The following is a 121,307-nucleotide window of genomic DNA, read 5'->3' on the forward strand; positions in this document are numbered from 1 at the left end:
GATCACTAGTTTTAATTTTCATAACTCAAACAAAACTCCAAACAACAGTAACTCAGCATAAGAAAAGCGTTGCTTTTCAGGAGGTTCCGGAAAAAAATTACGTTATTTTCAAGAACGTAATTTATGCGCGTATGAATTTTTTTCCAGACGTGTTTTTGAGAAAAAAAAATTAAATTCAATAATTCGATGTAGGATCTGATGGGGGTCACTAATTATATGTTATTCAATGGAACTTTTTTGAAGATATATTGATGGATTTTTTAAATTTATTTGTTTATTTATTGTTTTTTTAAGACAGATTATTTTTAATTAACTCAATTTAAACTGGGAATAACATTTTTTTTTTTAATTTTGATTTATTTAAATGGTAGTTTGAATGAAATTTATTTACTTTGATTTACCTTTTATATGTAGAGAGACTATAGAGAGTAGAGAGCTAGAGAGTAACATACTTACATCGGGAGAGTACTCGATAGTCGAAAAAAAGTATCGAAGAAATAATCGATAGTTTTGAAAAAGTATCGATTGTCGATTACTTTTGACAGAAACTGGCCTAACCTGAAGTAGGCGTACCTGAACACGTGACTGACGTGCAGATTTGCAGATCAGGTGATGAACACAGTCCAATCCAACGTGTAGACTGTAGTGCTTTTGTCAACTGTCAAGAATGTGCAGCCGATTTGCGAAAACAAAAAATTCATGGCTTTTTCCGTTGATCCGTTGTCATTTTATATAATACTGATTGCAGATTGCGAATGCAAAAGTTTTTGTGTAATTAATTAAGTTACAACTCTGATAGTACATACTTTCTCTTATCCGTATTTAGTACTGATAAACTGCTTTAGTTGCTTACTCGCAGTTAAGAGAAATCCATTTAACAGATTCACGTCGCAAACTATGAATTTAGTGAAAGTTTTTTTTTCTTCATCCTCATCGATGAAATGGACAATGGTAAATGTACATGCCACTATTGACTCTACCCTGGTGGCATGAATAACTTTTTACAACCTCAGGAGAGACGTATGTTTGCATAATAGTAGTTGACATTCCAATAAAGACTGTAAAGTAAGTTATTCCGATTGGTATGATTTTAAGACAAGATAAAACTGGCCATTGCTTGAATGCCTCCAAAAATTGAATACTTTCGTTATTTTTAGGTGTGAACGTTTTTGCTACACAACAGTTTTTGTTGTGTGTTTTTTCATCATGTCGTCATCCAATGCGATAAATAAAAATAATGTAAATAAGAATTACTTGAAACTAGCTCAGTTACACAATTCTTCTCATGAATTTTATTTAGATGACATGAAAATGTTTCTCAACAAAGATTTCGACATTAACTATGCACTGTCGTTTGATAGCCAAGTACAGCATGAAAAAGCCCAAAAGTGGTTAGGCTACACGGCCTTACACTTTGCCGTAGACATAAAGGCCAAAGATCATAAATCCATCATAAATTTACTTTTAAAACACGGCGCTGATTTCACTCGCAAAAACAACGAGGGTCTAACACCCTTGCACTTGCTTCTCAAAAAGTACCTTACCACTTCTGCAGTGCATCGTGATTCGTGCAAAACGCTATTCAACCCGTTGCTGTTTGCTCACGTCAACTTCAACAATGTTACAAATCCCTGCTGTAGAAATGAAATATCTCATCTGCACATAGCCATCATAGCTGATAATTTGCAAGTAACGAAATTTTTCTTGGATGCCGGTATTTCGGTGAATGAAACCATCAGTGTCGACTCAAGCTCTTTTCCAGGATACAGTTGCTTACATTTGGCCATGGCAAATGAAAATAAAGAAATGGTTAAAATGCTACTGAAATACAATGCAGATCCCGTGTGCCTGAATTCCGATGGACTGAGTCCCCTACATTTGGTTATTAAAAAACATCTGACTGACGTTACATTGATAGGATGTAGAAAGAAACAAGAAAGTAAACTTTTCAACAATGAAAATATAATGGATTTATTGATTGAATCCTTGAAAAAAAAAAACTGCTTACCACGTTTCATGGGCTTAACTGAGTTGCACGTATATTGTGCAAAGTATCAAACTTGCAAGCCCGAGATTTTGCAAAAAATGCTAGACCAAAACATTGATTTGAACGCTTCTGTAAATGACGACTCTCCAATTTGGCAGGGATACACGCCGTTACATTTTGCCGCCCATTGCAATCTGCAAACAGTGTTGTTGCTTGCTAAGAAGGGTGCAAATCTTTTGGCCAAAAACATGAATGGCATTACTCCGCTGGACATATGTCTCCAAAAATATTATCTAGGTAATACCATTGACATTTTAAAGACTCAAGACGAATTTAAATCAATTGAATTCAACGATGGACAAAACTTGATTGATGTTCTCACTTATTTTAAAAGTTTGGACAAATTATACAAGCATTTGAATGTTACCAACAACGTGAACAATGCCATTCCCATGGAGTCACCTTTGTGGCCAGGTTACACGTTACTGCACATAGCTGTAAAGGTGTGTTCTACACAGGCTGATGGCAAAGTAGTTCAAATTTGTTTGAAACATGGTGCTGACATAACTATTCAAGACGCCAATAAAATGACGGCACTTCACCTGGCACATCATTTGAAGCACAAGCAATGCGCTTTAGAAATTTTGTCTTGCCATCAAGATATTTTAACCAATCCAGTAGACCAAAACAACATATCTCATTTCCACGTATCGATATCTGTGCCTGGGCAGTCGGAATTGGGACAAAAGTTTTTAAAAAATGGAGTTGATTTAAATGAGGTGGTGAAAATGGACACTTTTTGGCAATTCATTCGAGGTACCATTTCTAAACAATATGCAGTGATACCCAAAGGCTCGACACTCCTTCACTTTGCAGTGGCTACGCTGTGTAGGTGGTTGGTCAGGTACTTGCTGGAAAATAATGCAAATCCATATGTTCTCGATGCCGATGGTCTGACTTGGCTCCACCGAGCATTCGACAACGAAAATTTTAAGTGGCTGAGGTATACCGTCTGGCAGAAAGACAAAGCTCTTGAATCGAATCCAGTGGCTCCAGGTGGTTTATCCCATTTCCATGTAGCTTGTCTCTGTGGAAATTTAAAGTCTGTCAGGGCCCTGCTTCTAATGACTCCCAACATCAATGAGCCAATTACCAGTGATCTAATGAAGTGTATCAAAAAACTTCCCGAGGACGTTTGCTTAGGGGACACTCCGTTACATTTGGCAGTTAAAGCTCAGTCTCAAAATGTGATCGAGTTCCTCTTGAAAGCCGGTGCAGATCAAACGGCAAAAAATGATAAAGGACTAAACTCACTCCAAGTGGCTTTGGAAATGAAGAGCTCCAAAGCAATAATCAATCTTTTTACTTCGAAATTTTATGAGAAGCACAATTGGACCGATGACACAGGATTGACACTACTGCATATAGCGTGTGCCACGAAAGATGAGGCTAAAATAGAAATTTTGTTGAAAAAAGTACACGATGCTAACAGTCAGATAAAAAGTGATTCCCCGATATGGCCAAATGAAACTCCTCTCAACATCGTAGCAAAAGAATTTATTGTTGATCATTTTCATTATTCTAAGGCCGACTCAATAGTCAAACTCTTTCTCAATCACATCCTTCGATCCATGGAGTCTTCTATTCCTGCTAATCAACGTTCACGTGGTAATGTACAACAAAATCATTCGTGTAAACTTACATTCTTGTCGAACAAATTTTTATTTCGAAATGTGTTTCGAGTTTAGAATCGAAAAAACGTAAAGTAGCTCCCTTAAGCAACCAAAGTTTTGTCATAAATCAAGACGGATTGTCTGCTTTTCACCTAAGCTGCATGGGAAGTGATTCCGACATTGTTGAGAAATTTTTGAAGTTTGGTGCTGATATCAATGCGCAGAATGACTGCTTCTCTTCCAATAATGCTGGTTACACACCTCTACATTTTGCAGTACAATTCGGTAGACAAAGTATAGTTGAAGTGCTATTGAAATATGGAGCTGACATCAACATTGAGAACTGCAATGGGTACACCCCTCTTCATTTGGCAGTTTCAAAACGATTAAAATTTGTCAACATATTTTTAAGGTATTTTAATTTATTTCACATTTTTAGTTAAGTATCATTCATACAAGTAGCTTTTAATCGAGATAATTTTTAATTTTTGTTGTTAAGTCAACAATAACGTCAAAAATCAGGCGTGTTTTGCTTCGTGTTACTGTAAAATTCTGTAAAAATTTATATTTATCTTTAAAATTGACTTTATTTTTACAACTATTAAATAATCTTGAATAGAATGTGTTTTCAATTTTAACAAATTTATTATTTCTTCCTCAGAGAACGCGAAGTAGACCTGTCCGTTAAAAATTCGTTCAATCAGACATTCGCCGATGTGTTACTTAAAAATATGGAAGAATTTAATGAAGACTTTGTGGAATGTAGCATGAACATTTTGAGATGTGGTGCAGCTAAAAATGCTAATTTTTCCACCAAGACATTGCTTATAAACTTATTACTAAACAACTTTGGTACACCCACTTTAAAAAAACTGATTGGATTCATACCTAATTTATCTGAAACGGATAGTCAACGTCGCACAATTATGCATCACTGTTTGAAGCAGTATTACAATCTTTTCCAGAATTATAGGGGTCGTTTAGCTGACAAAATTGAGATACTCCTGGAAAATGGCATACCACTTGATCAACAAGACAGATGTGGTAAGTTAATCTTTAGAAAGAGAAGATGTTTGTGACGTCTCGTATCTCTTTAAGGTGGTCTATTAGCTCAGAAAGACATTTTTATTCTTTGTTACTATGTTGGCAAATGTGTCTTTAAAACTATTCTTTTTAGAAAATTCTTTTAACTTAATGAGACAAAGGCTTGTACTTTGAAAACTCCATTTGTCTGTGCATTAGAGGACTGATGGTTTTTTGTTTGATTTGTTTTTTTTTTTATTTATAAGGTAGTATTCAGATAGTGCTCATGTCATAGAACTTCGAAAAAACGTACTACAATTGAATTGTACATAGATGAATAAAATCAGGAAATTCTTGAAATTTGTTGGATTTGTACTTGCACCTAAACTCAAAAGTTACCTTTTTTTCACGAAAGTAATTAAACATTTTATTTGTTGCGTAAAACTTATTTGAATAATGATAATAAGCAACAAAAAAAAATCAAGCTCTCGATTTACAAATCGAAGAAAGCGGATTCTGTATAAGAAATTGAAGAAACAAATTTACAGGGAGACTTATCATACCTTCGTAGAACTTAAACTCATATTTTCTTCGAGGAATATAAATAACTTCATCAATTATTTAAAGAAAAAAAATTGTTGTTTGTTCAAAGTATTATAATTCATTAAATGCGTTTTTCCTTCTTTAGGTAGAACACCTCTTCACTACGCAGGTTTGTGCTACAAAAATCTCGAGCATGTCGTGACATTTTTGAATTTGGGAGCTGACATAAATGTGATTGACAGCGAAGGGCACACTCCCTACACGTGTTGCTTTAAAAATGTGTATGACACGCATACCCCTATAGTTGAAAAATACCACGAACACATAGCTAAAATCGAGGCTGCTGGATTGTACCTACATCCTCTAAACAGAGAGCGAAAACGAAGAAACTCGTATCTGTATGGAGAATATTCGTACGTACTGGACGAGAAGGCGATGGACAGAGTAATCTACGATTCTCTTCGACTGCGCGATCTTCTTACAGAAGAAATAGTGTTGAACTTTACCATGATGACGCCCTCCAAGCGTGAATTCATCAAAAAGTTTCTCAGATCCAAATCACTGCACGAAGAGTTTGCTGAATGGTCGGCCTTGTTTAATTTGCAGTACAGAAAGATGTTGGAAAGACAAAGCCTATGGGGATCTGCAGTCGAATCATTGTACGAAAGTCTCGACCGTAAGCTTCCAAAGCTTTGTTTGGAATGCATTTTACAGTATTTTAGCACTGACGATTTGAAAAATGTGGTTTGTAATAAAAGAAAATAAAATCAAGTGCAATTTTGGCACTCTAATGCTTTTACAACTTTGTTTTTATTAATTAAGCAAGTTAGCTTTGTTTAAAAACGTAATCAATGTTTATGTGCTTGCCTTAATATTTTTTTAATTTTTGCTGTATTTAATACTTTGTGGAAAAAAATTTTTGTGTTGTGTCTTTGATCATAATTATGATAATAACATGTATTGATTAAAATTATGACTTTCAGCGATATTTTGTATAAGATAATTTATGCATAACACTATACGAATAAAAAAATCATAAATATAGTTTTGTTCTTTATTTATCTAATTACTCTCCAGTATTTTTTTTTCATCAGGAAATGTTATAAAAAACTATGATGTGAAAATAATTTTTATGTTAAATCTAACAAATAAATGAGTATCGGCACATAAAATTTATTATTCATCATCTACTACCGGAAACCATTTGACGTAATTTTATTAATTATGAGTCAGCAGAAAAAAAAAGTTTTGTTTTGTTGAAAAAGTTACGTTTTGTGCGGCTGAGTTCCAATTTTGGAGCTGTTACTATAACAATATATTTAAATAAGTGTATTATTATATGAGTGATTTTGCCGCAACTAGCTGAGAGTAACTTCAAAAGTGGTTTTAAGAGATGGGTAATCAATAAGTTGTTTTTCATTGTATTTATATTTCAAATGCCATCCACAGCAAGTTTCCAGAGCAACTTCACTACAAAGTTTCTTGGGTTAAACGATATACGACATTTTGTAAAAGTGAATTTTGAGTCAGTATATTTTCGAAAAAAAAATACGTGTTTCTGGTACATATATACATAAAAGTTACTTGTAAAGTGTTATTACCTGCCCTATCCAAAATATCAGTGATGAATCAATGCTTTAATCAGTCGTAAAATACATCGTTGATTATGCGTTTATTCCATGTTGAAAATGCTGATTCAGCGAAAAAATTTAATTTCATGTCCCTATTTAAAAGATACAGCTGTTTCAAAAAGGGCGAAAAGAAAAACATTAGCCATGAGAAATTTTGCGGATATTATCCTGAAACTCGTCATTTTTATTTTAACCCCTAACTTTTTTATTAGTAGTACGAAAACTGAACAACTGTTTTTTTTTTTTTTTTATGTAACAGGGCTTAGTTTCAGCTATTTCGTGATAATATGTTTCCTCAAAAAGTGGAAAAGAGAGACGGCTCGTGACACGTTGATTTCTGAGCATTTATATACCAACATGTTATGCAGAAAATGCGTATCTTGCACGGAGAGTTTAGAAACACTGACTCAATGAAATAAAACAATATTTTATACCACTGTATATAAAATGGTGTGCAATTGTGCATGCGTTCTGCGTCACGTGCAGCAAGTGCAGTAAAGTCATCATAATATAACATTTTTTCGTCCTATTTAACTTTATAAAACCCTCGATGGTGCCTATGAAAGAAAAAATTGAATAATAATAACAGTAAAAATTGGAATGAATTGTTTCTTTTTTATTAAAACTGGAGAAGGACTGGGCCCGCTATTTTCATGGTTTTTGTTGTATCCCTTGCAACATTTTTTTTTATTTTTAAATTAAATAACTAAATGTAAATTAAATTACTTGCGTTTAGTCTATTTGCTTTAGTTTTTACTGTAAAGCTTGGTACACGTAGCCTTACACACGCATAAAGCAACTTTTTAAACTATAATTTCGCAATCTCTTATAATCTACATTTTAAATGAAAATGTTACACAATAGGTATCATTTCGGGTATATTTTCTTAAACATAAACGCTTTAAAAAAAATTGGGTTCACCCCACCGGGAATTGAACCCTCAACCCCTAGAACTAGTGTTATTTCTGTGACCATCACCCTAGCCACATTTATTTTCTTTCCTTTACACTTTTTTTTTTTTTTTATATTATAGTGCTCTACGTCCGGCTCCTTTTAATAAGGGCACTACTATGGGCACTTAGCACTTGGGAAAGGGATGGGAGGCCTCCCATTACTGGGAGGAGGGTAGGGGGAAATTAGGGAATTATGCTGCGAGGAGGTCAAAAAAAAAAAAAAAAAAAAAAGTTGTAAAACACCACGAAACATTGGGAAACAATTGCCATCCGATTCTGATGGGCATAATTCAGAGAAACAACCATTTAAAATCGACGAAATACCTTTTTTTTCGATTTTTTAACAATAATTTTTATAATCTTAGTAAAAGTTTCTTCAATCGGATGGCATTTGTAATTTAAACTATTATCTGTACAAATAATAATGAGTATCAATACCATCCGATTTTGATTAAATTCACCCCTACTTTCGCAACCCCCCAAATCTCCTTAAAATTACAATGATGTTTTTATATGGTATTACAATCGTTGTAAGCGTAAAAAAAAAAAAAAATAAATAAAAACAAATTTGTGTCCATAAGGTCTATGTTAATTCACCCCTACTCGACTATAAATAATACATATATTGCCAAAGTGACGATAAGTTTTGGGATACCAGTACCAATACCTATGTCATGAGGTGTTGATTACTCGTTTAGGTGAAATAGGTACATCTTTTATACAGTCTTTTAGTCATTGGAAATGAGAAACGCATTGTTAAAGTGCCCCAACTCCCCCTATACAGAGTGTTGAGCACTACTGTTGATACCCCCACCCATTCCTAATGGGTCCTAAAAACATTTATAAAAAATACGAAATGAGGCCCAAATAATGATAAACTGGAGCAAAAAACCCCCTAACCGAAGTAAAAATCTTGTGTCGTTTCAGGCTGTATTATGAGTCCACGGCGCTCGAGCATCGTCCCCCAGTTGAGCTGGCGCAGCAGGTCGGTACTGCTGGCTAATTGTCCCCGGGCCGGCGGATGAGGAGAAGGATCGGTTAGGCCGGGGCCGGGGAGAGCGGGGGGAGGGGCCGGCCGACGAGAGCCGGAGGAGCGGCTGCTCTTCTACCCTCGTCTCGGCTCGTCCGATGCTCAAGGACAACAAGTTGAGGTACGAGGGCGAGGGCGGCGGGCCGGGCCCCGGTGCAATTGGCGACTCCAGTACCACCACCACCACCACCAACAACAACAGCAACAACAACAACAACAACAACAACAACAACAACAGCAGCAGCAGTGGCCAGCAGCATCAACAATGTCAGTCCCAGCAGCAGGCCGCCTTCGGCAGCTTTGGCGACGTGGTCGGACCGGGCGCCGCCGTATCCTACTTCCCCGGCGGCGCGGCGCTGCTCGCAGCGGCAACTGCCGCCAAGGAGGCGGCCCCGATGACGGCAGCGGCGTCGGTCCTCCAGCCTCAGCAGCAGCAGCAACAAAACGATCAGCAGCCAGTCGGGCCGGTGACGACGACCAACCATCCTACGAGCGGCACGAAAGAGGTGCGGTACGCCGGTGCGTTCCCGGTGGTCGGTGGTCCGCCGGCGTTGCCGCTAGAGGCGTGTCCCGGGCTGCCGCCGAGTGGAGCGCTGCCGGCGCCGCTGCCGCCGCCGCTGCCCCCTGGCGGTCAGCTGCCGTTGGAGCTGCAGCAGCAGCGGGGCTTCTCCCAGTCGATGAGCTCGTTGCCCCCCGAGCCTTTTATGATCATGCAGTCGAAGGCGCTGAATCGGCGGGTCTCCATAAACGTGGGTGGGGTGAGGCACGAGGTGTTGTGGCGCACCCTGGAGAGGCTGCCCCACACGAGGCTCGGCCGGTTGAGGGATTGCAACACCCACGAGGCCATAATCGAGATTTGCGACGATTACTCGCTCATCGACAACGAGTACTTCTTCGACCGGCATCCAAAATCGTTCAGCTCGATCCTCAATTTTTATCGCACGGGCAAGCTGCACATCGTCGACGAGATGTGCGTGCTCGCGTTCAGCGACGATCTCGAGTATTGGGGCGTCGACGAGCTCTATCTGGAGAGTTGTTGCCAGCACAAGTACCATCAGCGCAAGGAGCACGTGCACGAGGAGATGCGCAAGGAGGCGGAGTCCCTGAGGCAGAGGGACGAGGAGGAGTTTGGGGACGGCAAGTGCGCCCAGTACCAAAAATATCTCTGGGACCTGCTTGAAAAGCCGACCACGTCGATCGCCGCGAGGGTGAGTTTGTTGGGGGTTCTTTTTTTTTTGGACTCTTTATATCTGTTAATCATCTTCGTTACGTAAAGTGCGTCTTTGGGATTGGCAGACCTGTGATTTCCATAAGGACTACAATGAAGAGTTCAATCATCTACTTTTCTTTAGTTACGCGTTTCTCCGCCAGGAGTGACGACAGATGGCGTATCGTATAGTTCAGCCAATCCCAATGTACGCATGATTTATTCTATTGTTATCCATTTCGTTTTCTTTCTTTTACACGTATATTATACACAACAGTGTACATATTATATAAATACAACGAACACGTACTCGAACACTAACACATCACGCCTACACGCGCGATTGGATTAATGTTGCTCACGTACGTTTTCCCTATACAGTGTTACATTTACTATATATATATATTATATATTGTACGTAATAATTCATATTCTATTGTACAGCTTCAGTATACATGTATACATTTTATTGCAGCCGCAGAGCCTTATTCTCTACGCTGCCTATCTACTTTACTATTTTTATACTCTTTGGCTTTTTTCTTCGATACTATTATATTTTATCATGATTTATTTTCTTCCTTAGCCCCAAGTTGCTTAGCCCGAGCTGGGGGTGATTCTCCCCACTTCCTTACCCGACTCTTCTTCTTTTTTTTCGAACTACTGTCACACTACCGTACGGCCTTTTGCTGGTCTTTAACGACTTTTTTATGGCTTTTTTTTTATCGCTACCACTCCGTCTTTCTTTCCTACCCACGTACTTCCCCCCTCCCGGTATATCCTCTTTCATTAAGCCCGCGACGAGTTTTTACACCGTGTCGACACCGTCAGACTTTGCAATGTACAAACGAGTGCACTTTCTTTACTACGAAAAGGCTGAAAAATTTACGTTACTTTGAGTGTTTATTGTTCGATGTTACACTTCGATGTTTCGATGTTGAATATTTGGTGGTAAAAGGTGTCGATTGAAATTTTGTTTTCAGAGAATCATCAAAAAAATTTTTTCTTTTTTAGTCTCAAGCAAACAATGACTCTTTCATGGGAATCGATGAATATTTTCTTTACACTCGTGATTTTACCGACGTGTGAATAACGCGCGTTGAGGTAGACGTGTGCCCTGGTTACAGTTGGACATGTGTGTGGTTCATGAATATTTTATGTCACGGAAATAGATATGTGCCACATTTGTCTTTCTGGTCATTCACTCGACTGTTTTTTTTCCCTATTGTTTCGTGCGATCATTACGCTTATTTTATTAAACGTTAACTTTTTAATAATACAATTTAAAAAATTATTGCTTGAAAAACGTAACGATTAATTGCTTATCCGAGTGGCCGAATAGTTTAAAGAACATTAGAATCAAGTGTGTAGTCTTTACGAATTGCGAACGTATGTTGGATACTTGTTATTGTTGTCAGTGTATATTTGTTACTTTGAAAATGAATGAATTAATCATTGTGAACAAATTCTGCACTAAGCAACTCAATTCTTTGAATCAAAAAAAATTTCTTCATCCTCACTCCGTTAAATATTTTCTTTTAATTAAAAAATATTTAGTCGATCGAATAAAGCATTTAATACAATCAAATAAAAAATTCGTGATTAAAAAAAAAATGTAATTTTTTTTTAACAAACTTACATTTTTTTATTCATAAAAAAAGTTTTAACGGAATGTTCGGTGTGAGGAAAAAGTTTTTCATACACTTGTTACTGTTGGTTGTTAATAACCGATACGAGTATAAATAAATAACGTACACGATTTGAGATTTAGATTTTATTAAAATATAACTACTACAAAAAAAAAAAAAAAAAAAAAAAAAAAAAATGCAAAGTAATCAACAACGTAGTTGCTCTAATAATAACTATTCTTGCACACCTGGTTCAATTAAAATGAGAAAAAATGAAAAATATTATACACAAAAGTTGAATTGCACTCGTAGTTGAAGTAAGTATTATCCAATAAGGAACAATACTTCTTACATAGAGTTCTTAGCCCACTGGGCACATCCAACTATTGGGATATTCTGATTTAAGTAAATACATCGCAAACAAATACATCACACGTGACCATAAAAATATGGTCGGAAGTAAAATTTATCTGCAAAATCGTACAAACAAGAAAAAATTGGTTTCAATTAAACAGAACATCGTGGAGCGCGTAACAGGTGCCCACTAAATTCTCGCATGCATTGTTCGTCCGTTCGCACGTCTGTCGTGATATATTGTTCAATTTGACAAATTGCAGTGTATCGCTTGGCTATGAAAAAAAAAAGTTTTTTGATGACTCAAGCTAAAATCACCCCTTTGGAAATTTATGGGTATTCAACAGATGTCTGTAAATTTTTACTTTTACTTTATTTTTCACAAATATTGTCCACTTGGAATTTACAAAGCTGAATAAAAGCAAAGTATGACAGTGCGATAACAGTGTACGTGAATCCCCAAAAAACACTATGAAAACTATAATACAATACCCTCCCACAACAACAATATTCGATTAACGATTCGATGTTCAAGAGACGTTCATGACAACAATTCACGTGTTTTTGCAGTTCCCAACAGGAGACTCGAGTTTCGAGCAAAGGTATTTTTCTTCCGACTCGGTTTTATAGTACGACTTTTGTGAACCCCTGTTTTGATAATTGTCATTAGAGATGAACGCCAGATGCCCTTCTTCGCGTTGGAAAAAGCAGCTTTCGACATCTGAATACACAGAACCGGTATTTTTTTTTTTTTTACCGAATCTGTTCGTCTTCTTTTATCGGATCAAGGCGTGGTTTGGTGTAAAGTGACAGTCAGAAATATACTGATTATTAAATCAAGTTTTTTTTTTAATTCACTTGTATAAATTTAACTATCCTCTACTTGAGTAAATAATACACCGCCACACTACTTCTTTGTGTTTTGGTTACCCTCACATTGAAATTTCCTCACGTAAAGCCAAGCATTGAGAAACAAACTCTGGAGTACTAAATTGGTCTCTGTCATGGATTTTGAAACATTTGATGATCTATACCCTTAAAAAGATTAATTGGAGGCGCTTACATGTGCTTAAAGATGGCATATATCTTGCTGTCACAATTGACAGAGTTTTAGATCGTTAAATAATATTTTAAAAATGAAAAAGGTTAAAAATTAATTTTTTTACCACTCGCCCAATTAACTTCCCATTTTTTAATATAAAAAATAATCATCATTTATTACAGTCTTTGTTTAAAGATATGCATAACCTACACGGTTGTTAAAATCCTAAAATAACTTTCAACTGTTCCGCAAATCGTTACTATAAAATTTGATATTGTTATTAGAAGAGTCTATATTGTTTTGGTAAAAAAAATTTGTTTTTGTAAACTTGTGGTCCTAAATACTCATGTACTGATTTCTTGGTAAACCCTATCGCCCGCAAATTTCGATACCTTTAGCTCGAGGGTTTCTTTAACATGCAAATCAATTTCCATTAAACTCTGTAATCGGTAACACTCTCCCAAGTGTTTTACAAGTAAAAGATGAAAGAATGACAGAAAAATTAAGTGCACCAGTGTTTGCTCTCTCAATCGACACCAGAGATAAGAGTTGACTGTTGTGACGACCATCCGGTCGTTCAATCACCGCTGAGTCTTCGCCCCATCGACTAACCGATCACTTGTCACTTCGCGGTGTCCAGCGGTTACCACGTCAAACCGCAAAGTTTACTTACTGAAAGGTCAACGACGTAACTTCGTAATGTACCTCTCGAAGGGCAAAGTTCGCGTTCGCGTTCGCTTCATTCCCCGTGTACGGTCGAGTTTGATTGATTACTCTCGAGGTGTACCCGATCTAGAACGGCATCTGGCACGCGTAGATGTCGTCGTTCAGATGTATCATCGTAGGCACTTTGTTCACAATAGGTTGAAAATTTGCGAGACATACGGCAAAAGTAGCATATAGATACGACCTTTTTCGCTGCAGTTTGGCATGTGTTTCGAAGTAAAATAACTTTGTTTACCAATATTGTTGTTGTTGTTTTTTTTTTAAATTGTTATTACTGTTGTTCAATAGACAAGGAGCGTATTTTTATTGATATACGTATAGTACCTTGAAGTAATAATCATTTAGAATATCATCGTGTGCGTTAAAAGTTACTTTGTTGCCCCCTTTGCAGTGTAAGTTTTGATTTTCCACCTCTTTTTGATTAGTTTCTTTGATACAAAACTGATGTTACTTCGAGATGGATGTGAGTTTCGTTTGAATTCGAATATTCGGTTTTTCCATGAAATTATTGGTTTTTGGAAAAATTGACCTGATGAAAGCGTTCAACAATTCTAAAAAAACCAAACAGATCGAGTCCCTGGAAAATTGTATAAATAAACATTGTAAGGAGCAAAAAAAACCCTTTTTTAACTATTAGTAGTGTTAAAAATTCCCTTAAGATAAAAAAAATCGAAATGTAAAAAAACATTCGATCAAACGATCCGTTGTTCGAAAAAAAAGACAACAAAGGGCTACCGACTTGTGAAAAATAATATAGCAAAATCAAAACTTGCACGAGGAGTTGGTTCTTAGAGCTCCATACTTAGACTATACCAGTAGGATTTCGTCAAACTTAAATGAAACACACGTAGCGTGTCTCGACAGCAAAAAAAAAAAAAAAAAAAAAAAGAAAGAAAAAAAAAGAAAAAAAATCCATTCCTGTACCCTACATACACACTCAGCTACAACACGCAAGGGCCACTGAACCGGTAAAATCCAGATCCCCATGTATTATTCCACACACCTAAACCGCGCTACGATACACCCATACCTATAACTTCACAACATATACTCAGAACAGACAAGCAAAAAGATCATACGCCAGCGCCTTCTTTTCAACAATTGTATAGAGTTTACCGTGGCTCTTCTACTGACTTCTTCGCCACCCTACATACATTTCTCGCAAAAACCCATGTTCGCGATGAACGTCATACCTATTTCCCGACTCTCAGTTTCCACGTTTTGTTCTACTGGTCCACCTGTTCGACGAACTCTTGTTGCACCGTGTAAATATATGGTACATGGGTGGACATAGGATAGGTAACTTATGCCCGAGAGCGACAACGGGGTGTAAAGAGCGCTCGCGCACAGTCGATTCCGATGAATAAATTATTGCGAGCGGCCTACTTTCCTCTAGCAGCTTGTGCTGCAGATAATCGGTAAAATCATTGAAAAACAAAAAATCCACGCAACTGTTTTCACGCCGGTTCGTTCAACCTTACATGTGTACACGAAACGCGATATCGCTCGTGTAACAAGTTTCGGGTAACGGAACTCGCTCTGCCCGTTTATAAAGTATCCATGGTGATCGGAGCTCGCGAGTTTCGCGACGTCGGCTTTTTTTGTCTTGATCGACTTCTTCGGTGCCCATACGGCGACGCATTAACCATCGGCTGAAACTCTTTTCGTACGGAGGAAAACTGCTTTCAAACTTTTTGTACGAAAGTGAAAAATCACGACGCGCTTGTACGAGGAACTATACTATATTTTTAGATCCTAATACTTGGTTGGGTACAACTTGTGAAAAAAAAGACTTTGGACTTTTTATCGAGAATTCAAGAGTTTGCAGTCCACGGTTCATAAAATAAGACTGAAAATTTTTCGATAAGGCTTTGGACGATTTATCAAGACTTTTAGAGCTTGCAGTCCGGAGTTCATAAAGTAAGACTGAAAATTTCCGGCAGTCTCTCAAAGACTGCAAAATTTTCGAAGACGTTTCATCGAAACGTCGCAGTCAAGAGTTCATCGAAAAAGACTGTAAAAGTAGTCCTAAATCTGTCAGAGACTGCAAAATTTTCGAAAAGACGTTGCATCGAGACTTTTAGAGTTTGCAGTCCATAGTTCATCGAAAATACTGTAAAAGTAGTTCAAAGACTGAAAAATTTTAGAAAAGAAGTTTCATCGAGACTTTTAGAGTTTGCAGTCCAGAGTCCATCGAAAAGACTGCAAAAATAGTTCAAAGTTTGTCAAAGACTGCAAAATTTTCGAAAAGACGTTTCATCGAGACTTTGCAGTCCAGGGTTCATCGAAAAAACTGCAAAAAGGAGTTCAAAGTCTTTCAAAGACTGCAAAATTTTCGAAAAGACGTTTCATCAAGACTTTGAGATTTTGCAGTCCAGAATTCATTAAAAAAGATTGTAAAGTAGTTCAACGACTGCAAAAGTCTCGATGAAACTTTGGACTCTTTATCGGGACTTCAAGAGCGCGCAGCCCCTCTACTCGTATTGCTCGCGTAACGAGGCTTGACACACAAAACTACAACAGCATACAAGTCCCATTCATACACGCGTATCCACATACACACAATCGAATCCTCGAGTGTTTACGTGCGCGACAGAATAGCTTCTCGACGAAAGTAGGCTACGTCGCCCCCTCCTGTACCACGCAATCGGGCACTAATTTGAAAGCGTAATGATCACGTGCCCTTTCGCGTCTTCAGTCGCGACCCGACGGAGACGCCTCTCAGTAGCGGGGATCGATAACACGTTAGCCCTCTGACGGATCGTGTAGGCCACATACGGGGCTGCATGTGATGTTCTGCTGCTTAAACATGTAAAGGACAACTCGGTATCCTTATTTGCTTACCTGCACTGTCTCAACATCACGCGGTTGATCGTAAAACGACGCGAGTATGTATACGTAGTATCCTCGTCCCAATCCCTTTTTTCCTTTTTCGCCTTCACCCTCGTCCTGCCACCCCTCTGCTGTACACACCGTAACCCTCTACTACTGTAATGTCTACTTTGTTTCTAGGTGGTGTACCTCTACGCAATCTATTTCTCCTCCCTCTGGTGTACATACATTTTTTAGTCGACGCTACACATATATGATTATTCTACTACTATACTGCTTATTTGTTCTCACTATCTTTAGGTCACTCTCTACCGAGCGCAGTTGGAAAACGTAAAAAAAAACAAAAAAAAACAAAAAAAATAAAATAAACCACACTCCTACCTAATACCCTTTTTTCCGTTCCGTCAACACATTATTCCACTGTAGAAAGTAATACTGTTACAGCAGTACACTCATTTCATTTAATTTCCCAGAGAATTAGAAAAGTGAGAGAGACAGAGAGGGTACAATAACATTTTAATGGATCCTCTGTAAATACTTAACGTAGATCCCGATTTTTTAACAGTAACTTGATGCTTCTGTTGTGATTGAAGTGTTATCGTACTCGAGTGTATATGATTGTGTGAAAAGTAGCTTAAATGAAGTAGGAATAGATAGTTGTAGAAAAAAGAAAACATTGTGTGAGTGTGTACATTCCAACTGCGCCTTAAACAACACTTGCATGACCAGCGTATACCTTCATACATATCATTGATTTTCGCACATTTCTCTCTCTCTCTCTCTCTCTCTCTCTCTCTATGCATTTCTCTCTACTCTCATCTCCCATCTGTATATACCCATAAATTTTCTGTGTCTATTATAGTATACCATAATATTAATATATCATTTAAGAATAATGTATAAATGTAAAAGCTTGTCCTCTTAAAAAGAAAAAAGAGATCAGTGACTGCTGTATTGAAAATTGCTGGAAGTGGCATGCACTACGTATGATATATCTATACGTACGTGTATCCCGTGTGCTGTACAAAGCTTTGACGCGCAGCTGCGACGACCTACAGCTCGCTAAGTACCGCTACCAGCACCACCGTGGTACTCAATATGTATATAAGAGAAAAAAAAAAAAAAAAAAAAAAAGAAGAAATATAACAAAATAATGTGAATGGGCTATAACGCGACTACCAGGCATCCGACTTTTGTTTTTGATGTGCAGCTTAGGTCTCTCAGTCCCGGGGCCGCGGCCTCTCGGCGCCCGTTCCCGCAACTCATTTCGATGCTCAAACAATCAAACCCGTCCGTGTGTGCGTCTGTCTCCTATTACTATAACTTATTTCGGAGCATATATACGTATACGTATAAATGTATGAGAATTTTTATGTGGTATGGCTGTTGTGTGGCATTGGGTTCGTCATCGATGATGGTTACTCGTCCAAGAGAGAAAAAAAAAAAGAGATGCCTTTGCGGACACGTCCATCGTTCACTCAAACGAATAGTCAGACATTTTTCTGAAAAAGAGCCATTAGTTGCATCAAAAGGACGAAGAAATAAATAAAAAGATGGAGAAAACAACTGCGTTTCATTGATACGAGCAAAAAAAAAAAAAAATAATCACCGGCGTCGTCACCAGTACCCTCGTACGGTATAGGTACAGCAACAAAGTAGCCGCACTTCCCTGCCTCGTGTCTTTATATTTACGCTCTCCTAGATTACGTGTGTCTCAAAGTAGCGGAAAGTATCTTGGACTTTGAAAATGGGTTTTTGAGTACCCTCGAACACGCCCCCTATACGTATAAACTATTTCCGTAATCGATTCGCACGACTGCTCGCTCTTTTTCGAAACTACATGGTCGCACGGGAATTTTCCACGAACGCCTCCCGAAGAAATTATTCAAAAGAATATCCACATATATACGTGCGTTTTTTTTGTTTGCGTCTCATCGCGTGTATTCAACTCCGTAGAACAGAGCTTTTTTTTTTTTCTTAATTATAGTAGAGAGACGATCGCTTCCGGAAAAGGATTCTTTCTTTGTCTCTAAAGACTCTGCTCCATCAGCGAGTTTTCAGCCCATCCCACCCGGGGTTGTGAGTTTCTTGGGCTCGGAAAGTTTCTCAGCAATCATATATTTATGTGTATCCGGAAAGTTTTGACCATCCGTTCTTGCGAGGGAGCCAAAGTGTTGTTAAGGGTAAAAAAAAGTTACCCTCCGTTTGGATGAATCGTGGTTTCTCGGCTAAACGTTTTGTCGGTCTGTTTTTGTGGCTATATATATTTATTTGTGCTTTATTAATTATCCACGGGAAGGGTGAGTCAACTGAATCGCTCTAAGGGACAATTCAATCGATAGCCGTGTCTTTTTAAAATCTCACGGTGGCACTGAAAAACTCTGAAACGAACGCTTTTTCAACAATTAGTAAAACCATTGTGTTGCATTTGAATAGGAGACGTAGCGGTACTTTGGAGTAGTGTAACATTCGTATGGACCGACAAAACGAAATACTTTGAAATTCTTGTATAGGAGCCGACGTGACACCTCATAGTAGTATAATCTAAGTATGGTCTGATAAGTCGAAACACTTGGAATTTATAGCAAACTACACGCTTTTTCAACTAGTATAGCCTACATATGGTCAGACAAGCCAAAATGCTTTGAAATTATTATAGGATCGACCGTGACACCTACAGTAGTATAACCTACGCATGGTCTGACAAGTCGAAACGCTTCGAAATTATAGCAGATTACGCGCCTTTTTCCAGTAGTATAGCCTACGTATGGTCAGGCGAGTCGAAATGCTTTGAAATTATTATAGAAGCCACCGTGACACCTACAGTAGTATAATTTACGTATGGTCTGACAAGTCGAAACGCTTCGAAATTATAGAAGACTACGCGCCTTTTTCCAGTAGTATAACCCACGTACGATCCAACAAGTCGACATGCTTTGAAATTATTATAGGAGCCGACTTGACACCTTTAAGTAGTGTGACCTCCGTATGGTCCGATAAGTCAGAACGCTTCGAAATTATAGAAGACTAGCAGCCCCCCGTCTCGGCTTCGCCCGAGACTTACTAAATAAAACACCGTAGTGTGTTGACACGTAATGTGAAACATTTTTAGTTAGAAAATTTTACACATATTCCCGATACATCTCAGAACAAAAATCTTCTTATTAAAAACATATTTTTTCGGAATCCATATAGTTTATTTGGTCAAATAATAAGGTGTACAAATTCAAAAAAATAATTATGCTGAAAAGTACCGTGCGTTCTTTATGCCATAAAATAATCGATGGCTATAAGAAGTTGTTGATTTGGTTTCTTCTGTGTAATTCACGAAAAGGGCTATTTTTTAAAGCTGTTAAGATTTAAAACCGCCAAAAAATTTATATTAAAAAAAAATTGTTTTTTCTCATATCTCACAATTTTATTACCAGAGCAACAAAGTCCTGGACCTTAAACCCAACATCTTTATTGCCACAAAAACACAAATACATTTTCTACTCATTAAAAAATTTGAAGTAGGATCTTTAAAGATTTCAAAGATTGCTGTGAGGGTACAATGAAAAGCTGATCTCTCACGTAATGGACTCTTAAGTTGACGATTTTGACGCTGCTGTTTCAATCTCGATAAATTTTCTGCGTCAGTTTCTTGACGCCTCAAATTGTATTCATTAGATACATTTGAGGTTTTCTTTCCAATATACCCTTTTGCGACTATTGGTATGCTTACGACTTTTATGACCCCTAAAGGCTATTTTCAGTCAACTTTGTTAATTTTAATACATTTGTTGGCAAGGTAGTTCGACGTCCGATGGCCCTAAAAAAGACCGGTGAGCTTTAGTTAACTCTTCTTAAGTTAACTCTTTTTTGACTGCAGTTAACAGCAATTGTGACTGCCTGGATACCTCAGGGTGATTTTCTCTGGCTTACTGTTGAAGACCCAGACTGATTGGGAGAAAAATTACAAAGTCCGAAGCTTTGGGGCTAGTTGTAGTGCTCTTTTCCAACGTATCCCGGTATAACGTCGAAGACGTTGGTGTCTAAAGCACCTTTTTTATTTTGCAGATTTAGTTGTTTTGGTGATCTTAGATGGGGAGATTGGTTAGTGATACTTGTCCAGTGGAGGCTGTCCCGTTGGCTCAAGTTTTTTTTTCCTTTATAGCTGTTATAGGTTTGCCCAGCGCAGACCTTGGAGAGGATCAGTGATTCCTGGTTGAATGCTTAGAGTCGAGAGGGTAATATAGAGTCGTCGGTCACCGGGTTTTCCAGCCTTGCGAAGAACAACTCCGCAGGTGACGTCTGCCAGTGAATAGCTGACTTGGTTTAATAGTGCCCGTCTTTAGTTAATATAGTCTTTTAGTTGACGAATCACTTCCGGAAATGGTAATAAAAATGTATTTGTTGGCAAGGTAGTTTACACTAAGGTGGCCCCTAAAAAGAACCGATGAAATTGATGGTTAAGTAGGGAACGTAAATACTTACAATGGCCCTAAAAAGCGCCAGTGGTCAAACTTCCAGGCTATTCTTTATTATTATTTCTGATGATGAAGAGCTGGCTACGGGTTGCTTGATTCTTACCCTGGGAGTCTTGATGTACGGAGACTGTGATGGAGGGAGGTACGCCGCTGACCAAAGAATATCTCGTCTCGAGTCGTTCCCCGGATAACCAACTGCTCAATTGCTCATCTTTAGACGGGATCTGAAGAGTTGGTGCAGATTGTGCTCTGGCTAGATATGTCTCCTGGTATTCTGGCAGAGACGGCATCGGTTGGAATTAATTTATTTATCATTGATCGCACTCGTCGAGATTCAGGGTGAAGGGACACTTGGGTTCCTTCCCCCTTAGAGAAGAGTGTCGTCCGTAACCGGGATACCCAGCTGCAGGACTATCACCAGCATTCTCTGAACAGCTTGATGAGCTGCCGAAGCTCGACTATACAGCGAACGATACGCTCCGGCCTATTATAACCACACTTATTTAATTGTGTTGCAGGTAGCTTCGATTTTATGTCGACGCCACCTAGCGGATTTTACTTAACTAAAGTGAAAAGCTGGCGTATTTTTGCAAAACTTTGAGCTCATTTATTGCTATTGTTATTAAATTTTTTAAGATAAAAACTATACTAAAACCATCTAGGAAGTATCATGAATCAGTGTGCAAAATTTCAGCAAAATCGTTTCAGTAGTTTTCGCGGTTAGCGATTACAACGGTTTTATTGACTTTGCTTTATATATTAGTAAGACTACGCGCCTTTTTCCAGTAGTATAACCCACGTACGATCCAACAAGTCGACATGCTTTGAAATTATTATAGGAGTCGACTTGACACCTTTAAGTAGTGTGAGCTCCGTATGTTCCGACAAGTTAGAACGCCTTAAAATTATAGCAGACTGCGTGCCTTTTTCCAGTAGTATAACCCACGTATGATGCAACAAGTCGAAACGCCTTGAAATTATATTTTACATATTGTGTTTCTTCGTAATTCAAATACACGTTCTTCAAGCACGTAACACGCAAAAACCCAGTGGTAGCTCGACCTGTCTATTTCTCTCTGTAAACGGTAGTATGTACCTACCGCAACGGTGTCACTTTCCGGGAACTAGATGCGCTAAGCGTTTCAGCGTAAAAAGAGACACTCACCCATACGCACGTACAGAAAAAGAGGGTGTATCCACGGAGCGGGTGAAAAGAGCACACAACAACACACGCGCAGAAAGCCGCGGGTATTGCTCCGGCGACTGCTCATATCGATCAGTGGGTATATTTGCCTCGTCGCTGAAGAAGGGGGAGTAACTGGTGGTGATGTCCGGTTGACCCGCGCGCGTATGTGTGTATATACACTGGCGTTGTAGACGCAAGGTCGATTCGTGTACGCGTGTACACCAACATTTTTCATAGGATGTGTCATAAGATCTTTTTTTTTTGTTTATTTACTCGAAAAAGTGACCTGACAAGGGCATCTCAAAAATATTTTCTCAGCTGTTGTATTTTAGGATCCATTTGATAAATATGAATGGATGATATCAATATGAAAAAAATACATATATATGCGTTGTTGTTAGATTAATCGGGACGGACGCACACACGGGCGCGCTACGCGCACCGCGGGCAACGGGGTCTTGAGGAGGGCCCCTGTGTATGTTTCTTGATGACTTTGGTGTGCGTGGATTTTTTTCTTTCTAGTCACGGTTGTGCAAATTGTATGTATTCTATCTCGATGTGCAAATGTGGTGGTCGTGCTGCTGCTGCTATTTTTACTACTGCTGATGTATGTTTCGTGTACAATGTTTTGATGTAAGGCTTGCTGTCGAAAGCGAACGTAAGATGTTCGTTTACCTATACGCCGTCGAAATATCGATGTTGATTTGCGATGTGCATCGTGTATACAATGTACATATATACTTGTGCGTTTACGTATATGGCGAATCGTGATTATTATAGTTGTATATATATATACATGAATAATTATTTATGCGTTTGATTTACTTGTCACTTTCTTATTTATCGTAATTGTCATGTCTCATTTTTGTGCTTTTCTCGATGTGTGCTGTGTTATGTGTATTTCAAATATCGAGCGAGCGACGGGATATTGGATTTTCGTGGAGTTGACGGGGTTGGGTAAATATTTGGGTCGCGATGTTGTTTCTCCTTACGATATGTCAAACGGAGGGGGAAGCGGGTCGATCTACGGTTGGACGAGCTTCTTTAAAGAAAAAAGCTGTATGGAGTATTTTGTAAGGTACACAAGCATTTGAGGAAATTCGAGAAAGTGGAATAAGAAGAGCAGAGCTTATTTAAGGTTGTTTTCGAAGAACAAAAATTCTTCAGGATTCTGGTTTTCATCAGAAAATTACAAAAACACCTTGTCACTCTGATATTTGAAAACAGTAATGTTTTTTAGAATAAACGCAAAATTGCCTATTTAATTTTCCAATAAACACCCACGAATTTTCTCGTATACTCCTCAAGCAATGTGCAGGAGAAAATAAAGTTCGCCTCGGGAGGAAAAAAACTCTTTCAATTGTGAAAAGCTTATGGCGTTCGTTCTCGGATACATCCACAGGGTTATTGAGACAGCAAGGCTGAATTGTTGTTCAACCCACAGTAATATGACTCCCTCGGAAGACAACGTGCACTGGCTGTCACGTAAAAGTGTCTTGGGGAGCTCAAAATTTCAATTTACCTGGTGGAAGAAAAGAAAAACTCAAGCAGCCATGTATCCCGAATCCACGTGCGGACACCAGCAAAGAAGTGGGTTCGCTAAAGTGGCAGGAGTCGAAGGGAAAAACGCCACACGTGTACCCGAGCATCGCAAATTCTCGAGGGCGCTTCATTGCACAGCTGGACACCATGTCTTCCCGACACGATTGCTTATACCATCGATGGAACCGAGATAACTTTGGTTGAAAAACGAGCGATAAGTAGGATAGTGGTGCTTACGGAGCTGGATGTTTTTTTCGCGGACCCGACGTTTTCGGAAAGGAGCTGTTCGCGGCATGATATTTTAATAGCGGCAGTAACGCAACTCTAGCACTGTATAACGCAAGTGTGCGCGAGAGAGCGGAATTTTTGAATTGCAAATCGAGACGCTCGTAAAACTAGTCTATCGGGCATCTTGACGAACCAATTTTCGGTGTAGTCGGACCCTTTTTTTTTAATAATAGAAATAAACTGTTGTTCGGAATAAATTTAGGGCGGATGGGGCGGACCGTGACCTATTTTGTAAATCGACCATAAATGAGCTTTGTATCGATGCGGAAACTCTTATCGAATCGACGCGCTGAATTATTCATACTCGCAAATCGAATAAAGTCACTAAAGTCACCCGCTAATGAAAACGAGCTTTCAACGATTTCACCTTCGGCGTACACGTTTTATATCCCATTTAAAATTTATCTTCCCCTTTTTCTTCCTGTGCCACATACTCTTTTAAACTATCTCTCACCTGCCTCAGCGCCTGTATCTACTTATCGCTTGTCAATAAAGCTCTGCCATAACGTCTCCCTCCAGGTGTAGATATACTTACTTCTGCAAGCAAGTTAAAGAAAACGAACGACGTAAGAAAAAAAAAAGCGCAAAGGGGCCCGAGCACTTGACCCGCTAATTACCGGAGGAGTGAGGGAGCGTATAAAAGTCCAAATCAGAGGATCTCTCGCTCAGCTGGGCTTCTTCTGTCCGTAGCAAGGGGGTCGAGGGCGACGAAGGATCGGGCATCTTGATTGGGGGGGGGGTTAAATAGCCTCGGGGCACGAAGGTCGCTCCTTTACTAATATCATATAATATATATACGTGTACGAGTGTCCATACGTGCGCAAGTTCAGCAGCCGGCACATGTAGGGCCACGCGTGAATGCCTTTGCCGTATGCAATACGTGTGTGTGTTTTTGGGTCCGTTGTGTTGTTGCTGTCGTTGTGTGTGGTCATATTATGACGATCGGTGTGTGTCGTACACGCGCTGTTTGACTTTCCTTCTCTCTGTTTGTATCTTTACACATACTCTTTCGCTGCTGTTGCTGCTGTTGTCGCTGACATGCAAATATATCTATTATTATTATTACCAAGCTGCGTTGCGCTGCTGCTACTACTACTACCCACTAGCTGCTACTATCTACTTCTGCAGAGGCATAAGCGAGCAATGGAGGAATAAAACGAGAAATAAAAAAATAATATAAAAAAATAATGAAAAAAAGGCGAGGGCGTGAAATTCCGACTCAAAATTACAGGTGATAGCTGTGATATCGATCTTGTTTATCGTAATGTCGACGATCGCCCTGACCCTGAACACGATACCGAGCATGCAAGTGTACGACAAGGACGGCGCCTTGCAGGACAATCCCCAACTGGCGATAGTCGAGGCGATCTGCATAACCTGGTTCACGCTCGAGTACGTGCTGCGCTTCAGCGCCTCGCCCGACAAGTGGAAGTTCTTCAAGGGCGGTCTCAACATCATCGATCTTCTCGCCATATTGCCGTACTACGTCTCGATATTCCTCGTCGAGACCAACAAAAACGCGACCGACTCGTTCCAGGACGTCCGTCGGGTCGTCCAGATATTCCGTATAATGAGGATACTGAGGATATTGAAACTCGCGCGGCACTCGACGGGCTTGCAAAGCCTCGGCTTTACGTTGCGCAACTCGTACAAGGAGCTCGGTCTGCTGATGCTCTTTCTCGCCATGGGGGTGCTCATATTCTCGAGTCTGGCCTATTTCGCGGAAAAAGAGGAACCGGGGACCAAATTCATAAGCATTCCCGAGACGTTCTGGTGGGCGGGCATTACCATGACCACCGTCGGCTACGGCGACATTTACCCCACCACGGCGTTGGGCAAGGTCATCGGTAGTGTGTGTTGTATATGCGGTGTCCTGGTAATCGCGTTGCCCATTCCCATTATCGTTAATAATTTCGCCGAGTTCTACAAGAACCAGATGAGGCGGGAGAAGGCGCTCAAGAGGCGTGAGGCTCTGGAGAGGGCCAAGCGCGAGGGAAGCATCGTCTCGTTTCACCACGTCAATCTCAGGGACGCCTTCGCCAAGAGCATGGACCTCATCGATGTCATCGTCGACACGGGTGAGTTGTTCTTTCTACCTTTTTTTTTTTCGTTTTCCTTTTTTAGTCTACCCTTTTATCTCTCTCTCTCTCTCTCTCTCTCTCTCTCTTCAATACTCTCTTTTCCTACATGATATTTATAGTATATGTTCTCGCATATCATGTACTTACTTAGCCCGTTTCCCCTCTACTTTCTGTCATTTGTTTTTTTTTTTTTTTAATCAAGAAACACGTTATTGGAAAGAGTAAAACCTTGGAACGTTGTGCATAAAGTTTTTTTCACCTGCTGCGTTGACCGAAATGAGAAATTTTTACTTGTTTAAGAAATAGTTCGAGGCACATCCTTAGGCTCATTTTACTCGTAATGCCATGTACTATGATGAAAAAATTTTGAACGCGGAGGGTGACACCCTATTGCATGTGTAGACATAATTTTAACATGTAAATCGTGGTAATAAGGGTGTCACCTTTACTGAAACTCGTGTTTAAAATTTTTTCCTTGTAGTACATGACATTGCGAGTAAAATGAGCCTAAGGATGTGTCTCAAAAAATTTTTTTATTAAAAAACGTGACGACAACGGGATATTTTTTATGGATTTCCTCATGTGTACAGTGTAAAAGTTTATCTGTACTTAAGCATAGCAGCGCCTCTTGTGGTCAAAGTTTGTCTGAAAAGCTACCTTAATAAGGTGTACAGTACATTTTTTGAGTCTCTTTCCAGTTTTTAATTCAATTTTAAGATTATTTCTCGTGACAAGTTCTCAATTTGTTTTTTAATTCTTAGCATAATGACATTTTTTGGGATACTACAATAATATTATGTACCATGATACAATGAGTACAAGTTTTAATAAACAACCTGAGAAGATTCAAAAAAGTATACGTTTACAATTTTTCACATTGTTGAAAGCTCGTAGACAATAAAAATCTTTGTCTGAAAAAGGTGCCTGAAACGAATTATTTGTTTTTATGATTACGGGGAACTCCTTACCAAGAATTTCTAGTGGAATCACTCGTATGCTCGAGATCACATGAAAATATTTCAAAATATTCGTATCTTTTTACGGTCAACTCGGAAGTAGCTAACGTGTTTCACGCGAAGTATGTGATGTCTGACTATACGCTGACCTCATACTACTTGTACACTACATGCGTATAAGCGTATTCATCATATCTTACATTGCGTGGCGTTCGTATCAGTCGTAAATTAAGAATACTTTTTTTACATTTTCTGTTTTCCTTTAGGGTTATAAGTAGACTAAAACATCTCATACCCAATGCCAGGTGAAAATACAGCTTTACGTACACGGTTTACGTCTTCCTACGATTTTTTAAAAATTATTAAACAAGTCGCAATGTAAATTACTAGTTTAATAATTATGGATATCGATATTGTAAACAGTGTGAGTGTATACGAATAATTTACAAATATTTGACTTCGTTTCATGCAAATGAACATTACTTTATGGATTTTTTTTACCGTCATTGTGTACATATCTATAAAGAATAAAAACCAAAGTAGCAATCAGATTGAAAATTTGCTGTATTTAGTGATGAAATAAAAACTATAATTAATTTAATGTTCAGAATATTTCTGGGCTGTACAAAAATTAAAAGTTGGGTATTTGAGACACTTTTAATCCATGAATAATATTTGAAATAGTTGTATGCCAAGATTTGAGAGTTATTAAGAAAATTATAATTTTTTTCCTTATTTATGAATCGACGTAGGGTAAAATTTTTGGATTAATATTTTATGTAAATAAAATAGCTTGAGCTTCTTTTTTTATAGTTTTATGTTATAAAATTATGCATTTAACACTAGCGTTGTTAAAAAAGTTTTAAAACTTTAAGTTTTTTTATAATTCAAAGGTTACCTAAATACTATTCTATATTACCAAAACTGGGTTCGTTCATAAACAATTCATTAAAAAAAGACCTCCTTTCGCTAACAATTTTTTTTTAAGTAAATAATAAATTCGTAGATAATAAGTTAAATAAATGTTGGTCTACAACAATTAAACGATAGATGGAAATGTTTATAAAGAAAAAAATCATTTCTGTCAGGTTTCTGTATGTTTATGTAGACCAGGTTATAAATTTTGCTTAAAAATTGTAATTGTCGTATGATGATAAAAGCGAATAGTTTTTTTTAATAATTCTTAAATCTTGGCCTCCAAAAATTCAAATCATCAATAGTAATTCATTAATTATAAATGTATTTTAAAAGAAAAACAGCCGTTATAAACTAATTGTTTTTCCAATAACGAATTTCTTTTGGAATGTTAAAATCCCTTAGAAAAACTTAGAGATTTAAAAAAAATTATTTTTAATATAAAATTTTAGAATTACTAACCTATTTTCAAAAACTAACGAAATTTCTGTTTCTGTCATATTTCAATAGGTAAATGTGTTCTTGAAGTAATTTATACTATCTTAACTTTCTTCTAACAACAACCTCAGTTCAGATACTTACAAACATTTTGAATTTAAAACACAAACACCCGTATATTCAGTAATACATATTTTCAACTTGTGAATTGTTGACTGTATCATTTGTTTGTTATACGTCTGTCGTTAAAAAATGGTACTACATTCAGTGCATTTGCTTTAATTGTCGCGTTGCTCCTTACTTCGCGTAATACTACCATTATTATTTTCATTACTATCTTTTGGTTTTCTGTTGTTGTTGTTGTTATTTCAGTGTTACTCAAAAGTATCGCATAATTGTTTTGTTACCAAATCGTTTAATCAATTATAATTTTTATCGGTGAATTAAAAGTATTTGTAGTGTACAAGATTATCAACGTCAAGTATGTGATACTTTTTAATTTCCTTTGTATTAAACAAATATCGATACATTCATACATCAATAATATATCCATCATTGTCTACTGCATTGATGTTTCTATATCTGTATTGTTACCATTGTATACGTATACATACTGGCTACAGCCATGATTTGCAATTTTTGTTTCACAATTACCGGCATCTTTTGTATTTTTTTTTCATTTCCATCGTGTTACCCTTTGAAAAAAAACGTCAGCCGACAGTACTGTTCAAAACCATGACACTGTAACACACTCATGATATGTTGAAACAAAAATCATTTAGGGTGAACTGGTCTCTTTATATCTACTACCAGGATTAAAAAAAAAAATAAAAGCTAACCTACTTAATTAATGAAAAATAGAAAAAGCACCAGACAACTGGGTGCTGAGTGTTCATCAACGTGAAAATTAGTAGATTTTTCCTTTCAGCTCGAATCGCGAACGGGATTGTCGACCGAGGTAAACATCCGTTAATGCTGCTGCCGAATTTTAATGCTGCACACACGACTTTGAAAGAGCATCGCTGTTGTACGGCTAAATTATTCTTATTAGTATTTGCCATTTAATAAAACTAACAATAATATATTTTTTTTTTTTTTCTTTTTTTTTTTTCATTAAGTGGGTGCTTGTCGATGCGTGAATGAGTCTGCACAAAGAATGATTATTTATATTTTTAATTATGAATTTAACTTAAATGTACCAATTTTTGCCGCTCTGGAATGTGCATTTTAATAATACCTTGAAAATGTAAAGGATGATTTATATAATATAATATTTCATGCTCCTCAAGCGCAAAGCAGTTAATCGTGTTTATTAAGTAAAGTTAATGATCTTTTAATTATATGTTTCAAATAACTTGTAAATTTGATTTTGTTTATATTTGCACAACTTTACGTATTTCAATTATTCTCGTTACTCTTGTATATACCAGAGCTTATTAAAGTGTAGTTCGCAGAAAAACGTAATACTATACAGATTCCAAAAAAGTAAAGAAACAGGGCCTTCTTTGTGCAAAAACAACGTATGTAAATATAAGTGTGAATCAGTTGAAAAATTTTGCTGAATACAAAGGGTAGTCGTTATTATTATTCTTTTGGTTTTTTGTAATTAAAAAAATCGATACCCGCAGTTATTACGTAGCATCAGTTGCCAGCGCACGCAGCAAATCACAGCTCAATTTAAATTCTCGTGCTATCATTCCAGCCTTATTTATCATATTTTTTCAAACTTGAGTATTAATAGGCTATATTTTGTTGTAATGGCTACAACCTCGTTTGTCTTCTTCTTTTTATATTTTATTATATACAGACTTGAGCACCGATACTTTTTTAAATACTTGGAAATGCATTTCTTATTTTAAATGAAACAGATTGTATACACTAAAAACTTTTTTTACTAATATTAAAAAACACAGTACTTATAGCAAAAATGATGTATTACGCTTTGAAAGAAAAATGTAATTTAAAGGAAAATTATCACAATATCTGAAAAAATGAAAAATCAAAAAGAAAATAAAAGAAAACATTTAAATGTATGTTTAAATACTTCATAATACACTTTTTTTCTAAGAATGTATCATACAATATTTTAACATCATTTGGTAGATTATTTTACTAAAAGTCACGATAAAAAAATCTGTAGATTCTCAGAAAACTATTTTATTTGTAAGTTATAGTAATCTACAACATCATTGTGCCCAAGTCTGGTTTTACATATACTTACTACTAAAAATTCTATTACTTTTATTGACTTATGCACTGTATTTCTATTTTTTCTGCCAAGTGTAAGTACGTGCTATTTACACAAATCAAATTTTTAATTAAGTCAAAATGTGAATTACAATAAGATTTCTAAAAATTGGGTCTTTGTTTCCTTTTCTAATATGTGTTTAACATGAAGAGATAAAAAAGCAAAATGGACACTTCGTTTCTTTTTAATACAGGATTGGGGTAATTTTGATTACTCTTGTATCTAAAAAATAGTTACGCTGTGAATTTGTAATTAAAAATTTTTCAATTACCCATGACTATTTTATTAATACTTGCGGTGGTAAGATATTCATATTTGATATTTTTAAATATTTTTTAGAACAATAATTGTTACTGTATCATTATAAGTGTTACTTTATCATTACAACTAGGAATATCTGTGACTTAAACAATAAATTGCTTGTCGCTTGCAAAAATGTTTCATTTTGATGGTACAAGTCATGATGAAATATTTATAGCTTTCCCACAATCTCTTTTTCGTTAAAAATGACATGAAAATATTAGAAACCCAACGCATTTTTTAAAAATTTATGTTTTTCTTTTATTGAAGAAAATTTTTAATATGATTTTAAAAGAGCATTATGGGTCTACTCAAATTTTTTAGTTTATAAAAAATTTCACGTAATGTTTTTATAAAAATATCTTTTTCATCCAAATAGGATTTACATCAGTGAAGATTGTCAATGTTTAATAAAGCGTGAAAAAAAGTAACCAAACAAATCATTTGCTATTGGAAAAATAAAATATACTAAAATTTTAGTTGCTAAGTGATTAGAAAAATTCAAGAAATTATTGTTATCAATGCTCGAGGTTACCATTAAAAACATGTGGTTTTTCAAAATTTTTTTTTTTCAATTAAAATTATTAAAAAAAAAAAAAAGAAAATCTTTTTAATATTCCAGGGCTTTAAAGAACTTATAGCGAATATAAACAAAATATGTTATTTTATAGACAATGAAGTGAGTTTTAAGAAAAAATTTAATTTTATTGAAAATAATATTGACTTACTTATAGCAAAATTTTGTATTTTTCTCAGTTAGTAAAATATTTAAGCTTTTAGCTTCGATTATACATGTGCAAAAATGTTTGTGTTCGAACAAAATATATTAATACAAAATTATACTTTTTTGTTTCATTTGCAGTAGGAAACTTTTCAATAAATAGGTAGATTTTTTTTGTGATTACGAATATAATGGGTAGTTGAATTTTTGTTTAATTACAAGTTAAAAATCATGTAAGCAAATTAATTATTTTTAATGATAAATTGAAAGTTTAATCTGTGATTTACTTAGTATTAATCATAAATTCATCATTTATCAATTTATTTTGAAAGAGTAAAGATATTATTTTAACGACAAAAGTTTTTTAACTGACCGTAGTTTCATGTACACAAATGGACATTCGTAAATTAAAAATTTACCGTCGAATAAAAAAGGGAATCGTAACATCATCGTTTGACACAAGAAAAAAAATTAATAATTCACGTACCTTTATCACGTTTATTTTCGCTGAAAGAGCTCGGAAGCCTTTTAACAATAAATCAATTAAGCTCTTGAAAGGCTTGACGCGTATCCAAAGTGTCTCTTTACACCAGCTGAGTGCAGAGCTTTTGCACTTATGTACGTACATTCACTTGGAGTGGTAATAATAGAAAAAAAAAATAATCATAATTTTCTGTTTATTTAATTGAACCCACGTATATACATGTATATCCTTTTGTTTTTATTTTATCTTTTCTATCTGTAAAATGCCATGTACAATAAAGCTCCACCGCTTCCTTGACTTTTGTACAGAAATATGCTCAGCTCAGCCTTTGACTATTCAATGAAAGCAATTTATTAGAGTTTTGCTCGCCATTAGAACATTAGAAAAGGATGAAAAAGCTTCTCCGCTGGCTTTGACGTACTAAACAACACAACGTCACGGGTATGCGTGAACGTGATGTATAGCTTCAATATGTATTTAAAGATATTTTAGTCAATGCATCGGCGTTGGGCTCAATATCTCGGAGCCGAAATTCTCGCTTTTCTTCGTTACACGTGATACGCATCTTTCGACGTCCATGGGCATATGTCGTATACGCGAATTCTAGGTTTCTGGGTTTACGAGCACGTTTTCGAAGATGATGATTCTTAGACGCATCGGTGCCGATACCAGTGTACGTGTTTCATGTATAATCGGCCTCTGGTTTGGCTGTCATATTCTTTTTCGAGCGCGGTGCGTGTATACCACAGGTGATGAGCTAAAATGGCTTTTGTGTCTTCGCGGGGTGGTACATCTGTTCCTTTTTCAAAATTTGAACGAAAACACTTGTACCGTCTTTTCTCCGGTCCCGATCGGGTGAAAAAAGCGCTCAAAAGCCGTTTCTCAAAAATCGACGGGCTCGCATTGTCGGCGTATGAATAGAAAAAAAGATTATACAACGCCCGCCGGTCGTGGTTGGGAAGTAGGTCAGGCTTTTTTCGCCAGCCAACAATGAGCCGTCTCTCGAGCTTTTTTTCACGTAACTGCATCGTCGAACGCAGCTTTCCGATTTTTTTTTTTTTTTTCATCCTAAAAAACATCTCGTTTCGATGTGACGCTCTTGAAAGCTCGGAAACTGTAGACAAAGGGTTTTCTGTTCTCCTTTTTAGATTCATTAATCTGATCGAAACGAACGACACGCAAATTAATTTCTTAATTTTTGCTGGCTGCAGCGTAGGTACATTTGCCAAGTGCGAGCTTACTCTGAGCTTCTGCTGATGTAGGTATTGCCCATGACCAAACGTAGACGTACTTAGTCGTACAGAAAAGTGCGAGCCAATCAAAATAATATTTGTCGCGCTTATGTGATTTCCTTAGAGCAATGCGCAGCGATGTGCTATGTATATTACCCAATGTGCCGATCGGAAGAGACGTTATCGTCCTACGATGCTTACGCACGCTTCTGTGGGATTATGGGATTATGTACTTTGATTTCTGCTAGGCAGGCCTTTTTATAATAATAATAATTTCAAACAGTTATTTTTTTGGCTCGAAAGTAGTTTTTATTTTAGTCATTTGACTTCTGGCCGATCCAATTTTTGGAAATAGTGCTGATGGGGCAAAAGTTGTTTGGTAAACTGAGTTCTTATAAAAATACGCAGCTGAATCAACGCTAGTTGAATCACTGATTTGATGAAGCTCTCACAACCAAGCAAGAATATTTACCGAACTTTTTCATCAAATTTCATCCTTTTAATAAACTGATGGCTTGGTACAAAAAAGTAGCTAATTTAGATAAGGTTTGTAAACGTATATTTCATCCAGATTTAAGTTGAAAAAGCTGCTTATCCAGATTCAAATTGATGAAAAAAAGCTATTTTCCGAATCAGCTATCTCTTCAAAGCCAATTTGAATAATTTTTTTTTTTTTACCTTGCCAGTGATACTCTTGCAAAAAATATTAAAATCCAGCTTATCCAGATTCAAATTCATGGATTAAACGTTTAAAAAAAACTATTCTCCGAATCAGTCATCTCTTCAAATCCACCTTAAATAATTTTTTTTTTTTTACCTAGTCATTGATACTCTTGCAAAAAATATTAAAATCCAGCTTATCCAGATTCAAATTGATGGATGAAACGTTAAAAAAAAACTATTCTCCGAATCAGTCATCTCTTCAAATCCAACTTGAATAATTTTTTTTTTACCTAGTCATTGATACTCTTGCAAAAAATATTAAAATCAACAGGAATAATCTGAGCTAATCTTAATAGAAATTCTATCCGATCATGTAAGATTATTTGCTGGATCAACGACAGATGGTTAAAAAATCATACGAAGTATTTTTAAGCTCGATCATAATATCACTAATTAACTTTGACACGGTATAAAAATAAATTCACAAGCACGAAAAAACACAGACAAAAGTTTTTGTACTAAACTATGACACCACCGCCATCAGTGACGTCAAAACCGTATGGTGTACCAAACAATTTTCTCCATCTTTCGGCCAGACGAGGCTTTTGAGAGTTCGAACGTACAAAAAATAATGCATAAATTGAGATAAGACAAAGCAGCTACTCACCAATGCGCATCGCCTACAGCTTAGTCTCTGCTTGAACTATAAAAACACCGTCCTCGAGCGTCGAGGCGTGATTACATTGCTGAAACAAGTCGATGTGTACACACAATAGCCCGCAGCAGCTACTGCCGGCTTCTCATTCTTCTATTTTATCATTTTGTGTTTCATCCAAAGCCAGTACACACCCGTGCGTATAAGCCAGTGTCCACAGCTCCATATCTTGAATGATCGCTTACCACTGCTATACGCCATTACCAACCCCTCATCATTGAAATCTTCTCTCATGCGGTGTACACACACACCCCAGACACACCAAACAATCCATCCGCCTCTCTTGTTTCCACCCGCCACGCACACACTCGCCCTTACAAGCTCAGCTGACTCGGGCTACTAATTTTTTTGCTCTACTATTAGTTATCATTTCATTAGCAGCTTGCTTATGATTCTTTTTCGAAAAAAAAAACCTACACATTTAGATCTTTCTTTTATTACGAACGAGGGTTGCGTTTTTTTTTCTAGAGTTTCCTCGTTAGTTTCCCGCAAGAGGCATGCTTAAAGAACCTATTTATGAAACTGACGAACGAACGACGAGCAAGAAAACCGGGGTTGCAAGCCGATTCCGAAAAAACCGCTCACGAGCAAAGCGTTCGGTTTTTGTGGTGGTTTTTGAGCGTTTTTTTCAAACAGTTTGCAACCCCAAAAACGCAACCTAAAATTTATTGAGTGTACAAAAAGAAAAAGAACAAAAAAAAACACCGCCAAACCTACATACACACTTTTATCATCGCCTCATAGTACACGAATCCAAAATATATCCGACCCCCTCGCCCCCCCATGACCCCCGAACGAGCACACACGAACCCAAAAAAAAAAAACCCCCCGAGCCCAGTTGGTTGACTGACGGTGGCCGCGCCGGTTTGTTTGCTCTTCTCGTCCGCAGGCCACAACATGTCGGGCGTCGACGGGAACAGCACCGAGGGCGAGTCGGCGTGCGAGCGGGGCCCAGCCCAAACGGGAGCCGGCTGCTACAAGAACTACGACCACCAGTACGGGCCCACGGCGAAGCACAAGCGCAGCAACTCGTCCTCGTGCTTCCCTAATCTGCAAAACGATCTGTCCAACACCCCAGACAGCCCGAGCAGGCGGCTACTCGACTTCGCCCAGAACATATCCAGCAACCAGGCGGACCATTATTATCAAGACCAAACGCCCGCGCAACAGCTCAACCAGTCCGTCACTACGCCCAGCGTGAGTAATCTCTACATGCTTTTGACTATACTCACGTTATTGTTTATCACCACCTTTTTTTTTTTTTTTTTTTTTTTTTTTTTACCATTTTTACCAAGTTTTCTCGGACTCGGTTTTGTTGTTTTTTCTCTCTTAATTACGTTGTTTTATGAATTTTTTTTTAATTGAATGTCGAGGGTGTGCACAATCCCGGCTGCGACGCGGTGTGCTGCACATTTGTGTTTGATGTGAAGGCAGTTTGTTCGATTCGATTGGCCAGTTATTACAAGGATATACACGTAGCGCTCGTTTGTGAGTTGAATAATTTGTCTGTTTTTCGTTTTTTTGTTTATCGGCATAAATTGTTACGTAAATTAATTTACATGACCTTAATACAAAGGAAATAGAGTAATCTTAAAGATACGTTAGGTAAATATTACAATAATAGATTTAATAGCTTGTCACCCGAAAGTAAGAATGTCGATCAATTAATTTTCAAGTTACCTCCAAAATATTGACTCAAAACTGTAACATGAGTTACTATAAAATACATTCAGTCTTAATATAATGTGCATACATTAAATTTAGGGGTTAATAAAATTAATTAATTAACAATAATGTCACTAAACAAAAGTAGACTTTACTTATAAAATTACTTTTTTTTTTAGTAAGTAGCACCCTATAGTAGATTTATTTTAGATGTCTTGTAGATTGTAGACTTCTAATGCCCATGTGAAAGACATTTTTGGGAAATTTTACCTCTGAAACTCCCCAAAGATGTCTTTCAGATAGACATTAGAAATCTACTAGATATCCAAAAGAAATCTAAAAAAAAATTTGTTTACTGGGATTTATATCAAAGAAGAGTCAAATATAATTACTCTAGATATTGGCTGAATTGTGTAATTCACATTTTACATTTAGTTTAGCGCGATTCATAGTAAATAACGGAGCATGACACATCTTTGATCTTTCAAAAATTAATTTACAATTATTTTTGTAGAGTTGAATTAAAAATTGAAAAGAAAAACAGCAAAAAATCAGATGTTACGTAAATTAGGGTCTGAGTTAAAAACATAAAATAATCACTTTATATTAAAAAAAAACCATGCATATTTAAGTTAATTAAATGTTGATTTTTGGATTTAGTAATGTAATTATCCAGAAGTAAAATTTTTTCCTTCTCCAAAATTTATAAACATTAAAAAAAGAGTTGTATGTTCTAGACGCTCCAAGAATAAATTGAAGCCAAATTTTGACAAAAATACACAATAAATTAAACGAGAAAAATGAAGAATTAGACCCAAACTCAAATCACGTTACTGGATGTACGATTTTTCATTTTCCTCATTCAATTTTAAACTTATCTTGATAAAACTAGGTTAAAGAATTTTCGGGAAGAAGATTAAAACTGTTTTGCCCTTTTTTTCATTGGCTCTGAGTTTCTCAAGTCGCCAAGTGTAAATCAACCAACATAAATCAGATAAACACACATCTGTGCGTGGGTGTGATATGCGTACACGAACGCACGTAAATAATGTTTAAGTAAAAATATATATCAGACTTTTTCACGTTGGAATATCCAGACTCGATTAATTATTGCAAATAAGGTGGTAAAGTAACTCAATAAATAAGGCAATATGGATATAATCATACTTTTCTCTCCAATACTGACTAAACGATCAACTCAATTTATGTTGAATAATCGACTCCGTAATTGTTCTCCGAATGAAATAAAAAATTGGCACACTTTGGCTACATTTCAAGGAATGTTTAAATTTTTAACAACGTTAAATAAAAACTGAACGTTCAAACGAACAATTAGATTCCAATTAAATAAGTAACGAGAGAAAATTTAATTTTTTTCTTGCTCAATTTTTTATCACTTTAAAAAAAAATTCGAATTGATGTTTGGAACATCTAGAATGTGCGATACATTTTTTTTTTTTTTTTTTTTTTTAAGTTGCAGTTTCAACAAATTTTACTGGTGATAATATTGCTTAATCTGAATACCTACATGTTATTTCACTAACATTATTGTTGTTTAACTGAATTTATTGAAACTCGAGGACATAGATTCTAGATTAAAACCAAACCTATACTACCTCATCACCTTAAATTAAATAAGTCTTTATTTTAAGAAATAAGATAACTGAGATTTTAATAAAATAACGAAAACACGAATGCAATGAAATATGATGGATAAATTAAGCCCTAATGAAATTAGTATTCTTGCATTCGTGCCTCTTAAAATCACCTCACATTTTACTAATATAATTATTGTAAAAACAAGACATCTTTCAATAAATATTCATATTTTCGTTTCAATTATCGAGTCACTGATCTAAAGACATCGACGTAAATACAAACAAGTTTATAACTAGCCTTGTCGTGAGATGCAGGCACCGGTTGAAACTGCGGGCACAGTAAGGAAAACAAGCGTTACTCAAATTTAAGATTTTCACGAGCTGATAAGACAATAAATTCATCGCCAAATGCACTGTAAATACTTGCTCAGCGAAGAAGTTGGCTGCTGCCCAAAAGACCCTTCCCTCGTGCAAATGAATCTCGCGGAAACCGTCCCCCCCGCCCACCTATATATACCCATTGCACACCTATTAGCGTCGCGCATCGAGATTAAACTCCTCCGAAATTATTTCAACTCTCCCGATCGAGCGATAGTACATCCAAATACTTCTCGCAAGTTAAACTGTTAACCAAGTAATTACAACTTCATTTCTCGGCGACGAAACATTTTGACAAAGTGCGTCAACTATTCGGTGCGTTACCAACAATCGCGCGCAGCTCGAAATTGATCAACTTAGCGCGCGCGTAGCGGAAAACAATGACCAACTCGGCGAAACTCAACTTTGCACACCACCCAACGCTAAGCGCTACGTTTATACGATCGGTAAACAACTGGCCAACAACACGAAACAACAGCCAGCTGCAATAGAGTTTCCTCTCCTGGCAGGCGAGCATAGGCTTCTGTCTCGAAAATTGTCTCTGTACGCTGTCGCCTGTATTTTTATCGGCACGTGATGACTTTCGGAGTAAGAGTATACAGGTTTTTCTGCCGATAGTGAAATACCTTTTTCTTTCCGATCATGGAAAATTGTTGTTCACCTGGAATCGTTAACACCACTTGGTTGAAATCACACGATTTTCTAGTGATTTAATGAAAATTCGTGGTTGTTTGTTTATTGTAACAATGTAAATTAATTGTTTTACATATAACTTAATTGAGAAGCTACCTCTGATTTATCTTCTTAATTCTAAGTATGCTTTACAAAAGTTATTTTTTTATCAATTAAAAAGTTATAAAAATAAAGCGTATTGAGCGAAAATAATTTTTTGATATACCAAACTGTTCCACAATTGTGTTTGTTGTCACGTTTAATGGAACTTCAAACTCTATTATTTCCTCGGCGAGAAAAACTTGTATTGGGAACAATTTTTTCAAATATTGGTCACGTAAATATTGCGATTGCGGTGATTTTTTTCCATATAGGCTATGAAGCGCACTATTAATGTTTTAATCTTCACGTGATTGCACCGTTTTAGTATACATACTTATACACCCGAGGGTAGGAATAGGCGCAATGGAGAGTCAAGTGTGTCGTGTTAACTGTTCCACGTTTGTGTATGTGTTTTTTCATATGCATCGAGCAACACTGTGAAATAAGCATACGTTAATTTAAGTGTTTGTTTTATCAACTTGTATAACCAACGAACAATGCAATAATAAAACAGCTCACCTCAAAAGGCACTGTACAGATTCGCGCACCTATTTGACTTTTTGGTACGAAAGCAAGTGCTTTTGTCTTGGACGGAGATAGAATAATTATACAGTTCAACTGATACTTGAGAGATCATGAAAATACATTACGATTTTGAAGCAAGTTACAGTGCGTTTCTCGTTTTTTATTTTTTTTATTTTTTTTTTTTTATGTACTTTAATTGTGTGTACAAATGGTAATCATGACCAAAATAACCTCTCCTAAAATTTTAGAATCTTTAGACCCGTTTGAGGTTTCCTCAGAAAAACGCGAACTTTTTTTTTTAAACATCTCAGCCGTTGAAAAATTTGATTTAGATTTCTTGCAAGAGTTTTCGAGTTAGTTTTTAATTTAATATAATTTAAGTTACTTACAAAGAACAAAATTTTTGTGAAACCGTATGATAATATTTTTTTAAGATCAAAAGCTAGAGATACGCATACAAAAGATAGGCACATAGCGAATACACATAAAATATTTTTTTCCGCCCTCGGGTGGTTTTAGCAGGCTGGTACTTCCTCGGGCGAAAAAGCAGTTTTCCGGAACTCGTTCGAAAAGTCTCCTTTACGAACCTCGTTACGGACCTCGCCTTCGGCACGGGCCGCAAACCTCTCGGGCCGCAAACAGAGACGTTTCAAACTCGTAGGAAAACTACTATTAAAGACTGCAGATCTTGACTTGGAAATTTTTTAACCTCTCTCAAAGTTTGAATTAAAAAATCTTTTTTATATGTTTTTTAACTGCTGAGATGTAAAAAAAATTTACACTTTGGGATCTCATGCGATCCCAAGCGGGTCCAAGGATCAGCAAATTGTACGATTGGCTGGGCAATTAATGAGGGACCATTTTTTGTTTACCCACGAGTCTTTTCATTCCAAATTATGGCTTATTGGCTAAAATTTATAGTTTTCCTTGCCTTTTTTTAGTTTACGATTTATCTTGCCACGTTACAAGTTGCACTTGAATCGATTGGGACTACGAAATCGCAACGATGCTCCAAGACGTTCCAATGAAATATTTTTAATAATATTTTGCCGTTCGCATGGAAACAAGCCAACGTAGAAACTATTAATCTCCCGGTATTTCAAGACCGTCACGTACAAATACATCCCGAAATCCTCGAATTTGAAATCAGGAAAAAAAAAGAGGAGGAAGCATGCAAAATCATATATATTTGAGCATTCTATTTTGAAATAATTTATCGAGCTATGTTAATTTATTGTAAAATACTGTTTTTTCTCTACAGTACGTAGCTACCGAAACTTGGCTCGTACCGCTTCGGCGTTCCGAGAAAAACTCGACCGAGGCAGCAAAAACATTGGCGTCATAAAACGCATGACTAATCGCGACATTAATGAAAATATTTGGCCCCTCTCTCTCTCTCTCTCTGTGCCCAGCTAACGGACTTTCAAAAGTGCTGGTTCGCTGTAACTAATTATCCTTCGGAATCGAAGAAAAAAAAAATCAGGCTAAATTTTTCAGTGCGAAGGTCGCGTCAAAATAAATCCCGGTCCCTCACGAAACCGCACCCAACGACGCGACAGCCGACTCTTTTTTTTTACAATTACCCAAGCGTGCGTGCGACCCCAAACACTTGCAAGCTGTCCTGGTAATGTATGATCCACCTCACGCGCCCTCGAATTTACAAAACGTGTACGATAGCACCCCGTCACGTACAACATACCGTACATGTATAATCATACTATATAAAGACACGTGTGACCTTAACTCGCGTGCAATCACGTATCGATACACGGCGCATGAATTTTATGACACTGGCGACCCTCACGCGTCACCCTGGCCATCACTGGGGATCAAAGTCGACGCACACACGACCACGCACATAAAGGTACACTTTTCAGGCTGGCTGCCGAGACGCGAGAAAAGCTCCTCGTGGTGGTATCCTCAAAGTACCGCAAAAGCGAAACTGAGCACCTGCGAAAAAGCTGTCTAAATGGTGATGACGATGCGCTCGAGTTCCGAGCAGTGTGCACATATGTACGGACCCAGAGGCCTGGGCTGCAGTGAAACGAAGCGCAAAAAGTGCCGTTGTTCGGTACGAGGAGCAGAGGGAGAAAGAGCTAATGAATACGTGCGATTAGGAGCCTACAGCTACTGCTGCTGCTGTTGTTACGATGATGGTGGTGCTGTTGCTGTGTAGAGTATAGTCGAGAAAAGGAGAAAGAGGAGTAGTGCTGTTGTCGCGTGTGTATATTTATTTTTATAAAAAAAAAAAAGAAAAAAAAAAAAAAAAAACGTGCTGTAAGATGGTCCTTTTTTCGTTCGGACTGGACTATCAGGAGATCCGAGACAGATGGACGAAAGAGCTCAGAGACGCAGTAGTAAAAAAAAAAGGAGTCGCCATAGACTGCCAGAAGGTACGTTGACTTTTGTCATGGGAGGATCTTCGGGCACTCGGAGGGTCTCTGCGAAGATTGAAGCTCGGTTACTTTTATTTTTTATTTTTTTTTTTTTTTTCGTGACGATAGAGGGAGAGTCCTGGGAGATCGACGACCTTTGTCGTACGAGTCTAATACTATGAAGACCGGATTTTGTTGCTCGGACAAGTATATTTTTTCTCAACTGTGTATTATAATTTCACAGTTTACCTATAAGGTGAATTTACAACCTGCGTAATTTTGTGAAACTGGCCAATGATACTCTGAGAGAAAAATATAATAAAAATCATAGAGAAATTCCAGCAAAAATTATAACTGTGCACAGGAAATCGAATTTAAGCTGTCAAAAAAAAAAAATTGTTATTTTTAATAGTAAAGATTATTGTTTTGACGGTTGAAATTATGGTTTAAATAGTAAAAATTGTAGTTTGAATAGTAAAAATTTCCATGCAGGAAAGTAAAATTCATGAATCGATCCTTTTAAGGTTTACTGCTCCAGCATGATAATTTTTACTATGCAAACTACAATTTTTACTATTCAAACTATAATTTTTATTATTGAAACAATAATCTTTAGTATTCAAAATGATTGAAATTAATAATTTTTTCCTTTTTTTAACAACCTGCATCCGATTTACTGTGCATAATGGTAATTTTTGCTTGAATTTTTCTATGATTATTATTTTTTTATTCTCTCAGTGCAATACCGGCTGAACCAAATTATCGTCAAAGCTTTTCTATGGCCATTGAATGACGTTATAATTAAGAAAAAAGCAGTGATGTACCTACAACTAGTTTGACAAATTGCATTTAATTTATCGGCTGGAAAAGTGTCTCAGATCGGCTTTTCATCCAATTTTCAATTGAAATTCTAGATTTACAGTCGAGACGCAGCATAGATTCGCAAAACATTCGGAATGCAAAGCACGAATCTCGGCCCTCGCTTATTGCGTGGCAAATTTTAAATTAAAATTCTTTCTTTGTTTTTTTCCTCCAGAAAAGACTGTATGCACACGTATCACCGATACTCGCAAATTGATACGATGCACAAAAAAGTCAAACGCCATGCCCGCGACGAGGCCGCGTATACTATATCTTTAAACTCCAACCGCACGCTCGTCCGATTTACGTTGCATTAAACCCCGCCATTTTGAATATTAAAACTTTGGCACCCGATCCGAAATCAATGACCTATAAAAAAACAAAAAAAAAAGCGACTGGCTGCAAGGGAGCAATCGATTTGGGGGAAAATCAAAGGGCACACGTCCACACACACATAATATACCTGTGCCAGCTAATCATATTAAAAACCGCAGTGGTAAAATTAGCGGTATGCACGTAAATTACGTAACGCGACTTCGATAAACCGCAAAGTCAGTTGGCTCATCACGATATTCCGAGTAATATTGAACGGGATTTCTTAAAACGAATAACTATAAAATATACGAGGAATAGTTATATTCGCAAGCAAAAACATCGGAATAGTCGTAGCTAATGAGATTGAGGGTTGAAATTAAAAAATAAAAAATCTTCGCAAGATCCTCGAGTGCCACAGAAGATGATTATATTTATAGATGATCGAAAAAAAATTGCTTCAAGTGCATAAGCTTAGAAAAAAGCACGTGCAAACTAACGAGCTTTGAGTTGCGGCTGTATTGTTACCGATAGAGGGTGGTGGGTATTTTCTGCGTTTGCATTTGCGCTTTAGCGAAAAAAAAAAAAAAAAAATTAGCTACTGTAGCCAAGCAATAACACACCTCGCCTATAACGAATGATAATGAGGAGCGCACGTGCCAGCATAGTGAAACAAAAATAAAAACAAAATTTACACAGCAACACCAATGCAACGCTCACGCCTCTCTTTTTCTCTCTTGCACTCTCGTAATGTTCTCTATATATCTGCTGTTTATTACCTCTTTCTCTGCGATTTTCGGGCTCTCGAATGACGCCTTGACTCCCAATTTACTTTTTTTTTTTTTTCTTTTTTATCAGTCTCCAAGTCCATCCTTTTCTCCCCCGAAGAATGCCTTGTGCCAAAAAATAGGGGGGTCCAACCTGCCACGAGAGAGAAGCTAATTCATAAACTCCCTTGCTTTTTTTCTCTAGCTGCCTCTCTTTTTTGTTTACGCACACAAAATACACCAAAAGCCAATTCACGCATTACACTTTGCGATGGTATATTCACTCCGAAGCGGACAAGACACAAAAAAAAACGAGACAAAAAAGTGTCATCTTCGCGGTAGACAAAAGTAACGCAATTGCTTTGTCTCTAAGTATTCTCGTTGCGAGAGTCACTGGCGGTAAAGGTCAAATGTAGAGTGAAATATTTTCACTTACGTTGTTGGTTTGTGTATACTTGAGAAAATTTTAAGTATGAACAATAAATCAGTCACTGTGAGCCCATCCAATATGACGCTTGCAATTTCTAATTATCAAATTCTCAATTATAAAAGCGATGAGAACCTAAGTATTAAAAATAACTCACGCAAATTTAACGAGTAATGAAAATTCCTTTCTATAACGACTGAAAGTGTGTTTTTCATGGAACAATTGTTGACGCGTGATTAAATAACTATGCCTCACTTTTTGCTTTTACTTTTGCACGTTAATAACAAAAATCGTGGAGCAAAAAATTCACAGTTGGGCTCCCAATACAGCTACTTTCTTAGATATTAATCTCTTTCAATACACGCGCACCTTTACAGCTTCGAATTCTCGCAACGATTACACGAGCAAGATTTGCGTAAAATGAGAAAAAAAACAAGCGAGTCTTATGCTTATTACCGCCACACGGAGCACACCTCCGTCCAAGTGCTTGTCTCGCACCTCAGTAGAGCTCAGCAGTGATCGAAGCGTAGACACCCGCTTGTATAGTACACATTGTACACTAAACAAAAGCGAGAGCACCATGTGTGCACGTATGGGCGCATACGAGGGGGGGGGGAATAAGATCGGAAGGAAATGCAAGAGAAGTTGCGTTCGCGACCGAGGCACCGGGAGCAAAGTACAGTTTGGGCGGATAAAATGCGGTTAATATACCATTGTCCGGTATCACTCGAATCTAAGGGGTCTCGGGAGAGATATTTTTTGAATCGATTTGTCGATACGTGAGGGGGTGTGAGAATTACTGTTAAACGACTCATTGAGCGGTGTTTGTCCCGTAAAACTGTACGAGTTCACAATCCGTTGACCAGTTTTTCAACGAATCTATCGTTCAACTCCGCGATGGTCAAAAACACCCGGTTGGCTGTACAGGGCGCTCCTGGTGCCTCGCACTCGCCCCCCGAACCAGAATTTCAGCTCGAACTCTTATACCTTGCAGGGCCGGAAATCCATACTCGACGACGACGACCTCTAGAAACAACGCAGCAGAGCGTCCCCCGAGCGCCGGCGGCTGATGGACCGAGGAAAGAAGAAAGAAGAGAAATCGCGATTTGTCGCAGCCCCGGGCTCTTTTGCGTGTTAAACTTGCCGAGCCCCTGTACTTAGTTCTGAAAAATACAAAAGCGTCGTGCCTTTGGCTCCGTCTCTTTATATATACATTCGTGCTTTATCCGTCGTCTTTATGGACCCCTTGGAAGGGAAGTTCAGCGGCTCCGCTGCGAAGCTCACCCACACATTCCTCGTGCTCTGATCGCACTTTAGCTGTACATGTGTGTATGTTTTATTGTGTTTGCTAGTGTAAGGTGTTTGTTGTAGGTCCACGAGGATTAGCACCAAAGTGATACCATGTACGAGATGTTCGCGTGTATAAGCGTTTATACGATTTATGTTTTTATTCGCTTGGACGTCGAGTTCTTCATTTCAAAGTATCGGAACCGGTTGTTCATCTATTTCGCTTTTTAAAAAGAGACACTGGTAATTCATTTCTAAATATCCAAGCGTCCTCTCGTGGAAACGCACGGAAGTAAATTTTTATGGATAATCTCGTGCTTACAACTCGTAGCTTTTAATATTTATTAGCACATAAATGCACTATGAATATCTCAGTGGTGCATTTCGAAATCGGATGAATTAAGTAATCCCGCAATCGATTTACCAAAAGCGTACATTTATATTATTTATTCGCTTGTTATACTTTACGCAACAACCTGGGAGCCCTTTAACCGAGTTTGCACACGAGTAGGAAAATAAAAAAATCGAGTCTCTCAATTTGTCAAGCCCGTCTCTGTAAATCACGTGTTCGCAATTTGCCAATCCATATATTTACGATATAAAATGTATAAGTAGAAGTAGACACTCGCGTTCGCAGTTTGCGTCATTGCGAGCTTGCACAACCTTCAAAACACAAGAGCCCTGTTTCGCCGTAACTCTTTTGCGACGACCAATTGTGGAGACAAAAAAAAAAAAAAAAAAAAAAAAAAAGAAGAAACAAGCACACGTTCAACCTTTCAAAAATCCGCTGAAGCACCACCGCGCGACGTTTGTCATCGGAAATAACAACGCACCTGAGCCACGAGGGAAAATCAATTTACCTTCGACGCTTGTTTCTCTCGTTTTTTTTTTTTTTTCCTTCTCCCGCCCACTACGCGCTCACGCACCAAGTGTCAGAGTGTGTTTGATGATCCGGACGAAAAAGTATAATTGGAGCGGCCGACCGAGCGCTTTTTTCCGTCCGATAGTGTTAACTCACCGTAACAGATATATATATATACATACATATTATATTTATACAATGTCGTTTTCGACGATTGTGTGTGTGCCCGTGTTTTATTTTTCCTTCAACAACGAAATCGTGCAGCGATCGAGTGCTTTGTACAAATGTTTAGATCGTATATTTATTTTTCGAAATCAAAAATATGATACATAAAAAAAAAAGTGCTTAGACGCGTTTCGTAGATTATGCGAGATAAATGTGTCGAAATAATATTGTTGTTAATTCGATCCGGCCTTTTACAGATGTTGTACACCCAAGTTACACGTTATACTGACAAAATACAATTATAAATTACATACAGAACAATTGCACAAACAAACGCTTGCATAGACGAGTGTGTTATCGTATAAGCAAACACCAGCAACAGAGATGATGTGTTATTAGTTTATAATTCAATTAGCAATAAAGCGTTGATGAAATATGTAACAAAAAAAAAAAAGAGAAAAACCATTTCTCTGGTAGAAAAAGCGAATTAAACGTACCACCGCACGCAGTGTCAGCGATGTTAGGGTAAAAATGCACTTTATATGATGCAAAAACAAAGTGTAAAACACGTTGGCTCTTTTTAAGTAAATAAAACGAGAACTGGGTTGAAAATAAAAATTTACGCCTACTCATTTACCGCCACCCCGAGAGGAAAATTTTCCCCACCCTTTTATCCGCAGACGGGGATTTTTCTCTTTTCCTACACCCGCGAGTGTACATAAAGGGTCCGACAACTAAGGGAGTCTGCACTGCGGCTCGCCGTCGAGAAAACTTCGTGTTACGGCAAAGCATTTTCCCGTCCTCGTTTGCTCGCGTCGTTAAAAAAATAACATCTTCCGTACCTACACATTTTATTTTATTTTATTTCAAGGAAAAAAAAAAAAACGCCTTTTTTCTCGTTTGATTCGCAAAAAAAGGAGGAGCTGGGAGCTGTGGGGCCTGACCATGTCTGTGGATTTTTTTTTCTTTCGAACTAACGCGAGTCAACTGTACGTGTCTTTTCTTTTTACTCTATGATTTTGATATTGTCAACGCGGAAACTGTGAATCATTAGCGTACTATGCGTAAAGAAGAGGCGAAGCACGCTAGTCTAGAGAAACGCACTTGACTTTGAAGGAAACGAAAATACATAAATGTATATGTACGTATTTTTGTTAGCACAGTTTTTGGAAATTTATTATTATTATTTTTGGGGAAGAACAACGCTATATTCTCGTCATATCATTAAGAAAAATTTTTTTTTATTGCGGTTGATGTTTTTAACAAGTTGGTAGTTACAGTGTGTTTTTGTTTGTTCGTGAATATAAAAACCTGATCATCTGCTCGATGGTCAAAGTATAATATTGCATTTAATTGATATTGTTTGCATTAATTTTTTTCACGGTCAGTAGTGTTGTATTAAAATGTTGATTTGCGTTTATTTACGGACATTTATTTTTCACTTACGTTTAATCTTTGGCTTTAATTATTTTTACATATTTATTTCTTAATTGATATAAAATTAATCTAACGCTGTTAAGTATACAAAAAAACAAGCAGCTTTTTTTATTTTATTAAGAATGAAAGCTATTTTTTGATGATCAAAGCAAAATTTTTTTTGATTCCCAAGACATTATTTTTGTGTTTTCCGTTCTTTTTTTTATGGTTTTACCAAAAAAACTCATTGTTAAATAATGTGCATTTATGAAACACATAAATAGGCGTTTTTGTCATATAACATAAGCAAACGAATGGCTGTACCTTAACCTTCATCATTACAAACATAATGTGTATAACATTTGTAGGAAGAGGACAAAAAAGATAGAAGAAAAACCAAGCAGGAAATCGACAAAATCGAGAAAGTAGACGAATATCCGAGCGAATTCGAGTGTTGCTTTTGTACAACAAAGGTATTTCTTTACGACAACATATAATTTTCGATCATTATCTTGTTTTTTCATTCAATTAGTGTCAATATTTCCATTCGATTTTAATTATTTCTTTGATAATGAACAAAAAAAAAAAAAAAGAAACACTTTAATTGTTGATACTTGTAGTCAATGTTATCGTCACTATATTAGTTCATTTTTATTTTGCTTGAACAATTTTTCTTTTTATCATTTTTGGTGAAAACTGTGCTAGTTTGCCAGTCAACGTCAGCGATATATTTGTAAATATATTTAGCATTTTATCAAGGAATGATTGTACATGGTTTTATAATTTTGGCTGTTGAAACATTATTTCTTTCTTGTTTTTCTTTCTAGTTGTCGATTTATTATTTACGTTCACACAATAATCAGCAAAAAACGTAAGTCCACCAGAGATGTACCAGACGATTAGTCATTTCGTTGATTTATTTGCCTTTAGTTGTTACGCATCATTTCAAGGCATGTTACATGTTTTAGAGTAGTGATGTTGTGAATGACGCATTTTTCCTTAACCATACCCAGCGGATTAATGTACGCTCACATACTTCGTATTGACGTAATGGGTCTTTGCATCGATGTATTTAAACTATATGCGCCAAACTAAAAATGTATTATCATTATTGTTGTTGTTGTTGCACTACTGTAATTAATATACTAACATTTATTGCATCTGACTTGCATTACTGTTAAGATTATTATTTACTACGAATTCATTGTCAATAAAAATTTCAATAAAATCTATTTTGTAACGTATAAAATACTATATGCATCATCAAATTGTCATTTGATATTTTTCGACAATCTGTTTATTTACTTCGTTTTATTAAGGTAACACAAGAGTATACTTTTTAGTCATTATAGATTACACACAATGTTCAAAACGTAGGAAACAAAAAAATATTTTGACATCGAATGTAACAACAATGTGCATACACCATGACAAAAATTGATCTTCATTGAAACTAATATGTAGAATGACTTGAATATTTGTGAGTATTTTAATACAGACAAATGATTTTAAGTGATACATAATTAATTTTTAATTGAGATGTAGTGCATTTCATACGTGATTGATTTAAGCTGATGTATTTAAAATACTACCGCCCGTAATTTTCAACAATCAACGTCAACAATTAATTTTTAATATTAATAAAAAAACAGTGTTTTATGAAAAATTAATTTAAAAAATGCCAAACTCTTCATTAAATATATTTAAAACTTATTGGTGACTTTTTTTAAATAAAATTCATGTTTCGCTATTCATATAAGAAACGATTAACCGGTATCTATTAATGAGAAATACAAACATTTAGTGTTTTACAAAGAAGTTGGATCAAAATAAAGAAAAGTATCCTCACCCAAGTGTTCCACTTGACCGATGTAACACACGCACATGAATTAATTGCTCGTACATCACACCTCTCAGAATAATTTTTTAGAATATCCAAGAAAACCATAAACTCAATACACTAACGTGATGAGAATAAAAAGAGCTCATTAACGTTTTCAACTAACATATCTCCGTTCGCCAAGAAAAGCCGAAGCTATAACCCGCCAAGTTTTGATACTTATCCAAAAACCAAACGCTACGCATCTGACATTAACGCGCGATAACAACAATCCTAAGCTTGTGATTGGACAACGTGTCTCTGTATTGACTCGACGAGTCGATCATTCTGTCACTCGAGTTATCAGCACGTCCACACTGAACGTCAAAAAAAAAAAAAAAAAAACAACTTCCAGAAAAGCTCGCTCGCTACGTCTAATTGCTCGATCTCGCAGCTTCGATCGCCAAGCGAAAAAAAAAAAAAGTCCGAATCCCCCATAATCCAGCTTGAACCAACCATCCGAGCATCGTGTAGCTTGACCAATAACGAAAAAAAAAAAAAAAGAAAAAAAAAAAGAAAAGAAATCGGCCTCGGCGTGCTTGCAGGAGTACAAAGAGTACAGGGACGCGGAGGACATCATGCCCCTGGGGACGAGTGACTTTCGGAGCACCGTGTGTCACGATCTCGGCAGATCCCACCAGCGCGAGGGCAGCATGGTCGACCAGACGACCGCGGCGCTGTTCAGTGCCGAGATGCAGCAGCAGTTCCAGCAGTTCCAGCAGCACCAGCTGCAGCAGCAGCTCTTGCAGTACCAGCAGCAGCAGCAGCAACAACAATTGCAGCAGCTGCACCAGCGAGCCATGGCCGCGGCCCAGCAGCATCAGCTACAGCAGCAGCGACAAGCGGCGGAAGCCGCGGCCAACAACAAGGGCAGTTACAACGAACGGGGCAGCGTAGACAGCTCCGACACGTACGCCAGTTGTCAGACGCATCCCTTCTACTCCGAGGTATGCACGTACTTGGATTATATGTAGTAGATGCGTCCGGGTTACGTGGGACGATGCTTCGGGGCATTGGTACGTGAATAAAGAGAAAAAAGTCACGGTAATCCTTACCGTATTGGGTCACTGTGTACAATCGCAATGTCCATTTTAATACATAATATATATATCCTATCGTGGTTTCACGGTAAAAATTACGGCAACTTTTTTTTTTATCCTCGCGTAAAAAATAAATTTAATGATGTGGAGTTTTTTTTTTTATCGTGCTGTGGGCTTTGCCATCGTAACAGATTTTGATACATCTGCACGAGGACATTGTTAAATTCTTATGGATGAACAAGTTTATTAATTGAATAGTTGCATTGAGATTGTTTGTTTCTTGATGGCCGTTTTATCGAATTTTTTTTTTTTTTTTTAGTAGTACATGTCAATAGTGAAACAACAAATTTGCGTCAAAAGTTGTAGAATAAAATTTTTTATGGCTTCGTTAATTTTTAGAAGACAAATTTTAACGTGCGTTATTATTACTATTTTAACGTGAAAATAATTGTCGGTGAAATAAAAATGATTGGACTGGCGTCGGCAAATATAAAAATAAACTCTTTGAAAATAATTGGTAAAAGCTAGAAAATAGTGTTTTACTTTTTAAAATAAAGTCGACTAGCCGGGATCTTGACGGACTGATTTGTTTTGTAGACAGCGAAAAAAAAAAAAATACATTTGTGGTGACTAAGATATAGTTCTTACTTATATTTACATACGTTAAATGACCACCACAAAGAAATAAATTTAGACGTATAGGTACACGTTGGTATAGTTGTTGCTTATACTTTTAAGAAATATTTGTCTCACACCAGTCCAAACAGAATATACCTTATGGAATTTTTTTTAATACTCGTTTACCAGCACATAGTCATAAAAATTCCAAGAGTCCAACATTTGTGCCCTAGACTCTGCTTTATTTCCGCGAAACGTTAACGAAAAAAAAAAAAAAAAAAACGCGTAAAACTACAGTCCTGCACGTATACTGAAAGAAGTATCTACAGGTTTTTATCTGAAAAAAAAAAAAAAGTAATAAACCTAATTGAACAGCTCAAACGAAATGGGAACGAGCACGTAATAACTCCGGGCATAAATATTAACGACGCATTTACGCAAAATGTGCCCCCCTCCTCCCCCCAAACGGCAACTCCGAACTCCACTTTGTAGCAATACTCCATTATACTTACTCCATACGACCCCGGGCTCTAATGCCATTCCGTATGCAAACTATCTTTCCCTTTTCACATCTTTGTACACCCAAAACGTTCCAATAAATTACCCTAATCAGCGCTTCCCGACCCTCTTCCTCTAATCCCCCCCGCAAAACAACACCAACAGTCTCACCCTTACCCCATTTTGAAACGCTCACACGGACCTTAGTCAAATCCGCGTGTCTCTATGCAACCTTGAAAATTCACAGAGCGACTTGACGGAGGAGGCCGACAGCAACAACCTTTACGTTAACCCACTGGAGGGTAACGACAAGGGCCAGCGCTCGAGCAATGGCTGCGTGAAAAAATCCGTCTCCGGCGAAATAGCCCACGTCGCCCTCAATGTATCGCCCAGTATCGAGTCTCTCAAGGAAATCAACACCCCTGGCAAGTCCGGCAAACTGGCTGGTGAGCCCATGTTGCCAAAGCACCGGAAGTCCCGCATCCAACAGGTGAGAGGAAAAAAAAGAGGAAACAATGGGTGTGGGATGCTGAGCGAACTGTTTTTTGCATATGCGTGGTTTTTTGTTCTCATAGGTGTAGTGTAGGCCTTGGGTGAGATATAGCGAGATGAGGTAAAAACCTGCTTTAGTCTCAAAAATTTTGTGATAGCTGGGATATTTAAAAAGAAAATGGTTGATTTTTCAGGAAAAAATCTATTTGTTCCAACGGATAGATAGAGGCTGACATGAAATATTAGCCACTTCTCTTTACGTGTATCAACAAAGAGTGGCGAAGGTCAAGCACATTTTAGTCCGTTTGACGTCTTATTTTTATTACGTCGACTCTTCTTTTTTTATGTGGCAATTTGTCAATTTTTGTTTATTTAATGTGTCACGTTCACAAGTGTCCGATATTTCTGATATAATTTATGGGACGGACTACGCAGATTTAAATGTAAATGTTTTCAATATTTACTCATGAGGTTGACAAAACTTGATAAAAAAATTTAAAAAGTTCGTTGTGTAATTTATTTAAAACAGGTTAAACAATTATTATTTTTAGAAATTGTATTTTCATACTTCGGTAAAACGCCAATTGAATATAGTGGAAATAAAAATTTAATTTACGATTCAAAAAAATTATCGGATTATTTCTCATTTTATCAGATTTAAATGAATGTGGTGCCCATCAGCTAAAAATTCTCAATTGAGACCTTGACATTTAGACCAATTTGTACTAATCTTAAAAAAAAAATTTGGGATAACAGAAAGTTATATCTAAACTGACGATGAATCCCGCTTGTTCCAGAAATATTTTTAAGAATTTGAGGTGTCCTAATAATCTTTAAAAAAGTTTCCGAGATAACGGGTTTTCTCGAGACAAGATAAAGTTTATAAAAAAAATTTCGAGGAAGAAAATTTCGAGACGGAATGTACAATATTTCGGGACTAGAAAAATTCCAAAAGAAAATTTTAAGCTTTACTTAGTCATATGTGTGTGACATAAATTGCTATGAATAGGCTCTTATCAAAGGACTATTGCGGAAAAACAAGCGGTTATATCATCTGACGTACTTCGCTTGGAAGTATGATTAAATTAATTTTCAGACAGAAAGTGCACGTGTCAGCTATCAAAGGTGTAATTTTCATAATTTTGCAGCTAATGAACGCGTTGTACTGTCGTCTCTTTACTTGTTTGCTCCTCTCATTCTCGAATAACTTACGTCAAACTACTAGTGACGGACTGTTTTTTTTTATGTTTCTTTTTTTAAGTTGTATTTTTAGCTCGCGATTCCACGTTTTTCTCCCATGATATTGTATTTGTCTGTCAGTGAAAGCTTAATTTTAGATGGAAAACACGTTTGACATCGAGTGCGGTGCTCTTGAAGGTTTTTTGTCGCTGACGATGAAACATAATTATTTTGACGAACTATTTTTGAGCACATACTAACGGGAAATTTTTTAACAGGTATGTGAGCGTTGATTCTGTTTTGTTAATATTAACTAGCTGCTTCAAATAAAATAGTTTGACAATTCAAAGAAAATTTTTTTTATTAAAATTTTACTTGATAAAACTTGGAATAATAATCGTGAAAAACGGTATAATTTTATGCACTTCACAAATTTTATACTGAAACTGAATTCCACTTTGATACCAAGATAAAGGTCGTATGCACAATAATAGAGGCTCTGACTTATTTTCCACTTTTTGAATAGGTGTTTGAAGTAACTATTTCAGTTACTGACAAAAAATTAATTTAATGATCCATCAATGAATATTGTAACATTTACAATAAATTCTGTTTATTTTATTACAAATTATATTTATTTATTAAAAAATTTTATTTATTTTTACAATAAAATCTATTAATTTTTATAATAAATTCTATTTATTACTATTGACTGAGATGAATGTAAAATGTAGTTTAATCAAACATGTCGGATTCTGAGTGCAATAAAAATAATTGACAAATTTAAAGAAAAATAAATGTTAAGAGTTTTGGACGCGTTCGAATAAGTATTTTTCTACCTTAACAAATACTGATGAAATCCAACATTCAATCACTGGTTGAAAAAATGTTAATTGGAAACTTCTTTTTTAAATTTATTACTATTTTTTTTGTATAGATTAATCATTTATAAGAAATCAATGGTAGTTGAACTAAGCTTAAATGAGATTCGTATCCTTAATAAAAAAATTATGAAGCTTCTAATAATAACAATAATAAAAAATAAAAAAAATTTTGTACTAAAATTTTCATACATAAGCTTTCCAGGTTTAAATATGCGAAAATGTGGATGAATATGCGTAAGTCCACTTCTACAACTGAATTCATTTTTTTTAATGCTCACCCTGATTCTATTACAAGCATCAGTAATGTCCACTGTAAAACTCCCACTTTAACTGTTTTAGGTGTGATTAAGTATATATTATAATTATCCTTGAAAGTTTGTAAGTGCTTTGTAAATTTAAAAAGTGTTAGGAAATATTTTTTTTGCATAACGCATTGTCGATGTAATTTTGTAAATATTGAGCCCCTTTTATTTAGATTACAGACACACATACCGAGAAATATTATGAGATATTTCCACAAAAGTCCTTGTTTTAAATAAATCATATATTTATAATCTGAATGTAATAATGTTCATTTTCAGTAAACCCTTATTATTTCTCAATGATATTTAAATTTTTCTGTACACACTGTAAATATTTTGTACAATAATTAGTTATTCAGCAGTAAAAAATATATGTAACCCGAATTTCATAAATAATTTCCTATCAAATACAATAATGATTTTTGAAAAACTTTTTATACAGTTTACACTGTAAATTTAATTTTTGAAGCCTTTTTAAATACATTTATCACTACTTTCTCATTACAATACCTCAACAAATTTCTTATTGTATTGTGAAAAATATAGTTTAATTACCTCAATTTGCTTAAATAACTGCAACAGTAAATATTTTTGTGAATTAAATTGCTTCTTATCAAAAAGTAAATTAGTTTTTAATTGAATCAATACTGTAGAAATTACTTAAAAACCTTTTTATTTGACTGCCTGATTTTCTTTGTACTTCACTGAACAAGTACCGTCCGAAAAGCCCAACGTGTCAGCCTAAAAACCTAACAGCATACTCTCTAAAGCTGAATCAGTCAAATTTTCCTGCGAATTAGTGAAATGTCGTTTACTTATTGTAATTCTTTACACTTTTAATAAGTCAATATCGTCTAACTTCAGAGAGTAAATAAATAAATAAATAAAAAAAAAAAAATTCCAAAAAACGTTCAACTACTAAAAACAAGAAAGTATAAGCCAAACGGTCTGGTTCACAGAGCGCGCAGCGACAGCGCGTCCCGTTCTCGGCGACGAGTGGAACGGACTCGAGCGGCTCGTCAACCTTACGCGAGGACTTCACCGGCGGCAAGGAAGACAACAACAACTTCCAACACCAGCAGCAACAACAATACGGCACCGCGGCAACGAATATCATCGGCGGAAGCGGTATAGGAAGCAGCTCGCTTGGAGGCGGGGGAGGAGGTGGTGGTGGCCTAAGGGGCGGCCGAGCCTCCCAATTCGCCCCGGTCAACAGTCTTGCCTCGGCGACGCGCATGATAAACCACCACCTCTTCGGCACGATCGCTAGTTCCAAGCACAACACCGGTAATTCGACTCATTAGTGGCCCCACGAGTAGAGCACCTATGCATACATACATACTTATACATAATACATATTTATTATTACTATTATACGTAGAAACACATACACACACGTCTATAATACCATAATTTTTATTACCTCCGATATTTTTACTATACATCATTATATATTTATACGTGAATAATTATATTCTCACGCAGCACTACGAGAAAAACGCTGCGTCAATTGCACTGTCTGTTACTTGGTTCTCTATTTTTTTATTGTGAATGTTATTACATTTAGAAAGAATATTTTTTTACTTTTTTTTTTTTTCTTCTGAAACTAACGATCATCGAGATTGTTATGAGTATCGACGATGTAGCTTTTGGCACAAGTATATGTGGACTCGGTATCAAGAAATGATTGTATTGTAAATAAACAAAAAAGTGAGAAAAAATATGGGAGTTTTTGGTTGCAGAACCAAGTGTAAATGTGTGTAACTGGTTTTCGCGCGCACCTTCGTTTATGAACGTTCGTTGACGAATGTATAAATATATATATATATATAAAATGTGTTTCGTTGATTGTTGACACAAATATGTTTGTGAAAGTTTATTGCTACACGTATATTTATAGTTGAAAAAATTATTTGACGATAAATCATCTGGTTGATCGACATTTGACAACACGATGGTTTTGAAGACTAATATAAATTTTATTAATTGGATGGACAATCTTTTGTATTTGCTAATCTCTTTGCGGAGAAGTTAAAAAATGGAAGATTTAGTTTTACGGAGAAAGTACGCAAATATTATACGATCCATGGAGACAAAGGAGTATATTTACCAATAACTCAAGTGATATTGATTGATGAAGAATTAATAGCAATAAAGTTCTGCGTTTTAAGCAGAGAAAATATAAAACTTTGAGTTCACTTTCATACGAATCTCTTAACATACACTTCCCTTGTTGTAAAGATTAGTGTACGCTTTTTGTTTGTGTGTAAGTGTGTACGTTTTTTTTCTTTTTTTTTTCTGCAGCTATACCTATAAATTATTTACAATCAACTATTTACGCAGACATTTACATGACAAAAGTAGGTGGGTATTTTTCTGTGTAAACGTCACTAAAAAAAAAAAAAAAGAACCGTCAATGTTGTGAACTAATCGTTATATTTCTAACATAACAAAACACTAACTACTAATGACTAAAGTCGTTGTTTAGTGAAAAATTTACCATGCATGTAAATTGTTTCATTAAAAAAAATTTTTAACTGATTGATGTTTTAACTATGAAGTACAAAATTTCTCGATGATTAAAAACTGTTTATTACAAATAACAAAAACAGTAAATAAAGTTGATTTTTCCCTATAAAAATTGTAACGAACAATCAAAAGTTTTAATCACACGCCACTTGGTGAATACTTGAAAATTGAGCTTTTTTATTTATGAAACTCAGTCTTTGCATGAATAATTTTTTTATTCTAGTCGTTCTGTCAGGCAGCTCATGTATTAAGTACACATTTTTTGCATACAAAAAATGACGAAGCTAGATCACGTCGAAGCTATAAAATGTGGTGCAACCTTCGTGACGTCCAGTACTTCCTATCGTAAACTTTAACTTAAACACTTTACTGTCAAAAATGTTTGCCTATGTAAGAAAACATAAATATGGTTTTTTAAAATTGCAACGGCCAAATTTTTTTTCAAAAATCAGTAATTTGTACATTTATAGACATCCAATTTAAGGAGGTATAAGGAAATTTTTTTCTAAACTGAACATAACTCTGAAAAAAAATTTGTTCAATGCAAAAAAAACCCTCATAAATTTTGAAAATCCATGAAGGTAATCGTAATTTAATTTATACAACTAAAATTTATGATTTATATTGAAAATCGTATTGGAAACTGTATTGGAAATCGTATTAAAAACTAAACAAAAATTGGTTAATTATTTCTATTGAAGTTCAAGATTAAAATAAATTTAACAATCCATTTTGTATAACTTAAAATTTTTAACCACAGACCAACAATATTACTAGTTAACTATTTTTCATTCAAAATCGAAAAACCATTGAACATAAAATGTATTTTTTCGGCACGTTTCAACAAATAACGAGTTAGAAATGTAACGATTTATTAATCACAAGACGTGATAAGTCGTGGACTTTATTTCATTAACGCTTGAGAGCCATAAATGTAAATTAAAAAAAAAAAAAAAAAAAAAAAAAAAAAAACTGAAAAGACATTCAGAACACGTACAAAAATATAATACAAACTTAGTTTAAAAGTTAACTGTAAAAATATACCAGGTCAAACGTAGACCTAGAAAACAGTGTGATAATCTAAGTATTTCATAATAGGCGCAAAACAGCCTCATTGTTATTACCGTTATTTTATAAATATTTGAAAACGTACCCACATTTGGGTCCAAGTTTTACTTTTCTCCTTCAGCTTAAACAATTTTAAATAATCAAATGTACTACTTAAGTTTTTTTGCAGTCAGATTTTAAACTTATGACACATAATAAGTCACCTACAACCCTACAATTACCTTATGCAGCTTCAAGTGTCATAAATAAAACCTGCTAGACATGTGTATACATACATTAACAACCAGATTTGAGTCATCACCGCCATTTGCTTTTCGTCCATAGTGTTGCACTAAAAGGATATTTTATAACCATACATACGTAATATATAAGTATGCATGTACGATATATTACAGTACATTACAACAGGCTGACATATATTAGCCTGACCTTAATGGTGGTTCATCGAAATTGACACGATTACCAGTGTAATACTCTCCAGCATTGGTTAAAGACAACTTCGTCATTTGGCCTTTTTAATTTGATGATTCTTTGAATAACGATAATATACTGGTAGCTTGTTTAAATTTTATAGTCGGTGAAATTTCGTTTACTCTTTGCGAATTTTGAAATTTTTAATTTTTTTTTTCAACTCTTCGAAAGGTTTATAAATTTATGAACTATTTTTTTTTAAAGTTTTAGTCTTTAAAATGGAAGTTTAAAAAAAGTAAAAGTACATAGATGATTGTAAAGACTGAAATTGTTGGGGACAATCTAGATACCGTCGTAGCGAGTGGATTTTATTGAAACGAAGATAAAAAGGAATGTCTGATCGATTTGCTACTATTAAGGTCCTGCAAGAAGGAAAAGCCCAAGGAGAATAAATTATTCCTTGTCACGTCACGCTTCGTTGATAACACACGTCTTCAATTCGAAACACATCTCTGAGATATGCACTTCGCAGTTTAGTACCATCTTATCTACAGCACTAAAGTTACATTTTCTTGTCCGCTACGATTTACAACATAATTAAGACATAGTCAATAAATACTTTCAACTGAAACAACTTTACGTCAAACTTTTTTTTTTTTTAATTAAAAAACGAAATTTGCTAAGTTGCTCGTAACTTGGTAAGATATATATTTTTAATACATTGGCTACTACTTGCTGCCATTAATAATTATTTAAAATTAATTAAAAGTGTTTGAATTTCTTTCGTAATTTTTGCTAGACTATAAAATATTGAACGAAATATATTTTTACTCATTTAAATTAATAAAAAATTGACGTAAGTTTCACAATAATGCATATAAAAATGAAAATTAATTAAAAAATATATTAAATATAAGATTGGCTAAAAAAATAAGTACCTAATCGTATTTAATTTTACTAACCTAATATTTTTACTTAGCAGACATAATTATTTATTAATTAATACTTTCGGTCGTTACTTGATGAAGATTTAATTCCATATTAAAATCAAATGAAAAATGAGTTTATAAATAAATCTTCACAATTTATCATATTATTGAAGATTTATTTATTAACTCATTTTTCATTTGATTTTAATATATAATTATTCATTATTGAGAACAATGATTTCATTCGATGATTATAGAAATTTTTAATAATTATGAAGGAGAGTCAATTCCTTCATCCACTGTGTTACGGAAGTTTTTAATTTTTTTCTAATCATTGGTGTAACTTTTATCTGATACAAGTATTTTTTCACTTAAAATATCCTAAGCTTAATAATTTTATACATTAATTAGTAGTGAGAGTTATAAATGTAAGTTCAATTGATCTGATTACCTCACATATATTTTAACTAATGCGATTCAACGTTACATATCAAAGACTACATAAAACTTTATGTAAATTTTATAGTTGTTTTCATATGTATTTTTCATAAATTTATATGACTACAGCTAAGTCATTTACAATTAAATCATAACCCAATAACCAAACGTAGTGAATAAAAAAAAAATAAAAAAATTAGATAAACTTAATACTAATCATGTCAAACAGTAAATCTGTTTTTTATACAAGTAGGCAAAAATATATTACTGCAATAAATCATACATAATGTAAATAAGTGTCAAAATTAGCATTATTCTTCACTCTAAAATTAATTAAAATCAAGTAATAGTTTTGATGATTCGTTTTTAATTAAAAACTATTGGGGCAATAAAAATGAGACACTTTTTAGAATAATTAAATATGTGTGATTGTTCGGAAATTTTAACTTTTATTAAGTGTACATATAACATGCCACCTTCCTAGAAGCTAGAAATGCTACGCACGTTTTTTAGGTGGTAATCTAGTTTAATTAGTTTTAGAATATAAAAAAATTGAAGAAATAAAATGAAAACTGTTTATTAAATTACTCAATTTCTATTAAATTACTTAACTAGTTTGAAAGCATTTTAAACTTAGTATTTAGTGTCATTGACATGAAAAATTGTTCTAAAAATCATTAGATTATTTTTTATACTATAATAGTTTAACATTTAACAAGTGGTTAAAACCTTACGAAACACAAACAATACATGTAAACATCAAGTGCAAAAAATGTTTTTACAGACAAGGAACCATCAAAATTTATGAAATTATGGTAATTACTAAATGAAACATTTTCAATCCGATAAAGAACGAAAAATATTTTTTATCTCTCCGCATTTAACGAAAGTTCATGATGTAATTTAAAATACAATCATTTTTAAAACGATGAGTTAATCAAAAAAAACTGACCATCAATGGAATTTAAGAAAATTCAGCAATTTTTTAAAAACAAAGAAAGAATTGACAAAAAAGACCTGTAACAACTTTTAAGATTAAAAAAATATATGTAAAATCGTTCAGCGAACAAAGAAAATGTTAACATATAAAAAAAAATCATCCACACTCAATCACAGAAGAAAAAAATAAACATTAGCAACAGCTAGAAGTGCCAATACGTAGAAAGATGCTTACTGCTTTTAAGTGAGCGAGAGAAAAAAAAGAGAAACCAAATGAGATTAAGGGTGCAAAAGATATTCTAAATTTGGTCCAATGTGGGGCCTGGCTGATGCGTTGTTTGCAGGGAAGAGGGAAGGTACAAGTAAGCTATCCCTGTCGGCCGACTCGATAGACGACTCAACGACTCCCTTCATAGAACGGCAACGCATATCTAAATCGATATTAAAGAAGTCAGAGAGCAGCAATAACTATTATAGCAATGCCGGTGGTGACTCCGACACCGAGAAGCTCATAACTTCCTGCGACAATACCAACACGTCCTCTTGTACCACCGCCTACTCTGGCGGGACGGCCATGTGTGACAACGACAGCGCCGGCCTCACACTACTTGGCAACGCTTTTCCCAACGTCTATGGTACGCGCGACAATACCCACGAATCACACTCTCATTTACCAGCACAATTCATACTTTTTCACGTTTACTCTAAAACTGATCCACTCCATATCGTATAAGCCATAAAAGAACAAATGTTTTGAAAAAAAAAAAAAAAAGTAAATTAGGACAGGCCCTGGATTGTCACTATACCTCTTACAAATTAAGTACATCATTAGGCTTTTGTACAATATTGTCATTGTAATGTCATTTGGTGTGTTTTCTCTGCGTGTGGCATGTGTATGAGGGTGAGTGTATGCATCACCAAATATTCTTTAAACGCAGAGTATAACCAGTTAATTACAACTAAATTTTAAGATTTTTTTATTTTTCATTGTACCACGTTTAATGAAAAATCTTGTTTCTAATCCTTGTACCCATTCATAAAATAAAACAATAAAGTAAATTAACTTTTTACGGGACGTTGGACAGCTTTAGATGTAAAACCTCTCAAAGAATTGAAGAACAAAAATTATTGATATGCAAACCAGAAATTTGAAAGTAGGTAGCACACCTCGAAGTTGACGCAACATCAACACGCCAACGTCCCACGCGCCGTCCAACGTCTCAATTAATTACCAGGAAAAGTGGCCGGTTCACGCGATAACTCGAGAGCCCCGTCTCGTGATCACTTAACGTCACCGCGTAGCTTTGGCTCTCCTTGGCCTTAACAGCACGTGGGTGCACTTAAATCTCATCTTTGAAAGCAGCCGTTGTATTGGATGGGGAAAAAATGAATAACAAGCTTACGTGGCGCTCGTGAGATGGTTTTGAGTATCTCTTGCGATCCGCCTTCGAGGATGCTTTTTGTTGAGCTCTCTCATTGTCACGTACTTGGGACTTATCTCCGTTGAGAAAAAAACGCGGAATATCGTGATATTCTCGTGCTGGGCAACGTTATCAGGTACAGGCACTAGCTTCAAGTTTTCGCGCGTAACTGCCGCTTTTCCGATAATCTGTAATTTGTGTTTCATCGTTGTCTTTTTTTTTTTCGTTAAAATGAATGTCAGGCAAGAATCTGATCATACTATGTGTATTTATATAAGTAACATCGTTGTACTTTGATGAAAGAAATTAATGCAAGTCTGTTGTGACATGTTTTGTGGACAGATCCGAGCGAGGACAAAAATTTCATTTCCAAGTTACCTATGTCGCTGTTCGGTGACGCGATGGAAGGTATATTTACCAATACACTTATTATAATTAAAAATGCCAAAGTTTCGGAATGACAAACAAGTATTTGACGTTGTTAATATTTTTTTGCTATGTACATCGGACGGTGGATCATATTTTCATTTAACTGTCGATAAAAGTCATTAAGTTGTGATTAATTGTGAATTTTTTTTGTCGTGATTATTCGTTTGGAAAAACTAATTTCTGCTTTTCAAAAGGTATACTTGACGATCGTAACCCTTTAGGAAAAAAGCTAAATATTTCCTAGTACTGTACGAAATGAGATACCATTAACTAGTACGTGCATCGTACAAAATCAATGTCTGACCATAACGGCTCTGTACTACTTGAAACTGTGCTACGATACAAAACCAATTCTCATACGAGGTTCTAATCATAAACAAGTTAATTTCTGATCTTTAAATAAAAAAATATTATATTCTAACAAAAAAATTTAATTTTTCAATTAAATGTTATTGCAGTTTGTAGGTCACTCTATAACAGGCTATAGTGAAGTTCAATTTTGGAATATGTAAAAGTATTTAAAAATTATCCACCCGTGCTATACTTTAGATGCTCATCAACCGTTGACTTGTTTCTAATTCAAAACATTTGATTTTTTTTATTATTCTAGATTTTGTACGCTTGTGAGAATATCTAAAATTCCATTAAGAAAAATATTCATTTTAATCAAAAGTTCTTTTTTTTTATGCTTGTATCCCAATTTCGAACAAAAAATTATTATTTTGTAAAGAATATACGTTGTTAAAAGCAAAAATTTTGTGATAATTTCTTTTGTTAAATATTAGAAGTCAGAAACAGTACAAAAAAATATCCAATTACTTTTTTTATATTTTTTCATTCGTTTTCAATAAAAACGTATTTTTTAAAGACTCTGCTGTAGAAATTATTATGAAACTATTCTTGAAAACAGAAAAAACTACTTTCGTAAAAATAGCTGTAAAACAAGAACCAAAATGAAATATTTATTTTATAGGAGAAAAGTACACTACGAACACATGTCATGTTTGCAAAATATTTCATTAGCAAACAATACAGTCATATTTTTTAAAACTTGGAAAACGTTAAAAATTGTGTTTTCATTCTTTTAGATATTCACGCAGAATTTTTTGGTTTTCCAAAATACTCTCTTGCACGGATTCCTACACTTTGAACGATGTATTTCGAGGAAGGGATTATTTATAATTAGGTTTTTTTTAATCAATGGCAAAATCACGTTTTTTAATTTAGAGACGAACCTATAAACACACTATATACCAATACCTTGTTTTTGGTATGAATGTTTCCGAGTCACGTGAGAAACAGCCTGACCTGCCCGCCTTCTGCATACACTACGTTGTTTACTACGTCATCGAAAACTTGCATGCCTTGGAACTTAATTAAGTCATATTTTAGATAGCTAAAGTCATCTCAGAAAAATATGTATTATTATTTAGGATATCGTGAAACACTGAAATATCGATTAGGTAAAAATATATTACCAAATATAAGGGGTTAGTCGAGCTTTTATCTAAATCGACGTCACGAGATAGTGACGTGAGGTTTTCCCAATTTTTAAAAATTAGTTTTTTAACATGGAGCGTTAGTTAATTTTTTATTACATTATAGAAAAAATGCAAGTACTCCATGTGGTGTATCAAAGCGCAAAAACTTCAAAGACTTATACCCCGTATCCGTGATCCGAAACGAAAGATTACCATCCGGTGTACATAACTTTTGTAGATTATAAAACGCATAAAAAAATTATTATCATTTGATTTGATCATTTATTGTCATTATTATGTTTACGATCGAAAACATTGCTTGTATTTTTAGAATAAAAAGATACGATCGATGAATTAAGATGCATAAAATAGCGATCCTTGACATAATAATATGCGACCTTTACTCATGCTTGTAAATATAATGTGTTGTATTATTCGAGGTAGTTCTAGGTCAGTGATTCGGTAGAGCTTCTTTAATGACAACAATTTGACGCCTTCGAGAGCTTTTTCTCTTTTTTTTTTAGGTTCCACTGTTGTACACATTTTGATCATTACAAACATAGTGATATCGTAATACCTGAAGTCCTGTAGTTGTTACAATGAGCCCGTTTGCATGAAAGTTTCATTGTGGAATTTTTTGATTTGTTTGATGATTTTTTTATGGTTAGAAAAAAAAGGAAATTTTTCGCTTATAGCTCACACGCATTAAAAAAAAATATATATAGATTAAGCTTTGCTGTGTGCGTGCATGTACCAAGTCTCGCTGTAGGCGAATGTAGGGAAATTAAAATCCAGCATACGGATGATTGAGGACGAGTCACACGTCCTTTTGAGAACTTATATTTAATGCATCGCACGTCTCACCCCTGCATTCTCGACGTCATGGAAAATTATGCTTTCATTCTATATTTCACCCCATTTTATGAAATACGTTTTTAGAATCTAATGATACCGAATTTTGATGAGAAGGACGATGTTTAATGAAATGAATTATATGTAACTAAGTTTTACAGATGAGTAAGTAACGTGTAAGTTATTAGCATAAATATGAAATTTTGCACTTTTAGCCAGTAGAGAGCAATTTTAAAATACTAAAGTTTGATTAGTTAGTCGAAACTCTAGAAGAACAAAAAAATCTTGGAACGATTTAATTATACCGAACTTTCGCTTTCGTAGCTGCTATATATGTATTGCGGCACTTGAAACATTTCGATGAGATATTCAAATCAGCTCATTTGTATTTCGAGATTGAATTTAATATCGACTCAAATCGCGCCTCGTCGCTCATACCTGACTGGAATAATATTTTTGGCAAAAAAATTAGTATTTACGTTCAACTTTGCGAATAATGAACAATTCCTGATTTGAACAATCTTTCAACATCTAAAAAAAAATGCGCTAAAAGGATCATTTTCACGAAACAAGAAAAAAAAAAAAAAAAAAAAAAAAAAAAAAAAAAAAAAGCTCAACTGCTAGAGTAAAGCATTCTAAAAAACCTGTGCAACCGCAATACATATAAAAAAAAAAGATAGAGCGCATAGCAGATAAGAGAGAAAAGAAAGGCAATCAGGAGAAAAAGCCCCAATAACGAGTCCCCGCTCTGTTTTCAGAGGAGAAGCAGGCGCGCGACGAGACGACGCAGGAGAACAAGAACAAGCGAGCGTACGAGGATTTGCGCGCGCTCAAGCTCAAGCCGCGCTTCAAGGACCCCCTGGACCAGCACTCCCGCGACAACCAGTCGATACTGCTGACCTCCCTGAGGCCCCAGCACTCGACCAAGAGGCCGAACCCGCAAAACGACAAGCGCCACCCGTCCACCGGCAAACCGAGTCTTCCTCAGGATTACCGGTCGTAGCCTCCCCTGCTACGCTTGCGCACTGCTCGTCACTTCCTCACCGAGTTAAGCCTTCCTCTTCCCTCGCGCTTTCACGCCCCACTGTATCGCTATTATTATTATTATTGTACTTTATTTTGATACTCTCTCACCAGTATTGTTCTTTATTTCCCTTTGACGAGTTTCTTCTCTCTCTACCTCTTGAGTGAACTGAATGTTATGATAAAGCGTCCGTAGGGTAGATATTTTCTTTTTCACAACGTTGATTCCATAGTAGATGTTTTGTATGTGTGTCGTTTGTTGAAAAAGTGTCGCGTCGAAGATGCTGTTACGGAATATTGTGAAATTTTTGTACAAAATGAATATTGTTGAAGATATTGTTCACGCTCATCCGTTGACCTACTTTTTTAATATCTAAAGTTCCACTGTATGCCCTTTACGATTTTTAACTCCAAGAACGAACGAGACTTTTTTATCGGAAAAACAAAGCTTTGACGATGCGTTTATTGTAACATTCATTTTGTTCATTAGTAGATAGATGAACGTATAGTAGTGCTGGAGATTTTTTATCAAACGTATATAATAATAATTAAAAAAAAAACATGCAATTCGAATTGTATTGAAACTGGCGAGCTTTTAGATATATATGAAAAAAAAAATCGTTCGATTTAGAATTATTGTTGAATCGTTGTAAATAATAATTTTTTCCACAACACTCTAATTAATTATACATTGGTTTTGTGTCGTACAAAACTTAGATTACTTTGTAAGTTTACTGCTCAATATTTCTTAATTTTTTTAGTAATATTTTCCATGATTTAATTAATAACCAAAGAACTTTTAGTACAAGTTATTTGTAGATATTTTTTTGGATAAAAAGTTTATTTTCTATACAATTTTATTATTTTACGTTAGCCTTTGAAATTCTGTTGTCACGTACGAATTCGTTAATTACCAAGCAAAAGCTTAGACTCAAAAAAAGCGAGATATAATCATTTCAAATGTAAGCTTTGTCCTCCTACGAAGTATTGACTCGATGCTACTTGTACTTCCAGAAGAGTAAGACCAGCTGGTTCAGAAAGAGCTAATGCAAAAAAGAAGCTGTCACGTGTAAAATGTGTAATATAGACAAGTTTTAAAATAAATATACCATACATGCACACGAAAGAGTATATAAATGTACAGAGAGAATAAAAAAAATTATAAGAGCAAGCGAATAATGCTTATTAAGATATGTATAAGGGATAGATAAATATTTATTAATGTATCGAGTTCGCGAAAGAGATTAATATATAAATAATGTTGTCGAGGCGAAGAAATGTTAAAGAAAATACAAAAGAGATAAAATAATTATCGTAAGTTACAATAAAAAAAAGTCTCCCCTTTAGAGATTCACCGTAGCATATCCCAAAGTGCATACCAAATCTAGTTTGCAATATACACAGATATTATATATATATATCCGAGGAAAAAAAGTCTGTGACTAGGTAAAACAGAAAAAATATACTATATACTGACGTTAGATGATGTAATTTGTAAAATACATGTTATGGCGGCTCAACTGTGTTACATCGATAAAACTATTACAGCTGTTACGGTATATCATTTCAACTGAGACACTATGAGTTAGGAGATATAAGATTTAGATAAATAATTGATGTGATCAAAGTTATGTATGTTCCAGTCAAGCTTCCGAATGTAATTAGATCAAGCCCAGCAAAAGCAATTTGTAAAAAACACCTTGCAATAACTCGAATATAGCCTACACATTAATTTTTTCTTTAACTATCACAACTGGCGTGATAAATAAACTCAACACTGAGTGTTATGCGATAGTGTTATTTATGTACAAGATATGACAGATTTAATAAAATAAAATTAATGATGCTTATTTAATGCAATACGTAATGCTATATAAATTATAGTGCCAAAATTACAATCGAGATTACAAAACCAAAAATTGCATGCAAAAGTTAAACTTGAATTGGATAACTGTAAACTTTCCATATACTAAGGAGGTTCAATTATTTCGTCAAACAAAAAGAAAGCAATAAAAATTAAAACAACAACCATTCAAAGTCAGTATTTTTTTACACAAATTTTTTTATTAATGAAAAAAAGCATAAGTTCATTGTGGTTCTTAAGAGCTTGTAGTGACAATTAAAATTTGATTATTAAAAAATTTAGAAAAGATTTACATAGTTTCCTGATACTCTAAGTAATTATTGTCAAAAGTTTCACAGCTTTCTCTACATTTTGAGAAAATCATTGAACATCCCTAAAAACAAAAATAATGAATCCTAGTTACAATAACTTTTACTCGTGGAAAAATACAAGTGGTTGTAAAGTATTTTGGTAAATACATATTTTTTATGATGAACTATATTTTTCACAAATATATTACTATCCGAACTATCGCATAACATAAAGTCAAAAGCTTATACGTGAAAATCCTAAGGGTTTTCACGATTTCTACGATAATCTAATACATCGTAAAGATCGTACTTATATATTTTATAAATATATTTTTAAACTTGCTCAAAAAAAAGTTTTAGAAAATATGTACCCTATTGGCTGATAAAATAAAAGCGAACAAACAAATGCATTTACTGGGCGAGTCAGTTGAGCACTGTTTTAATAACATCGTTGTAATTCACATATGTATTCACACATGCACACTGTTAGAAATAGTTACAATGTTTTCATCAATACTGTAAAAATGGTCATTTTGCCCCTAAAAATTAACTGGTATGAGTTTTTTTAATTGTCTTGTAAAAGATTTTTTTACAGTAGTGTAAGATAATAAATCTAATAGAAGAAAGTTATATATTGAAAAAAGTGCAATGTCTAGTTTTTTGTTAAAATACGTAGTTTTATACGTGCTATGATAAATCTTAAACCATACATTGCCACTTAAAGGTGAAAAATCATATAAATATATACATATACCGTAAATATACATATAAGCCGTAAAAACGAAAGATAGCTTTCTTTCGTTTCATTGATCAACAGAAGCTACAATATGACCTGACAGATAAAATCGAAGGTTAACTGAAACTTCGGAAGTGTGTTCAAGTCCAGTAATCGCTTGAATTTATAAATTCGTTATTGTGTTGGTAGATCACTTAATTTAACTATGAATCAATGTATTTTTATTATGTTGCTGTTACGCACTGAAAAGCTTAGTTTGAACTAATAGTCATGAAAATACTCGTACTATTTTAAAACAACATTAGAATTTATAAAATAAATATCTTACAGTATCGTTGTAAGCTTTAATAGTCAAAAAATATTGGTTAATACCAAACTTCAAGTGATTACTGAATTATGAATTTTCGACTTATGTTTCGAAGCCTGACTTACGTATGGCTGTGTTACTATCGCGATTACATACGTATATATATATATATATATATATATATATGTATAAATATATACATGTATGAAAATTATATAAATATATAAAAAAAGTAAATATATATTAATAGCGTACGCAATCTCGTGAATGCAAAATGTAAAGTGTAAGTAGAACAAAGGTATAAAATTAAAAACAGATATAATGAAACAAATTATACATCTCTCACTCTGTCTCTGCCAAACGCATTCATGGCTAAAGTGGGAGGAAAAAATTATTTTAAAAAAGGTATATACATAAATATAATCGCGCGCGCCTTGTTGGTATAAAAAAATATACATGCGAATTCGCTATTTCATTTTGTGCCTCGTGCATGTATGTCCACGCGAGACCCTCAGACCGAATATTTGTTTTAAAACTAAAGATTAACAGTTATGAAAAATGTTATACTAAACACGTTAAAATAACATATATAACACTTGCAGTTGCATATAAGCGATATGTGATATGTTACTGTCACCGATCATCAGCCTAAACAATAAAAAAATAATGAAAATTTACTTGAACACATAGTATAGTAACATTTTTTTTTTTTTTTTTTCAGTGAAAGTTGTTTTTTCCAATAAAATAAGGCCATAAATTCGTGCAAAATAGAAAAATTATAAAAGTAACAAGGAAATTTTTTGAGTTTCATTATCATGAGTACTGTTTATATCTTAAGTCTTAAGAGTGTTACTTAAAAGTGGTGAATATATAATAAATTTACAATGCCCTGGTTTAATGTACGTTTGAAAAGAAATTAATTATTACACTTTATCAGTATACTTGTTGTGATAACAAAAATTTTAAAAGAAAAGTACTTAAGTAATTTATAAAATATCAAACACAAGAATTAAGCTTACATTTACATGAAAAAATCTTAAAAAATTGTTCATACCACAGCGTATTCATTTATTTATTAAAGTCTAATAAAGTATAAGAAAATGTATTTAAAAATAAAAATTAAAAGAAAAGTATCACAACAATAATAAGTAGGGTATAATATTATCTAAGTTAAAACAGAAAATGTTTTTTATAAATTAATTAACTAGTGTACACTATGAAAAATTTTAATTAATTTAACTACATTAATTGTATTTCATTTCTTGATTAAAGGATTCTAAAAATTGAAATAGACAATTAAAACGTATCTCTAGCTCTATGTAAGAAAAAACGTTGACATGGTTAATTTTTCTAGTTTGCACTAATTTTTAAATTCTCTTTATTCGTGCTGCACAATAGTTTGTGTTGTTCGTAAGATATTCCATTTTTTTCGTTATATGTTTGCTTGTTAAAGTAGTAAAATCAGTAGATGCGCGACTTATCGGTAAATGTTTTTCACAATAGATATTAATTATTTTAGCAGAAAGGAAAAAGTTAAAAGAGTGCAACGCTTATAAAATGGTAGAAGATGTTTTGTGGAAGGCTGTAATGGATTTTTAATGAATTGACAAAAAATTCTCAAAACAATTCAATTTTTAATCTGGAAAGCATATTTCACGGAATTGTGCAATAATTTTTTCAATTTAACAGCATAACTAATTAAATTGAAAGACTGCAGCGATATATTTTACAACTTCATACGTAATGCATGATACAATGTAAATAATTTATACAGTTTTAACTAATCCGAAAATGCTTGTGAATAAACTCATAAAATATTCACTCAATAAAAGGCTTATTAGTTTTTTTCAGAAAAATATTCATTCACCAAGACAACATAGAAATTCAGATCGGCCTTTCCATGAAATAGTTAAATAATTTTAATACATCGATATGGATATAATTATTAACAAAAAAATGCACGTGATACAAGAAAAAAAATCGATGTTAAATATTCACGTCACAACCGTTGTTGATAGTGAAAAGTGAAATTTTTTATTATTATAAAATTGGAAAATACCAATTTCTTCTGGAGCTACGGTCGTGAATCGTTAAGCCGTAGGGCAATAAATTATTACTGTTACTAGACTTTAAGAGTCATACTTTAAGAGAATAATACGTCACACAATGGAATCTGTCAAATAAATATCAATATCCTTTTAAACCACTTATTTATCACAACAATGGATTGAATAAGTTAAATGCAATGGTATTTATTATCATTGTACTCATACATCACACATAAACAACTTATTTCAAAGCTTAGGGTACGCATCGTTACCGCGAATACGCTAATGAGTTTCAAATTTACAATTCAATTTTACAAAGGATAGGGGCACTCTTCAACGATACTTTTTTTTACAACTTATCACATAAAAGTTGCATAAAAACGTCAACAAAAATTTACTTGATACAATCAATTTTAATAAAATAAATATAATAAGTAAAAGAAATGCTTTTATAAAAATCGTTCAATCATCATTAGCCACATAATAACTCAATACAATTATTAGTATAACTTTACGAAAAAAATATTTTAAAGCTCTTGAAAAGAATTTTAAAAAATTTAATAAATCATGTAAATGAACTAAATGAATTATATAAAATTCCCTGATTTAAAACGTAAAAATATTTCGAAAATCATAATGAACATGAAATCAGTTTCTTTCCATAACGAATATACTTTCTTATAAGACATGAAACATCCGTTTTTATTTACTTGTATTTTAGCTATAAGAGGTTATTCGCATTTTTACTATGCCATTCCCAAAAATTCCAAAATTTTTATTGAAACTTAGATTTTTAAACTTGAAAATCGAAGTTAAACCAATAAGTAAATTATACTGGTCATTAAACCTATTTTTTTCATGAGTTGACAGAGTTTGATAGTTTTAATAATTTTTAAAGATTTATTTAAATCTGCCAGATATTTTATTTACGGAACTAAAAATTTACTGAATAATTGTTAGGTAACGATATTTACTTAGGAGTGCCCAATTCCACGTGTGTATAAAATGAGTGAGCGCGTAAGAAAAATCATTACGGCAACGCACTGTAAACGAAATATGCCTGCAACGCTTTTTTTCCGCTGAGTCCCCATTGCATAATTTGTTTCTCCATTGCAAAATATCTGGTAAAAAGACGATAGATAAGTTTATTAGCGTTAATAAATTTGAGATTACTTAAGCGCCAGTTAAATAATTTAAAAATATTGAAGATACTTTCGAAACGTGAACCAAAGCCGCTTACTAGTATTATAGTTATTTATATTTCTGTCAGTTCTGTTTTCGATTGTAATTGAAGACAAAATTTATTTAATTACCGATACCCTCTAATACTGAATACTCTTGGTTAGTTTACTGCCTTGAGTAACGAGAAAATTTAATTGGTGCGGTTTATGTCTCGCAAACCCAATTTATTACATGTTCGTAAATTGACTTAAATATCAGTGGCTCACCAATTTTTCAGTTAACAGATTTTGTTTTTTGACATCGTTAAATTTTAATTCAATAATGTTAAAATACAGATTTGGCTTCGTCTTTTTAGTCTTACGTAATTAATTGATTACCTTTAATCGCAAGAAAAGAATGGAAAACTTACCAATTACTGCAATAAAAAACTTTGTTGGACGCTTTAATGCAAGCTTTTTCATTACGTATTTATAACAATAAACTATTAATATGAAACAATCTGCTGATATTTCGAACTGAATAAAATAAAAAAATTCTCTTTTACGATAACTTGTAATTTATCACATCGCCGCACGTGTAAACTTTGGAAACATCAAGTTGTTTGTGCATAGGCGTCCAAATTTTTCTTGTTTGTGCAAAGGCAATTATTCCATATATGAGTTCAGTTAAAAACAAAAGCGTTTTCAGGATATTATAAAAAATGCAATACGAAAAATCTTGTAACGAGAGCGTTTTTATGCGCCATACCTGACGATAAAAAAAAATACTTCTATACCACGTGAAAACTATCACAATCGAATACGACTCATGTTATCTTGTGTGTTGTTTACAATGTTGTATCGTGTTTGATTTTTCATTTGTTTATAAATGATGTTCTTTTTAAATATGCGATCGATTGTCTCCAGTAATGATAAAGCACGATGTACTTGTATTACGAACTTACATCTCGATAGTTACACCAATAATTTTAACAAAAATTCGTGCTCGAAAACAATAAACAATTACACGAACTACTTGTCTTTCTTTGTGCCTTTGCTTTCCTGTACTATACGTTTCACGCAAAATTAAAGGAATTATGATGCAATACGAGCTTTCGTGCACTTAAGATATTGTGTTGTACATCTGGTTAATTCATATGCAACTTGTTTGTGAAAATTGTAACGAGAAATTTAGCGTGAAATAAGTCGTACATTTATATCCTTTTATTTATTGATCTATTGACATGAGACTATTACAAAATACTCAGCTGCCGTGGATACTTGAAGGAAATGGGAAAAAATGTCCGGTAAAATTGATTATCCTTACTTAATTGCAACTTGGCAAAAAAAAAAAAAAAAATGGACTTTTATTTTAATAATCGTCAAGCAACTCTGCATTAAAGAAGAAGGTAGTAGATCTCTGAATTGAAATAAAACAGTGACAATACTTCAGATTAACAATCATTGTAAAACTGCAAAATACAAATCAGAGATATAAGTTCTGCAAACTACTTAAGAGGAAAAAACATCTTGTTCCAAGTAGTACATCAGATTAATTACACACTTTAATAAATAGCTAGACATTTTGAGTGCTAAAATTCACTTTATAACAATATTTAGGATCTAAATATTTTTTAACCATTATATGTATATATTTAAATTTTAATAACCTAAGTTTAATGCGATTTAAGTCACTTTAAAATTTGAACCCTATAGAATTGGTCTTAGAAAATAAGAAAACAAAAATGAAATTATTAATCTCTAGAAACTTGAAAATAATTGGAATATAAATTACTTATTGCCGAAAATATATGGTCTCTAGTAATTTTTTCCTTTAAATCCCGCTCAGCTTTAATGAGGGGGTTCTTTCTTCATTTCTCAGTCTATTAGTTATTTAATGTGTCGATAACTTGCGTTCTACAAGTAACAGTGAGACCTCTTCCTTACAATTTCTTACCTTTTCATCTTCTCCATTATACATCGAAAATATTTTAGAAACCTATTATACATTTATCCAAATCGTTGGAATTTCTTTGAAAAACTTTGTAAGCAATACATTCCCTCCGGTTATTCTAGTTAGATATTTTACAAATAATTTTTGAAAAGCAATAAAAGCTGCTATACAGAATAGTTCGATTTTATTTTTATTATATTACTACGACTTTATTATAAACTGGTTGAAAAAATAATGTTCATTATACATTTATCAAAATCCAAAGTCACTTGAGATGTTTGCTATAATAAAACGATTATGAATAGATTAATTTTTGATCTTGGGAAAGGTGATCTTCCTGTCATGGGTTGGTGGTGGAAGGATATCTAAGAATTCTCCTGCGGACTCCTGCTTTTCCTCAGGATCTCTTATCAAAATCCTCTATCAGCGTAAATCACCGCAACATAAATGAATAGCAACGATGCCGTATTATTTTTTCTCACGCGTTTCTAAAATCTTATCTATAATTTAATATGCATTACTTTATTAGCATTACATTACAAATATACATGGGAATGTGGGCCTTTGTGTGTAATAGCATATCAAATACTCTAAAACATTCATCAATATAAAATTTTTTTTTTTCATCGTTGTGAGCAGTATCTTCCATTAGGTGTTTGTGTGATTTGATGACACACATGTTTTCCAAGTGATAACTAAATATCGTACATTTTTTCATCGCAAGAAACGCTTGTAAAAGGATAGTTTCAATGATAATATACAATTTTTAATTAATTATCATATTCAAGTCTCATATCTTATACAAAAGCTGCTACTTTTTTCAGAATTACTTATGTCTGTTAAATCATTTTTTGTTTATTCTACTTCAGGTGATAATAAATATTTAGAGAATTATACTTTATACTTGTTTTGTGCAGAGAACTCGATACATTTTTGTTTAAGAAAGAGCACTAGTGTTTTTACTTAATGGCAAAAGTGTGACTACCAGAGCTACAATCGTTTTATACGATAAAATACGGACCACGATATTTATAACTAAAAAAACCCGAAATAAACGAAGCCTTGTATAATATTTCGGCGTTTCACGTGAGACAAAAGTTCTTTACAATACCCACAAGTGTATAGCAATTCTCACTCTAATTTTTTATGTTGACACAAATCAACCGAGGATAGTAACAGCTGCTGCTGTGCAACTCCTTCATACTCTTTAGTAATGCGTACCTCTTCATGTTAAAGACACATAGTCACACCCAACGGATTTTCTACGACTATGCTGCTCGAGGTACATGTCGTATTACACGTTATATCTTTTTACACTAAAAAAATATAGCCTTATTAGTATGACATTATTGGCGTTTTCTTTATTTCCCATCGTCAGGACAGTGCAGGTATCCCCTCCAACTGACCAACCCTGGCTTACTCATCTTCGGCATAATTCTATACGTGTACAAAACAAACTGGCTTCCACGTCATTATAGTCAGAGAATACAAGCGAGAAGGAAGACAAGTATTATAGGATAAGAGACCGGCATGAGCAGCTGTATTTATTATATATACAACACCGTACCCTCGTCCTTTTCTCATTGCACACTATAGGTGCAACCAAATCCGAGCTATATACCTGATGATTTTGCCTCGTTACTTATCAATGAATATTGTTTACTTGTATAAGCGGTTCCAAGATATACGAATGTCATTATTGAGTCTCTGGAGTAAAAAATATATCCTTCCTTATTTTCTCCAGTTTCTACTTGGATTCTATCACTTCCAAAATTGTAAACTTAGAAGCTAAATAACATTTAAAACTGAAGTTAGGAGATAAGTTTTTATCTTGCTATGGCCTACTCGTTACAGCTACCACAAATACTTCCTTCCTGCATTTTTATTCATAAAGCATACAGTGACACTCAAAATTTTCATCAACGTTTGATGAGAATGTCCATTGCAAGAAACACTCTGTTCAGCTATTTTGTCAAGCCCAGTCGTAAATGACTTTATTCACGAATCTTACACACCAAATACGTGTATATTTCAAGAGTTTTGATGAAGAAAATAAAAAAAAAATAAAAAAAATACTCATGGTAAATTTTTTAAATTGCAAGAAGTTTTAAATATGGTGGTTGAACTACTAATATCAATAGCGAGTACGGCCGATGACCACATAGTTTGATCTTAGAGTTTACTTGATATTTTATACCAATTGCAAAAAGTTCATGTATTTACTGAAATTCTTGTGTATAAAAACAAAGTCATCTTTTGTTTTAGTTAAACCATGTGCGTACGCCAAATAATGACGTACATTAAAATTTCCAAGTTATTTAAATAATTTACGATTGCAACTTTCTTTGAAAAAATCATTTTTTTTTTTATTTCAGTACACAGCATTCATTGGCCGATGAAAGAATTTTAATTTACGAAATATAACTCCTATTTCTTTTAAATATGCATTCAATTTTTCAATGCAGTATATAGTAGGTGACTATCACCTAACGTTTGAAATCTAGCCAACAAAAAATCTAAAAATACCTCTACATTATTTGTATATCTATATATGAAGGCTCTACCAAAAAATGCATGGGGCAATCAATCACTATCGGGAGGTCAACAACTGTACCCTTCACCCCTAATTTCTCAGAAACCTAATGTATTAAGAGTACTAATGTTTTTTTGAAAAAGTTATAACACCAATAATGATGACAAGAATAGTAATAACAACAACATCGATAATAATTATCATCGTAGTAATAATTATTTAAATAATAATAATAATAAATAGTAATAATATTAATAATCTTCCTCTCAGGTATGCAAGACCTTGACGGAGATCCCACTGCTGGCAGCTTAGATCGTGTGAGGAGGCTTTGACATATAAAAGGTTTACTCACAAACTGTTCTCTGGGGTTAGCCACGTGCATAGTTCCTTGGTGACGAGGTGGTTTTGGAGCAGTTGTCAAGCCAGACAATGAGGCCTGAGTAATAGCAGATAACCGCATCTGATGGGGCTGAACATCTCCTTTAAAAAGACGTGAAGTTGAGTAGCGACTTCAGGCCGGTCTGAGCAAGAGGCGACCTTATTGGCAACAGGAAGGCCATTGCGCTGAAATACACCCTTTTCCGTTTTTTAATTGGACAACAAAAACACTATCCTTTATCGGGTGGCACGACACATACAGAATCATAAAAACTAAATATGAAGAAGACTAATCTATGGAGATTTGCCATGCAAGGGGCATCGAAACCTACCGATGGATTTACCATGACCGAGGACGGCAGGCGTCGGCATCATGTGACCGCACAGAGGTAGTGGTAGACAAGGCCACTCCTTGTCATGTTACATCCTTGTACCATGATATACATCTTAGAATCGTGTGAAATTAATCAAATAATCCGAGCATGTTACCTTACTTGGAATTTAATGGTACACTTTCAATAAATAAGTTTAGACTACCTCTTCTGTTGACTCGATATTTTTTGCCTCAGAATATAATGTACGCATATTATTCTATTATAGTGTAACAGAAAGAATTGTATGAATCTGTTACTTTATAATGGTCGTCGCATTTTTTTTTTTTTTTGTGTAAAATATTATAATTAGTGAATTTTCTTACAGATGTAGATTGCCTTTTTTAGAAAAAGCTTCTTGTGTCCCACATTCGAAACATGTAATAAGCAATTTCGTGCAATTATATTACTATGGAAAACATTGTATGAAAATTCAATCGGAAAAAAATAAGTTGGTATGCTCTTCGAGTGGATTTAATAATACACATAATAAAATTTTACTACTTTTAAAAGTGTTTTTATTGCATGAAAATTGTGTATACAGACGACATAAAATGCATGAATGTCTTAACAGCACAAAAAGTTAAAAATGTTCTATTTAGTTATTATTATTTATTTCAAACTTTAAGAGTATAAAATTACAAAACACTTTTAAAACATTATACTCCTTACTGAAGTTAATTTTCTTCAGTTAGTTCATTGTTGGACGGGTTGTTGGTAGTATAGTTTGTATTAACGAATGGCTCATTCTTAAAAGGAATATACACAGTTAATGCACCATCCAAACTTAAGGTTATCTTAGCATCATTAAAGTCGTAGGTTTCAGAGACGGGAAATGTCTTCAACAAATTTTGACGTACATTACCATGCTCATCTTGCACTTCGTCGTGAATGGCCTCAACTACCATTAATCCGTCTTCCACCTATAATCAAAACAAAATTTATTAAGCGTTTGCTTCGCTTTTGATATTATGTCATTTTTATTATTAATATTTTTTTCTCACATCTATCATCTAAATAAGGTGCATGACGAATCAAAGAAAAATATACTTACGAACACCTTAATTTCTTTCAGAGCAAATCCTGTGCAGTCTACCGTTTTATAAAAATCTTCCTACAAAAACCCTTGTTGATTAAATTAGAAAAATACAGTTATAATAAAGGTGGCTCATCACATTTTTGAAAGTCTAGCCTTTGCACCCACATTTAAATTTATGGTACAATAACACTCATTGAATGTACAGTGTAAATTTCAGGGTATGTTGCCAACATTTACGTACCATAGCATGTACCCATGTGTGCGTGTGCCCCAACTAGCCTGGGCACAAAAAGGTAGAGAAAAGACGGCATAGGAAAGGAGACGAATCAACGGAAAAAAGGGGAGATTAGCTAGAGACGCGAGAGCGAAAGAACCAGGTCCGCAAGACTAGAATAAACGTGCAACTTCCCTCTAATACAAAGTATTCTAATAAAGTATAAGTTAATCATAAGTCGCGCTTTTACTTATTCCCTCACCGAGAAAACCACGTAACACGACCAAAATCAAACGAAAAACACATTCAAAATCTGAAATTTTAGCATTGGTCTATGGGGCATTTTAACTTTTTCACCGAATGTTATAGCTTTTTGAGGCTAAAAGTCAAGCCAGATGCTACAAAAACTGGGAGCAGATTGTTTAAATATTCCTCTTTTTCAAGAAATTGCGAAAGTCCAAGGTCGCTGAGCGGAAAAAAATACATGACGTGTTGAAAATCTGAAACCGGAGGCTAACCTCAGCACATAAAAATGCGGATTTGTATCTGTGGGTATGCATATCGAGCCTGCTACTCAATGTTTTCATGTGTGATAGTCTAATGTCATACAAACAGATAGCATAAGAATGATGAGCCACCTTAAGTATGGAAATGGTCTTTTACCTCGTGTACTTTATCGTTCGAGTGACTGTTGTCATCGTAGCTCTGATAGATCGGTAATATGAGACTTTTATCACTGCAGGTTGCACGAAAAATAGACCGTGAAGCCATATTAGCATGTTTACAGCGATCCATGTATGCGTATACTTCTTCTTCAGTATACGTCCGCTGTCCTACAAAATCCATGATAATTTAGAACAAAGAATCTGAATACAAACAATCGTTTAAAATCTTGCCCCTTTAACAAAGTCGACACCGGCGATTGAAGAATATCGAACTGATTTCTGGTAAATTTATACGCGCTTTGTGTGCTACTAGTATAGCTGGAGGTGCAACAATCACTGCTTGTACTAATACTAAATGCTGTCGTCACGCGCTGCAGTTGGACTACTTGAGTGTTATCGACTAGTGCTGCGTGTACTCTTGTAAAAGAGAATTGGTAGGGATGTTTCTTAGAAAAGCTACGCCATCACAGCTTTAGTAGAGCCACTTTTCTACCAAATGGAGCTGCTCTCTAACCTTTTTCACTTTGGCATATGCGAGCAGTCGCTCTAAAATGTCAAGGGACAGCTCTTCTGTTGTACTAAATAAAAATTGCTCTCATTGTGGTAGTCCTATTGCTTAGGCCAGTGGCCCAACGCTCTCGACAGTTTTTTGACGTAATACTTACTTGTAAAGTGTACTTTTTTAAAGCTATATAATTAAATATTTGTCATTACCCTACAAGTGTGAAATAAATTTTTAGCTGCAAATGTTGAATTACCATACATACTTCTAACTTATACAAGTTGCGTGTATTGCTTACATATAAACGCTTCCCGCATACCGTGATTAAACGTTGAATCTTTTGAAACAGTTTATAATTAATCAGTATTAATCAGTGTAGTGAAATGTTGTTTGTAAAAAACTGAGTTTATGTCATAGGGAATCAAACCTTTATCTCCTATATATATGTTGTTTTTGTGATTATCATGCTCATCTTCAAGCCAACACCGTTCCTCTGTTGTAAAAATTTTCGAGGGTAACTATAGAATTGTGCTTCCTCTTTAGCACAGCTTCTTATTATATAAATCATATCTGCTATTTTAAACCAATTATATATTTTAGCTTATGAAATGATTAATTGTGACGGACTCAAAAAAACATTATGCTTGATTGATGTTGTTCAAAACGTACATCCTAGTAAATCACGTGCCTAATCCAAAAAGTAACCTAAACTCATTGCTTGTATATAGATAACTAGCAGCCCCCCGTCTCGGCTTCGCCCGAGACTTACTAAATAAAACACCGTAATGTGTTGACATGTAATGTGAAACATTTTTAGTTAGAAAATTTTATACATATTCCCGATACATCTCAGAACAAAAATCTTCTTACTAAAAACATATTTTTTCGGAATCCATATAGTTTATTTGGTCAAATAATAAGGTGTAAAAATTCAAAAAAATAATTATGCTGAAAAGTACCGTGCATTCTTTATGCCATAAAATAATCGATGGCTATAAGAAGTTGTTGATTTACAGTTTCTTCTGTGTAATTCACGGCAAGGGCTATTTTTTAAAGCTGTTAAGATTTTCAACCCCCAAAAAATTTGTATTAAAAAAAAAATTTTTTTTCTCATATCTCACAATTTTATTACCAGAGCAACAAAGTCCTGGACCTTAAACCCAACATTTTTATTGCCACAAAAACAGAAATACATTTTCCACTTATTTAAAAATCTGAAGTAGGATCTTTAAAGATTTCAGAGATTGCTGTAAGGGTACAATGGAAAGCTGATCTCTCACGTAATGGACTCTTAAGTTGTCGATTTTGACGCTGCTGTTTCAATCTCGATAAATTTTCTGCGTCAGTTTCTTGACGCCTCAAATTGTATTCATTAGATACATTTGAAGTTTTCTTTCCAATATACCCTTTTGCGACTATTGGCATGCTTACGACTTTTATGACCCCTAAAGGCTATTTTCAGTCAACTTTGTTAATTTTAATACATTTGTTGGCTAGGTAGTTCGACGTCCGATGGCCCTAAAAAAGACCGGTGAGCTTCTTAAGTTAACTCTTTCTTGACTGCAGTTAACAGCGATTGTGACTGCCTGGATACCTCAGGGTGATCTTCTCTGGCTTGCTGTTGAAGACCCAGACTGATTGGGAGAAAAATTACAAAGTCCGAAGCTTTGGGGCTAGTTGTAGTGCTCTTTCCCAACGTCTCCCGGTATAACGTCGGAGACGTTGGTGTCTAAAGCACCTTTTTTATTTGCAGATTCAGTTGTTTTGGTGATCTTAGATGGGGAGATTGGTTAGTGATACTTGTCCAGTGGAGGCTGTCCCGTTGGCTCAAGTTTTTTTTCCTTTATAGCCGTTATAGGTTTGCCCAGCGCAGACCTTGGAGAGGATCAGTGATTCCCGGTTGAATGCTTAGAGTCGAGAGGGTAATATAGAGTCGTCGGTCACCGGGTTTTCCAGCCTTGCGAAGAACAACTCCGCAGGTGACGTCTGCTTGTGAATAGCTGACTTGCTTTAATAGTGCCCGTCTTTAGTTAATATAGTCTTTTAGTCGACGAATCGCTTCCGGAAATGGTAATAAAAATGTATTTGTTGGCAAGGTAGTTTACACTTAGGTGGATCCTAAAAAGAACCGATGAAATTGATGGTTCAGTAGGGAACGTAAATACTTATCATGGCCCTAAAAAGCGCCAGTGGTGAAACTTCCAGGCTATTCTTTATTATTATTTCTGATGATGAAGAGCTGGCTACGGGTTGCTTGATTCTTACCCTGGGAGTCTCGATGTACGGAGACTGTGATGGAGGAAGGTACGCCGCTGACCAAAGAATATCTCGTCTCGGGTCGTTCCCCGGATAACCAACTGCTCATCTTTAGACGGGAACATGTGGGTAAGCGCGTTGGGGACGTGACGACCAAGAAGGTAGCCGTTGTGGCTTCCCGTGCCCCTCAGAGCTGTTTTCCCTTGCTTACATTTGTAGCCACAAATTGTCTAACTACACCAGGTGGGATGGTGGGACTCCCTCACAACTCTGATGAGTTGGATCCAGATTGTGCTCTGGCTACATATGTCTCCTGATATTGTGGAAGAGACGGCATCGGTTGAAATTTTTTTTTTTTTTTGATCGCACTCGGCGAGATTCAGGGTGAAGAGACACCTAGGGCCCTTCCCCTTTAGAGAAGAGTGTCGTCCGTAACCGGGATACCCAGCTGCTGGACAATCACCAGCATTCTCTACATATTTTGTTGAGCTGCCAAAGCTCGACTATACCACTATGGAGCAGTGTGCCGAGATCGTGCTGAGAACTCGCGCACACTTGTGCGCAGCCGGCCTCCGATTGGCCGAGCGACTGCGCGTCGTTTGAACGTCCAAAACTCAAAGACACAGCGCTCAAAGCCCGAACACATAAAACCCAAATGCCTAATCCCAAACGACCCAGTGCGCTTACTTGGCCGCACTTTTCTTCATTTATGAATTACCAAAATCCCAAGCGGCTAATCCCCAACAACCCAGTGCGCTTACTTGGCCGCACTTGTATTTTATTTAAGTGCGGCCAAGTAAGCGCACTGGGTCGTTAGGGATTAGCCGCTTAGGATTTTGGTCATTAATAAATAAAATGAAATGCGGCCAAGTAAGCGCACTGGGTCGTTTGGGATTAGGCATTTGGGTTTTATGTGTTCGGGCTTTGAGCGCTGTGTCTTTGAGTTTTGGACGTTCAGCCGACGCGCAGACGCTTGGCCAATCGGAGGCCGGCTGCGCACAAAAGTGTGCGCGAGTTCTCAGCACGATCTCGACACACTGCTATGGAGACGCTCCAGCGCTTTATAACCACACTTATTTAATTATGTTGCAGGTAGCTTCGATTGTATGTCGACGCCACCTAGCGGATTTTACTGAACTAAAGTGAAAAGCTGGCGTATTTTTGCAAAATTTTGAGCTCATTTATTGCTATTGTTATTAAATTTTTTAAGATAAAAACTATACTAAAACCATCTAGGAAGTATCATGAATCAGTGTGCAAAATTTCAGCAAAATCGGTTCAGTAGTTTTCACGGTTAGCGATTACAACGGTTTTAGCGACTTTGCTTTATATATTAGTATGATTCCTAATCAAGCCGAAAGCAAGTTTACTTTATAACTAAGTTAAGTTCCTAATTTTTTCGATACACAAGGTTGGAATTTTGTGTTTGCGGTGAAAAATTCATTTTATTACACTGAAGCGTGGACAATTATGATAGTAGTGAAGATAGTAACTAATGCGAAAATTATTACGACTTTTCATATTATATTAGGGGTTACAATGAAGCTGCAATAAAGTTGTAGAAAAAAAATAATAAATATGTGAAGTTAAATCATACAAAATATTTTGTGGTTGTATGGATTTGCATTAAGCTCACAAGGGTACTTACAGTTTAGCGTAGTCATTACCCTTTTCAATTGAAGGCGCTGAAAATTACGTGCGAGAGATCCAGTATGAGAGTCCCCAATATCGTTGCTCATAAGTTCTGAAAGACTTCTTTCAAAATTAAAAACAACGTCCAATGGTGGTACTGTCAAATTTTGAATTTATTAAAAAACAAAACGACGTTTCAGCCGTTTGGACAACGTCCCGGCCCTCATCAGGTACAAAAATCTATGAGTAATAAAATTCTTTGCAATACAAATTTAAGTAAAATATAATAAACGCAAATTAAGTTACATGTATAACATACCTCTGACTCTTACGAAAGGGATGTAAAATCGTAATGTAGTCAGAGTTTCAAGCTAAGTTGCTTTTATACCCTGCACATACACAAATGACATAGTACACGCACGTAATACAATCGAATAAGAATCGCAAGCAGTTTCTTGAGACGCACATAAACAGTTCATGTTTTCTTAATACTATGAATGAAAGGGGTCCTCGAATCATGTATATAAAGTTAGTCACCTTTCTTAATTGACATAACGAGAGACCTATAACAATCTTACAATTTTTCTGTATCTTGTTGTCTGTTAATATTATTATTAAAGTAATGTACATTTAGCATTCCGGAAAAAAGTCGCTTTTTGTAATTTTGTTCTATGTCTAAAATTTTAATATTATCAAAATTAAAATTATGTGTAAATTCAATGCTATGTTGTGATAGTACCGATGTATTATTTTTTTTTCTCGATGTCTCTTTTGTGTTCTGTCATTCTTAACTTTACAGCTCTCGATGTTTGACCAACATAACAGCAGTTGCAATTCGCACATGGTATGTGGTAAACAACATTTTTTTTATCGAGTGGCTCAGTTACATTTTTGCCAAGTGAAAAGATCGATTTTAATTTATTGTTTAAACTGTATATAAGACCAATGTGAAGCTTCTTACAATAATATTTAATATGACTATGCAAGTGGGGAATTTACGGTAATGATAAGATTAATTTATAATTATTTTTATTTCTGTTGCTATTGTCAATCACATTCATGTTTTTCAAGGTATTTAATCTTTTATTTACAAATTTGTCAATAAATCTTTGAAGATAGTTGTTAGCTAATAAAAATTTATTAATCAATTTTAAATTATAATTATGAAATTGTGTGTCTGCTAATTTAATAGAAAAGTCTACTAGTGTGTAAATGATACTTATTTTATGTTGTATTGGATTGTGGGAAAGAAAATTTAAGTATCGGCCTGAGTGTGTGGGTTTTTGGTACCAATTAGTTAGTACTGTGTTATTTTTTTGAATAATAATCTCCAAATCTAAGAAACTGATGCTGTTGTTATTGTTACATGTCTCAACAGTGAATTGTAATTCAGGACAATAGCTATTAAAAATGTTTTTGGTATAGTAGATATATTTAGTTGGCACGCATATGAGGATATTATCCACATACCGTACGTACAATGGAACATCAAAACATAACTTATCTAAACATGAAATTTCAAGTAAACGCATTACGAGATCACACATTACTGGACTACAGGGACTGCCCATTGGAGAGCCGAAAACTTGTTTGTAAAATTTTTTGTTAAATTGAAAAAAAGTTGAATTTAAAACCAATGACACTCCTGCGCAAAATTCATTTAAAGAAACATTGATCTTATTATTCAAGAATTTCCAAAAATGTTTTATTGCATTTGTGATTAAGGTTTCACTAGTATTAGTGAATAGACTAACTACATCTAGACTAATAAGAGTGTAACCAGGTGGAATGATAACTTCTTTTAATTTATTTTTTAATTCATAGCTATTTTTTATGTGTGATTTTGCCAGCGGAATATTCTTAATCAAAAAATCAGATAGAAATTTAGAAAAACTATATGTGGGTGAATTCAATGTTGAGACAATGATACGGATAGGAAAGTCTTTCTTGTGTATTTTTATCAGTCCATAGCATTTAGATAAGTCTTTTTTATGAATATCTTTATCAAATTTACTCAATTCATCAAATTCATCAAAAACACCGTATTTATCCCACTTGCTTACAAAATTCTTAGTATCTTTTATTAATTGGTATAAAGGATTTTTCTCTATTTGTAAATAATATTTATCATCACTTAACAATTCTTCTACTTTATTAATGTAAGTTTCTTCTTCAATGACAACAGTGGCATTACCTTTGTCTGCTTTAGTAATTAAAATGTGTTCATTATTTTTAAGGAAGGCTCGTGTTCGCTTTAAATTGTCTTGGAGAACTCCATCATTTAAAGAAAGACGAGTAGATAGATTATGTTTATTGTTATTGATAATGTTAAGAAGTTCCTTTCTAACAGTCTCAAATTCTCCAGAATATTTAAGTGAATGTTCAACATTCTTAAAAAGATGAAAATAATCAGATTTTTTAATATTAGAAACAAAATTAAATTTATCGCCTAATTCTAATATGCTTGATACACAATCTGGCAGCGGTGTATTAGAAAGGTTACATAGCCAGTTTTCTTTTATTTCACTTGTGCCTTCATTGTTGACAAATGCTAAATATACATTACTTTAATAATAATATTAACAGACAACAAGATACAGAAAAATTGAAAGATTGTTATAGGTCTCTCGTTATGTCAATTAAGAAAGGTGACTAACTTTATATACATGATTCGAGGACCCCTTTCATTCATAGTATTAAGAAAACATGAACTGTTTATGTGCGTCTCAAGGAACTGCTTGCGATTCTTATTCGATTGTATTACGTGCGTGTACTATGTCATTTGTGTATGTGCAGGGTATAAAAGCAACTTAGCTTGAAACTCTGACTACATTACGATTTTACATCCCTTTCGTAAGAGTCAGAGGTATGTTATACATGTAACTTAATTTGCGTTTATTATATTTTACTTAAATTTGTATTGCAAAGAATTTTATTACTCATAGATTTTTGTACCTGATGAGGGCCGGGACGTTGTCCAAACGGCCGAAACGTCGTTTTGTTTTTTAATAAATTCAAAATTTGACAGTACCACCATTGGACGTTGTTTTTAATTATTTACCAACTGTCATTGGACGTTTTATTTGAAAACTTCTTTTAAAAGTTTTTTTTAATTTCCTCTAGAAGTTCAAAATCGATCTTTTTTTTTTTTTTTTAAGTTTTGCTTTTGTAGGCGCGTTGCACTACAGAGAAAACCAACGAGTTTACTCACCTCTTACCCAACCCTATGCCTATGCTCGATCCAGCTCGACGTGCCCTTCTAGGCCCGAGGTTGCGCTGCGCTTCCAAAGCGCATGTATATTTAAAGAAAGGAAACTTGACTTTTATTTCATTTTCGTTCTTTGTTCTGTACCTAATGAACTCGTGACTTAATGCCCGTGGCCCGTGATTCTAAGCTAATGTACTACGAGCTATCCCTACGTAACATAACCTCTTACTTCTTGTTTCACTGTAGTTTGTAACGTATCATTAATTTTAATATTCACTTACTGTTTGTTTAAAGAATTGGCTGGATTATAAATTTCATTTGTTAATAAATTATTCATTAAGTAAAAAAAAATTTTTTTTCGCTCAACAAATCTGTTTTCAGTAACACCTGTTACGTACGATAGCATTCTATCGTACTTAACACACCTATTATATGCATTGATAAATGCTTGTTTAACTTTCATTTTTTATCTTAATTCTTACATAAATAATTTTTTAATGCATTTGTTTTCAAAATTTTTTTTAACTTTCAGTTTTTTCTCTTTACTTGCATATTTAGACGAGATTCAATGGATGAATAATAAATTTTTCATTGCGACTTTTTCTAAAATTTGAATTATTTGTGAATAGAAGAAATTTTTTAAGTTAAGCTTAATTCATAGGCATAAATGGTTACCTTGTTTAAGTAAATACTGCAGGATAATTATTCTTGGCCTTTTTGATTGACAAATATATTAGTAATTCCGCCATTGCTCGGATCGTGTCCGGTGATCGCACTTGCGTGTCGTTATCAAATTAAAAATTTTACAAACGTTAAATCCTGTTGAATGTTTTCTTTTATGAGTTAATATTTTACCAACATCAACAAATAAGAGTGAATTTTCACTGCATTCATTTTGTCCGTGGATTCTATGGTGGTTTTAACAAAAGTCAGATCAAATGACTCACTGTTTGAATTAGAAATGCTTACCAATAGTCTCTTTTTAAGGTATAGAACTAAAGTAAAGAAACTGACTGACAGTAGTGCCAGAAGTTGTTATTTCCTAAATAGCTGAGTAAGTATTTATTCGTATTTCGCGCAAACAAAAATTTCTTTTCGTTCCAATCCCCCACGCACCCACCACTTAGTGTACGTGTGGGTGTATGCAAATTACAGTTTCTCTTTGTAATTGATGGTAGTAAATAAACTCTAGTATGTAAAAAAATTTTAATTATATTTTATTTCATATAATTTGCTCAAGTGTAAATGTACTAAGATTTTTTCTTACTTTAATTTTTTTTATACGTAAGACTACAATTAAAATATTATAGGTAGAATATAGATTTAGAATAAACTTTTGAATTACTAAAATCAAAAATCGTACAAGTTAAAACTACTTTTTGTAAGTGAATAAAATAATTGTTATAGTTTACTGGATAATTTATTCCAATTTAAAATTGTTCATGTATTTCATTAAGCTCTCGTATTTAAGTAAAGTAATAAAATGACTAACTAAATTTTTTTCAACATTGAAATTAACAGTTTCTGATCAAAACATTGCCTATTAATACACAAGGGAGAGGGGGGGGGTGGAAGAATTATACTGTATATTTTTTTACGTTGAAAATGACGAAATGCGATGAACAAGAGCATGTTCATGGTATCTCTTTGTTTTCCGTTGGCTAATTGGGTTTATCATTGTAAGATCCTCGTTGTATGACAAATTTCAATAAGATTTTTAAAAAGATGACATGTATTTTCAAAGTTTTCAACACAAACTCAGAAATGTATGATAAGACAATTAATGTTGTCAATTTTATTTTAAGGATGAAAATCAATGCTTTCCGAAACCAAAGTTACTGTAGGCACAAATATGGATGGCCTATTTTTGGAATGACTTGTCCATGTTATTGATTATTTTCTGAGTGAAACCCAAAATGCTCACTCATCAAAGTTCGATTTTTTGTTTCGTTGGTGGAAAAACAGCAGCCTAGAGCTATAATCAAACCATCGAGTTGACATCGTGACGAAAATAAGTTTGGTTAAACGAAAACAATTTTACCTAAATATGCAAACGCGAGCAATCGAATAATGGCCTACTCCTATACATAGACTCTTTCTGATTAAAAGCACAGATAAAAAAGACAAAACGCATGTCAAACTGAAACATGCACAAACAATATACAAATAACTATACATTTCTCCTACGAACAGCTTTGCTTTCAGGGCGTAAAATAATGTTGCTGTTACACACATTTCAGCAAGAGTAACCCGTTTCCTGTTACAGCATGTGTTTTGTATCACATGTGAACTTATAAAAACTCTTATTCAAATATAATCCTCAGCTTAACCGGAGCCATTTTCCTTTTGCTCCGATGTAAATGTACTTTAGTGTTAACACCAACTTTTTTCGTTGTGTACACATATGTTATAAATATGTTATTCTTACTTTAAAATTTTTTTTTCCTCAAAGCGTAATTAAATTCATCACAAGATATAAAACTGCAAAAAAAGTTTAGAAAACAATGATTATTATCAAGAGTTACCTGGATTTACTCAGCTATTTATAATGCGTCCAGACAATAATTAGGATTGAATTTACTTTCATACACTACATTGTTTTTAAGGGAAGCTGAGAGTGTTCTAAAAAGTAATAAAAATTACTCTTTTTATCACTTACTATGTATCCTATAATAAAAAATAATTGTAAAACGTATAAAATTAAGGAAAATATTTTTTACGGTCTGGATCTTTTTCTAGAACTCAACTCTACACATTAAATATTTTTTAGAAAATAATAAAACATTTTGTACAATTTTTTGATGTACTTGAAAATTCTAACAGTAACACATTAAAAGAGCGAAACAATGAAATACAGTTTTAATTAACAAAGATATTGGTATCACACAAATTGCTTAAAAAATTATTTTTCATTTCATTTTTGTAGCTTCACTTGACAGTCTTGATTTAATACAATCAAACGCACATTCCAGAATTGTTAGATATTTTATGTCCTTGATAGTTAAATATTTTTTTTTTTTAATATTTATGCAAACATTAATTTTGGTCAGTTCTAACTTCAATTAAAGTCACAGTGCGTCTTTTTCTTACTTTTTTACAATACATTTAACTTATTCTTGCAGCCCTCTTTAGCTTGAAGGTAATTGAATTTGAAAAATACAGATATTAATAGCTAGAAATATATGCTAAAAAAAGAAAGTTCCTTCCATCTATTTAAAATTTTTTAAGAACATGCAAGTTAAAGTACTTTTTTATGTTTGTCGGAATTATTTCACGTACTCTGTGGTCTAGTTATTAGTACACTAATAATTCCATTTCACGTATATTCTAGATAGTTTTTGTTAAGTATTATCAGGAGTACCGTAAGTTTCATCAGATGTTTTTTTACACTGATAAAAGTATCTTAAATATGTTGTCTATTTATTACATCTTAAATTTTAATTTTATTACAATTTAATGGTAAATTAAAATCCAGATTTTACAGTAGATAGAGTTTTAACGACTATCTATATGAGTTCTGAAAAATAAGTTTTGTCGATTCTTTAATCTTAATCAAGAAACAATAGGTTTTAAAGATCTGTATGTATTTTTTTATTTTTTTTTTTTATAAAAATCTTTGTTCTTACACGTCAACATTTATCGAAAAATTACTTGTCATTCTATAAAATAATATACCCTCTTATTGAATACCCTATGTACGTAGAAATATATGTACACGCATAAAAATTTATTTATACACATACCTTTTCGTACGTTTCATCGCGTTTTATTTTATACACGTAGTACTACTTGGTCTATCGAGAAAGGACATTGGTAAAGCTTAAAAATTTATTATTAAGCACTACAATAAATTATTCATGAGAATCGATACAATTCATAATTCAACACGTGGCCACTGCTCTTCCCCTGTCCTAACAATCCTGGTATATTTATATTCGATCAAGCAGTCGAGCAAAGGACTTCTTACAGTTCACAGAAATCAGAACAAGTCAATAAAAAATATTGTCCTCAAATTTGAATACAATTGACAAGTATCACAGTTTGAAGACTCCACTATTTCACGACGCGTTTTTGCAGTACACTTTTACCTACAACATTAAAAATACATCAATCTCTTTCAGTCTTTGTTTTCATTATTACTGTTAAAAAATGGTCTCATCAACGTTTTTAGTTCTCATTCTTTCAGTTGTTTCGTTAGTTTATAGTTATGATTCAACAAGTGATATAAGAAATTATTCGAATTTAATAATAGACGTGAAAGAACTTTACCGAATCAACAGCGTTGTTATCGTATATAGTGGTTTCGAAAGTGAGTAAAAATATAATAATTATTAAAATAATTATAATCATAATTTTTTTTTTTTCTTATAAACAGGTACGCAAGTTGCAACGGGAATTATAAGGCAACTTTCAAAAAACCATCACTATTCGATGGCAGTTACAGGATCAGAATTAAAAACACAGTATTCTAGCATTAGGAAGAGTTACAAGTCAATATTTGTCATTATGCTGAAAACCGAAGATGATTTTAAAAATTTCATGCTTTTTACAACAACAGAGATAATTAATACTCACGTGTGGTTATTATTGTTCCACACTTCGATGACAGAGTCATTGAGTAATTTCTGCCACAATCCTCAAGACAATCGACTGGGCTTGAACTATCTTGTAGAAATATTAGTGAAATGTGGGAATGATTCCGATATCAAGAAATGGTTTTCCACAGGATTGAAAAGTAACACAATTCAGGTACGCGAATACCTTCAATGGAATCCAATGACTCGTCTCAATATCAAAGATCAACGGGTTCTGTTTGAAAGGAGAAAAAATTTAACCGATGTCTCGATAATAGTGTTGTCTGAAAAAGTATGGAAAGTACACATTTTGAGTTTTCAATAATTTTACTCTTTAATGCATTTTTTGTTTAATTACACATCAGGACATACCTCATCCAAAACAATCAAATTATATTTACAATTACGATTTACCATCAAGAGTCGTGGATGAATTGACGTCAGTAATGAATATACCTACAAAGTACCTGCAACTGTTACGAAGAAGTGGAGCCAAAGATAAAAAAACTGCAGCAAGCAAGGGAAATTCTTTCTCTAATTATACATCAGGAGTTATGCTTTTTGATGTAATTGCTATGACGACAATTATGGACCAAGATGTTTCAAAAAAATTAGATCTAACTATTCCCATTGAGTCCCAATCGCACTGTTTGTTTATCAGAATGCCAGACAATTTATACATACCTTGGAGCGCATACTTAAAGGTAAGAAATTATTTTTCTCTGCATTTTAAGTACTGTAAATTCTCTTCATTTGCTCAGTGAATAAGACGCTTACTAGAGAATAAAAAAAAGCCACTCTAATTTTTTTTCTTAAAATTAATTAATGTTCTAGTAAACACTTTTTGTCGTGTTGAAAGGAATGTTACAGCCAATGAATATTATTTTAAAGTAAACTTAACTTTTATTGCTACACAGATAATAACAAATATTTAGTTATCTTTTATACCAGTGAAAAATTATTGAATAGAAATGGTAAATATGGACTATTTTACAGTAAAATTTTACTATTTTCACAAAAGTGTACTACTAAAAAATAGTAAAATCGACTGAAATACTATACCTAAATTATATTTTAAATACAAAGAAGTATTTACTATTTAGAAAAAGTCGAAAATATATAAATTTTGATATGTTTACATCTGGTTATTTCAACTTAGTAAGCACTGGATACATTTTTTTATTTCAAACTTTTGTCAATGCATTTTTTATACTATTACAATAAAACCAACTACTATTTATAAAACGACAAATAAAGCACAAAATATTGATGATTGCACTGACAATAGTCGAGTAACATTACAGCTTAATGTCCATTAGTAGATTTGACGTTTACCATACAGACAGAAACGTCGATTGTTCTTCCTGCGCAGTAAACATTTAAATGTTGAAAAAAGCCTTAGTTAGAGGATATGGTCTAATTTTAAACTAAAATCTATTTTCAGTGGTAATAACCGGGAAAATAGAATATTCAGTCCGCATGTAGGGCACTTATGGCTTCGTCCTATTTGCCAGTAAGCATGTTCTCCAGAAAATTCTTTACTTTACCCTATATTATATGTGACAAAAAAATAAACTACAATAATAACATCTTCAAGGCTCAGATTTTTTTTTGATTTTTTTAATAAAGTTAAAGTTAACGCACTCATGGCTTAATTTTACTAATTACGTTAATTTTTATATTTTTACTTTATAACACAGGTACATTATTTTCGAATATAAAAGTATGAATCAAAGAATTTTATTATCATTAGCGACGTCACCAACGTCATCTTCGTCGGTATCATATCTTAACTTTAAATTTAAACTCTTGAGAACATAATTCTTTTATTTACTTTATTTTTTTTAATCCCCTAAACTTGTTGGTTCAAATTTTTTTTACATTAAAAGATACAATGACTAAAGCTTTTAAAAGCTTTTTCTTTAATTCTAGATACTGAGAGGCAATTCTAACTGCCGATAAATAAAATTAAAATAATGCGTACTTTTACATACGCAAACAATGTTAATTTTTCAGAATTGGTGACGGCCAAAAGTTAGTTTGCTTAGTTAATATATAATTAAAAAAGTTAAGGCTCACACTCATACCTCGAGAGACGAAACTCGTCTTCAAACTTTTTTATTTGAATGTATAAATAGTTGATTCGATTAAAATACTTGGTATTGCATTTAAAAATCATTTTTTAATCAAATGAAACTATTTTATAAAAAAGAACATTAATAAAGACAAGTGTTTTTCGTTTTTGTTTTGTTTTAAATGTTTGAATTTTCATTAAGATAAAAAAAATTAGTAGTACGTTGTAATTGAAAGACTCAACAAAACTTAGTCCCTTACAAAAATGATAGTAAAAGAATGTCGTTTACTACTAAAATGTGAAAGGAAGAATGTATAACTAAAGTGTTTGGAAATTAGATTTTTAGCAAAGGTACATGGACTAAGTTAGCTGTTACTGTAGTTGTTTTGACGATTATATTGTCTTTCATCAACATTAAATATCGAGACAGAACACGTTCAAGATATTCCATTTTGTTGGAAAATTGTACACAAGTATGGGGTGTATTCTGCCAGCAGGGGTTGTCAGGTCAATTTTGAATTTTCAAATTTACGACTGATTTTCGAAACATTAGAGAACTTATAAACATAAATTTTTTAATCTATAGATGCTAATGTTAACCGTACGTCGTTAAAGTTGGTCTACTTATTCACGCTATTTTGTGCATTAGTCATCTATGCCGTTTATTGTGGATCTTTAATAAGTTACTTGACAGTTGGACTACCTTCAATGCCATTTAATGATATATCAGAGTTCATGGAAGATGGTAGTTACCAACCCATTGCTGTAAATGGCTCCAGCTCCTACGAATTAATTTTGGTAAAACAAGAGGATGATAATCTGACAATAAATTTTAAGTTTTATTTTATACATTTTTTCTGTAATTTTCAAGGCATCATCAAAAGATCCCGTTTATAAAAAAATAAACCAAATAATTGAAAATTCAGACAGCTTATTGCCAAATTTTAATGCAGCTCTCGAACAGGTACATTTTATAACTTTTGTTTAAGTATACATATAAGACGCGATATTAAGTCATTCTTACTAAAGAAATTTTTTAATGCCCATACAATTTCTTGTTCTATTATTGAGTGGTGATAAAGATTGTGGGTAGCGAATTTTATATAAATAGTAGGACATAAAAAACATGTAGAAATAATTTTTGATATATTTTAATTTATATTTAATCCCAAAGATCTACACATCTTCTTCGCCTATCACGAATAAAAATTTGTAGTCACTGTTATAAAATGTACTTTTTTTCAGGTCTGCTCCAGAAAAGTAGCTTTATTTGCCCTCTCATCAATGTTAGATAAAATAGACAAGGAGCCACCGTGCAAACTAGCAAGCATTTCTCTGGGCAGTACGACGTATGGGAGTTTGAGTTTGCAAAAATATCATCCAATTACAAAATTCTTTAATCATTAGTACGTTTTACATAATACTTAGAATAATGACAACAATAAAAAATAACCCTAATACTAAAAGTCATGAAAACAACACTAAAGATAATACTGATCATGACGATGACTATAATAAATAAAACTTGTATACTAACAAACTTTGTTTAGTATTCACAGATTCAAAGAAACTGGCATTATGCAAAGAATACAGACTAACTACAGGACCAAAATTCCTGATGAAAAAAATGCATTTCATTTCATTGGCATACAAGATGTAATTTCTCTGTATGCCATTTTAATTTGTGGATTCATCATAAGTTTTATTCTACTACTACTTGAAAAACTTCATTATGGATGTTACCACAAAAATAGTACAAATCTTGTGCGTCAACCACGTGCCTATATTAATCCATGGCGCAGACGCAAAGTACATCACTTCCGAAGCAGCGATTCGAAACCTTTGCAGGTATGAAGCTTCTTTTCCTTAACTGTGTGTGATAAAACCTATATAAAAGTGAGACACTATAAAATTTTAGCCATCAAACATCCCTTTGATACTGCGATGATTACCTACTACGAAGGTTCTTTGTAGTATTAAAATGGAAGTAAAGAATCGGTGTATTGAATCGTAACATTAATTTACTAAAACATTTTAGGCACGACCAATGTATGATAGTGCTTTTTAGTTTTGTCGGGGAAAAAAGTAAAACCACTAATAAACTGTCTATTTTTAGGGTACAGCAAATATTTAATCCAGTATGAGGGTGACATCAATTGGTCTTATAGTGTATGTGTTTACGTCATTAGTTTTTTTAACTAAATAAAATAATTATGATTACAATGGGCTAAAATTTTATTAGTAACCTCGATTTGGATGTCTTAGCTAATGGTCGACATTTTGACAAGTTCCATTTAATAGAAAAGTTTAGACCAAAAATTTTAAGTGCAGCACTCTAAGACAAAAAAGGCAGTTTTTCAGTAATAGATTTTTTAACATACGTTTTACTGTTTGGCTTTCAAAGTAAAAGTTGTAAAACTCGTTGAATTACACATTTGTTGTATTATTATACTTTGCTCTATACTGTAATGATGTTCTATACAGAAAAATATATAAAAAAACAACGAAAAAGTCGTTTTTTGCCTGTTACAGAAAATTCTAATTTCACAACAAAAACTGTAGATCTTTTAAAATGACTGAACAAGCATTTGTTAGTTTACATTTATAGTCAGCGCATTGATACTAATACTAAGCCAGATGTTGTAAGGGTTACGTTATCAATAGGATCAATAGAATTTAGTTATTAAAATAACACTTCTTGCTTCGGTACACTGTAGATTGGTCGTGCCGTACATGCAAGATATAGTCTTATGCATAAATAAACTCGCTTGTTTTAGTACATACAGTACTAATAAGACCAAAAAATATGTCCAATAGACATTACTATACACTATTATGAGGGTTAACTTAAAATCAAAGTTTTTTTTCGAACTTTTTAGTATGTTACACAAAAGAGATATTTTATTACCGCATTGATTCACTCAAAATAGTGTTGAGAGTTTGAGCTGAAACGGGATATGATTTTCGAAAGTACTTTTTAGTCATTATCATTTTTAAAGGAAAAAATTTGATTTTTCTTTTTTTTCGTAGCATTGCAAGCTATGGAATAAGCTTCAGAGGTCCAAGCATAAAGAAGATCCAAATACTGATGTTTTCGAACTAACCAAAGTTACAGTAAAGCGTCCCGTTAGCAAAACCAATACAGGTATTTTAGTTAAACCACGTGCGCTCGCCAAATTACGTGGCGTACAAAAAGTACATCATCTCCAAAGTGATCGTCTACAACATTTGAAGGTATGAAGTTACATTCAGATAATTATGTGTATTTTCAGACTAAGACATTAGTGAGACACTTATTACATTTGCGGCCTACCATCGGGCACCCCTATTTTATACGTTGATAAATAATACTATGAGGTCATACAGATAAGAAAATAAATTGTACAAAACTTAATGCAAACTGTATGGAATATTTTTTTTTTATTATTACAAAACTCCCAATTCATAGAGTCCTTATATAAAACCTTAATACAATTATTTAGCTTACTATCAGTATGTATCTACAAAATGGATTTAGATTTTCATTTTTCAATGTAAGGTGCGTAATAACAAAAATAATCTTTCAAACCTCCACATAATAGTAACGTTACTGTCATTTTTGTATTATTTGTAATTTAATAGCTAATTTACGTTAAATTCGAATTTTCAATAACGTCTTTTAATATCCTATGCCCTTATATACGCCCTAATCAACTGACCAAGGACGTATTTGTTAGTGCTGCTACTGAGACGATTTTTTCACCCTATCTTTTTAGAAAGATAAATAAGGAATTACGCAGTGCTTGATCGAATTTATCGGATATGGGTGTTTAACCGTCAAAGTGCATATTCGATATTTTCATTTTGATAAGTTTTTGATACCAAGCATTTTTGACATAGCAACGTTTGTTTAAAAAACATTTTTGGGAGAACCTTTCAGTAGATAAAGCGTTCAGACGTTTGTTAACCCACAAATATAGAAGCGATAATGTTATCAGAGTTTCTGTTATATTAAACTCTTTCATTAAACCTTAACATTTTTAAAATTGTTTTTTAATTTTTGAGTACAACTTATTTAAGGTGTCATTGTAACATAAATTTTCTCATTACATCACGTGTTACTTTTTGACTGACAATTAATATACAGCCTGTATACAGTTTTATAATATACTTCGAGTCGTTGTTACTTGTAGATAAAAAATGATCATTATATTTTCAGATATTACAGTTATTGCAATCAATAGAGAATCAAAGTTCGAATGAGAGTATTCCCAAACCAACCGAAGTGGCTTTACAGGCTCCGTTTCCATACATAGAATAATATATTTCATCTGTATAACTATTGAGTTAAGACATTTTTCAAGTACTTAAATTATATATGATTATTCGTTAATATTATGGAGTACAAAAAAGCTCATGAATAATGCTGTGTATTAGAATGAAAAAAATCTACTGGGTATATATGCACGTAAGTAAATTACTAGAAATGAGAGTTATTTTGTTTTTTTTATTGCAAATGTCTCACATCTGTCACATACAGCTGATTAGTGCTAAAGTAAATTACTTGAATTGTGTAAGTGTCATGGTTAAAGTATGTTGGTACTACTTATTATATTCGTTCATGTATTGCAATCAATTAAAAAGTACAGAAATGTATGTTATGAGCGACTTTAATAAACTATAGCAAAATTTATTCGACTTATTTATGGTTTATTTTGTGTAAAGTATCTTCTTCATGAGTTAATTAATTTGCGTTGACAAATGAATATTCTTTACGATAAACGTTAAGGGCTTAGAAAGCACAGCGGTTTCAGCTCCTGTTTGGCAAACAATATCCGGATTAAGTGCCACGCAATAAGATAATTTATGCTATAAGAAAGAAGGGTCTTACACGGTTTATTTAAACTTTAGAGTATCTCTTTTAACTATTATCAACTTAAGTAATTGCATTTGTGACTTAAGACAAGATCATGATGTCCACATTAAAATTAAGTATTAGTCAGCAAAACTGGACCAGGTTCTCTAGGCCACGTAAAGAGTCTCGTTACTACGCTGTAGGTACATCACTCAAGCTGGTCTGGCCATGGAATCAACCACTCGAAAAGCACACCGTGAGGTTAAGCAGCCAAAAATCTTGCCTTGCTATAGTCACCACAATTGCCAGAGACAACGAGACGTACATAACTTCTTTGAATTAGTCTGCATCATTTCGTGGCAGGAAGTGGGAATGATTAATACATTTACTCCAACTTCCTTCACATATATTGCCGTTATTTTTGGAAACATATAGAAGGGATACTAGTCCCAGCATTCGCTCGTTTACTCTATCAGTGCAATTAAAAAAAAGCAGTATTATAGTTCGATCAATGTTTAAGCTTGACGGCTCTTGATATTATAATAGTGTTGAAAAAAGAAACGTATAGGAATGCAAAAAATGCTGCTGCCAAATATTTCATTAAGCGACCCCTGAGTAAATGTATAAACAAAATTATTGAAGCTTTATCGTCCCCTTCGAGGTCCACTTTTTATGAATAGCTAAGTTAGGAAATAATAAAATAGAAAGTGATTATTAAATTGCATTGAACGATGTATGGATAAAATTATCAACGCATAAAAAAAGATGGAGAGAAAGACCAGCACTAACGTCACTATCTTCTACCTTCTCTTTTTACACGGGTAATATGTTTGTTTATGGTGTTTAGGTTCACGTAAAGCGCGAACTTGAAGAAAAAAAGAAAAGAGGAGGAAGAAGAGAAAAAAAGATATTTAAAGTGCAGCCTCGATGTAACACTACTCTGACAATTGTTTTTTTTTTTCAATTTTTCAATTTTATTTGTATTTCATACCATTATGAGTGCAATAGTCGAGAAGATCAGTAAGTTTTTCACAAAGTAACTTACTGAAATAAAAATATATGTGAGTCAGCGTGTGTCTGTAAATACATATTTGTGTATTGCATCTGCATATCTTTTTTTTTATCTAACGTAAGGACGATTCTTAAGGAATCCTTTGTCTCATTCTAAACGAGTAACGCTTTCTTTACAAATTCACCTTAAAAAAAAGTATATAAAAACGATTTTTTATTCTTATTGAATTGACTTTTGGTAATTCACATTTTTTGAGTTGATTTTTTAAATATTTTCAGTCAATTATCATTTATTTCGGTATATTAAAGGTAAGCAAAAAAATATGTTCGGAAAATTTTCTACAAATTGTCAAACTGAAGAAAAAATGTTTGTTGCTGTATATATGTGTAAACGCTTTGGAAAAGAAATAAGAGTTCTCCTATTACAGGAAGGGAGTAGAGGAAAAATAGGTAACTTTGCTACGAAAAAATTACCCAGCCTCTTTACGAGGAGTATTACGTATTGAAAAAACAGTGCTTAAACATAAATAACTATTTCTCAGGATTTTGTCTTAGAAAATGAGTAAACAAAAACAAAATTATAAATCTCTAAAAATTAAAAAATAATTAAAATATAAATTACTTATTGGTAAAAGTATTTGGTCTCCAGTAATTTTTTCTTTGAATCCCGCTCAGCTTTTATTAAGGGAGTTCTTCATTTCTCAGTCTATTTATTATTTAATGTGTCAATAACTTGCGTTCTACAAGTAACAGTGAGACCTCTTTTTTCTGATTTTTTACCTTCTGGTCTTTTTCGAGGTCTTTCCAATTATACATTGAAAATATTCTAGAAACCTCCCATCCTTTTATCCAAATCGTGGGAATTTCTTGGGAAAATTTCGTTATTAATAAATTACCTCCGGTTATCCTAGTTTAGTTATTTACGTTACAAGTGAGGAATAAAAGATTTCCTGCACGAGTTGTGATTGACGCGCACAAGTGGCCGAAGTTGCTGGGAACGAGTGCCAGTTGAGCGCATGAGTGCGTAGCACAAGTGTTATCGCAGTGCACGGGTTAATAGCATCGGCCACGAGAGCGAGTCAATCACACGAGTACGGGGAATCGTTCGCACGAGTTACAAACAACATTTTTCGTAATGTATATGATGAAAATTGTTATGGATAGTAGAATAAGTAATTTAAATAATGATTTTCAAGTTCATGCACTTTGCATTATTCATCCGTATGAATTGGATACAATTTATATTAATATAATAAATTTCTGAATTATTGAAAAATGGTTGAATACAAATTAAAAAATAATCAACTTACAAGATAGGTTGTGCGGAGTCCAGTGGTGGCAGCCTCTGGTGGGGGACCAGGGGGCAAAGCCCTGGGTCTCGCCCCCCCCCCCCCGACTACAAAATAAATAAAATAATGGTTCTTCAAACAAAAAATCATTTTTACTTTTTAAGAACTATATAAAAAAACCTAATTTTGTTACAATTCTACAATTCTATTTATCTTTACTTTTTCGTTAACTTTTTAGAAATTTTTCTAAAAATATTTTTAGGAGTGTGGAATTAGTAGTTTTCCTACGAGTTTGAAAAGTTTCCATTTGGAAACCGAGAGGTTTGCGGCCCGAGCCGAAGGCGAGGGACGTAACGAGGTTCGTAAACGAGACTTACCGAACGAGTTCCGGAAAACTGCTTTTTTGCCCAAGGAAGTACCAGCCTCCCAAAACCACCCGAGGGTGGAAAAATAATATTCATTATACACTTATCAAAATCCAAAGTCACTTGAGCCGTTCACAATAATAAAACGATTATAAATAGATTAATTTTTGATCTTGGAAAAGGGGATCTTCCTGTCATGGGCTGGTGGTGGAAGGATATCTATGAATTCTCCTGCGGACTCCAGCTTTTCCTCAGGATCTCTAATCAAAATCCTTTATCAGCGTAAATCACCGCAACATAAATAAACAGCAACGATGCTGTATTATTTTTTCTCACGCGTTTCTAAAATCTTATCTATAATTTAATATGCATTACTTCATTAGCATTACATTACAAATATACATGGGAATGTGGGCCTTTGTGTGTAATAGCATATTAAATACTCTAAAACATTCATCAATATATAATTTTTCTTTTTCATCGTTGTGAGCAGTATCTTCTATTGGGTGTATGTGTGATGTTCACGCATGTTTTCCAAGTGATAACTAAATATCGTAAATTTTTTTATCGCAAGAAACGCTTGTAGAAGGATAGTTTTAATGATAATATACAATTTTTAATTAATTATCATATTCAAGTCTCATATCTTATACAAAAGCTGCTACTTTTTTCGGAATTACTTATGTGTGTTAAATCATTTTTTGTTCATTCTACTTCAGGTGATAATAAATATTTAGAGAATTATACTTTATACTTGTTTTGTACAAAGAACTTAATACATTTTTGTTTAAGAAAGAGCACTAGTGTTTTAACTTAATGGCAAAAGTGTGACTACCAGAGCTACAATCTTTTTATGCGATAAAATATGGACCACGATATTTATAACTAAAAAAACCCGAAATAAACGAAGCCTTGTATAATATTTCGGCGTTTTACGTAAGACAAAAATTCTTTACAATACCCACAAGTATATAGCAATTCTCACTCTAATTTTTTATGTTGACACAAATCAACCGAGGATAGTAACAGCTGCTGCTGTGCAACTCCTTCATACTCTTTAGTAATGCGTACCTCTTCATGTTAAAGACACATAGTCACACCCAACGGATTTTCTACGACTATGCTGCTCGAGGCACATGTCGTATTACACGTTATATCTTTTTACACCAAAAAAATATAGCCTTATTAGTATGACATTATTGGCATTTTCTTTATTTCCCATCGTCAGGACAGTGCAGGTATCCCCTCCAACTGACCGACCCTGGCTTACTCATCTTCAGCATAATTCTATACGTGTACAAAACAAACTGGCTTCCACGTCATTATAGTCAGAGAATGCAAGCGAGAAGGAAGACAAGTATTATAGGATAAGAGACCGGCATGAGCAGCTGTATTTATTATATATACAACACCGTACCCTCGTCCTTTTCTCATTGCACACTATAGGTGCAACCAAATCCGAGCTATATACCTGATGATTTTGCCTCGTTACTTATCAATGAATATTGTTTACTTGTATAAGCGGTTCCAAGATATACGAATGTCATTATTGAGTCTCTGGAGGAAAAAATATATCGTTCCTTATTTTCTCCAGTTTCTACTTGGATTCTATCACTTCCAAAATTGTAAACTTAGAAGCTAAATAACATTTAAAACTGAAGTTAGGAGATAAGTTTTTATCTTGCTATGGCCTACTCGTTACAGCTACCACAAATACTTCCTTCCTGCATTTTTATTCATAAAGCATACAGTGACACTCAAAATTTTCATCAACGTTTGATGAGAATGTCCATTGCAAGAAACACTCTGTTCAGCTATTTTGTCAAGCCCAGTCGTAAATGACTTTATTCACGAATCTTACACACCAAATACGTGTATATTTCAAGAGCTTTGATGAAAAAAATAAAAAAAAAATAAAAAAAATACTCATGGTAAATTTTTTAAATTGCAAGAAGTTTTAAATATGGTGGTTAAACTACTAATATCAATAGCGAGTACGGCCGATGACCACATAGTTTGATCTTAGAGTTTACTTGATATTTTATACCAATTGCAAAAAGTTGATGTATTTACTAAAATTCTTGTGTATAAAAATAAAGTAATCTTTTGTTTTAGTTAAACCATGTGCGTACGCCAAATAATGACGTACATTAAAATTTCCAAGTTATTTAAATAATTTACGATTGCAACTTTCTTTGAAAAAATCATTTTTTTCTTTACTTCAGTACACGACATTTATTGGCCGATTAAAGAATTTTAATTCGCAAAATATAACTCCTTTTTCTTTTAAATATGCATTCAATTTTTCAATGCAGTATTGTAGGTGACTATCACCTAACGTTTGAAATCTAGCCACCAAAAAATCTAAAAATACCTCTACATCATTTGTATATCTATATATAAAGGCTCTACCTAAAAATGCATGGGGCAGTCAATCACTATCGGGAGGTCAACAACTGTACCCTTCACCCCTTATTTCTCAGAAACCTAATGTATTAAGAGTACTAATGTTTTTTTGAAAAAGTTATAACAGCAATAATGATGACAAGAATAGTAATAACAACAACATCGATAATAATTATCATCGTAGTAACAATTATTTAAATAATAATAATAATAATAATAATAATAATAATAATAAATAGTAATAATATTAATAATCTTTCTCTCAGGTATGCAAGACCTTGACGGAGATCCCGCTGCTGGCAGCTTGGATCGTGTGAGGAGGCTTTGACATATAATAGGTTTACTCACAAACTGTTCTCTGGGGTTAGCCACGTGCATAGTTCCTTGGTGACGAGGTGGTTTTGGAGCAGTTGTCAAGCCAGACAATGAGGCCTGAGTAATAGCAGATAACCGCATCTGATGGGACTGAACATCTCCTTTAAGAAGACGAGAAGTTGAGTAGCGACTTCAGGCCGGTCTGAGCAAGAGGCGACCTTATTGGCAACAGGAAGGCCATTGCGCTGAAATACACCCTTTTCCGTTTTTTAATTGGACAACAAAAATACTATCCTTTATCGGGTGGCACGACACATACAGAATCATAAAAACCAAATATGTAGAAGACTAATCTATGGAGATTTGCCATGCAAGGGGCATCGAAACCTACCGATGGATTTACCATGACCGAGGACGGCAGGCGTCGGCATCATGTGACCGCACAGAGGTAGTGGTAGACAAGGCCACTCCTTGTCATGTTACATCCTTGTACCATGATATACATCTTAGAATCGTGTGAAATTAATCAAATAATCCGAGCATCTTACCTTACTTGGAATTTAATGGTACACTTTCAATAAATAAGTTTAGACTACCTCTTCTGTTGACTCGATATTTTTTGCCTCAGAATATAATGTACGCATATTATTCTATTATAGTGTAACAGGAAGAATTGTATGAATCTGTTACTTTATAATGGTCGTCGCATTTTTTTTTTTTTTTTTTTTTGTGTAAAATATTATAATTAGTGAATTTTCTTACGGATGTAGATTGCCTTTTTTAGAAAAAGCTTCTTGTGTCCCACATTGAAAACATGTAATAAGCAATTTCATGCAATTATATTACTATGGAAAACATTGTATGAAAATTCAATCGGAAAAAAATAAGTTAGTATGCTCTTCGAGTGGATTTATTAATACACATAAAAAAATTTTACTACTATAAAAAGTGTTTTTATTGCATGAAAATTGTGTATACAGACGACATAAAATGCATATATGTCTTAACAGCACAAAAAGTTAAAAATGCTCTTATTAGCTTTTATTATTCGTTTCAAACTTTATGAGTTTAAAATTACAAAACACTTTTAAAACATTATTCTCCTTACTGAAGTTAGTTTTCTTCAGTTAGTTCATTGTTGGACGGGTTGTTGGTAGTATAGTTTGTATTAACGAATGGCTCATTCTTAAAAGGAATATACACAGTTAATGCACCATCCAAGCTTAAGGTTATCTTAGCATCATAAAAGTCGTAGGTTTCAGAGACGGGAAATGTCTTCAACAAATTTTGACGTACATTACCATGCTCATCTTGCACTTCGTCGTGAATGGCCTCAACTACCATTAATCCGTCTTCCACCTATAATCAAAACAAAATTTATTAAGCGTTTGCTTTGCTTTTGATATTATGTCATTTTCATTATTAATATTTTTTTCTCACATCTATCATCTAAATAAGGTGCATGACGAATCAAAGAAAAATATACTTACGAACACCTTAATTTCTTTCAGAGCAAATCCTGTGCAGTCCACCGTTTTATAAAAATCTTCCTACAAAAACCCTTGTTGATTAAATTAGAAAAATACAGTTATAATAAAGGTGGCTCATCACATTTTTGAAAGTCTAGCCTTTGCAATCACATTTAAATTTATGGTACAATAACACTCATTGAATGTACAGTGTAAATTTCAGGGTATGTTGCCAACATTTACGTACCATAGCATGTACCCATGTGTGCGTGTGCCCCAACTAGCCTGGGCACAAAAAGGAAGAGAAAAGACGGCATAGAAAAGGAGACGAATCAACGGAAAAAAGGGGAGATTAGCTAGAGACGCGAGAGCGAAAGAACCAGGTCCGCAAGACTAGAATATACGTGCAACTTCCCTTAAATACAAAGACTCCTAATAAAGTATAAGTTAATCATAAGTCGCGCTTTTACTTATTTCCTCGACGAGAAATCCACGTGACACGACCAAAATCAAATGAAAAGAACATTCAAAATCTGAAATTTTAGCATCGGTCTATGAGGCATTTTAACTTTTTTACCGAATGTTAAAGCTTTTTGAGGCTAAAAGTCAAGCCACATGCTACAAAAACTAGGAGCAGATTGTTAAGATATTCCTCTTTCTCATGAAATCGTGAAAGTCCAAGGTCGCTGACCGGAAAAAAATACATGACGTGTTGAAAATCCGAAACCGGAGGCTAACCTCAGCACATAAAAATGCGGATTTGTATCTATGGGTATGCATATCGAGCCTGCTACTCAATGTTTTCAAGTGTGATAGTCTAATGTCATACAAACAGATAGTATAAGAATGATGAGCCACCTTAAGTATGGAAATGGTCTTTTACCTCGTGTACTTTATCGTTCGAGGAACTGTTGTCATCGTAGCTCTGATGGATCGGTAATATGAGCCTTTTATCATTGCAGGTTGCACGAAAAATGGACAGTGAAGCCGAACCATCAGTTTCCCTGCTTCGAAAGAATGAGTATACTTCTTCTTCAGTATACGTCTGCTTTCCTACATAATCCATGATAATTTAGAACAAAAAATCTGAATACAAACAATTGTTTAAAATCCTGCCCCTTTAACAAAGTCGACACCGGCGATTGAAGAATATCGAACTGATTTCTGGTAAATTTATACGCGCTTCGTGTGCTACTAGTCAAGCTGGAGGTGCAACAATCACTGCTTGTACTAATACTAAATGCTGTCGTCACGCGCTGCAGTTGGACTACTTGAGTGTTATCGACTAGTGCTGCGTGTACTCTTGTAAAAGAGAATTGGTAGGGATGTTTCTTAGAAAAGCTACGCCATCATAGCCTTAGTAGAGCCACTTTTCTACCAAATGGAGCTGCTCTCTAACCTTTTTCACTTTGGCATTTGCGAGCAGTCGCTCTAAAATATCAAGGGACAGCTCTTCTGACGTAGTAATGAAAATTGCTATCATTGTGGTAGTCCCATTGCTTAGGCCAGTGGCCTAGCGCTCCCGACAGTTTTTTGACGTAATACTTACTTGTAAAGTGTACTTTTTTAAGGCTATATAATGAAATATTTGTCATAACCCTACACATGTAAAATAAATTTTTAGATGCAAATGATGAATTACCATACATACATCTAACTTATACAAGTTGCGTGTATTGCTTACATATAAACGCTTCCCGCATACCGTGATTAAACGTTGAATCTTTTGAAACAGTTTATAATTAATCAGTATTAATCAGTGTAGCGAAATGTTGTTTGTAAAAAACTGAGTTTATGTCATAGGGAATCAAACCTTTATCTCCTATATATATGTTGTTTTTGTGATTATCATGCTCATCTCCAAGCCAACACCGTTCCTCTGTTGTAAAAATTTTCGAGGGTAACTATAGAACTGTGCTTTCTCTTTAGCACAGCTTCTTATTATATAAATCATATCTGCTATTTTAAACCAATTATATATTTTAGCTTATGAAATGATTAATTGTGACGGACTCAAAAAAACATTATGCTTGATTGATGTTGTTCAAAACGTACATCCTAGTAAATCACGTGCCTAATCCAAAAAGTAACCTAAACTCATTGCTTGTATATAGGTAACTAGCAGCCCCCCGTCTCGGCTTCGGCCGAGACTTACTAAATAAAACACCGTAATGTGTTGACATGTAATGTGAAACATTTTTAGTTAGAAAATTTTATACATATTCCCAAAACATCTCAGAACAAAAATCTTCTTACTAAAAACATATTTTTTCGGAATCCATATAGTTTATTTGGTCAAATAATAAGGTGTAAAAATTCAAAAAAATAATTATGCTGAAAAGTACCGTGCATTCTTTATGCCATAAAATAATCGATGGCTATAAGAAGTTGTTGATTTACAGTTTCTTCTGTGTAATTCACGGCAAGGGCTATTTTTTAAAGCTGTTAAGATTTTCAACCCCCAAAAAATTTGTATTAAAAAAAAAATTTTTTTTCTCATATCTCACAATTTTATTACCAGAGCAACAAAGTCCTGGACCTTAAACCCAACATTTTTATTGCCACAAAAACAGAAATACATTTTCCACTTATTTAAAAATCTGAAGTAGGATCTTTAAAGATTTCAGAGATTGCTGTAAGGGTACAATGGAAAGCTGATCTCTCACGTAATGGACTCTTAAGTTGTCGATTTTGACGCTGCTGTTTCAATCTCGATAAATTTTCTGCGTCAGTTTCTTGACGCCTCAAATTGTATTCATTAGATACATTTGAAGTTTTCTTTCCAATATACCCTTTTGCGACTATTGGCATGCTTACGACTTTTATGACCCCTAAAGGCTATTTTCAGTCAACTTTGTTAATTTTAATACATTTGTTGGCTAGGTAGTTCGACGTCCGATGGCCCTAAAAAAGACCGGTGAGCTTCTTAAGTTAACTCTTTCTTGACTGCAGTTAACAGCGATTGTGACTGCCTTGATACCTCAGTGTGATTTTCTCTGGCTTGCTGTTGAAGACCCAGACTGATTGGGAGAAAAATTACAAAGTCCGAAGCTTTGGGGCTAGTTGTAGTGCTCTTTCCCAACGTCTCCCGGTATAACGTCGGAGACGTTGGTGTCTAAAGCACCTTTTTTATTTGCAGATTCAGTTGTTTTGGTGATCTTAGATGGGGAGATTGGTTAGTGATACTTGTCCAGTGGAGGCTGTCCCGTTGGCTCAAGTTTTTTTTCCTTTATAGCCGTTATAGGTTTGCCCAGCGCAGACCTTGGAGAGGATCAGTGATTCCCGGTTGAATGCTTAGAGGCGAAAGGGTAATATAGAGTCGTCGGTCACCGGGTTTTCCAGCCTTGCGAAGAACAACTCCGCAGGTGACGTCTGCTTGTGAATAGCTGACTTGCTTTAATAGTGCCCGTCTTTAGTTAATATAGTCTTTTAGTCGACGAATCGCTTCCGGAAATGGTAATAAAAATGTATTTGTTGGCAAGGTAGTTTACACTTAGGTGGATCCTAAAAAGAACCGATGAAATTGATGGTTCAGTAGGGAACGTAAATACTTATCATGGCCCTAAAAAGCGCCAGTGGTGAAACTTCCAGGCTATTCTTTATTATTATTTCTGATGATGAAGAGCTGGCTACGGGTTGCTTGATTCTTACCCTGGGAGTCTCGATGTACGGAGACTATGATGGAGGGAGGTACGCCGCTGACCAAAGAATATCTCGTCTCGGGTCGTTCCCCGGATAACCAACTGCTCATCTTTAGACGGGAACATGTGGGTAAGCGCGTTGGGGACGTGACGACCAAGAAGGGAGCCGTTGTGGCTTCCCGTGCCCCTCAGAGCTGTTTTCCCTTGCTTACATTTGTAGCCACAAATTGTCTAACTACACCAGGTGGGATGGTGGGACTCCCTCACAACTCTGATGAGTTGGATCCAGATTGTGCTCTGGCTACATATGTCTCCTGATATTGTGGAAGAGACGGCATCGGTTGGAATTTTTTTTTTTCTTGATCGCACTCGGCGAGATTCAGGGTGAAGAGACACCTAGGGCCCTTCCCCTTTAGAGAAGAGTGTCGTCCGTAACCGGGATACCCAGCTGCTGGACTATCACCAGCATTCTCTACATATTTTGTTGAGCTGCCGAAGCTCGACTATACCACTATAGAGCAGTGTGCCGAGATCGTGCTGAGAACTCGCGCACACTTGTGCGCCGCCGGCCTCCGATTGGCCGAGCGACTGCGCGTCGTTTGAACGTCCAAAACTCAAAGACACAGCGCTCAAAGCCCGAACACATAAAACCCAAATGCCTAATCCCAAACGACCCAGTGCGCTTACTTGGCCGCACTTTTCTTCATTCATGAATTACCAAAATCCCAAGCGGCTAATCCCCAACAACCCAGTGCGCTTACTTGGCCGCAATTGTATTTTATTTAAGTGCGGCCAAGTAAGCGCACTGGGTCGTTGGGGATTAGCCGCTTAGGATTTTGGTAATTAATAAATAAAATGAAATGCGGCCAAGTAAGCGCACTGGGTCGTTTGGGATGAGGCATTTGGGTTTTATGTGTTCGGGCTTTGAGCGCTGTGTCTTTGAGTTTTGGACGTTTAGCCGACGCGCAGTCGCTCGGCCAATCGGAGGCCGGCTGCGCACAAAAGTGTGCGCGAGTTCTCAGCACGATCTCGACACACTGCTATGGAGACGCTCCAGCGCTTTATAACCACACTTATTTAATTATGTTGCAGGTAGCTTTGATTGTATGTCGACGCCACCTAGCGGATTTTACTGAACTAAAGTGAAAAGCTGGCGTATTTTTGCAAAATTTTGAGCTCATTTATTGCTATTGTTATTAAATTTTTTAAGATAAAAACTATACTAAAACCATCTAGGAAGTATCATAAATCAGTGTGCAAAATTTCAGCAAAATCGGTTCAGTAGTTTTCACGGTTAGCGATTACAACGGTTTTAGCGACTTTGCTTTATATATTAGTAAGATTCCTAATCAAGCCGAAAGCAAGTTTACTTTATAACTAAGTTAAGTTCCTAATTTTTTCGATACACAAGGTTGGAATTTTGTGTTTGCGGTGAAAAATTCATTTTATTACACTAAAGCGTGGACAATTATGATAGTAGTGAAGATAGTAACTAATGCGAAAATTATTACGACTTTTCATATTATATTAGGGGTTACAATGAAGCTGCAATAAAGTTGTAGAAAAAAAATAATAAATATGTGAAGTTAAATCATACAAAATATTTTGTGGTTGTATGGATTTGCATTAAGCTCACAAGGGTACTTACAGTTTAGCGTAGTCATTACCCTTTTCAATTGAAGGCGCTGAAAATTACGTGCGAGAGATCCAGTATGAGAGTCCCCAATATCGTTGCTCATAAGTTCTGAAAGACTTCTTTCAAAATTAAAAACAACGTCCAATGGTGGTACTGTCAAATTTTGAATTTATTAAAAAACAAAACGACGTTTCAGCCGTTTGGACAACGTCCCGGCCCTCATCAGGTACAAAAATCTATGAGTAATAAAATTCTTTGCAATACAAATTTAAGTAAAATATAATAAACGCAAATTAAGTTACATGTATAACATACCTCTGACTCTTACGAAAGGGATGTAAAATCGTAATGTAGTCAGAGTTTCAAGCTAAGTTGCTTTTATACCCTGCACATACACAAATGACATAGTACACGCACGTAATACAATTGAATAAAAATCGCAAGCAGTTCCTTGAGACGCACATAAACAGTTCATGTTTTCTTAATACTATGAATGAAAGGGGTCCTCGAATCATGTATATAAAGTTAGTCACCTTTCTTAATTGACATAACGAGAGACCTATAACAATCTTACAATTTTTCTGTATCTTGTTGTCTGTTAATATTATTATTAAAGTAATGTACATTTAGCATTCCGGAAAAAAGTCGCTTTTTGTAATTTTGTTCTATGTCTAAAATTTTAATATTATCAAAATTAAAATTATGTGTAAATTCAATGCTATGTTGTGATAGTACCGATGTATTATTTTTTTTTCTCGATGTCTCTTTTGTGTTCTGTCATTCTTAACTTTACAGCTCTCGATGTTTGACCAACATAACAGCAGTTGCAATTCGCACATGGTATGTGGTAAACAACATTTTTTTTATCGAGTGGCTCAGTTACATTTTTTCTAAGTGAAAAGATCGATTTTAATTTATTGTTTAAACTGTATATAAGACCAATGTGAAGCTTCTTACAATTATATTTAATATGACTATGCAAGTGGGGAATTTACGGTAATGATAAGATTAATTTATAATTATTTTTATTTCTGTTGCTATTGTCAATCACATTCATGTTTTTCAAGGTATTTAATCTTTTATTCACAAATTTGTCAATAAATCTTTGAGGATAGTTGTTAGCTAATAAAAATTTATTAATCAATTTTAAATTATAAATATGAAATTGTGTGTCTGCTAATTTAATAGAAAAGTCTACTAGTGTGTAAATAATACTTATTTTATGTTGTATTGGATTGTGGGAAAGAAAATTTAAGTATCGGCCTGAGTGTGTGGGTTTTTGGTACCAATTAGTTAGTACTGTGTTATTTTTTTGAATAATAATCTCCAAATCTAAGAAACTGATGCTGTTGTTATTGTTACATGTCTCAACAGTGAATTGTAATTCAGGACAATAGCTATTAAAAATGTTTTTAGTATAGTAGATATATTTAGTTGGCACGCATATGAGGATATTATCCACATACCGTACGTACAATGGAACATCAAAACATAACTTATCTAAACATGAAATTTCAAGTAAACGCATTACGAGATCACACATTACTGGACTACAGGGACTGCCCATTGGAGAGCCGAAAACTTGTTTGTAAAATTTTTTGTTAAATTGAAAAAAAGTTGAATTTAAAACCAATGACAGTCCTGCGCAAAATTCATTTAAAGAAACATTGATCTTATTATTCAAGAATTTCCAAAAATGTTTTATTGCATTTGTGATTAAGGTTTCACTAGTATTAGTGAATAGACTAACTACATCTAGACTAATAAGAGTGTAACCAGGTGGAATGATAACTTCTTTTAATTTATTTTTTATTTCATAGCTATTTTTTATGTGTGATTTTGCCAGCGGAATATTCTTAATCAAAAAATCAGAAAGAAATTTAGAAAAACTATATGTGGGTGAATTCAATGTTGAGACAATGATACGGATAGGAAAGTCTTTTTTGTGTATTTTTATCAGTCCATAGCATTTAGATAAGTCTTTTTTATGAATATTTTTATCAAATTTACTCAATTCATCAAATTCATCAAAAACACCGTATTTATCCCACTTGCTTACAAAATTCTTAGTATCTTTTATTAATTGGTATAAAGGATTTTTCTCTATTTGTAAATAATATTTATCATCACTTAACAATTCTTCTACTTTATTAATGTAAGTTTCTTTTTCAATGACAACAGTGGCATTACCTTTGTCTGCTTTAGTAATGAAAATGTGTTCATTATTTTTAAGGAAGGCTCGTGTTCGCTTTAAATTGTCTTGGAGAACTCCATCATTTAAAGAAAGACGAGTAGATACATTATGTTTATTGTTATTGATAATGTTAAGAAGTTCCTTTCTAACAGTCTTAAATTCTCCAGAATATTAAAGTGAATGTTCAACATTCTTAAAAAGATGAAAATAATCAGATTTTTTAATATTAGAAACAAAATTAAATTTATCGCCTAATTCTAATATGCTTGATACACAATCTGGCAGCGGTGTATTAGAAAGGTTACATAGCCAGTTTTCTTTTATTTCACTTGTGCCTTCATTGTTGACAAATGCTAAATATACATTACTTTAATAATAATATTAACAGACAACAAGATACAGAAAAATTGAAAGATTGTTATAGGTCTCTCGTTATGTCAATTAAGAAAGGTGAATAACTTTATATACATGATTCGAGGACCCCTTTCATTCATAGTATTAAGAAAACATGAACTGTTTATGTGCGTCTCAAGGAACTGCTTGCGATTCTTATTCGATTGTATTACGTGCGTGTACTATGTCATTTGTGTATGTGCAGGGTATAAAAGCAACTTAGCTTGAAACTCTGACTACATTACGATTTTACATCCCTTTCGTAAGAGTCAGAGGTATGTTATACATGTAACTTAATTTGCGTTTATTATATTTTACTTAAATTTGTATTGCAAAGAATTTTATTACTCATAGATTTTTGTACCTGATGAGGGCCGGGACGTTGTCCAAACGGCCGAAACGTCGTTTTGTTTTTTAATAAATTCAAAATTTGACAGTACCACCATTGGACGTTGTTTTTAATTATTTACCAACTGTCATTGGACGTTTTATTTGAAAACTTCTTTTAAAAGTTTTTTTTAATTTCCTCTAGAAGTTCAAAATCGATTTTTTTTTTTTTTTTTAAGTTTTGCTTTTGTAGGCGCGTTGCACTACAGAGAAAACCAACGAGTTTACTCACCTCTTACCCAACCCTATGCCTATGCTCGATCCAGCTCGACGTGCCCTTCTAGGCCCGAGGTTGCGCTGCGCTACCAAAGCGCATGTATATTTAAAGAAAGGAAACTTGACTTTTATTTCATTTTCGTTCTTTGTTCTGTACCTAATGAACTCGTGACTTAATGCCCGTGGCCCGTGATTCTAAGCTAATGCACTACGAGCTATCCCTACGTAACATAACCTCTTACTTCTTGTTTCACTGTAGTTTGTAACGTATCATTAATTTTAATATTCACTTACTGTTTGTTTAAAGAATTGGCTGGATTATAAATTTCATTTGTTAATAAATTATTCATTAAGTAAAAAAAAATTTTTTTTCGCTCAACAAATCTGTTTTCAGTAACACCTGTTACGTACGATAGCATTCTATAGTACTTAACACACCTATTATATGCATTGATAAATGCTTGTTTAACTTTCATTTTTTATCTTAATTCTTACATAAATAATTTTTTAATGCATTTGTTTTCAAAATTTTTTTTAACTTTCAGTTTTTTCTCTTTACTTGCATATTTAGACGAGATTCAATGGATGAATAATAAATTTTTCATTGCGACTTTTTCTAAAATTTGAATTATTTGTGAATAGAAAAAATTTTTTAAGTTAAGCTTAATTCATAGGCATGAATGGTTACCTTGTTTAAGTAAATACTGCAGAATAATTATTCTTGGCCTTTTTGATTGACAAATATATTAGTAATTCCGCCATTGCTCGGATCGTGTCCGGTGATCGCACTTGCGTGCCGTTATCAAATTAAAAATTTTACAAACGTTAAATCCTGTTGAATGTTTTCTTTTATGAGTTAATATTTTACCAACATCAACAAATAAGAGTGAATTTTCACTGCATTCATTTTGTCCGTGGATTCTATGGTGGTTTTAACAAAAGTCAGATCAAATGACTCACTGTTTGAATTAGAAATGCTTACCAATAGTCTCTTTTTAAGGTATAGAACTAAAGTAAAGAAACTGACTGACAGTAGTGCCAGAAGTTGTTATTTCCTAAATAGCTGAGTAAGTATTTATTCGTATTTCGCGCAAACAAAAATTTCTTTTCGTTCCAATCCCCCACGCACCCACCACTTAGTGTACGTGTGGGTGTATGCAAATTACAGTTTCTCTTTGTAATTAATGGTAGTAAATAAACTCTAGTATGTAAAAAAATTTTAATTATATTTTATCTCATATAATTTGCTCAAGTGTAAATGTACTAAGATTTTTTCTTACTTTAATTTTTTTTATACGTAACACTACAATTAAAATATTATAGGTAGAATATAGATTTAGAATAAACTTTTGAATTACTAAAATCAAAAATCGTACAAGTTAAAACTACTTTTTGTAAGTGAATAAACTAATTGTTATAGTTTACTGGATAATTTATTCCAATTTAAAATTGTTCATGTATTTCATTAAGCTCTCGTATTTAAGTAAAGTAATAAAATGACTAACTAAATTTTTTTCAACATTGAAATTAACAGTTTCTGATCAGAACATTGCCTATTAATACACAAGGGAGAGGGGGGGGGTGGAAGAATTATACTGTATATTTTTTTAGTTGAAAATGACGAAATGCGATGAACAAGAGCATGTTCATGGTATCTCTTTGTTTTCCGTTGGCTAATTGGGTTTATCATTGTAAGATCCTCGTTGTATGACAAATTTCAATAAGATTTTTAAAAAGATGACATGTATTTTCAAAGTTTTCAACACAAACTCAGAAATGTATGATAAGACAATTAATGTTGTAAATTTTATTTTAAGGATGAAAATCAATGCTTTCCGAAACCAAAGTTACTGTAGGCACAAATATGGATGGCCTATTTTTGGAATGACTTGTCCATGTTATTGATTATTTTCTGAGTGAAACCCAAAATGCTCACTCATCAAAGTTCGATTTTTTGTGTTCGTTGGTGGAAAAACAGCAGCCTAGAGCTATAATCAAACCATCGAGTTGACATCGTGACGAAAATAAGTTTGGTTAAACGAAAACAATTTTACCTAAATATGCAAACGCGAGCAATCGAATAATGGCCTACTCCTATACATAGACTCTTTCCGATTAAAAGCACAGATAAAAAAGACAAAACGCATGTCAAACTGAAACATGCACAAACAATATACAAATAACTATACATTTCTCCTACGAACAGCTTTGCTTTCAGGGCGTAAAATAGTGTTGCTGTTACACACATTTCAGCAAGAGTAACCCGTTTCCTGTTTCAGCATGTCTTTTGTATCACATGTGAACTTATAAAAACTCTTATTCAAATATAATCCTTAGCTTAACCGGAGCCATTTTCCTTTTGCTCCGATGTAAATGTACTTTAGTGTTAACACCAACTTTTTTCGTTGTGTACACATATGTTATAAATATGTTATTCTTACTTTAAAATTTTTTTTTCCTCAAAGCGTAATTAAAATAATCACAAGATATAAAACTGCAAAAAAAGTTTAGAAAACAATGATTATTATCAAGAGTCACCTGGATTTACTCAGCTATTTATAATGCGTCCAGACAATAATTAGGATTGAATTTACTTTCATACACTACATTGTTTTTAAGGGAAGCTGAAAGTGTTCTAAAAAGTAATAAAAATTACTCTTTTTATCACTTACTATGTATCCTATAATAAAAAATAATTGTAAAACGTATAAAATTAAGGAAAATATTTTTCACGGTCTGGATCTTTTTCTAGAACTCAACTCTACACATTAAATATTTTTTAGAAAATAATAAAACATTTTGTACAATTTTTTGATGTACTTGAAAATTCTAACAGTAACACATTAAAAGAGCGAAACAATGAAATACAGTTTTAATTAACAAAGATATTGGTATCACACAAATTGCTTAAAAAATTATTTTTCATTTCATTTTTGTAGCTTCACTCGACAGTCTTGATTTAATACAATCAAACGCACATTCCAGAATTGTTAGATATTTTATGTCCTTGATAGTTAAATATTTTTTTTTTTTAATATTTATGCAAACATTAATTTTGGTCAGTTCTAACTTCAATTAAAGTCACAGTGCGTCTTTTTCTTACTTTTTTACAATACATTTAACTTATTCTTGCAGCCCTCTTTAGCTTGAAGGTAATTGAATTTGAAAAATACAGATATTAATAGCTAGAAATATATGCTAAAAAAAGAAAGTTCCTTCCATCTATTTAAAATTTTTTAAGAACATGCAAGTTAAAGTACTTTTTTATGTTTGTCGAAATTATTTCACGTACTCTGTGGTCTAGTTATTAGTACACTAATAATTCCATTTCACGTATATTCTAGATAGTTTTTGTTAAGTATTATCAGGAGTACCCTAAGTTTCATCAGATGTTTTTTTACACTGATAAAAGTATTTTAAATATGTTGTCTATTTATTACATCTTAAATTTTAATTTTATTACAATTTAATGGTAAATTAAAATCCAGATTTTACAGTAGATAGAGTTTTAACGACTATCTATATGAGTTCTGAAAAATAAGTTTTGTCGAGTCTTTAATCTTAATTAAGAAACAATAGGTTTTAAAGATCTGTACGTATTTTTTTATTTATTTTTTTTATAAAAATCTTTGTTCTTACACGTCAACATTTATCGAAAAATTACTTGTCATTCTATAAAATAATATACCCTCTTATTGAATACCCTATGTACGTAGAAATATATGTACACGCATAAAAATTTATTTATACACATACCTTTTCGTACGTTTCATCGCGTTTTATTTTATACACGTAGTACTACTTGGTCTATCGAGAAAGGACATTGGTAAAGCTTAAAAATTTATTACTAAGCACTACAATAAATTATTCATGAGAATCGATACAATTCATAATTCAACACGTGGCCACTGCTCTTCCCCTGTCCTAACAATCCTGGTATATTTATATTCGATCAAGCAGTCGAGCAAAGGACTTCTTACAGTTCACAGAAATCAGAACAAGTCAATAAAAAATATTGTCCTCAAATTTGAATACAATTGACAAGTATCACAGTTTGAAGACTCCACTATTTCACGACGCGTTTTTGCAGTACACTTTTACCTACAACATTAAAAATACATCAATCTCTTTCAGTCTTTGTTTTCATTATTACTGTTAAAAAATGGTCTCATCAACGTTTTTAGTTCTCATTCTTTCAGTTGTTTCGTTAGTTTATAGTTATGATTCAACAAGTGATATAAGAAATTATTCGAATTTAATAATAGACGTGAAAGAACTTTACCGAATCAACAGCGTTGTTATCGTATATAGTGGTTTCGAAAGTGAGTAAAAATATAATAATTATTAAAATAATTATAATCATAATTTTTTTTTTTTTTATAAACAGGTACGCAAGTTGCAACGGGAATTATAAGGCAACTTTCAAAAAACCATCACTATTCGATGGCAGTTACAGGATCAGAATTAAAAACACAGTATTCTAGCATTAGGAAGAGTTACAAGTCAATATTTGTCATTATGCTGAAAACCGAAGATGATTTTAAAAATTTCATGCTTTTTACAACAACAGAGATAATTAATCCTCACGTGTGGTTATTATTGTTCCACACTTCGATGACAGAGTCATTGAGTAATTTCTGCCACAATCCTCAAGACAATCGACTGGGCTTGAACTATCTTGTAGAAATATTAGTGAAATGTGGGAATGATTCCGATATCAAGAAATGGTTTTCCACAGGATTGAAAAGTAACACAATTCAGGTACGCGAATACCTTCAATGGAATCCAATGACTCGTCTCAATATCAAAGATCAACGGGTTCTGTTTGAAAGGAGAAAAAATTTAACCGATGTCTCGATAATAGTGTTGTCTGAAAAAGTATGAAAAGTACACATTTTGAGTTTTCAATAATTTTACTCTTTAATGCATTTTTTGTTTAATTACACATCAGGACATACCTCATCCAAAACAATCAAATTATATTTACAATTACGATTTACCATCAAGAGTCGTGGATGAATTGACGTCAGTAATGAATATACCTACAAAGTACCTGCAACTGTTACGAAGAAGTGGAGCCAAAGATAAAAAAACTGCAGCAAGCAAGGGAAATTCTTTCTCTAATTATACATCAGGAGTTATGCTTTTTGATGTAATTGCTATGACGACAATTATGGACCAAGATGTTTCAAAAAAATTAGATCTAACTATTCCCATTGAGTCCCAATCGCACTGTTTGTTTATCAGAATGCCAGACAATTTATACATACCTTGGAGCGCATACTTAAAGGTAAGAAATTATTTTTCTCTGCATTTTAAGTACTGTAAATTCTCTTCATTTGCTCAGTGAATAAGACGCTTACTAGAGAATAAAAAAAAGCCACTCTAATTTTTTTTCTTAAAATTAATTAATGTTCTAGTAAACACTTTTTGTCGTGTTGAAAGGAATGTTACAGCCAATGAATATTATTTTAAAGTAAACTTAACTTTTATTGCTACACAGATAATAACAAATATTTAGTTATCTTTTATACCAGTGAAAAATTATTGAATAGAAATGGTAAATATGGACTATTTTACAGTAAAATTTTACTATTTTCACAAAAGTGTACTACTAAAAAATAGTAAAATCGACTGAAATACTATACCTAAATTATATTTTAAATACAAAGAAGTATTTACTATTTAGAAAAAGTCGAAAATATATAAATTTTGATATGTTTACATCTGGTTATTTCAACTTAGTAAGCACTGGATACATTTTTTTATTTCAAACTTTTGTCAATGCATTTTTTATACTATTACAATAAAACCAACTACTATTTATAAAACGACAAATAAAGCACAAAATATTGATGATTGCACTGACAATAGTCGAGTAACATTACAGCTTAATGTCCATTAGTAGATTTGACGTTTACCATACAGACAGAAACGTCGATTGTTCTTCCTGCGCAGTAAACATTTAAATGTTGAAAAAAGCCTTAGTTAGAGGATATGGTCTAATTTTAAACTAAAATCTATTTTCAGTGGTAATAACCGGGAAAATAGAATATTCAGTCCGCATGTAGGGCACTTATGGCTTCGTCCTATTTGCCAGTAAGCATGTTCTCCAGAAAATTCTTTACTTTACCCATCTATATAAGTGCGAAAGTGATCAATATACTATATGTGACAAAAAAATAAACTACAATAATAACATCTTCAAGGCTCAGATTTTTTTTTGATTTTTTTAATAAAGTTAAAGTTAACGCACTCATGTCTTAATTTTACTAATTACGTTAATTTTTATATTTTTACTTTATAACACAGGTACATTATTTTCGAATATAAAAGTATGAATCAAAGAATTTTATTATCATTAGCGACGTCACCAACGTCATCTTCGTCGGTATCATATCTTAACTTTAAATTTAAACTCTTGAGAACATAATTCTTTTATTTACTTTATTTTTTTTTAATCCCCTAAACTTGTTGGTTCAAATTTTTTTTACATTAAAAGATACAATGACTAAAGCTTTTAAAAGCTTTTTCTTTAATTCTAGATACTGAGAGGCAATTCTAACTGCCGATAAATAAAATTAAAATAATGCGTACTTTTACATACGCAAACAATGTTAATTTTTCAGAATTGGTGACGGCCAAAAGTTAGTTTGCT

The 121,307-nt window shown here is 34.1% G+C and overlaps 4 protein-coding genes across 5 annotated transcripts; 2 read left to right on the forward strand and 2 right to left on the reverse strand.

The window, feature by feature from the left end:
* Nucleotides 1-1,163: 1,163 nt before the first annotated feature.
* LOC106644023 (uncharacterized) lies at nt 1,164-6,010 on the forward strand. Its single transcript, XM_089590725.1, has 4 exons — nt 1,164-3,655; nt 3,736-4,072; nt 4,322-4,704; nt 5,372-6,010. Exons 1-4 carry the CDS (start codon nt 1,207-1,209, stop codon nt 5,989-5,991), a joined length of 3,789 nt encoding a protein of 1,262 aa, XP_089446851.1. The 5' UTR covers nt 1,164-1,206; the 3' UTR covers nt 5,992-6,010.
* A 2,656-nt stretch (nt 6,011-8,666) lies between these two features.
* Shab (Shaker cognate b) lies at nt 8,667-66,724 on the forward strand. The gene is made up of 13 exons (XM_023390946.2): nt 8,667-8,671; nt 8,738-8,795; nt 8,840-10,048; nt 25,343-26,189; nt 29,430-29,459; nt 35,754-36,061; nt 48,645-48,749; nt 50,701-51,102; nt 52,559-52,801; nt 56,128-56,455; nt 61,827-62,117; nt 63,246-63,311; nt 66,424-66,724. Exons 1-13 carry the CDS (start codon nt 8,667-8,669, stop codon nt 66,666-66,668), a joined length of 4,137 nt encoding a protein of 1,378 aa, XP_023246714.2. The 3' UTR covers nt 66,669-66,724.
* A 12,275-nt stretch (nt 66,725-78,999) lies between these two features.
* On the reverse strand, nt 79,000-80,638 carry LOC149374926 (protein lethal(2)essential for life-like). Its single transcript, XM_089591577.1, has 3 exons — nt 80,246-80,638; nt 79,384-79,443; nt 79,000-79,252 (listed from the first exon to the last, which is right to left on the reverse strand). Exons 1-3 carry the CDS (start codon nt 80,426-80,428, stop codon nt 79,007-79,009), a joined length of 489 nt encoding a protein of 162 aa, XP_089447703.1. The 5' UTR covers nt 80,429-80,638; the 3' UTR covers nt 79,000-79,006.
* A 25,169-nt stretch (nt 80,639-105,807) lies between these two features.
* LOC149374927 (heat shock protein 23-like) lies at nt 105,808-107,422 on the reverse strand. 2 transcript variants are annotated; one of them, XM_089591585.1, is made up of 3 exons: nt 107,066-107,422; nt 106,204-106,263; nt 105,808-106,072 (listed from the first exon to the last, which is right to left on the reverse strand). In XM_089591585.1, exons 1-3 carry the CDS (start codon nt 107,246-107,248, stop codon nt 105,827-105,829), a joined length of 489 nt encoding a protein of 162 aa, XP_089447711.1. In that variant the 5' UTR covers nt 107,249-107,422; the 3' UTR covers nt 105,808-105,826. The 2 variants fall into 2 exon arrangements, with proteins under 2 accessions (XP_089447711.1, XP_089447712.1); XM_089591586.1 differs by lacking the exon at nt 106,204-106,263.
* Between the last annotated feature and the right edge of the window lie 13,885 nt (nt 107,423-121,307).

Source organism: Copidosoma floridanum, unplaced genomic scaffold, assembly GCF_036245765.1.
Source record: "Copidosoma floridanum isolate Cflo_tuat_1 unplaced genomic scaffold, Cflo_Japanese_pri ptg000013l, whole genome shotgun sequence".
Taxonomy (NCBI): domain Eukaryota; kingdom Metazoa; phylum Arthropoda; class Insecta; order Hymenoptera; family Encyrtidae; genus Copidosoma; species Copidosoma floridanum.

Bases quoted from the DNA above. Each gene is read 5' to 3' on its own strand.
- LOC106644023 (XM_089590725.1), top strand. From the start codon at position 1,207: ATGTCGTCATCCAATGCGATAAATAAAAATAATGTAAATAAGAATTAC. The intron at 4,073-4,321 runs GTATTTTAATTT...TTTCTTCCTCAG, and splicing joins TTTGTCAACATATTTTTAAG to AGAACGCGAAGTAGACCTGT. The intron at 4,705-5,371 runs GTAAGTTAATCT...TTCCTTCTTTAG, and splicing joins TGATCAACAAGACAGATGTG to GTAGAACACCTCTTCACTAC.
- Shab (XM_023390946.2), top strand. The intron at 36,062-48,644 runs GTGAGTAATCTC...TAACATTTGTAG, and splicing joins AGTCCGTCACTACGCCCAGC to GAAGAGGACAAAAAAGATAG. The intron at 48,750-50,700 runs GTATTTCTTTAC...GCGTGCTTGCAG, and splicing joins GTTGCTTTTGTACAACAAAG to GAGTACAAAGAGTACAGGGA.
- LOC149374926 (XM_089591577.1), bottom strand. From the start codon at position 80,428: ATGGATTTTGTAGGACAGCGGACGTATACTGAAGAAGAAGTATACGCA. The intron at 79,444-80,245 runs GTAAAAGACCAT...GGGTTTTTGTAG, and splicing joins CGAACGATAAAGTACACGAG to GAAGATTTTTATAAAACGGT. The intron at 79,253-79,383 runs GTAAGTATATTT...TTTTGATTATAG, and splicing joins TGAAAGAAATTAAGGTGTTC to GTGGAAGACGGATTAATGGT.
- LOC149374927 (XM_089591585.1), bottom strand. From the start codon at position 107,248: ATGGATTATGTAGGAAAGCAGACGTATACTGAAGAAGAAGTATACTCA. The intron at 106,264-107,065 runs GTAAAAGACCAT...GGGTTTTTGTAG, and splicing joins CGAACGATAAAGTACACGAG to GAAGATTTTTATAAAACGGT. The intron at 106,073-106,203 runs GTAAGTATATTT...TTTTGATTATAG, and splicing joins TGAAAGAAATTAAGGTGTTC to GTGGAAGACGGATTAATGGT.